At 39.6% G+C, this 144,179-nt stretch overlaps 2 protein-coding genes and 1 long non-coding RNA gene across 3 annotated transcripts; 1 reads left to right on the top strand and 2 right to left on the bottom strand.

Annotated features, from left to right (window-relative positions):
- Nucleotides 1-72,612: 72,612 nt before the first annotated feature.
- On the bottom strand, nucleotides 72,613-77,090 carry LOC124257250. The gene is made up of 3 exons (XR_006893220.1): nucleotides 76,992-77,090; nucleotides 73,027-73,103; nucleotides 72,613-72,821 (listed from the first exon to the last, which is right to left on the bottom strand). It is a non-coding gene; the product is annotated as an uncharacterized LOC124257250 (long non-coding RNA).
- A 10,147-nt stretch (nucleotides 77,091-87,237) lies between these two features.
- On the top strand, nucleotides 87,238-143,611 carry LOC124257253 (protocadherin alpha-11-like). The gene is made up of 6 exons (XM_046691266.1): nucleotides 87,238-87,489; nucleotides 115,818-115,902; nucleotides 129,749-132,487; nucleotides 132,828-132,855; nucleotides 137,213-137,395; nucleotides 142,062-143,611. The coding sequence occupies exons 3-6, from the start codon at nucleotides 129,861-129,863 to the stop codon at nucleotides 142,533-142,535; spliced, it is 3,312 nt and encodes a 1,103-aa protein (XP_046547222.1). The 5' UTR covers nucleotides 87,238-87,489; nucleotides 115,818-115,902; nucleotides 129,749-129,860; the 3' UTR covers nucleotides 142,536-143,611.
- LOC124257254 (classical arabinogalactan protein 9-like) lies at nucleotides 118,459-119,172 on the bottom strand. Its single transcript, XM_046691268.1, has one exon. The coding sequence runs from the start codon at nucleotides 119,170-119,172 to the stop codon at nucleotides 118,459-118,461; it is 714 nt and encodes a 237-aa protein (XP_046547224.1).
- Nucleotides 143,612-144,179: the final 568 nt, after the last annotated feature.

Raw genomic sequence — 144,179 nt, 5'->3', positions numbered from 1 at the left:
GCCCCGGCCCAGTGATTTGGATGATTCTTGATTTCTTGAACTTGGAGAAATCTAGACTTGCTTCCTTTAGGGCTTTAGCATTGTAGGGAGGGCTAGGCATTAGGGAAAATAATGTGGTTCAGGGACTGTGAGACAGACTACGGGTTCCTGTATGCTAACCCTTGAAAACTAGGTACAACAAGGGCGCTTTCTCCTTCCCTCTCTTTTCTGATTGATTTGTCATGTCTGTTGTAGGCCACTTAAACCTTTAATTCTCAGTCATTATCACGTGAGATTTATAACGCGGCGTCAGCGCATCACGGTGATGAATCCAGGCGATCTGTTAAGCTTGATAAATCTGTTGTTTAATTCTACACCCTCGGGTTACAAACAGGAGCTGGTGGCCTGAATACTGAGCGGGTCAGGCAAATGTGTTTTAACTTTTCGTACTTTTAATCGGTTTTCCCCGAACAATATAATGCGACAGATATTAAATAGACGTCCGTTTACACATGCATTTAGACGACAGTATGAACAAAATAAGCACAAGATATATTCTGTAAATGTAACATTCATCGTGGCAACTTACAGAGATGGGCTAACGTACTCAATACGTACGTGGTTGAACCCATGAACATGTGCAAACTTACATCACACTGAGGTTGCTCAATGGCAAAAGGGTGGAGGAAATTAGATTCATGTAAGTACACATACAAAAATTCGGACCAATAACATGATAAAAACTAATTGTTCTGAAATATCATTAACGTGTCCTATAAGGTATATGTTTATTATAGTCAGATACCATATGACCGACGAGCATCTGTAGAAGACGATTGAGTAGAGAACAGCTAACAGCCAATATCCCCTTTGTTTGTGAAAGATTACAATCTTGAAAACGATAATTATGTTTCTGGGTTGCTGGTTTTTCAAATATATTATTTTTGTGTGGAAAACGTCATCAGTTGCATTTGCCTTTTCCATGTTTTGAGGAAGGGATGGGTACACTGATGTCCTGCATGAACATGAACATGAACATGCTTGAATGAAAGGAACGCGACTGAAGAGAACTAAATTGTCGCCATATTGGTGTAAATCGCCTTCGCAAAAAATAGAATACAGAGCAACAATTTTTGCAATGCATAACAAAAACAATATTTTATCAGTTGTAGACAACTACACAAACATATCCCTCAATGAGTAACAGGACAAAGCACTTCTTTCCCCAGATCTTAATCGGAGCCTACACATTGCTTCCATTCCAGCGTCGATTAAACAAGTCTATTTCAACTTTTATGCTGACATAATGAGTCCTTTAAAGATTTTTCCGGTGCTTGATTTTTCTTCCGGCTGCTTAATCTCACAACTGATGAGTCTGTAGATGTACATGTGTATGTTTGTTTATAACTTCTTTTGTTAACACAAACAATCAATCACCGACGTTTTGAAACAAGCGTGTTATAACGGATTTTTTTCGCGTCACCCCAACATACCCATGTGTATTTAGTCGTGCTTGGGTGATTTAAAAACAGGGATCGTCGTCGCAGAGAAAATATAGAAAAAGCACATGGTGGAGGCGAAATCTGTATCTAGCATGTATATGAGTGACAGCAATGTACACGTGTACTTGACATCGATGATTGATGGGATACTCAGACTTACAACCTACGGACGTAATTATACTGAAATAACAGGCTTGGTTGATAGCTTTACCAGATATGTACAGCGCAAGGACTGCTACCAGTTACCCCCTCCTGGGTTAGCGGCCTCCCACTTTACAACGTTGTTGTCGCCAGACCTCCCGCTTTTTTTTTAATAATACAGTATATTTACTCTACACGCCATAATCGAATGACGTCGCTATATTTATAAACAACTTAATCATTGTCAATTTCATAACACGTTTATGAATTACGCTTGTCGAAATTCACTTGAAATTGTAACTGTTTAATATCGCGTTAATTGTTGACATTGCACTTGGTTCGAGTCTGAATTGCGTACACTCAGTCCTGCGATGTACTTTGTGTTCTCATTTGTCAGTAATATCTTAGGGTAGCCCTGAGGGTAAAGTGTTCATTCACAGCACCGAAAACGTAGAATTCACCTCGCCACATACGTACACTATGTGAAACCATTCTTCGCCGCCGTGACATTGCTGGGTTCTTGTCCAAAGCGGCGTAAAACAATGCTCACTCACTACTGCTCGGAGTAAACGTGGGCAGTATTGCTGCTACTGAGTTGTGCATGTCTCCAACTATCGTCGTCGTGTGTTCGACCATGTCGCCCATGTGGATGGCGTAGTAGACAGAAACATCCACCTCTGGGATGTCGTGCACATCAAACAACGCCCTGGTCTTCACTCGAAGGTGTATGTACAGACTTCTACACAAACAAATAGTGTTAACTGGCCCGTTAAAGTACCCAACCAATTTACACAATCAAGACACTTCAACTAAACAATATAAGCTCGATTAAAACGACAGAATTATTTCTTACCTCTGCTGTGCCCTGTACAGAATGAGTGAAATTAGCGATAAATCCCATCGTAACGTTATTTGCCAACCTCCATGTCCTATTCTGTTGACCCACTCCAGTGTCTCCACACACACATTCTATATTTCCATCCAGTCCTTTCAGCGAAACAAGAACTAAATATTCTGATTAATCGGAATTATCCATTTAGGAGTCAGTCGTTTCCGAAGACAAAGGCAATGTACAAACAAGGTGTACATTGAAACATAACCGACCGTGAGCAGGGCAAACTTATTTTACCCACTGGGAATGCCAACAGGCATTGTGATGTTTTCATTTACGACTGCCAGACCCAAATGTTGCCAGCGTTCTCAAGCCATGCGTGTAGTGCTTTGGATTAAATGTATGGTTGTAGTTCGTTTAAGTTCAGTTTTGAAATTCATGGCAACTCGATAAATTGGCCACGCACCGGTTGGCAGAATGTAATAGGCTGACAGTTTCTGCAATTGATTTGGAAATATTCTGTGAGTCGACATGTTATATCGTCAATATTCAGCACACAGCCGGTTTCCGGTAGTAACGATTTGCTGGAAGTAATTATATTTTTGAAGAAACAGAAAACGAGAAATCAGCAAATGTTGGTAAGCAGGTAAGCGTGGTCACAGGACCTCGGTACATGATAGGCACTTTCTCTCACGGACTAGTTAGGAATTAACCTTGAACGTTAAGAATAAGAAATGTAACTTATTTGACTCAATCACAGCATTGTTAAGCCATACTAGACAGGTATCCTGAAATACGTTACAGATTTACATGCAGAACAAGGGGAATATATATGCATATGTTTCTTTCGATACCGTTGTATCTTGAATGATCCCGATCTTACAAACAAAGGTGTTATTACCTCATCAGTTAAAGTCACGAAACTGGTCAATCTTTGAAAGAAACCAACGCATTCTCTGGATTCTGTAATATGTCTTAGTTAGAAGAAGAAAGTGTATTTTTTACCAGATACATATCGGCCCACGGAGGTGTTGGTTAAATATCGCGGAAATCATCGATGTACATTTGAGAAAAATCTGAAAATCAACAAGTGTATCTCACCTGGATAATGACGAATCGAACGTATTCCTATCCTCATGCACACGCCGACGACGATGTCGATTTCAAGCTATGGATTTAGCAAGCGTGTTTGATCCTCGCCTCGTGCCTGGTATAGCCCCGCCTCCTGTCACGCAACGCGAATTGACAAGCAGGGAAATCGACAGCACTGCTTCTACTGTACGGTAAAGCATACGGCCCATGGTATGCATGTTTCAACTGATAAATGTCGACATAGTCGCCTAAGGACAAAACTTTAAAATGTGCGTGCACGATGGAATTTCAGATTGTGTATCACACGTATCATCTGTCAATCAACTTGAAATCGAAGTCTTCACATTGTCAGCTGACTAAACAGCTCAGAGTTAATACACGAGGATTCTCCGTTCGTTTTACTCACATTAATGATAAAATGTTATCATTCATACTCTCATGTTTGTATATTGCATGCCATACGTTTTACAAGTTATTGATTAGTAATGAGATGAAGAGCTGTAGAGGAGACCTACTGACTGAGTGTGTTTATTCGTTCACCCAGGCAAGGGAATGGATGAGTGAATCGCTTTGTTGGTGGATGTAGTTTTTGTAATGAGGAACATTAACACCAGCTGCTGCTGCTGTTGCTGCTGTTGCTGCTGTTGCTGACATTGCACGATGTTGTACAACAGTACAGACGTTACCGATACATATAGCATTCTCGCTTTTGATCACTTGGAGACAAGCAGCATCACCTCGTCTTGTCTCTGAATCACCCGCTACTATATGTATATATACTGTTTAAGAATATAGTTTAAAATGACCTTCTATCCATATAACAGGCATATAGTTATGGAGTAACTTGTCTAGGTATTGGACCCGGGTTAAACGTGATCTACAGTAACCCATACTTGTGGTGAGAGGCTACTAACGGGATCGGATGGTCAGGCTTGCTGACTTGGTTGACACATGTCATCATATCCCTATTGCTTAAATTGATGCTCATGCTGTTGATCACTGGATTGTCTGATCCAGACTTGATTACTTACCGATCGCCACCATATAGCTGTAAATATGACTTAGTGCTTCGTAAATCTAAACTCAATCAGTCTAGGGAAGTTTAAGTTGTCGATATACTGCCAAATTCACTCTGCAGTCTAACGTAATTTCGTCATAATTTCACATATGTAAGACCTGACAATTTTAACCCCTGTTATCAGCGCGATCCCCCGGGCACACTGCACCCACTGGATGCTAACCTCAAGTTTCAGGACGGTCATACCTCATGCAGTCATTGTGCTTTAAGCGCATTAACACACGTTTACAGAACGTTCAGTGAAGTTTAATTTCACCAGACCCAAACCCTTTACTAATTACTCTACTGTTATCAGATTTAGACACAGCAATAAAATATGTTTCACTTGGAACTTCCTTCGTCACTTGGTATGTCATGACGTTTATTGCTCATCCTTAAGAAAGAAAATGCCCGTTTATCTGAGGAACATCATAAAAACCGAAATATTTCCAGTAGTTCCTTTTAAGCCTGAAACTACAGCAGCCTGTCCGAATTGATAAGCAGGGTGAAAGGAAGCCCACGTGTAATCAAGGGCGATAACTCTAAATATAAGGTCCGGTAACTCCCAGCATGGAAATTGTCACACCATTTTATATGGTTTTACCCACACTGGTTTGATGTAATTTATCTCTTCCCTAATCAACATGGAAGACTGTAAAGTGTAACTAAGGTCTGTTGTCGCTCTGTGTTCCACAGACCCTGGTTTTATGGTGCAATTTGAGGCAATTAGGAGCCGTTTTCCTCGCTGGCTTATCAAACCGCCAGTCGACTGTCGTAAAGTTATCTTAATTCGTATCAAAGGCGTTGATTGGATCTGTTTATGTCTCCCGGCGTATGCTAGGCGTCAAAAAAAGGATATTTTTTCATGCAGCTCAAAACCCTGACAGGGTTTGCAGAAGTTATACTTTGGAACCTTGATTAAATCCGCAAAACTTTATAGCATTCTCCAGAGTTGAGTAGTTAGTAATGTTTCCGTGTATGCACAGATAAGATACGGCTACGCTGGAATAGTTTACTGCCACTTTACGGGCGCCATGGGAATAAAAGGTGAAGTGGATTAGCCGTGGTCTTTGCCATCAACATAAAGAATATGTTCATCAAACACCACTGAGGTTGGCGAGTACGGGGAACACTCGATCATATTGCATACGTATTGTTACGTTGATAAGGCTGATGATCACACGAGTTCACGTACTGTAGGAGTTTTCATACCCTTTGTTAATGCTGTAACTGATTGCAAACCAACAATGGCTTATTATTAACAGATTTATAAATTACACTGAGACTAGAAGAAATGTCAGTTTTGGAACCTTCTATATATGTAATTCCACTCCCAATGAAAGAAAACAAATTGATTTCATTTTACTTGTGAGGTTATATTTGCATACTTTGATTGAATTCCGGAGAATGTGTTTGGCATCAATCACGCCATACTGCACAACCAGAGAGACGACAACACGGCAGCGGAGTGTATTTCAAAGTTTTAACACTTAAACACATCTCACCATCAAGCGTGGTTGTTTGAGAGATCAAGTGCAGCATCTGAGACCTTTAGCGTAGGTGAAGGGCGTACAATGTGTAGACGAAGAAGGGAATGTGCAAGACTGGAGGTTTGGAGACAAAAACACAATTCTTACAACATGTCAAGACAAACTGAGGCATCGACAAAACACATCAACGGTGATGTATGAAAGTCATCAGAGTTGGTACTGCGACACAACAGTCCCCACGGGGGGTTAGGGACATTCCGATACTCCCTCAGGGATCGTTTGTCCAGCGCCTAGAGTAAACTATTTGTCCATAAAAATATTTTCAGTTGGAAAAACTTTAACTGATGTTAAACTCAGGCGCAACCAGGAGTCATGAATCACTAACATATAACAAGAACGTGTAGGATCTTTACATGTCAGATTTCACCCTTTCATTTCAGTTTGTACGTATTTCAAAAGCTGGAACTAAAGAATTAGTGCGTCATCGAGAGTTTCGTTCTCTGTAGTGTTTCCCCTTGTCTCTCCCCAGGGGTTCCATGTAACTGAACACCAAGAGGGTAACATATGTATGTAACACATGTTATGATTTGGGAAGTCTGTACATTGTCAAGTCACTAAGTAGTTTTGGATCAGTGTTCTTTCGCTTAATTGGCGTGTACGTTGAACTCACAAGACATTTGGACTAACAGTTTCTCTTGTGTCGTGATTTATGCCACTTTCTTCTTTGATCAAAACATGAATCAAATTTGAGAAATGTTTTACGAGGTTCCGTCCATTATGACTAATTCTTCTGGTTGGAATCACCTGTCCTCCAATGTTTCAAAGCCTGTACAAATTGTTCCCCGTCGGTTCGGCGTTACCCAGCAAGCGCAAGCTGTGACCGGTGTCCGGAGTCTCACTGACCCTTCACACCGACTTCGCCCAGATGGTTGGGGCGGTCACCACAGACCGTGAACTGAAACAAGTGCCTCACCACTGGACTGCACTAGAGGTCAATTTCACGGTCCGATCAAAGACTGCAGTGCTGTATTAATCAAGACAATGCTGGAACCCTGACTCGCGAATGTGCACTTCATTTAACTGTCACTCACGCCTGCTGGAAGAACCACAGAAGTGACATCCGTACTTTTAAGACATGTTTTCTTTGCTTTAGAACAATTCCCCTTCGATAGATGAATAAATCAGGTCGTGAAGTGCTTGGGCAGTATGAGAATAGGAAAAGCCAGGAATTTTGTCAGAATACCGTCAATATCAAAACATGGTGAAGTTACTGGATACAAGTAGTGCCCTTCTTAGACTAACAACTAGTCTCTGAAATGAACATATTTTACTGAAAAAGTTCATAGTAAAAAAAATAAAATATAATGAAAAGGAGCCCTGAGACTTTCTTCATTTTCAGAAGCTGAGGAAATCTAGACTTGCAACATTTTCTAGACGTGTGTGGGCTTTCTTGGATATATTTGCTTCAAGGTCTGTACGACAGACTATGCCCTTCTGTAAAAGTATCAGAACTCTACAACTGTTGGCAACTTGAAACCTGAGACAATATGTGTAAAACTGATCCCTGTCCAGTTATTACCAAGGAACTAACCGGAAATAAATACCCAAACAAATATACCCGGAAACTGATTTACATGGATAAAGAATAGAGGCTGCCCAAGTCGAGTAGTATGACAGTATGAATAGTTCCACATAGCTGGTAACCCGTGAAGATCCATGCTTGTCGCAAGAGGCGAGTAAAGGGATTGGGTGGTCAGGGATCTGAGAGCGGCGTAAAACTAAACTCACTCACTCGCTGACTCACGCACAGTTTGTGCCGCTGTGAGAGTCAGATGGCTGGGACTTGGCTGAGTACATGTGTCATCATATCTATCAGCGACCGGCGTTACTGTCTGGTGAAGGCTACTGAAGCTGTCGTGATATAGCTGGATCTTGTTCTAACTGTGGCTTAAAACAATACTCACCCACTACAAATATATAAACACGACAAAATCCTCCCGGTGTAAGCTAGCCTGGTATCACGCCAAGTTTACAAACAGCCGTGGTTACACTATACATCGAATACGGTCATCTGGTCGTACTGACTTCAGGCTGGATACATATTTCACAACGCTATAAAGCCATCGCTTTACTGCAAGCTGACGTTGTATGTGTTCAACACTGAAAGCCATTTATCAAATAAATCTGTTTAATGTAGACTCAACTGTTGGAACACAAAGGCTTCCGTCTGTTGGTATACAATGACAATCATTTGCTTCCCTGATTCCATCCCGGACTAAATCTGCCTGGTATGTACTCGTTTGTAAGAAACATTGGATCCATCAGCTGATATTGCGTATACATTACAGATCACGTGTATTTTCAAACCCATTAAATCTCCCACTTAGCAAAGAAACATGAGAATAGGTTTATATAATACAAAGATGTGACACCATGCCCTACATAATAGTGGTATATGTTGATGTGGCCTAGTGAAAATTCGTTATAAGGAGATTTGCATAGGTACCTGTGTAGGGGGTGTATTTCCATAGGTTGTACATAAGTACACGTGCCTTGACAGTCGTAGCCCGAACCTTGTACCCCCTTTCAAGTGTCAGAGCGATGGCGGCTGCAGCCCTTACCTACCCTCCCCCCCTAAAGTACTGGAGTTAGGAGTTAGGCCATGGCGGTTGTACGTGGTTCCCCTTTAAAATATTAGTACTGGAGTTAGGACGTGGTTCCCCTTTAAAATATTAGAGCCATGGCGGTCGTAGCCCGAACCTAGTTCCCCCTTTAAAGTATTAGAGTCATGAAGGTCGTAGCCCGAACCTAGTTCCCCCTTTGAAGCATTAGAGCCATGGCGGTCGTAGCCCGAACCTAGTTCCCCCTTTACAGTATTAGAGCCATGGCGGTCGTAGCCCGAACCTAATTCCCCCGTTAAAGTATTAGAGTCATGAAGGTCGTAGCCCGAACCTAGTTCCCCCTTTAAAGTATTAGAGCCATGGCGGTCGTAGCCCGAACCTAGTTTCCCCTGTAAAGTATTAGAGGCATGGCGGTCGTAGCCCGAATCTAGTTCCCCCTTTAAAGTATTAGAGCCATGAAGGTCGTAGCCCGAACCTAGTTTCCCCTTTAAAGTATTAGAGCCATGGCGGTCGTAGCCCGAACCTAGTTTCCCCTTTAAAGTATTAGAGGCATGGCGGTCGTAGCCCGAACCTAGTTCCCCCTTTAAAGTATTAGAGCCATGGCGGTCGTAGCCCGAACCTAGTTCCCCTTTAAAGTATTAGAGCCATGAAGGTCGTAGCCCGAACCTAGTTCCCCCTTTAAAGTATTAGAGCCATGGCGGTCGTAGCCCGAACCTAGTTCCCCCTTTAAAGTATTAGAGCCATGGCGGTCGTAGCCCGAACCTAGTTCCCCCTTTAAAGTATTAGAGCCATGGCGGTCGTAGCCCGAACCTAGTTTCCCCTTTAAAGTATTAGAGTCATGGCGGTCGTAGCCCGAATCTAGTTCCCCCTTTAAAGTATTAGAGCCATGGCGGTCGTAGCCCGAACCTAGTTCCCCTTTAAAGTATTAGAGTCATGGCGGTCGTAGCCCGAATCTAGTTCCCCCTTTAAAGTATTAGAGCCATGGCGGTCGTAGCCCGAACCTAGTTCCCCCTTAAAAGTATTAGAGTCATGGCAATCGTGGTTCCCGTTTAAAACATTACAACGGTCGTAGCGTAGGGAAGTGTTTGTAAAACCAGTTCCGTCACCAGTGACACCTGGCGGGACGTTTACAGCGGCAGTAATCCATGTTGAGGTGTACGTCTGTGTAGATGTAAGAAACGTTGACAGCCAGCCAGTGAATGACGCTGCTGGAGGACCCAACACTCTCTTGTTTGTAGGGGGAAAGCTGAAGATTGCGCGACCCTCACAACGAACCTAGCTACGAGATGAGGTGCGTAAGTCCTGTCAACCCTTAACGCTCCGTCGCCCGCTATGTAATGTCTACATACACACAGGGTCACGGATAATAGAGGGGAATAAATATATCTCCGTCACTGAAACTTTATGGAGTGTAAAACTATGCGTCCCTTGGATCTACAGAGGGAATCTCCAGTACTAATTACGCCTAGATTATCCCATCTTCTTGAGACCTTACACTGGAGTCAATTTCGTGTTATTACAAAGCTTTGATTGACAGACAGAGGCCTGAAATTGACATGGACATACATTACACGTACATGATTAATACCTACCTCGCTCATTACCCCTGAGAGTGGGCTGGAGGGCTTGATGTATGAAGGCAAGACCGCCTTGTTGCCGGCCGTAATTAATTTTTTATCACGCGTGTATCCCGGGTCGGTTAACGCAAGGCATTAAATGTAAACAGATACGCTAAACTTGTTCCACAAAAGAAACGGAGCTGTTCTACAGTGAAGTAGTTTTTATCTTTGAAGGAATGGTCGAGTTTGACACAAGTGAATAAAAGCCCATCTGCTGAGACATTTCAATGCCGACAGCAATTTGAGAATTTCTTTAACCGGAAAATACCACAGTGGCAAATAGTGAGAGATTTAATCTTCGTATCGTTCAGGAAAAGAATTGTATTTTAAGAGAATCCCTGCACCATCCTGTTTTCTCGACGAATTTACTCACCATTGTTTGGCGAAGACAAAATATCTATTAACAAATATTTTAGGACGGCAGAAAACGTATACATAATTATGTGTAAAACGAGTAGTCTAAATAACACAGTAGCACACATTCAACGCTAATGGATACTTAAGGGATGTAATTTCTCTGTGGTACAATAGGACGTTTTATTGCCGTTTTAAATTGTAAAATTGGACGAGAAGATGTATTGTTTCCTGAGGCCAAAGAGCAAATCGTTAGTGTTCATTATTGTGGTAGCCATATTCTAAGTATAACCTTCAATGAAATGTAACTCAGGCTGGACATGCAACCTGGACTCGGTCCATCACTCCCTGCACTTTCCGGCTTAGTGACATTACTGATGATAATGAAAGACTGCAGAGAACGTACACACTAAATACCATGGAAGGGGAATCCCCTCCTTTTTAATATGTTATATTACTGAGCAAGTACACTCATTTGTCAAGCGTGTTTCATTCAAATAATGTATACTCCGTGCGTGATGTATGTCTAAATATTTGACACGCGACAGAGAAAGAAGTTGACATAGCAATAGCTTTTGTATTTTGGGGGAAAAGACAGGGTATCGTCATGTGGAAATAAGTTGGGGCATTTTCAAAGAGACATATGTAAATGAACAGGGAGCATGTGGAATGGTAGTCTGTCATACAGACCCTGAAACAAATACATGTATGCCCAATCGAGTCGATGCAAGTCTAGAATGTGTGGCAAGTCTAGATACCCAGTTTCTGGAAATGAAGAAAGTGTCTGGGCACCTTTTTATTATATTTTATCAACATGATTTAGAAACTGTTTTTTTTCTGTATGTGTTTTAAGAAGGCCCTAAAGACATTCCTTTTCACTAAAGCCTATAATTGACATTTTCCCTTCTTCTGTAAACAGTTTTAATGCGCCATGAGCATGCATGAGTGGGTGGACACTGGCGCTTTACAAATAGTCACTATTATTATTATTATATGTTCAATTCAGAGACTAGAAGTTAGTCTACTGGACTTGTGTGAACGAGTAGGCGCGAGGGTTTGATGTGATGTTGTAAGAACTACAGTTTAATCATTTCTATAATACACATCGTAACTGACATATTAAACGAAAAGATGAAAAGTTCACGTTTTAATCAGATCACCTTATATACTGGACAAAAGGGATATATGTAAATTTTGAAATTATGAATACTGATCTATTTATTCATTGACACACTAATAAAATATCAATCATAAAAATATCAATATCCCTACCTTATTTTGTCCAGTATATATACTGCACGGATCACAATACGGACCACATTCAGGGCAGCGTGTTTCACTGATTGTGAATATTGTGACCTTACGTCATCATGCACTGTGTCTAATTAGATGCATACATTATTTTCAGCAAGTGATAACTGCTAATGCAGAGCAAAGTGCTAGTCGTTTCCAGTTTTAACAATAGGCTAAACATGGTATGACAGGAAAATATAATGTGTCTCTTTTAAATGCTTTAAGTGAATACCAACAAATGTTTTACTGAGATCAAGTAAGCATGCGATTCCCAGTAAACGACAGTAGGTCCGTTGAATGAGGACAGTTAAAACTGCACGCTTCTACCATCACACTGAATGCGGTCAGTAAAGGTCCCTTGCTGGAATTTTTTTTAAATTTTCTCATCTGGGGTATAGACAAAGAACTCTCTCTAGACCACCACTCTCTCTAGACCACTCTCTCTAGACCACCACTCTCTAGACCACCACTCTCTCCACCACTTCTAGACCACCACACCACTCTCTAGACCACCACTCTCTCTAGACCACCACTCTCTCTAGACCACCACTCTCTCCTAGACCACCACTCTCTCTAGACCACCACTCTCTCCGGACCACCACTCTCCAGACCACCACTCTCTCTAGACCACCACTCTCTCTAGACCACCGCTCTCTCTATAGACCACCGCTCTCTCTAGACCACCTCTCTCTCTAGACCACCACTCTCTCCGGACCACCACTCTCTCTAGACCACCACTCTCTCCGGACCACCACTCTCTAGACCACCTCTCTCTAGACCACCACTCTCTCTAGATCACCACTCTCTCTAGACCACCACTCTCTCTAGACCACCACTCTCTCTAGACCACCACTCTCTCTAGACCACCACTCTCTCTAGACCACCTCTCTCTCGGACCACCACTCTCTCCAGACCACCTCTCTCTCTAGACCACCACTCTTTCCTAGACCACCACTCTCTTTAGACCACCTCTCTCTAGACCACCGCTCTCTCTAGACCACCACTCTCTCTAGACCACCTCTCTCTCTTGACCACCACTCTCTCTAGACCACCTCTCTCTCTAGACCACCACCACTCTCTAGACCACCACTCTCTCTAGACCACCACTCTTTCTAGACCACCACTCTCAATCACAAACATGTCCATAACCAGCTCTCGTTTCTTCTTCAGACCACCATTTCGTATTCTCACAAAATGAATTATTTTAAACCCTGTAATTTATTTCTTTACAACAGTCCCAAAAGAGCAACATACGATATATGTTCTGTCCGGTCCTCTCTCTGAAAACATTCCACATCTGCCGTGAGACGCCATTAAACAGTGTCATTATGATGTCACGTGATTGATGAGTTTCAGATCTCCACTCTCGAACCGTCCTCCACTGATGACTAAAATATATCTTGCGTTGACAAGTTAGGAGTAGCGTCCCTTGGTTCAAGGTCTCACGTATCACTAATGATACAGAGGCAGCTCCCCTCATCTGTCAATGGAGATTATTCCATTGGTGGGCAAGGCGGATGCGAGGGTCGTGTTTCACTGGGAATCATTCTACAGGACTCTCGTGTGTACATCTACACCCGTCTAGATACGGATAGATTTACTGGAGAAATTAAACTCTCGTCTCCTTTCAATGATTCTCTTTGTTCCTATTCTCCTGATACTCGGCAAGGTTGCAGACGGTGCCAGGGCTAATCATTATTGTGTATGGTTTTCCTCCTGAGAGAATTGATCAGTTAAAAACGACAGGTTGTATTTTACCCAGAAACATATCCACGACCTTGAATGTGGTAGTAGTGGACTCGCTACACTAACTATGTCTTGTATAGCGGACGCACTGATTGGACGGGCAGGATCCGCCTATGTGAATACTGCACGGATGGTTAAATACACTATCAAAATTTTCGATAGATATGTTCGGTGTACTCAAAACATCTTCATTGTGTTCCAGTTATGTTGAAAACACAAATGATTTATTCAGGGATGTTGATTGTAAGTCTCGGCTCAAGCACTGGGTTCGGTCAAGTCTGGGGTAGTGTGAGTTTAGTCTTCAGCTGTCTGGGACACCCAGCATCAGTGAGCATTACAATCTCGGACACTGTGTACAGGCAAGTGTCTGGTATATTGCTTGTTTGTTAGCATAGCCAACAATCTGGGATATTGTGTATTACCGAGTACAGGGTGGGACATCGTGTATTACAGAGTACAGGGTGGGACATCGTGTGTTACCGAGTACAGGGTGAGATAGTGTATATTACCGAGTACAGGGTGGGACATCGTGTGTTACCGAGTACAGGGTGAGATAGTGTATATTACCGAGTACAGGGTGGGACATAGTGTATTACAGAGTACAGGGTGGGACATCGTGTGTTACCGAGTACTGGATGGGACATAGTGTATTACCGAGTACAGGGTGGGACATCGTGTGCTACCGAGTACTGGATGGGACATTGTGTATTGCTGAGTACAGGGTGGGACATCGTGTGCTACCGAGTACAGGGTGAGATGTTGTGTATTACCGAGTACTGGGTGGGACATAGTGTATTACCGAGTACTGGATGGGACATTGTGAATTACAGAGTACAGGGTGGGACATCGTGTGCTACCGAGTACAGGGTGAGATGTTGTGTATTACCGAGTACAGGGTGAGATGTTGTGTAATACCGAGTACAGGGTGAGATGTTGTGTATGACCGAGTACTGGATGGGACATTGTGTATTACAGAGTACAGGGTAGGACATCGTGTGTTACCGAGTACAGGGTGGGACATTGTGTATTACCGAGTACTGGGTGGGACATAGTGTATTACAGAGTACAGGGTGGGACATTGTGTATTACCGAGTACAGGGTGGGACATCGTGTGTTACCGAGTACAGGGTGGGACATTGTGTATTACCGAGTACTGGATGGGACATCGTGTGTTACTGAGTACATGGTGGGACATTGTGTATTACTGAGTACAGGGTGGGACATTGTGTATTACCGAGTACAGGGTGGGACATTGTGTATTACCGAGTACTGGATGGGACATTGTGTATTACCGAGTACTGGATGGGACATTGTGTATTACCGAGTACATGGTGGGACATCGTGTGTTACCGAGTACAGGGTGGGACATCGTGTATTACTGAGTACAGGGTGGGACATTGTGTATTACTGAGTACAGGGTGAGATGTTGTGTATTACCGAGTACTGGGTGGGATATTGTGTATTGCTGAGTACAGGGTGGGACATTGTGTATTACTGAGTACAGGGTGGGATATTGTGTATTACAGAGTACAGGGTGGGATATTGTGTATTGCTGAGTACAGGGTGGGATATTGTGTATTGCTGAGTACAGGATGGGACATCGTGTGTTACCGAGTACAGGGTGGGACATCGTGTGTTACCAAGTACAGGGTGGGACATTGTGTATTACTGAGTACAGGGTGGGACATTGTGTATTACTGAGTACAGGGTGAGATGTTGTGTATTACCGAGTACTGGGTGGGATATTGTGTATTGCTGAGTACAGGGTGGGACATTGTGTATTACTGAGTACAGGGTGGGATATTGTGTATTACAGAGTACAGGGTGGGATATTGTGTATTGCTGAGTACAGGGTGGGATATTGTGTATTGCTGAGTACAGGGTGGGATATTGTGTATTGCTGAGTACAGGATGGGACATCGTGTGTTACCGAGTACAGGGTGGGACATCGTGTGTTACCAAGTACAGGGTGGGACATTGTGTGACATTGTGTATTACTGAGTACAGGGTGGGACATCGTGTACCGAGTACAGGGTGGGACATTGTGTGTTACTGAGTACAGGGTGGGACATCGTGTGTTACTGAGTACAGGGTGGGACATTGTGTATTACCGAGTACAGGGTGGGACATTGTGTATTACTGAGTACATGGTGGACATTGGATTACTGAGTACAGGGTGGGACATTGTGTATTACCGAGTGGGTGGGACATACCGAGCACAGGGTGGGACATTGTGTATGTACATTACCGAGTACAGGGTGGGACATTGTGTGGGAGTACAGGGTGGGACATCGTGTGTTACCGAGTACAGGGTGGGACATTGTGTATTACTGAGTACAGGGTGGGACATTGTGTATTACCGAGTACATCGGTGGGAGTATTGTGTATTATCGAGTACAGGGTGGGACATCGTGTGTTACCGAGTACAGGGTGGGACATCGTGTATCGTGTACAGGGTGGGACATTGTGTACCGAGCACAGGGTGGGACATCGTGAGTTACCGAGTACAGGGGGACATTGTGTATTACTGAGTACAGGGTGGGACATCGTGTATTACCGAGTACAGGGTGGGACATTGTGTATTACTGAGTACAGGGTGGGACATTGTGTATTACTGAGTACAGGGTGGGACATTGTGTATTACTGAGTACAGGGTGGGACATTGTGTGTTACTGAGTACAGGGTGGGACATTGTGTATTACCGAGTACAGGGTGGGACATCGTGTATTACCGAGCACAGGGTGGGACCGAGTACAGGGTGGGACATCGTGTATTACCGAGTACAGGGTGGGACATCGTGTGTTACCGAGTACAGGGTGGGACATTGTGTATTACCGAGTACAGGGTGGGACATTGTGTATTACTGAGTACAGGGTGGGACATTGTGTATTACTGAGTACAGGGTGGGACATTGTGTATTACATCTGAGTACAGGGTGGGACATCGTGTATTACTGAGTACAGGGTGGGACATCGTGTATTACCGAGTACAGGGTGGGACATTGTGTATTACCGAGTACAGGGTGGGACATCGTGTGTTATCGAGTACAGGGTGGGACATTGTGTATTACCGAGTACAGTGTGGGACATCGTGTGTTACCGAGTACAGGGTGGGATATTGTGTATTACTGAGTACAGGGTGGGACATTGTGTATTACCGAGTACAGGGTGGGACATTGTGTGTTACCGAGTACAGGGTGGGACATTGTGTATTACCGAGTACAGGGTGAGATGTTGTGTATTGCTGAGTACAGGGTGGGATATTGTGTATTACTGAGTACAGGGTGGGACATTGTGTATTACCGAGTACAGGGTGGGACATCGTGTATTACCGAGTACATGGTGGGACATCGTGTATTACAGAGTACAGGGTGGGACATTGTGTATTACTGAGTACAGGGTGGGATATTGTGTATTACAGAGTACAGGGTGGGATATTGTGTATTGCTGAGTACAGGGTGGGACATCGTGTGTTACCGAGTACAGGGTGGGATATTGTGTATTACAGAGTACAGGGTGGGATATTGTGTATTGCTGAGTACAGGGTGGGACATCGTGTATTACCGAGTACAGGGTGGGACATCGTGTATTACAGAGTACAGGGTGGGACATCGTGTATTACTGAGTACAGGGTGGGATATTGTGTATTGCTGAGTACAGGGTGGGACATCGTGTATTACTGAGTACCGGGTAGAAACATGTAGTGCTTATATTACAGATTCTATTCGGCTGGAACTTGTCAGTATTATCAGAAGAAATCGCGACATGACTGTACATGTAAAGAATAAGTTCCTGCACGTAGATTTCAGGCTTGTCTGGCTCTTGTTCAAATTGACGCGACATGTTTAATGTTACACAAATATTCTTCTCTATAAAAATTTAAAAATTCTTATGACGAATTACCTCGTCGAAGTTTTTTCAAACACCAAACCCGTAAAAAAGCGTTAGCGAATACTCATTTATCAAAATGAGGAAGGCACAGAACAAAGCGTGAAGTACTTAGATTCAGATTTCACCACGCAGCGGACCAGGGGACAGTAGACCTCTGTTTTTATACAGCCACTATCGCATGCACGTCACCTTTGTTCGTCAATCTAATCACTTACTTACTTTTTCATCCCGTTTTCTTGTGGCCGCTTTATAGGGTAATGAAAACGACAAGCGATCCATCACGGCAGCCTTGATAAATGTTCAGATAGACAAGTGCAGCAAGGCCTCCCGATATCTGTAATCAATCACTTAGCAGACGGGCACCTGTTGCGATATATCACGGTTCATCGATTACAATGTTTATACAGCTGATTGAAAACGATGAGGTTAGTGAATCAATATGGCTTCCTTTGATTGACAGTACACTGACATGAAAGAGATGTACATGCTAAGGTGTTGATTATTGACATTATTCATGGATGACAAACAGACCAGCTAAATACGTCGTGATATTCATTATTACACTTGTCTGTCTATTACATCATCAAAGGTTCATCGCGGGACCAATTCAAGACATGTTGAAAGCACGTGTACATAACACGAACCGATGTACATTTCACACGCCTGTAAGAGTACAGAAGTACCCGTCGATCCTTTCAACAACACGAAAAGCACATCTCGTGCACGAGAGAGTAAACTTTGGCTTTTGTGATGAGTATAGAGATAGTAGAAATACTCCATTGTTTTGTCAGTATCGAGATAGTCAGGGTGTAGGTCCAGAATGCTGGGTTTGTCGATTTTGTCCCCTCCTGCTTTTACAGATGTATATTACACTAAGACCACGAAATGTGCGAGCAAAATAAACTCACTCACGTATCTCCCTCATACACAGGCGTACTGACATATCTTTACTCCCCTCGTACACGGGCGTACTGGCATAGCTTTACTTCCCTCGTACACGAGCGTACTGACATATCTTTACTCCCCTCGTACACAGGCGTACTGACAAATCTTTACTCCCCTCGTACACAGGCGTACTGACATATCTTTACTCCCCTCGTATACAGGCGAACTGACATATCTTTACTCCCCCCGTACAAGGGCGTACTGACCTATGTTTACTCCCCTCGTACACAGGCGTACTGACATATCTTCACTCCCTCGTACACGGGCGTACTGACATATCTTTACTCCCCTCGTACACAGGCGTACTGACAAATCTTTACTCCCCTCGTACACAGGCGTACTGACATATCTTTACTCCCCTCGTATACAGGCGAACTGACATATCTTTACTCCCCTCGTACACGGGCGTACTGACCTATGTTTACTCTCCTCGTACACAGGCGTACTGACATATCTTTACTCCCCTCGTACACGGGCGTACTGACATATCTTTACTCCCCTCGTACACGGGCGTACTAACATATCTTTACTCCCCTCGTACACAGGCGTACTGACAAATCTTTACTCCCCTCGTACACGGGCGTACTGGCATATCTTTACTCCCCTCGTACACAGGCGTACTGACATATCTTTACACCTAACGCACACGGGCGCACTGACATATCTTTACTCCCCTCGTACACAGGCGTACTGACATATGTTTACACCTAACGCACACGGGCGCACTGGTATATCTTTACTCCCCTCGTACACAGGCGTACTGACAAATCTTTACTCCCCTCGTACATGGGCGTACTGGCATATCTTTACTCCCCTCGTACACAGGCGTACTTACATATGTTTTCTCCCCTCGTACACGGGCGTACTGACAAATCTTTACTCCCCTCGTACACCGGCGTACTGGCATATCTTTACTCCCCTCGTACACGGGCGTACTGGCATATCTTTACTCCCCTCGTACACAGGCGTACTTACATATGTTTTCTTACCTCGTACACAGGCGTACTGACAAATCTTTACTCCCCTCGTACACAGGCGTACTTCCATATGTTTACACCTAACGCACACAGGCGTACTGACAAATCTTTACTCCTCTCGTACACAGGCGTACTTTCATATGTTTACTCCCCTCGTACACAGGCGTACTTACATATGTTTACTCCCCTCGTACACAGGCGTACTTACATATGTTTACTCCCCTCGTACACAGGCGTACTGGCATATGTTTACTCCTAACGCACACAGGCGCACTGACATATCTTTACTCCCCTCGTACACAGGCGTACTGGTATATGTTTACTCCTAACGCACACAGGCGCACTGACATATCTTTACTCCCCTCGTACACAGGCGCACTGACATATCTTTACTCCCCTCGTACACAGGCGTACTGGTATATGTTTACTCCTAACGCACACAGGCGCACTGACATATCTTTACTCCTCTCGTACACAGGCGTACTGCTATATCTCCCCTCGTACACATGCGTACTGACATATCTGCTGATATAAAGCCATACAACGATACTGCAGAACAACAACAGATGCATACCAACACGGTTCACGATTGAATGAGTTCAGATAGATCAAGAACTTTTAACCGTTGCCCAATGTGAAACAATGGCCGATGACAACACGCCATCTAATTATATGGATGTGCTGATATGTAATGACATGCAGTGGTGTTATACATTCCTTACAGAAACTATTTCATGAGTCAACGGCAGGGACGAGAAGCATGTAAACTACAGCAACAGTTATTTTCTAAATGAGTCTGTGATTATGATTAATCAATTATTGAGGGAGTAAACGTCACTTGCACGTGACCACCGAGTTTAGAAGGTGACGAAGCGCGCGTAATGAATGGCCCCCTCCAGAGTATCAGCAGACATCATGTCGAGTTGCATAAGACCTGGAGCGAGCGAGGTGAGGATCTGTACAGTCGTCTTGCCCCAATGTGATAGATTCTCCAGACATGCGGAAACAGTGTTAGGAATTTCACGCATGGCCGCCATCTATTGTGCAAGAACCGGTCTGCACGTGCTTTCCGTGCTTCTGGTCAGTGGTGGCTTTTCGTCGAGTTATCTGGTCACGTGATGCGTGATTGAGTGACCATTCTGGTGGTCAATCAAGGGAGGAATGCGAGGACTTGATGGGGTGCAAGAGATGACTCTGTTGTATATTTCTCCTCGCTGTGGCATGTCCCACATGTTCGTGAAATGTACACTGAAATATACATGCCCCGTGTACATACGCCGCCCTTTGATGTGGCAGTTACCCGCACAAATCATGGGGAAAGTAAGAAATGGAACATTGTACAAACACATAACTGTGGTGGACGTATACCTTAACACACGAGTGGCATGTCTTGAATGTACACATTAAATGTCAATATCACAAACATGTATGTGGGTTTGTTCATCTGAATAAATATACAAAACATGCACTGTGCACCCATTGTTTCATATTGTAAACTAGACATTGGTTGTGACATGCTCGCATGGGTAGGTATACAATCATGCCATAACGTGGATAAAAAGATAACACCATGTGTTGCAAACTGTACTGAGGGAACCGAGCAATCTCACAGAGATCGATATATGAATTTGAAAACGTGATGAACGAACAGAATGATTTGATGTATACCGAGAGAGAAAATACGTGAACGGCTGCAAGGAGGATGGGAGCGGGTTGGTCGGGTGGACGTACGTGATGAACTTAACCGTCTATATGTCCGTGTCCCCTTGAAAATATACAAGAGAACCATCCCACCCTCCTACCTTCCATCCTTCCACCCGTTGATTTAGTCACTGAATCCAATGTTAGGGAGTGTATACTGGTCCAGGGACTCTCCGTTGTCTTTTGTACAAATAGTCTCTCTGGCAGTTGGATAGCGAAGTGGTTAAAGCGTTCGCTCGTTACTCCGAAGATCCGGGTTCGATTCCCAAATGGGTACAATGTATGAAGCCCATTTCTGGTGTCCCCTGCCATGATTTTGCTGGACTGTTGCTAAAAGCGGCGTAAAACTAAACTCACTTACTCTCTCTGGCATATCAAAGACAACCGGCGAGTGTCTGGCAATGTGAGAGAGTGCCTGATTGCTATCTAACGCCGCAATCAGCAATATTACAACCATGTCACGTCAGCATGTACATGTTTGAATTACCCAGTGTTTGACGTATCGACACCCGAACATCGGACTACCACGTCCACCAGGTCAAAATGGCCTGAGTGAGTGAGTTTTGTTTTACGCCGCTTTTAGCAATATTTCAGCAATATCACGGCGGGGGACACCAGAAATGGACTTTACACATTGTGACGAACGAACGCTATTTAGTCGGTTCTAAAGACAAGCAACAGAATCGACCTGATCTGAATGAGGTTTCCCTGCAGTATTTTACACATTGACACATTTTCCAGATATAATGCATTTTGATTGAACGCAACATTTTAATGTGTACAGTATAGAAGAGAGGTGTGTGTGTGTGATGTATGAGCTTCATCATCAACCCCGCTCCTGCAGCACGCATCTGTTATAACATGACAATTATCCATCGGTTCGCAGAAAACATGTTACCCTGTGTATTTTACTTGTGACTATACACGAGCTCCAATTATTGTTAGTGCGTGATTTATTGCACTTTTTGCCCTCGCTGTACACATATATTACATGTGCAGTGAACTTTGTTTATTAGTCCATGTCATTTCTTCACAATGATTGGCACTTTAAGTATATTTTAGGAAGGTTTTGTAATGCAGGCACCCCGCCCGTGTCAGATACTGAACACATGGGTGTTGGTATATGCATTCTTCTAATCCTACGGGGACCATCCGTCACGTATCTTGACGTACCCTGCCAAGCGCTGCACCTGAACCTCGCCCCTGTCTTCAACGGAATTACAGGAAATGTCGAAACACAGTCGTGATTATCGATGAGTTGCGCAAGTTGAAAAAAGCGGAAATATATCAGAGGGGTGTATATATACATTTTACATTGAGGTACGCCGTTTCTGGAGACTTCAGAGGAACTGTCATCATGCCATTCATGCCCATTTCTGGTGTCCCGCCATGATACTGCCGGGGTATTGTTAAAAGCGGTGTGAAACCTTACTCACTGGCTCATCTTGTGGTATCTTGGCAGTGTTTGGCCATCTTGCTTTGTAACTTGTCATTGATTGGCCATCTTGCTTTGAATCTTGTCATTGATTGGTCATCTTGCTATGAAGCATGCCAGTCTTTGGTAATATTGTTGAAAATCCGGGTTCGAATTCAGTCAGGAGACCAGGTTGATGAATGTCTGCTAGTGTCCCTTCTGTACAACCTCCGCACCTGCTCAATTAAACATTGTTACAGAGTCATAACACGTGTTTAAAGGAAGGAGTAAATAATGCTATGCTATTTTCAGCACCTCTTCCTCAGACAAAGAGGCCCGTGTTGATGTAAGATTCGGAGCAGCAAACCAGCATAGTCGATAGGTATCGGTGGGACGTGAGAGTGTGAAGTCCCAAAACATGTTTCATTGTATCGAAATCCATGGGCCAAGACGAACCATTGTCAACACGAGTACTCGAGAGCATCGGAAACATATATCCGTATTTGGGGCCACGCGGAACACAGTGGGGGCGTCGGGAAGTTGGCCTCTTAAATATAGAACGTCAGTGCAAAACAATACCCAGTCCTGACTAGCCTCACAAACAAAGTCCGTCAGGGGAAAATATATTATGTGAACATTATATAAATGGATCGCTGAAAAACGGTGAAGACACCAGGTGTTCGCGAAAAGGGTGAACATGTCGCGAACCGGTGGCACCCACCATTCACAAAACTATGTATTGAGTTAATAAGAGTTTCAGTATGTACAGATCTTTGTTTGTTTGTTTGGTTGGTTGGTTGATTTAATGTCGCATTCAGCTATAGTCAAGCTATACCACAACTGTTTGTAAATAATCGTGTCTGGGCCAGGTTATCCACTTACTGGTATCGATCTAGTCTGGGATACGATTACTGGAACCAGCCAAGTTAGCGACAGTAGTATACTACTGGCGACCACCCGTGTGTCTGATCTTCTGACAAGCATCTTCTGTGATGCATACCTATGAACTACCATTGTGTGTACATATAATACTTGACATACACGTGCACAAAGTATATAACAAAGGATAAACCGTGATACACTAAAGCACGTTGTATACACCGCCTTGCCTTCACGGTATCAGGAAATGTGATCAGCGTGGTCATCGTCCCACGACGATGAGTACGACGACACACTACTAGTACAGTGAAACGTTCCGATCCTCATCAGTTGGTCCTGAGGGTAGTCCCTGGAAACAGAGTCTGTTCTACGCCGGAATCCCGACCGGGATGTGTGTGTGTGCGGTGTACTGTATGTGTCTCATTATATACTGGAAGTAAAACGTTTATAAAACATACATACTACTGTAACCTATAGGCATGTGACTTATAATAAACAACACATCTCTATAGTCTTATATATAACAGTTAAACACTACAGATGCAATGAGCAGTGATTGGCGAAAAGACCTGTAGAATCGACTCTTAACAAATAATTGTTAGTGTAGTTTAATGCAATATGTAAATGTTTAGTGTGTACAGCATGCACATGCATTATTACGTACATGGAAACATAGCATACATTTACATATATATAGAAAAATAACTTGTGCAGGTAGATACAACGCTGCCTCAATAAAACATACAATATATAACATTTTTAAATTCATTTTAATGATTCTTATTATAATCATGTTACAGTTTGGCTAATATTTCCATAGTTAACATGCAATGTGTTGCCCTGCTCCATCAGTCTTGTACATTACAAACTATTGTACACATAAACTGAACACGTAACTTTACAACTGGTGATTCTCCTACATTGGGATATACAATTATATTCACCGCAGCGTGTGAAATACTCTGAATGTATGCCAGAAGATTCCAACAAGTCACTCCTTTCTACACAGATAACACACAATTTAAACACTTAATTCTGACAAAAATTAAGCCAAGTAAAAGAGGTATATTTCATTTAAATATCTGCTAAATCTGTCAGCTAGGAACATGTTGGAGCCAGATACCTCGCCCAAGTCGGGTTTTTTCCTCACCCCCCAACCCATTATTACCTCTATTACAGAGCCAGTATAACCCGCAGGGACGCTATTTGTCCCGTGTCTGTCAATGGAGATGCAAATCTTTGACTCTCGTCGCTCTAAACACTCCATTTCGGAGAGCGCAGATTGACAGAGAAATCAAGATGTTTTTCTTCACTGCAGTTCCGCTTGTTTCATTCCTGTTAAAAAACGCCGCCAGCCTCTTACAGCCTCTCAACATAATGATTGCCCAATAGTAGTGTGATATCATTCCGCTTGAAAAAGATCCACTATCAACATATCCATCCACAGCACAGGTGCCTTGCTACAGACGCCAGGGAACGGGTTTGGAAGACGCTGTCGCTTTTGTTCCAATTTGTCTATTTCAGTAAGTCAAATACTGATCGCGATCTTAACTAGTAGATACTACGCGCTGTGATAGGTGAAGTAAATCAAATCAAGTTTTCCTACACAATGTTTAACTTGAGAAATGCAAAGTATTCGTGTTGACGCAATTCCGCGCACTGGGTACACTGTGGAGGTATGGCAGTGTACTTTATCTATCCAGCTTCCTACACAGCGCTCGATGACAGAGTTACTTTCAACTCAAGCTCACATTTCATCCTACAATCGGCATCGTTGTAAGTGTCACTGTAGGCCTCATGATATTTACATAACACCACGACAGGTGCAGTAAACTGTCTATAAAGATATAGACGGACATGATTTAAACTGATATTTCATATTTCTTACAATTCAAAAGATCTATATGTAGTGTGTTCATAATGGTTCCATTGGGTCGTAGTCTTCACAACGTCTGAACCAGACAGCCGTCCTCAGTAGCACGAGTAGCTCTCAGTCTGTCGTACAGACGTTGAAGCAAATATATCCAAGAAAGCCCACGCAAGTCTAGAAAATGTGGCAAGTCTAGATTTCCTCAGCTTCTGAAAATGAAGAAAGTCTCAGGGCTCCTTTTCATTTTATATATTTTTTTTTTACTATGAACTTTTTCAGTAAAATATGTTCATTTCAGAGACTAGTTGTTAGTCTAGTAGAAGCTCTGTTAATACCGTTATGTATTAATTACTGCTCTGAATCTGAATCAACTTTTCACAAGTAATATTACATTCACCTGACGACAGCCTGTACACAAGCGAGCCCTGGTCATGCAAACCGCTGCAAGATTTGAATGTTTGGCCGTCATTATCGGTATTTGTATTTGTCACCAGATACTCCTGCTTCTTGTAAGAAGCGTCTGTGTCCGACTTTGTGTATTTCACAATCGTACATATACACAACTATGCCCGTCGTTAGAGGCGACTTTGTGGATCGGATGGCCAGGCTCAACGATGTGCTTGATGCATGTCATCGTATCTCATTTAAACACAAAACATAAAACATTTCTTTATGTTCCACATCTCCCCTGAAATGAATACAATGTATAACATTTCATCATATATCTGTGTTTGTAAAAGGATCAAGTTTCACAATTAATATGTGTTTCTGTAACTGCGACCAAAAACCTACATGACAATTTCACTCAACTGAAACTGTAAAAATGTAGCAGAAGCATCCTACCGTACTAATTACCTACTTTTATTGATGTGTTTCGATTTTGGATACGTTTTCAAATAGTTTACCCATAAAGTGGGAAGTTGTCTTTGTGTTTGTGAAAACTCGTGGAATAAACACCAACGACAATGGCAGTCACAAAGGCGGAGGTGTCTTTTAATTGTAAGGTTTTGGTTTGGTGCAACCATGGTCGTTCAAGCAGACATTGCGACTACTTTTATAAGAATCCCTACAGCGGCCTCCCAGCAACAGGAGAGTTAAGGGAGTGAGTATGGTTTAACGCCGCTTTTAGCAATATTCCAGCAATATGATAGCGGAGACACCAGAAATGGGCTTCACACATTGTACCCATGTAGGGAATGGAACCGGGTCTTCGGCGTGACGATCGAACGTTTTAACCACTAGGCTACCTCACCGCCCCACAGGCGAGTTAAGACTTGTTACAACAAAAAGCCTGGATAAAACAACACAAAATGTTCAAGCTTCCCTTCATTAACGTATACGCCTGGTTCACTTTCACAGAACCAATTTGGAAATATTGACCGTGTCTACATCTATTCTAATGCGTGTTTCGTCATTTCTTACTTCACACAAATATACACGCAGCGGGGATGGTGGCAGAAAATTCCGGTACGTTGGCACCATGAAGAATATACACCAGCCGGTACTTACATCTACTGTCTTACGTCAAGAAAATTCAAGACATTCTGGTTTATATATTTTATCTGAAACCTCAATCCAGTTAATGCCGACATTATGAAATATGAAATATGAATATGACTGGAATTTTCGTGACATTTGTGAAATGTAAAAACTATTACTTAGTTCTCTGTTCTCTGAAAATCGAAAAAAGACAGTTGCTATAAATATTAATGTAAATAGTTTAGGAATGTGTTGTATGAATGCTTTTAAGAAATGAAATCTATTTCACTTACGAAAAGAAATTACGAACACTGAAGTTTACTGAATCGGGGAGATCCGGCCCACCTGGCATTCTAATCTACTAATATTAAACAAACATATACCGTCCAGGTCTAAACCTGTGTGGACAGTATTACTAATATCAAACAAACATATACCGTCCAGGTCTAAACCTGTGTGGACAGTATTTCCATTGTCTGTGAATTCACATTACAATATCTGGTCGTATTTAGCCCGAAGCTCAGTGTCAGGGGGTATAAATAGAGAGGTTTTATTAATTTTATTTATGGCTTGTAACAGGTCAATGGTCAAAATGTACTTTAATTACAACATAATATATATCGACGGTTGCTTTTCTTTATGGTTGTACAATTTAACATGCTCTCAAGCGTCGATATACCGTCGTCAAAGTCATGCTATCCCCTAATTTCATGTTTAACATGTTCGGATATCATCAATAGGTATTCTGTTGTGAGGAAATTTATCATTTTGATTTGTTCTTCGGCTCTGAGAAAATCTTGCAGTTAAGACAGAAAATGACCTACGATACAATGGTTTCATCGATTAGAATATTTGGTGCACAGAAAACAGATGTTGTTTGTTGATGCAGTCTCCTTATGCATCCCTATCTGAGGTACATCATTGCATCAACAAAACTGTAAAAATGGGTTTTACATGGGCATTGTTTAGTACATGTATATCTACAGCTGATAGGAACCACATCTGTGACAGTCTTCACTACCGGCCCCGACCTCGACAGAGCGCGCCATTAGACCGACTTTACAGCCGCCCCTCTCGTTCCCCCGTCAGCCTCGTCACAGACTTATCGCACAGTCATCAGGCAAACAATGCCAGGAACTTCTCGCAGACTTCTGGAATTCCAAGTGATGGATTGTATCCATACGGTGGTCAGCCTGGGATGGTCGTCCTTCATTTGGACACTTTATGGGAGGTCAGTACGGATAGGCGGATATTTACAATGGTCAGTGAGCAGGAGGCTGGACTGTAGGGGGGCTGGTTTACTGAAGACTGTAGTTCGGAGTATGTGTGGCATGTTTTGGACAGAGTGGGGGTCAGCGGTTTATGAGAAGTATACGATATAAAGCAAGATGAAAAGAATTATTCGCAAAGTTTGATGAGACAGAGAAATAGGATCTCGAAAGCCCAGCAATGGAATGGTAACCGCACGCCTTGACAAAGACAGGCTCAAAATACGGATGAAGAGCGCTACAAGGAGATCGTCGCTACAAAAATGACTAAAACGATGATGAAGATTATTGCTCGTGTTATTATTCAGTGGTTCGCGTCTCCGATGTGCCTTCCACAATCTCCGTTATTCACAGACTTCCATTCTGTAACTTGAGAATTCCTTACATCCACTCGATGTCTGATGTCTCTATAACCTGTTGATACAGCAAGACAAGTATTTAAACGAAAATAATATCACATATATACTTTACTGTCAGATAGATGTAATGGGTTCACAGTCACAATTATTGTTGTTCATGTTTGAAAATACTCTTTTCACAGCTACCGGTTCATATGCATTAAAGGTTCAATAAAAGCGTTGTGCATTTCGCGTAACGTGCTTCCTGACGGACGGTTCGCTGTGTTATCCAAGGCTGCACTTGCCAGTCGGGAGGGGTGAAATCAGAGATTTCTGTGCTATTTGGTTTGTCATTTCCTAGGACGTAGTGTCATACATGGCCGATATTGAGATGAGATACTTTCTATCTATGTTGTTTGCATACACCGAACATTGCATAATCCACGCGAGTAGTACTTCATTGACAGATGTATTTACCATATACTATATGGAACAAAGCCCGCATGAGGTGAGGAAAGAAAGCATATAACGCATACCAACCACAGACAGACAATAAACACACCACACGGAATATCATTTATTTCACGGTTTGTTTCACCAATATATTTATATAACAAACATTCTACACAAGAATCTAAAATGGGAATAATTTTGACAACAAATTACGAAATTCCTTTAATAGGCCTACTTCGGTTCTCAAACATGATTACTGACTTTAAGTAGCCAGTATACTCGTGGCGAGGGCACTGAACTGACAAGACAGGAGATTGTAAAATGACAGTGTTCGGTCTAACGACCTTAACTAGACATCACACATTCAATAAATAGTCATGATCGATCCTGTTTCAAGTTCGAATTCTTGTTTTGGGGGTTAAAACATTCCTGCAAGTAGAGAAGTCGATTCACGTAATAAATAGATCTTGTCCAGTACATGCAACCTTTTTCTCATAGTATCCCCTCAAAGGGATAGCAGTGAAATTCCAGTCTTCGCCATACGTGATCTTCGGCGACATGCGACCAGCTTGTCTCGTCTGTGCCACGTGACCAGCGACTGTCTTCCGTCATCCAAATTAGTGAGTAGGAAATATGCTGTGTTCAAACACACGGCAGGAAGTTTGACATATCGCTAATTCTTCCTCCCGAGAATGAACAAGCTTCTATTGTTTTCCTGTCTTTAATTAGGCCTGAATAATGAGTGAATGGGTACTACAGCGATGAACGGCATAGTTGAAATGTACGAGGCTTGTAGGTGAAATTGACAGGTGTGTGTGATGGTACTGGGGCTGACGGTCGCCGTGGTATGTAGGTAGCGGGGGATTTTAGGACTGTAGTGGCAGATTGTACCTATTGTCTGCTGGATAATATAAGACAGCAGTGGTAGGATGTGGCATTGTCTCGTGGATGTAGTTATGTTCAGTAGTTCAAACACTAAGTTTGTTGTGGACTCGTCTGACACCGTGTACTAAATGGTCACGGCAATGTGCTAGGTATATCAAGAATTCACTATAAGAATACATCGCTGCCTCTTTAACTCACGCACAGTCTTTTATGTATAAGCAACAAACACAACAGGTATGTACACGTGCCTATTCAATCCCGTCAGTTAAGATCATTAACCATAACTTGAAAAAATATAGAAACTATTTGTTTGTATACTCTACGTGAACATATGTAAACTAACACAAGTAATGTTAACCAACTATTCTAGCTCGTTGTTTGTACTCTACGTGAACATATGTAAACTAACACAAGTAATGTTAACCAACTATTCTAGCTCGTTGTTTGTACTCTACGTGAACATATGTAAACTAACACAAGTAATGTTAACCAACTATTCTAGCTCGTTGTTTGTACTCTACGTGAACATATGTAAACTAACACAAGTAATGTTAACCAACTATTCTAGTTCGTTCAAGCAAGACGTTTTTATATTTAGAAAATTATATTCTTAACGGCGAAGTTTGTTAAATATGTGATAAATATTGCTAGCCTGGTGTACTCGATCACTGTTGGGCTAATGTAGCCCCGAGTCATTCCAGAGACAACATGAACTCTGGACGCGAATCAGGAGAAAGATTTGACAGTTTTAATAATCGTTTCTCTTGGCTATGTGAAAGTTGGCTTACGTATTCCATGTAAGATGAATAGGAGTGAGTGAGAATAGTTTTACGCCGCACACAAAGGAGAATATGATATTTGCAATTTTAGTTGTTTTTCTGTATTGTTCAGTACAGTGTAAAAATAAATCTGAAAACCTTTTGAATAGTGGACAACTATCTGCCACGTGTTTGATGCTGTATTACAGGACTATAACATACAGTAACATGAGGGTCAAAGTATCTGCCACGTGTTTGATGCTGTATTACAATGCTGTATTACAGGACTATAACATACAGGAACATGAGCGTCAAAGTATCTGCCACGTGTTTGATGCTGTATTACAGGACTATAACATACAGTAACATGAGGGTCAAAGTATCTGCCACGTGTTTGATGCTGTATTACAGGACTATAACATACAGTAACATGAGGGTCAAAGTATCTGCCACGTGTTTGATGCTGTATTACAGGACTATAACATACAGTAACATGAGGGTCACGTGTGCTGTATTACAGGACTATAACATACAGGAACATGAGGGTCAAAGTATTCGCCACGTGTTTGTCAAAGTATCTGCCACGTGTTTGATGCTGTATTACAGGACTATAACATACAGTAACATGAGGGTCAAAGTATCTGCCACGTGTTTGATGCTGTATTACAGGACTATAACATACAGTAACATGAGGGTCAAAGTAAGCAGAAGTATTAACCTGCTTGTATTTATGTGGCTTAATATCATTAAACCTCAAAATTGCACTCAGCAATATCACAGCTATATAACGGTGGTCTGTAAATAATCTGGTGATCAGCAGCATGAGCATCGATCTACGCAAATGGGATACAATGAGTTGTGTCAATCAAGTCAGTTAAGCCTGACCACCCTATCCCCTTAGTCGCCTCTTACAAGCACTGATTACGGAAGATCAATTTTAACCCTTCACGGATAAGCTGGATAGGTGAGGAGGAATTGATACGATAGCGTTGCTATAATGCATGTAATATCTTCAAAAATCGTTACCTAATTGCTCTTCTTAGCAACGAGGACAATACCCCTTATCATTACGGGAGGAAACACAGGATGTTCCCAACTAAACATTAATGTAGATATACATGGGGCCTCTATCATTATAATTGCTAAATCTGCATATATGAACTGTTGTTTGCTTTCGTCTACTGATATAATAATTAGTCTTACGTGTTTGAGGTGTTATATAGACAGTTTATGGATAACTTCTTTATGTCATGAATGATGTACTCCCCAACTTCTAAAATGCCACTCAAAGACGTCTGAGCTGATGGTATAACATTTATATGTTCATCGTCAAACATACATGAGGTGTTAATATATAACTCATGTCACTAAAAGACACAGGTTGCTTTTTACTTGGTTCAACATTCATACACATCTGTTACTTTTTTCAATCCACGACATTTGAGATATATTTTTTGATTGTGGAGATAATGTAGACCATTCTCGTCATTAATTATCACATATGTAATCTAACGTGTCGTGCTTTTTCCTTGAATAACCCGAAGAAATCTCCGGTTGAAATAAAATGCATGTGTTAGGTCGAGTTTTTTACATCCGAAAGCAAAAACCTGCTCCCCAAACAGGCATACCTCCCATTGACAGTCTAGATCTCTTGATACGTTGTAATATGCAACTTCAAAAGTTGCTAATCCACGCCGAATTCCTTGAGATCCCCTTTTTGAGAAAACCAGAAAATACTCTCCTTGATTGGCTGCATGTGGTTGAATGACGGCACCAGATGCTCGCCAGCAGCATCATCATCCACTACCATTACATCTGCCCGGGCATGTTCGCGGATTTCGGAACAACGTACTCTTGACGTTGGCCGATTACCTCCCTTGAGTAAACCCCACTTTTGTTAAAGATAAATCACAGCTTTAACTCTTAATTTGCCCGGATGTTGGAGAGTAACATGGATACTTGGCATCGTTCGATCACTTTAGACTCGGGAGATAACAGATAAAAGAAATAGACTTTCTTAAATTTTGAAAATTACCTTTGCAAGAGCAGCTGCTTACGACCGCCGGCTTATTTATGTTGTGGCGGAAGAAACATTTGACAAGATTTTAGGAGTTTCGCGTGTTTTCGTAGTGGGAAAGTAATGACTCTTTTTGATAAATAGCAAACAACATTGGGGAACAGTGTATTTCCTCCACGTGCCATGGATGCAAGTTGGGGTTCCTTGGGTCAAAACATTTTGAGTTTTGTTTTGTTTGCCTCCCCCCGGGCCAATTTAGACAACTGTCGCCGGCAGCAGGCCCGGGATTACTAACGATACACGCTACACGGGCGTTTGTTACCTTCGTGTCAGCTGAATACATACTCCTCAGATATATTTCTAGTTTCACGTTCGTAATTTGCTAGTTTATCTAACCAACTAGTAGGTTCAAACTGAAGGCACTTCAACCCCCAGCAGTGTGGAGGGTTGGGTGTTTGCCTTCAAGACATTAATACCCGCCCGGATTTTGCTAGCCTTGCTCCAAGGCTGTACTGAATGCTCAGCCCATGGATGTATAGTAATTCTGTTCCCTCAAAGAGGCAAGTCTAGATAAGCAGACAGTCTAATGACCTCAGTCTGCTGTTTATTCTTTTGTAGAAATTAACATTTAAACTATTAATTTTTAACTTAGAGACTTATTCAAGCTAGGATTTTGCCATTGTTCTGACTCGCCGTCTACAGCTCAAACCCTAGACCCCTTAGTCCTGACCCCCACCCCCACCACCTTCTCGTAGACACCCTCTCCCCCAGAGATTCAGAACCTGAGACATCTCCCTCCCTTCTCTTCCATACCCAGAATCCGTACATTTCTCTGTAGACATAATTGCCCACCTTGTTCTTAAGTAATTAACCTTGTGGAGTGTCGGCACTTAAGAACCTACACACGTTTGTTTAGACGACAGAACCAAGTGTGGTATTTGGGGGAGTAAGTGAGCGAAAGTTCCCTGCTGAAGTCAGCTCGTTCACAACGGTCGGGGGTTCCTGGTTAAAATATATCCCGTACACATTCCCATAATTGCCGTCAGATGTCGCTTACGAGTACAGGGTTAACAAGTGACAGCGCCGATAAGTTGTTGTTATTGCTGTCGTTGTTGTTTGGCGATGATGATGATGATGATGATGACAATGATTATAAAGTGAAGTTACACAATATAACTACCGCACCCACGATGGACTCTCACATGGTTGACGCATATCATCGGTTCCAAATTGCGCAGATCGATGCTCATGCTGTTGATCACTGGATTGTCTGGTCCAGACTCGATTTACAGACCGCCGCCATATAGCTGGAATATTGCTGAGTGCGGCGTAAAACTAAACTCACTCACTCTCACATGTCTCTCACACGGAATACACTCTGCTAACACCTACAAAACAGTTTACCTCTTCTAAGAGAATAACATCTAATCTGGGAAATGAACATAGTTTACAAAAAATATGTTCTTAAAATACTTTTAGTAAAATATAATAAAATGAAGCAACAAAACTTGTAATCTAGAAATCCAAATTATTATAACTTGCATACATTTGTTTCAGGGTCTATATGACTTATTAGATGTATTTGTTTCATGTCCCGTATGAAATATTGGAATTTTTTGTTTTAGGATTTGTATGACATATTGGATATGTTTGTTTCAGTTTCTGTATGAAATATTGGGCGTATTTGTTTCAGGGTCAGTATGATAGATTGGATGTATTTGTTTCAGTTTCTGTATGGCAGATTGGTTGTATTTGTTTCAAGGTATGTATGATAGATTGGATGTATTTGTTTCAGGGTCAGTATGATAGATTGGATGTATTTGGTTCAGGTGTGTATGAAAGATTAGATGTATTTGTTTCAGGTATGTATGATAGAGTGGATGTATTTGTTTCAGGGTCAGTATGACAGATTGGATGTATTTGTTTCAGGTATGTATGATAGAGAGGATGTATTTGTTTCAGGGTCAGTATGACAGATTGGATGTATTTGTTTCAGGTATGTATGATAGAGTGGATGTATTTGTTTCAGGTATGCATGATAGAGTGGATGTATTTGTTTCAGGGTCAGTATGATAGAGTGGATGTATTTGTTTCAGGTATGTATGATAGAGTGGATGTATTTGTTTCAAGGTATGTATGATAGATTGGATGTATTTGTTTCAGGTATGTATGATAGAGTGGATGTATTTGTTTCAGGTATGTATGATAGAGTGGATGTATTTGTTTCAGGTATGTATGATAGATTGGATGTATTTGTTTCAAGGCATCTATGACAGATTGGATGTATTTGTTTCAAGGTATGTATGATAGATTGGATGTATTTGTTTCAAGGTATGTATGACAGATTGGATGTATTTGTTTCAGATATGTATGATAGATTGGATGTATTTGTTTCAAGGTATGTATGACAGATTGGATGTATTTGTTTCAAGGTGTGTATGATAGAGTGGATGTATTTGTTTCAAGGTGTGTATGATAGATTGGATGTATTTGTTTCAAGGTGTGTATGATAGATTGGATGTATTTGTTTCAGGTGTATGATAGATTGGATGTATTTGTTTCAAGGTGTGTATGATAGATTGGATGTATTTGTTTCAAGGTGTGTATGATAGATTGGATGTATTTGTTTCAAGGTATGTGTGATAGATTGGATGTATTTGTTTCAAGGTGTGTGTGATAGATTGGGTGTATTTGTTTCAAGGTGTGTGTGATAGATTGGGTGTATTTGTTTCAAGGTATGTATGACAGATTGGATGTATTTGTTTCAAGGTGTGTGTGATAGATTGGATGTATTTGTTTCAAGGTGTGTATGATAGATTGGATGTATTTGTTTCAAGGTATGTATGATAGATTGGATGTATTTGTTTCAAGGTGTGTGATAGATTGGATGTATTTGTTTCAGTTTCTGTATGACAGATTGGGTGTATTTATTTCAAGGTATGTATGACAGATTGGGTGTATTTGTTTCAGTTTCTGTATGACAGATTGGGTGTATTTATTTCAAGGTATGTATGACAGATTGGGTGTATTTGTTTCAGTTTCTGTGTGACAGATTGGATGCATTTGTTTCAGTTTCTGTATGACAGATTAGGTGTATTTGTTTCAAGGTATGTATGACAGATTGGGTGTATTTATTTCAAGGTATGTATGACAGATTGGGTTTATTTGTTTCAAGGTATGTATGACAGATTGGGTGTATTTGTTTCAGTTTCTGTATGACAGATTGGGTGTATTTGTTTCAGTTTCTGTATGACAGATTGGGTGTATTTATTTCAAGGTATGTATGACAGATTGGTGTATTTGTTTCAGTTTCTGTATGACAGATTAGGTGTATGTGTTTCAGTTTCTGTATGACAGATTAGGTGTATTTGTTTCAGTTTCTGTATGACAGATTAGGTGTATTTGTTTCAAGGTATGTATGACAGATTGGGTTTATTTGTTTCAAGGTATGTATGACAGATTGGATGTATTTGTTTCAGTTTCTGTATGACAGATTGGGTTTATTTGGTTCAAGGTGTGTATGATACACTACGCTTCTGAAAAAGAGGAGTGCAATTCACACCGTATGTTACGGGAGCTGTAGCAGTAATTGTGGCCCCTGAGAACCTCAGAACAAACACCAATGAACGGCAAACAGAAGGTTATTGTACGAATACTTCAACGACTTATCTGCCGGAGTTGCCATTAAGGTTAACCATCGGTGTACGTTGACACAGCTAAACTCAGGGTTGAAATACATGCACAGTCTATTTGTTTCTAGTGTTATATGAAGTATGTTTCTAAATACGCCTTGAGGTCTGGCGTGTTTGGAACAAAATTGAGAAAGGAAAATGTGAGTGAGACATGTCATCCCCAGTGACTCTTCATTGAGAACTGGGGCGGTGGGGTAGCCTAGTGGTTAAAACGTTGGCTCGTCACGCCGAAGACCCGGGTTCGATTCCCCACATGGGTAAAATGTGTGAAGCCCATTTCTAGTGTCCCCCGCCGTGATGTTGCTGGAATATTGCTAAAAGCGGCTTAAAACCAAACTCAGTCAGTTATTGAGAACTGTTTGCAGCAATTTTAACGCCGTTGGCCTTAACATTGGTGACGGTTAACAAACATTTCTGTGACCGATTTTCATCGCCATCATCGTCAACAATTATTTAATTGTCCATTCAACATGCGAGACACCGAGTGTGTTTATGGAAAAAGTGTTTATCTGGGGTTGCTTCGAAAATATAATAAAAAATAAGGTTTAGAAACTCACTTTGAGCCTATTTCGCAGGTGAGGCTTGGTGAAACTCAGTGAGAATTAAATAAGTTTGGACAAGGCTATTGTATCAAGTAGATAATGTTATTCTTGAGCAAGTTTATTCTTACCAACTGTCTCTAGCAAATAAGGGATTAAGTTGCTGAGCATTAAAGGTTAAAACATCATTGTTTTATTATGGATTCGGTGAAGTGTGGAGAAATCAGGATGTTGGTATTATAAATCGTTTAATATCATCTTTCAAGCAGAGGTGTGTAGATAAAGATAAGCAATGCTGGTTTGAAGGTCTCCATAAGTATAATAGACTAACTTTGTACCGTTATATAAAACACGAGGCAAACTTTGAAGTTTACCTGTCATGTATACCTTTGAAAGTTTATCGTATTGACTTTTCATCTCGCCGCTGCTCTAGACATAAGTTATTTGTAGAAGAAGGTTGGAAAATAGATTTCAATAGAGAAGACATGTTATGTGATTTGTGTGTAGTTAGGAACATAGAATCAGAATATCACTCGTTTAGTGTGTCCATGTTATGATGGTCTTAGACGCTCTATCATCCCCGGATATTATTATACATTCCCTTCACAAATACAATTTCAATAATTGATTGCATCTAAAAATGCCCATGTATAATCATTGCTTGTAAAGTATGTATTCTTTGGATTTAAATTATGATCACGTGTTCTACAGTCCTGTATCTGCACAATGGGCCAGTGGCACCCCAGACTGTCAATAAACTCATCTGGACACAGTGAGAATTAATCTATAGTTGATGAATCCCCTTATCCTGTTGAGGAGATTTGGTTTGATCTAACTCTGCGATCTAACTCTGCGATTCACACGTCAACGTGGCCTTAACTTTGTTCTTTCTGTGTCATGGTCAGTGTCAAGTCACGCACGTTCATTCAAACAAACCAAACCTAATGAAGCATGTATACGACTTGCATATATCCTTCCAGTCCTGTTGTTCAAGAAAAAGTATTTGTTCAACTGACACCCAGAAAACACGTTAGTACGTTAAGTTTGCTTACTCGTGAATGAAGCGTTCAGTATTCCTCAATGAAACCATGTACACTTCAGGTGCCTTTTACGTGACATTCAGGAGACTGACAACTTCTTCCTGTTTTCCAATTCCAAGACAACAAGTTGAACTTAAGTTTAGGTGAGTCTAGTGTTCGTTTCCCGAGTATAACCCATGAAACGTATACCAACTCACAATGGAGTTTTCAGTTACGTCAGATATCACACACCACCCAGATGAAGCCAAACAGCCTGAGCTGGTTGTGAGAGACAACGTGGTGAGGTGACGTAGTACTCTGTCAGCGTGGGATGTTGCTGTTATTATCAGTCACTGGATTGTCTGGCCCAGATTTGAGTGTTTTCCAGACCGCCATAATATAACTGGAATATTGCTTAGTGTGGTGTTATTTAACGAACAAACATAATAAACAGTCCCATGGTATCGTTCACGTTTTTGTCGTGGAACAATCTTCAGTTATCATCAAGGATGTATTTGTGGCATACACAAATATTTGTATATACATGTATGTACATAGCTTTCTAATTAACATTAGGTAGATTGAAATAAATTACTTTAAAGTAGTAAGGTTTATGCCCCTGCTACTATTTAATTCCTTGTACACTTCTACTTAACAATAGGAATTGATCAAGTATCAGTTATGTTTTATACGTTACCATTTTATGCCTTAAAACATTCATTCCACATCTCTGTACAGTAAGCTTAACACTCAGTATTACATCCACTAATTCTCACAATGCAGTTTACAAAACTCTTTGCTCCAGCGCGCCCGGTCAGTTCTATTGTCCACTGATAGGCCAAGCTGCCCACAGCTTAACTTCAATGTTCAGATTTTAAACTCACTTGCTCTGTTACTTCTGAAAGAAGGACTCATACTGTTCTCAAACTTTTATTGAGATAGAATTTCTTTTCATATTATGTCAAATGTTATATATGAGGGCAGCTTCTAGTTTATTATAATTAGAAATATGATGTACTGCTTAATGCAATACTGATTTGGTTTACTTGAAATATATCACGTCTTGCATATACACTATAAACGCCAAAAGAAACGTTACCCTGCTACCTTTATGAATTACTGAAAAACTATAAAAGATATCTTAGAAGGTATTAGTTTACAAGAAAGCTTAATAAAACAGCTTTATGCAAATCACGAAACAGATATCTCAAATGCATTCATATTTAGGTGGAATGCATCTTTTACAGAAGAGTTAAATTGTCCTATATTCGTCCATGCCGAAAGAATAACATTGATTTTGATGTCCAAATGAAAGGTTGAAATAATTTCTGCTTTTGGGACAATGATAAACCATTTAAAGTCACCACTTTTTAACAAGAAACAACTGTTGTAGAGCGTGTAAAATTGTAAAATAATCATTCCTATGATTGCAGTCTTTTAAAACAGTTTCTACTGATTTGCATTAGTGAAAACAAGCAAAACGTGTTTTTGATATTGTGAACAAATTGTTTAGGAACTCTAAACTGATCTTTGTTAATTTTTTTGCTTGCAAAGTAAAATTTTTCTATTTTTTTGTTTACACATAGAAATATCAATCGCCAAAACGCAGCAATATTCAAGCAGTATTTGCAACCATTTCACATGGACAATGATTCTATGATTCCATAGGGTATGAAGAGAGCCTAGAATACATGATATGATACACAAGTACTAGAAATATGCCACGATTAACAGCTGAAGAGAGAGAAAGAGCCATTGGGATGGTGCAGATGGGATCGACACACAATGCTTTTGCCAACGCCCCTGGATGCCACCGTATCACGGTTATAAGATTTATTCAGGGCTTCAGACAGACTGGGGTCCCCGTATAGTGGCCAAGAAGTGGACGTCCACGCATCACAACGCCAGCTGAAGATAGGCACCTCCGTCATTAAAGAGGGAGGGTAACGTTTATTTTGGCGTTTAGTGTATTTGTAGTTTAAGATGAACTCACAGTTCAGTGAGTTATTGTCATTACCTGTGCAGTTAAAACAGTAAACTCTAACCTATGTACTTAGCGCCTGAACATCGTATAACGGTATATCTGTAGAGTAATGGCTAGTAAGTTTGAATGGATACGTGTATGTTTGAAATGAGTGGTTGATTTACATGTATATGATTAAATGCATGTGTGTGCTACTATGTATCTCAATTGTAGCTGCATTCTAGGTATTCTGTAATTAATAAATTGAACTTAAATATAATATTTTCTAAAAGCTATGTACAGTATGGTTTTGCTAATTATATATACTCATGGAAACAAATAAGGGAACCCATGAAAGTACAAGTGTTCCTTCATTTATTCCCAGAATTTCACCAAAAGTGCAATACATACCTTGTGAAGAAACCTGGAAAAGAATAAAGGAACACTTGTACTTTCATGTGTTCCCTTATTCGTTTCCATAAGTATATATATTAACATTTTGCAGCTCTGTTACTTGATATACAGTTCAAATGTATTAAGATAGTGTTGATATAGGTTATTGACAGTGACATAAACATACATAGCATTTGATAAAGTTAACAAGTAACTTTTTACAACCAGTTTACACATTTAATATATTCTGTTTTACAATTAGATATGTTCTTTCAAGCTGTCGCATGTACACGTGTATGAAATTAACATTCGACCTCACACCCTACAGCCATATGTGTTCATTTCGGATACAACCAACATAGCTCTGTTTTATAGTATCATCAGTAAAACCAACCATGTCAATGTGGCATTGGTGTTTTAATTTGTTACCTTTTTCCTTTTGTCACTTACAGCGAGTAAACCAATATATTCACAACCTGCACGTCCATCTCCACTAAAGTGTTGCCAGGTGGTAGTGACTTGAAGGCGGCCTTGGCTCCAGTAGATCTACACACTTACTGCTAGATCAAGTAACATATTTGATCACTGTATGGATGCATATTTAATACTCAGTATGACTGAATGTAAGCTAGTGTGTTCGACTTTCACCACGGTATACGTCTCAGTATATATCTATACAGTACGACTGATCGCACAAAACGTGACAAGAGTGTAATTCATTACTGTGTATATTTTCCGTTAAAAATCACACACAAACCAAATAATGTTCGATACCTTATCACACGTACAGATCAAAATGAAAGATCAAAAAGCCTCAGATATGTACGAGGAGAATGCCAATACAAGTTTTTTTTCTGTGGTCCCTGATACGAGTAAGCCAGTTTGTAATTGTCACCGTGTTTAGGTTGCAGCCAAAGAACATTGTTTTGGTTGATGTGTTAGCATCAGTTAGTAATGTGGTGAATCCGTTAGAACTGGTCTTCAGCAACCCATGCTTGTCGTAAGAGGCAACTAACGGGATCGGGTGGTCAGCCTCACTGACTTGGTTGACACATGTCATCGTATCCCAATTGCGTAGATCGATGTTCATGCTGTTGATCACTGGATTGTCTGGTCCAGATTCGATTATTTACAGCTTGCCGCCATATAGCTGGAATATTGCTGGGTGCAATTTTGAGGTCTAATGATATTAAGTCATATGAATACAAGCAGACTAATACTTCTGCTTACTTTGACCCCCATGTTCCTGTATGGTATGTAGGTTTCTGTCTGACATACCCGGGACAGGCTGTTTCCATCACAGTCAGACTTTACACTGGGAATAATAGCTGCTGTGTATGTACACCTGAACTTGCATGCAGATCACGTATTCGGTACAGGTAGGGCATCAAACTGCATGCACATCAAGTATTCCGGTACAGGTAGAGCATCAAACTGCATTCACATCAAGTATTCCGGTACAGGTAGGGTATCAAACTGCATGCAGATGAAATATTCCGGTACAGGTAGGGCATCAAACTGCATTCACATCAAGTATTCCGGTACAGGTAGGGCATCAAACTGCATGCACATCAAGTATTCCGGTACAGGTAGAGCATCAAACTGCATGCAGATGAAATATTCCGGTACAGGTAGAGCATCAAACTGCATGCAGATAAGGTATTCCGGTACAGGTAGGGCATCAAACTGCATGCAGATGAAGTATTCCGGTACAGGTAGGGCATCAAACTGCATGCACATCAAGTATTCCGGTACAGGTAGGGCATCAAACTGCATGCACACCAAGTATTCCGGTACAGGTAGGGCATCAAAAACTGCATGCAGATCAAGTATTCCGGTACAGGTAGAGCATCAAACTGCATGCAGATAAGGTATTCCGGTACAGGTAGGGCATCAAACTGCATGCAGATGAAGTATTCCGGTACAGGTAGGGCATCAAACTGCATGCACATCAAGTATTCCGGTACAGGTAGAGCATCAAACTGCATGCACATCAAGTATTCCGGTACAGGTAGGGCATCAAACTGCATGCACATCAAGTATTGCAGATGAAGTATTCCGGTACAGGTAGGGCATCAAACTGCATGCACATCAAGTATTCCGGTACAGGTAGGGCATCAAACTGCATGCACATCAAGTATTCCGGTACAGGTAGAGCATCAAACTGCATGCAGATGAAGGTATTCCGGTACAGGTAGGGCATCAAACTGCATGCAGATGAAGTATTCCGGTACAGGTAGGCATCAAACTGCATGCAGATCAAGTATTCCGGTACAGGTAGGGCATCAAACTGCATGCACATCAAGTATTCCGGTACAGGTAGGGCATCAAACTGCATGCAGATGAAGTATTCCGGTACAGGTAGGGCATCAAACTGCATGCAGATGAAGTATTCCGGTACAGGTAGGGCATCAAACTGCATGCAGATGAAATATTCCGGTACAGGTAGAGCATCAAACTGCATGCACATCAAGTATTCCGGTACAGGTAGGACATCAAACTGTATGCAGATCAAGTATTCCGGTACAGGTAGGGCATCAAACTGCATGCACATCAAGTATTCCGGTACAGGTAGTGCATCAAACTGCATGCACATCAAGTATTCTAGTGCAAGCTGTAGATTTTTAAAAAGAATTTAGGGAAGATTAATTTTAGCAATTTACATTCGGTGATGAGATATCTGAAGATTAGGGATCACATGCATTATTAAACTTGCAATAAACAAGAAGCTGTTGCCCATAAAGTCGAATGCGTTATCATTTTGAAAATGACATATATTTACCTGTTTAGAACTGATTTGTGTTGGGTTGGGTGTTTGTCGGTGACATTATGGTGATTTCCTGCTGCAGTCAAGTTATGTGCATAAATGATGAAAGATACACCACCATAGTATTTATTGGGAGTGGTTATACAGTAAAACCAGAAATTATTGAGAATTTAAAGATTGTAATTTTTTCACTCATGACTCACGTATTTTAAAATGTGAATATTAGCAGAACTTAACTCCGGATTCAATGACAGGTGAACAGTTAGTATTTTGTCAAGTCACCATGGGCAACAATGCAGTCTTCAATGCGGCGGGACATACTACTGATCAAAGAAGTTAGAAAGTCGTGGTTCATGCTGTCCCAATATCGGACCACCTCTTCTTTCATTTCAGCAATATTTGTCAGATTTTTCATATTGACACTTTCATTCATACGTCCCCAAACATTTTCTATTGGATTTAGGTCAGGGCTATAGCTTGGCCAATCTAATAATGTCATATTTTGGCTCCGAAACCAGGCCTGTGAATACTTTGAACGATGTTTTGGGTCGTTGTCCTGCTGGAAAATCCAAAAATGTCCATAGAACACGTGAGCAGATGGAAGTAAATGTCCCTCGAGAATATCTGTGTACCGCTCACTGTTCGTATTCCCTTCAAATACACAGAGGGGCGTTGCCCCTAACACAGATATGCCACCCCACACGTTAAATTTCGGACTGTACTTTGGGCGCTGATTCAAAGGTTTTTCAGTTTGTTTGGTCCAGAATTTCAGTGTATTAGGAAACAGCCACACAGAACTTTCATCTGAGAAAATCATATTGTCCCAGTTAAAATGTCTATGCTGTAAGCACCAATTTCAACCTTCGCTCCTTTTGTTCAAGTTTCATGATCAGTGATGGAATTCCTCGACTTTTCTGCCAACCCGTTGCATGCAGCTCAGTTCTAATTGTCTCCTTACAGACAGCCACAGTTCCTCTATCAATCATATCCAGCCTTAAGTTTTCTAAACTCCTTCGTTTCTTTTTAGAAACAAGAATACCAAGCCGCCTCCTGTCAACGACAGTCAATTTTCTAGGCCTACCTGCGCCTCCCTGATGCTCAATGCCATATCCATTTACAAATGTTTTTTCAAAACACGATAAACAGTGGACAAAGGGATGCCTGTTCTACTTGAAATCACTTTAGCTGATCTGATGTCCTTGGTATAATACTCTAAAATCAACTTCCTCTTCTCTAAATCATCCATAATGAGGATCACTGAAAATGTCGTCTGCTAAACAAAGGGGATAACTCTTCACAAACTAATGAAAAAGGATTAACGGAGTTGTCTCTCTTGAATGAAACCAAGCACTTGATAGCTGGTCAAGGTTGTTTATACTAGAAATCCAATTCAACATATTCCTAAAATTCTCAATAATTTCTGGTCATACTATATGAGTATTGTCATATGTGTTTGTTTTTATTTATATAACTAAAAGTTAATTTATGAAACTCCTTAGCGCGATGATGACGACTTTGCACGGTCCCGACGTCGGATCTCCTGGTTCTCAGTTCATTTTCTTTCAACCTGTTCCGTACAGTTTGACCGGATATCCTCTAAAGTCCAGGCAGCCTGTCTGCTGTGCTCTCACCCTTGGCAGTAAGACCACGAAAATGGGGTACCCGGATGTACCGATCTTGGGCTGCAGTGGTGACTCGAGGTCTGACAGTCATTTGTTATAATGTTTGGTTGTAAGAAGCTGCAAGCTGTGATATCGTGCCCAGACTAACATTCAGACGCCTGGCAACAGAAACTTGAAAATATCCAGCGTGCATTCTTTCAATGGCGATGTTCCGTGTCGCAGCGCCAAAATGTGGCGTAGTGATTTGACCTTGAAACTCTTTCAAAACGAATGCCGATTTCCGAAAGTAATCTGGATTTATATAGCAAAACAGTGCATGCTCTTTGCTGCACAATTTCAACTGGAAGGTGAGTTTTGTTGCGTTGTGGCGATGCGTTTTTAATCCTTGTTAGAAATCTCATTAAAATCAACATTTTCAGGTAAAGTCGATTTTTCACTCATGCAACTGTGTAAAATCATGTTATCAACACTTTTGTTGCATATTTCGACAATTGTTTGAACATAATAGGCAATTAATAGATTTTTAAAATACAAAACACCTATGCGTTTCTTTTTCGGGATAGTATATATTACCATGATCACTAGTGAGTAGCGGGACGAGGAAGTGGCCTGGTGTTGTGTGTTTCGGGATAACAGATGACGACGATGCAGCTGGCAATACGTTGTAACATGCCGATATGTTTTGTGTCCATTCACAGGGAGAGTTTTATGGATAACGACCTCCAAGATATTTGTCCTTAAAGGATAATGAAGGCCCTGTTTAAATAATGTGCCCGCTTCCAATGGTTGCTACATTGGGTAATGAAACCAATGGGATGTTTGTTGGAGTTATCTCCCTTTGATCAGAAATGGGCATTGGAATCGATATTTGTTTTGAAACTGTTATGAATAAAGAAATAAATATAGCAAAATATCACGCCCACACACTGTAGTTACTGTGTGGTGACTGTAGACCACAGTTTAAGTTCTCTGAAGTCATGATTTCCATGTGTTGTATAGGACTGTATAGTTGACCAGGCTATCTGAATCTGGAGGAGGAGAACCACACCACAGACTCAAGTCAACAAACTGTTCCCAACAAAACATCCAGCACAACTTCTTGCACATCCCCTCCCAGTTACTGATGGTGTGGAAACCGTCCTCACCTGCATCCATTCATCACTGCGCCTGACACCATCGCCATGTGACTGGCTGGCCCAACTGTAGACGACATCACAACTCAGACATCATCACCATCTGAGCCAAAGAGTTGGTTAAATAATCTCCCTTCAAGAAAATCAGTGAATAAGTGAGAATGGTTTTGGGCAGCTTGTAGCAATATTTCAGCAATATCACGGCGAGGAACACCAGAAATGGGATTCACACATTGTACCCAAAGCACAAATGACTCAAAAGTGAGATCAGCTAAAAGAATTAAAGTCAATCTGGATGGGGTAAAAGTGAACAGAGAGAACCCTTGATGACACAGCACAGGGATGCACTGGTTGGGACACGGAGGTCGGCCAGGAAGACATTGCTGGATAATGAGGGTAATGTTAGGAAGCCATGTTCTCTCTATGACTGCCACATGTACACGAAGATCTTTGATTTTAGGAAACTTGATGTGATCTAGTTGAGCTGGAACCCTTTAGATTACACTTTAAACAGATCCCCTGGGATATATTTGTTTGTTCAAGTACCAAGTACCAGAATGACATTGGACAATGCAGTCTCTCTGAAACAGGGCGCAGGGGAAACAGTGAGAATTCTCTCTCTCTCTCTCTCTCTCTCTCTCTCTCTCTCTCTCTCTCTCTCTCTCTCTCTCTCTCTCTCTCTCTCTCTCTCTCTCTCTCTCTCTCTCTCTCTCTCTCTCTCTCTCTCTCTCTCTCTCTCTCTCTCTCTCTCTCTCGTGATCTCTGTGCTGGTGATGAGTGGAAAACTTGCCCCCGTCCTGCTCATAAGTGTACATTTCCAAGTGAAGGTGTTGCTGTATTCAGAGACTAATTGTTTGGGAATGAGCTTGTAAATGTTAGTGCAAAATTCGCATCTGACTTGGAATGTTGTGACAGCATAAATTACAGGTGCGTGTTAATGACCGGAGGTGGTGATGGAAAGTAAAACAACTTCGAAATACTCTTGCGTCTTTTAAGTCAGGTAATCCTTTAAAAACATTCCAATATCTTGCCAGGTTAACGTGCACACTGTGAAGCATAAGGACTGACTGGGACAATAACCGTTGAGAAGCCTTGGCTGAATTACAGTTACACCTTCAACATGCTTCATGTGCTGGTGAAGGTTTTCACCGAGATTCCTTGTGCTATGCATTCTGGCACTTACTAACACAGTGATTGGTTTGGGACAGTTGTTGACACTGTATTTAAATCATTCAATGAAACGGTCAAAATAGTCTGTTGATAATGATTTGCACGTGTATATTTTAAGGACGCTTTGCGATTAACATTAAGGGGGAGATAACTCCTCCTGCCTTACTTGCATGCTTCATGCATTTACACAACATCAATGTATTATTTGTTATGTGATTTGTTATGTGCTGTTATCATTTCAAAGTATCCATGATAAAAGAACTTAAATTTTATTTGGAATTTCATGTGAGTGCCAGGGAGGCCAGTGCAAGTGTCCTGTTCTTCATGCTTGTAAACCTGGACTGGGTTACCATGTAGCGTCTACTACATAGTGTATATACCCATTCACGGGGCTTTGTTCATACTATCAGCCACCGGTTTGTTTGGTCCAGGTCCAATCATCTGATGTTTCTGTCCGTTTACCTAGCTTGGGAATTCATCACGAAGATAATGTCACATACTTCATCTACCTAGGGTACTTTGGAAATATATATATTGAAGCTATGTTGTTGTCGCGAGACTCTTGGAAACCCGTAGAGGGTACAACAAACAAGTCACGTGTCATTTCTGTTGATGCCTGAATATGTGTCGTTTATTAACGAGAAAGAAAGTGACTTTTTCAGTTTGACTGAACTGAGGTTTTCAACTGAGGTGGCATCCAGTCGTGACAACCAATCTGGTTACAAATCTGAAAAACTGATTTATTTTTATGATAGCGTTCTAGTTTTAAATTAAGAGCTGTGATTCATTTGGCTACAAGTCTTACCAGAACATGGCATCGGTCAGTTGGAATTCTCTCCCTGATGACCTTAAGCTGTCTCCAACCCTTGAAAACTTTAAGCGTCACCTTACCTCAAAACCATTCTCTACAAAAAGTTCTATGGACTTCAATAATGCCTTATTGATTGTTAGCGCTATGAGCATACCTGGTGTGGAGTTTGGCGCTATATAAATGGACACATTATTACTATAATCTAGTATTGCTACTGTCCCTCGATGACAGGTTTTTACGTTCTAAATTTATTGATTTTAATATTGATATAAAAGAAATTGTTCTCGTCACGATATGGCTGCAATATTGCCGATGTGACGCTAAATATTAACTCACTCACTCTCTGAAAAACTGAATCACGTACGCATGTTGGTGGTATGAGTGAATGTTGTGTAACGACGCAGTGGCTATTCAGGTCAGGGCGTCCGGAAATCAGGGCGTCCGGAAGCATGGTTTTGTTGTGTAACGACCGACGCAGTGGCTATTCAGGTCAGGGCGTCCGGAAATCAGGGAAGCATGGTTTTGTTGTGTAACGACCGACGCAGTGGCTATTCAAGTCCGGAAATCGTAAGGGCGTTGTGTAACGACCGACGCAGTGGCTATTCAAGTCAGGGCGTCCGGAAATCAGGGAAGAATGGTTTTCGTCTGGTTATTTCCTAGTGCCTACCAATATATGGTCGGTAGTACCAGGGATACTCTACAACACCTTATATAGTCTCCCTGGTAGTACAAATATATCTCAGTTCTGGCCAATGAAGAAATGACAGCACTTTATCACAACTTGGTAAACGACATCCGAAAGCATTCACGAATATTAACTTCAAAACTGAGAAATGACAGTGTAGAGGAAATTGGGAGAATGGCAATAAAACGTGTCACCATTTTCTTACAGCTCTCTTTCTTCTAGCTGTTTAACGATATATACACTAAAATATTGATGGTCTAATTCATACTGGAGCTCCGCATTGCCATGAAGCGTCATACAATCTCGCCCATGGGCTGATAGATGGGCTCGAAGAGGGATGCTTCTACCGCAAGACGTTTCTTTGATTCAGCATGTCAGGGAACGTTTACTTCACGTGCAGTGATGTTTGCATAGCTACATAAGGGGCATTTCATAATGTTAGCCAAGGTGGCGGTGATGATTTTTATGGAGAAGCATGTACATTGTGAATGACTCCCCACCCCTAATATTTATTTACAAAGTAAGTGACCCCACCCCACCCCGCATGTCATGTACAAAATCAATGACCCCCTCCCTTCCCTTATTAAGCATACTTTTAAATATTTTTTTTTAAAATAAGTTTTTAAATTATGAACGGTTCCATTTTGAAGTGATCTGATTTTCATATGTCGTTTTTTTGTTCGTTTTCAAATGTTCAAGTCCTCTGAATTTCCTTTTTGTTATTTGTTGCTAAAAATTCAACTGTTCAAATCCTTTTATCTTCCCTTTTCGTCCCTACAAAAGTTCACATCGGGATTCACTGTCAGGTGTATATGTTACAGTTAATAACATAATCAGCTATTATGTATAGTCTTAGTAATATTTCCTCTGATTTCAGACATAACAGCTGAAACAAACTACAGCTGCAGTGAATGATGTGAAACTGTACGAGTTTTACCTATAATCACACGAAAGCGCCAAACAGTGTTAATTGCCATAGATGAAAGAAATCCTTGAGCGTGTAGAATTTCAGAATCTCATCAGGAGAGGTGAAGATAATGAACATCTCTTGTACTTGGTGCTAGTTGATGAAACTTCGATGTCAACAAGCATGCTCACTTTGGTACAGGTCATGTTGGTGTGGACTAAGATATAAAACGACATATAAGAAGTACACCAATATCACCAGAAGAACACTCGACGTCAGCCTGCATGCAGTGCCAGAAGACACGGAAGAAGATGTAGTGAATCACATCTGTGAAAAGACTTCTGTTCCCGTGCTCAAGTTGATTGGTTGACATGTAGTGGCTGTGCCCAGGACGGAAGAGGTGGAACTACCAGGATCTTCCTACTGTATGCACGGACGTCTCTCAACACAGTAGTGATGTACCTGTTGCTGCGTATTACCCTGTATAGCATCTGAAACAGCAGAATCTCATGACCTATCAGCTGTCATCAACAAACAGACCAGCATCCACACTCATCCAGACAGCTACTGAATCAAGACAATACGCTTTTAATATTGAGAAAAGAGTTAAGTGTGTAATCAGTGGTAAACGTTACTGACAGTGTTCCTTTCGCTATTCCTTCTATTGATAAAAGTCGCACAGACTCCCCGACCCAAACCTCATAGGCAAGGGCATACTTTTGATTTAGTTTAGTTTTATGCCGTTTTTAGCAATATTCCAGCTATATCACGGTGGGGGGGGACACCATAAATGGGCTTCACACATTGTACCCATGTGGGGATTCGAACCCGGCTCTTCGGCGTGACGCTTTAACCACGAGGCTACCCCACCGCCCCGCAATGAATTCTGTGTAGTTGCGCTATCAGTTTCATGTGTGTGTCACTCCCCTCCACACCATGGAAAACATATCCACCAAAGCTGTGATTGTTCTCCGGCCAGCTGGTTCCAGTTGTTGTGGACAAGGAATTATGAGATGTAGTTGTGCTGGTACGAAATGGTATAAAGCAAATAGATGTCGGTGCGGTAGTACTTTTCCAACTGTCAGTGTCCAGCTTTTCTGTAAAGCTTGCTCCAAAAGGATTGTTGACTAATATTTGGAAATACGATCTATGCCAATTAAATAAACAATATGATAGTTATTTGTCCACATCTTTCACGTGGTGATATTTCAGGTGTTATATTGTATTCCGGTAGTTTAATTGTAACATATATGTGTGCAGGGGAACCAGAATATTCCAGCTTACATCTGTATATTACACCAGCTCCTGGGTCATTACTTGTACATTACATATGTGACCTTGACTACCGCGGAAGCTCGATAGTCCAGATTTTAAATAGGAACATCAATAATGAACCCAGTTCCACAATATGTTGCAGACTCACTATAAGCCTTTAAAGTAGCCCAGAGAAAGTATAGTCTTGTCCAGATCTCCACCAATGTCTAGTGCGTAGGGATTGAAAGAAACTGGCCATTGTCATGTGATGAGCTCATCAGCAATGTCAGTTGTGTAGACAACGAATAGCAACTGACCATTGTCATGTAATTTGACTATCAGCAGCAATGAATAGATACTGATCAACTGCTTCTAACCCAAACTTGTCTGATCGTTTGCCGAATACTAAATAGCGTGTTGTAGGTCTGTGTGGTGTCATATATTGACAAGTCTAGAGCCATAGTTCATCAACAGTCTTATACATGTCACAATACACCATGCAAGTTATGGTTATTAATTATTTATCCATATTCCGTCAGCCACGGTAAGGTTTCATTTTGTTTAATTCGCTGTAGTTTTTTATCAGTCTATGTTTTTTTCGTCACACATAGCAACACCGGAATGAAACGCAAATAACTACGTCAAGATTTTTCAAATCTACACATTTTACAAATTCCCAAACCAGCAGATAATAATTTATTGATTAACGAAGTAATTCGATAACTATTTCCGCTTCCTTATCCCTCCATCTCAAGAGGACAAGCAAAGAACATAATAGCTGTTACAGATATCGCAGACTGACCAAGGTCAAGCCGTGTCCATGCCACGGAAGGACCACCATTGTACATGGTCTTACCTCTCCGTAACTGGTGATCTGATATTTATCTCGACTTTGTCACAATTATACGGACGTCTATCACTGGCCGTTATTATGTTGATAATGTTGTCATTGTTGTGATGTGTCGCGGCCTGCCCCAGCCCACAGGGATGACCGGGGATTAAGTCCACTCGGTACACGTTTTGTTACAAACAGAAGAACATTTTCATAATTAATTTGAACTTGTATCAATGACGCTCATCCTGTCATACGGTGAGGGGAGATAGCGTCGAACAAGATGGCGATCAGATAGAGAAATAGCCCCGTATGATTTGACCTTTGGTTTAGTGTCAAACAGTTATCTTAATTTTATCTATTTTTCGAAATAGTTCGTTTGTGACATTGATTCAAACGAAGAAAAGCGTTCAGATTGAAGCTTTTCTTGGGGATGTGGAATTCCTTTCGTCACTTTCATAAATTTGGATAAAAGTATCCCAAAGTGTTTGGTAGTGGGGATGTGCTGAATTCTCTCCACACTTATGTAAATTTAATGATGTGGCAGTAAGTTAAGATACCCAACACTTCCTGTTTCATATTCACTTAAGAAACGCCTTTTCCTGACAGAAAATAAACGAGGGTTTTTCATGTCGTCTCGAGCAACTCGACTTTTGAAATATAACTATTTGGTTTTAAAGAATAACAATCATATACAAATTTAATGAAGTCCCTTTGTGATTATGTAATCTGATTTCTCCTATGTAACACGTTATATTTGGGATTACACTTTCTCAGTAAGGTACAGATTCTTTACTTTTGTTGGGTTGAGTCCCGCCAGGGATTCTTACTTTACTGAGAAAGTGTAATCCAAAATATAACATGTTACATTTGACAACTTTCTAAATGGCATTACATAGTATTCATTTCTCCTATATAAGGTCTGTAAATAAGCTTCATAAAACCACAGACCTACCATATAGATCTTCGAATTGTATCAATGCTGGAAATGAGCGCGCCAATCTGTACTGCGGGCTGGATATCCGGAGCGATAAACCAGCTTATACGTTCACAATAAATGTGTATATCAATAAGTATGATATGGCACGTTTAAAGGATATATTATATATTTTTTCCGTCCATAACCTGCACCGCGTTTACTCCAAACAAGGTGACGATTTGTCTTGCAGTTGTGTATAATTGTATCCTAGTATATTAACATTCCAATTTGTTAACTCTATAATCTTCACCAGGGCCGCGTTCCACAAGGCGGTCTTAGGAACTCCCATACTTCACGTAGACGTAGGTAGTTGTATCGATCGCTTGGTTTAACGACGCCCAGGTTCCAGCTATATCAGCTTCACGGGAACAATTGTCTAGCGTTTACATCTAGTATTTATATAATCAGATATACCCTCGTATCCGTGCAAGTTGATAAGACGGTGCAGCATAGCGTGTGCGACATGGACCACCTGGAGAGCAGCAATAAAGGGCAGTAATTGATTAACTGAAATGAACACTGTCCGGGCTGTGTGGTCAACGACTCCCAGATGTCCAGAGTAGAGGGACGGATAATATTCCTCGCTTAAACTAATCTGGGAAGGACAATAATAAAGCGTCTTAATGGCCACTGCACATCCTTTCACAAAATTATACAGTGTAAATTTTAAATTTCTAGAGTTTCTGGACTTAAATGAAATGGAGCGGCATTTAGGGTTACATTTTACACAAACCTATTATTAAACTCCATCGCGCATGGAGTGATAGATTTGGGGTGCTGGATCGCTTCATTAATCAGTTTTGATAGCAAACAGTCGGGTCAACCATTGTGAATCTAAATTAAGCAATTAGACCTCTGCCTAAAAGGAGATCCAAGATGGAGAAGAGAGATATGAAATTTCTAATTGAGTTATACGATTTCAAAAGGAATACAGTTTCAAGATGGGGTCACCGCGACACAAAGGAACCGACCTGCAAATATACCCTCGGTGGCCTATTCGTTTCGTTCGCGCCGCGCTACAATTTGACACTAACCCTCTGAGCGAGGGGTTGCAAGACAGGAGAATAATATGTGTTTTGATGACAGTGGTAATGATGATTTTATGATACAATTAACAGCTGACACCCTCTGACGGACACAAATAGCCCCCACCCTCCCTATTAAAGTATAGGGTTACCCCCGCCAGAGACGCGTCTTTCACAAGAAGTTATCTTGCGGGATTTGGGCTCAAATTATTCTGTCTTAAGTTTGACGGGACAGCAAGACAAAATTGGCAATACGGGATCAGTCTGGTCAAAAGATCAAACGGGAGTTTGCCGTGGTCATCGTTTTCCGAGTGTACGAATCACTGACTGGATTTGGAAATTCCGTTCGTTGTGTTTTTTTCTCACAATAAATCTTACACCCCCAAACGTTGAAAGAAGTTGGACAACTTTATACAATGACGCTGGTGATAATGATGGGTTTAGCGTTGTATCAGAGAGGATAGGGAATCTTATTTGTACCGGATTTCCTTCCTTCTAGCCACCCCCCAATGTGCCCCATCTGGACGGGTAGATACGGGTAGATATTTGTCACTGGAGGACGGTTCGTATTGCAATACGGATTGACATTTAAAACATATATCACGGTATTACATTTAAGCGAAACAGATTTAGTTTTTAAAGAAAACAACTTTGCCTCAAGAAAATTCTCAAATTCCCAACTGTGCGTATCATTCCAAGTATAGGTTTACTTGTATAAATCATTCAGTATCTTGGCCATGGGAATTTGGAATCCGCTCTTGAAGAATACAATATCTCGCTTAATTCTGAAACAGAAGTGGCGTGATCAATAGTTTACACATGTCCCTTTTCGGATTATTTACAAGGCTAGTTTTGAATACTGTAGTTGACAAGTCTTTTCCAGTATGTTGGATCGGGTCTCACTGTCTGTTCAATACCTGATGACATCGTTTTATGACGACATTTTCAGTGAGTCAAGTAAGATACTGACAGCCAGCACGGGAATAAAATTAAGCTCTCTCGTTGTTCGCAGCCCACAGCCTGAGACTTGCACGTAATGAACATGTATCACGTGATCGCTTGAAGCGGCCATAAAATCTGAATTGACTTCGATAGGTAAGTATATATATACAACCGACGGCCTTTTGTGAAATTATATATACAACTAAATCAAGTTAAAGAACACCCCCAATTTGTAGAATGTGTGTTACAATACCCTGACTGATTGACTACAGTTGACATATGAAAAGAGTCTGTTGACTCACAATTGGATCAGTATATATATCAGCTACATTTATGTATAAATCGAAATGCACATAAATATTTTCATCTACGACCGCCATTATACTGTAGTAATCACTGTGAGAGTCTGTATAACAGTCTGGAGACTAGGATATTAATATGACAGTGATATATTTATTCCTGAACATATAGAACAGTGTGGCTATTGTGTAAACTGCATGGAGACAGCCTCTCTAACCCTGACATCCACACAGTCAGCCCAGATGCTACACCAGAAGGTTATCAGCTGAAACATATATCTTTGATTGGAGTATTATTTTATTGGATTCATCCATAGATGTAGTGTTATTCCAGTTTGTTTGTTTTTTTAAATTAATCCTATCACTTGGCAACTTTGAGAACTTAATATTTTTAGTTGAAATAATTAAATAGTGAATGGAAGTAATTGCATTCATGTATTCTGTTTAAAGATTATTCATCAAACATATTCAAATTTTAACATGCAAAATTAAATGTCTGAAGTCATTAACATTCACCATTAAAGAAAATATTTGATTAGATAATGTTACCCAAATGCTAACCTTCCTGCAGCCATGAAGCAGTCAGCTCAACAAAGGACTTTATCAAAAGGAGTTGCAGATGCTGCTTCTAAATATTTATGAGATTAAACATTCATACCTCTGTGTTAGAGCATCACCTATATCGACAATGCTGCTGTCTCTGGTGGGCTAGTTTAACAGCCCATAGCGACGACCGTGAAATTGTCAAGTTAAATATTCAGCTCTTTACAGATGTACTGCCATCTTTTTGTGCTGGAATTTGTATTGTTACAGAACTTGTCACCAAATGTATTAGAAACATATCAGTTGCAAGCAGAAGCAGCCCCTGAGAATGTGTTGCGTCTCACCAGCTGCGCATCTCATGGTAGAGGTGTTTATTGGTGATGGCTTCACTGAACACGTACGGTTTTGTGTGGGCTTTTATCATTTGTGTTCACGTGCACATAATACACGAGGTTGTTTTCTTCTAATGTTCAGTATTAAATATTGTACGTATTGTAAAATTCTGTTGTCTTCATAGCCACCCCTATGCCCTGCATTTCATAGCCACCTCTATGTCCTGTACTTCACAGCCACCTCTATGTCCTGTACTTCATAGCCACCCCTATGTCCTGTACTTCATAGCCACCCCTATGTCCTGTACTTCATAGCCACCCCTATGTCCTGTACTTCATAGCCACCCCTATGTCCTGTACTTCATAGCCACCCCTATGTCCTGTACTTCATAGCCACCTCTATGTCCTGTACTTCATAGCCACCCCTATGTCCTGTACTTCATAGCCACCCCTATGTCCTGTACTTCATAGCCACCTCTATGTCCTGTACTTCATAGCCACCACCCTATGTCCTGTACTTCATAGCCACCCCTATGTCCTGTACTTCATAGCACCCAGCTACATAGCCTACCCTATGTACTTCCATAGCCACCTATGTCCTGTACTTCATAGTCACCCCATATGTCCTGTATTCTCTTCATGTACTTCATAGCCACCCCTATGTCCTGTACTTCATAGCCACCCCTCTATGTCCTGTACTTCCCTGTATAGCCACCCTATGTCCTATGTCCTGTACTTCATAGCCACCTCTATGTCCTGTACTTCATAGCCACCTCTATGTCCCTGTACTTCATAGCCACCCCTCATGTCCTGTAATTTATAGCCACCCCTATGTCCTGTACTTCATAGCCACCTTCTATGTCCTGTACTTCATAGTCACCTCTATGTCCTGTACTTCATAGCCACCCCTATGTCCTGTACTCATAGCCACCCCTATGTCCTGTGTACTTCATATGTCCTGTACTCATAGCCAACTATGTCCTGTACCATAGCCACCCCTATGTCCTGTACTTCATAGCCACCCCTATGTCCTGTACTTCATAGCCACCCCTATGTCCTTCATAGCCACCCTATGTCCTGTACTTCATACCTCTATGTCCTGTACTTCATAGTCCTGTCCCTATGTCCTGTACTCATAGCCACCATGTCCTGCCACCCACCCTATGTCCTGTACTTCATAGCCACCCCTATGTCCTGTACTTCATAGCCACCCCTATGTCCTGTACTTCATAGCCACCCCTATGTCCTGTACTTCATAGCCACCCCTATGTCCTGTACTTCATAGCCACCCCTATGTCCTGTACTTCATAGCCACCCCTATGTCCTGTACTTCATAGCCACCTCTATGTCCTGTACTTCATACTCTGTACTTCATAGCCACCTCTATGTCCTGTACTTCATAGCCACCCCTATGTCCTGTACTTCACAGCCACCTAGCCACCCCTATGTCCTGTACTTCATAGTCACCCCTATGTCCTGTACTTCATAGTCACCCCTAGTCCACTTCCCCACCCCTATGTCCTGTATCTTCATAGCCACCCCTATGTCCTGTACTTCATAGCCACCCTGTATGTCCCTCTATGTCCTGTACTTCATAGCATGTCCTGTACTCATAGCCACCCCTATGTCCTGTAATTCTTCATGTCATAGCCACCCCTATGTCCTGTACTTCATAGCCACCCCTATGTCCTGTACTCTAGCCATATGTCTCATAGCCACCCCTATGTCCTGTCCCTTCATAGCCAATTCTATGTCACCCCTATGTCCTGTACTTCATAGCCACCTCTATGTCCTGTACTTCATAGCCACCCCTATGTCCTGTACTTCATAGCCACCTCTATGTCCTGTATGTAGCCTGTCCTGTATTCAGCCACCCCTATGTCCTGTACTTCATAGCTTCCTGTAGCCACCCCCTATGTCCTGTACTGTGTCCTGTATAGCTACACCCCCCCTATGTCCTGTACTTCATATGTCCACAGCCACCCCCTATGTCCTGTACTTCATAGCCACCTCTATGTCCTGTCCTTCATAGCTATCCCTATGTCCTGTTCTTCATAGCCACCTCTATGTCCTGTACTTCATAGCCACCTCTATGTCCTGTACTTCATAGCCACCCCTATGGCCTGTACTTCATAGCCACCTCTATGGCCTGTAGTACTTCACAGTCACCCCTGTGCCATGTTATCAAGGGGAACTATTACTCAATCTAACCCCAATTGAGAAGCACTCAAGACCTGGCAGTTTAATGTCTCCCCAACATGTGTATGAAGTGCTCGATCTGGGGTCTCCCAGTAAACACCAACCGTGCTTCACATGTTTACTCATGAATAATCAATGGGAATTAACTGCCATGTTTGCATATGATTATCTGTGAGTGTGACCCTGGTGTGACACAGGCTGTAGAGTATCACAGAACCACACCTTGCCATACAGGTGCTCATAATGAAATCAGCTGATATGGCTTATAAATCTAATTTGACCTGCTTTAAGATTGTAATATTTATGGAATAAAATTAATTAAAATGTTTCTCTGTATTAACATTTGTAAAATTCTAACATGGTTAACTCTTTCAACACCAGTCAACCAGAGGCATTTACTGCCATGACACCAAGTTCCCAGAGACTCTGAGGTCATAGATGAAGCCTATGTTTATGAAGGAAATTATATGTTGTAAAACTTTATTGCTACTACATCCCATACACCATTTAAAAGATCTAATCCTACTGTTGATAAATATGAAGTTTATTTTTATAATAATATTCAAATAATACAACTACAACTTAAATAAAATTAATTTTTTAATGAAAATGCAAGCTTACATTTATAAACGTCCAGATAAAACCACAGAAAAGAAGCAGAAACTATGGTGATTTTTTTTCCATTTGTGACATGTCATAACATGCCCTGCCTTTTTCTTTTTATATTTCATGTTTCACATTATTCAGAAAACTATTATAAAACTATTTCTTAAATAATATGTATGGTTAAGCCTATTTCGATATCTGTGGCTTTCAGCTCGGTAACATGACATAACAACGGAAAATACCTCCGTTTTCGAGCGTCATTATGAATAACATGGGAGCAGATAAGATCTGATGTGAATTTATCGTTCGAAGATCTGAACATCAACTGCAACATCACTGAACCCTTGCCAAAGAGTATTTTCACAGTTGTAAGAAGCAATTTTATTGGATAAAATTGGTTTGAATGGCGGCTTTTTAAGCTGCACAGTCTGCTATAAAGGGTTAAGTGATTGGTCAAAATGGAGACCCACGTGACCTAAGGCAGCCAATCATATTACTGACAATGGATTTGCGTCCTCGAAATGCTGAAACTTTTAGATTAAGGCCGAAAGTTTTGGGTAAAATAATGCTATTTTGAATATATTAAGCAAGAAATGCTACCTATCGTAAATTATGGAACTTATTGGAGGTATCGTGGTAGGTTATGACCTGCTTGACAAAATGCTTCATGTATATATTTTTCGCATTAAACATCGTGTCCGGCGTGAAGATTGAGGCTGAGAGAGCAGGGATGTCACTTGTCAGTGACTTGACTTACATTACATGATAAGCGACAAAAGATGGAAATAATAATTTTATATGCGTTTGACAACTTTTATGAATGTTTTTGTTGATTTTATTCATTAGTTTATTCAATTTATTTAATGAATTCCTCGAAACATCGTTACTTTGCTCTTTGACAATGTTATTGTGGACCCGCTGCCGAAGCATGTGTCCAAGAATCGTTGTTTTATCAAATAGTTTATAATTTTAATTCTGCTGATAATATATGATAAATTTAAATTTAATAAGTGTTTTAAGACATTGTGAAATGTGATAGATTTAATATATGAATCATAAGTCAGGTAGGTTCCTAAAATTATGTCTGATTTTGACGTGACTACTGCCTGGCCGCTTAAGCGGCCTCCGGTGTCTGGGGACTCATAACGTTGTGGCCGCTTAAGCGGCCTGCGGTATTGAATGGGTTAAGGAACATACCAGTATTCCAACAGTCAGTGAAGTATTTCAAATCACAGCAACAACCTCGGAAAGACACAACTGATTTGACAGTGGCTTCGCAAATAGCAGCTAGCGTGCAGCTAGCGTGCAGCTAGCGTGCAGCTAGTGTGCAGCTGGTGCGTTTCAGCAGCAGAGTTCAGGAAAAAAGTGAGTCTCAGAGATGATCCTTCATCTAGAAGGCCTTCAACACTGCTAGATAAAACAAACAAGATTCTTTCTATAGCCACACAAAGTCTCTACTGAAAGAAGACTGATGATTCTGAATGTGTCATGAGCATAATACCTGTCAACTCTCACGCATTTGGTGTGAGTCTCACGCTTTATTGACAAATGTCACGCTCTCACGCCTCCAAATAACAATCTCATGCATATCTGGTAAAAATAATTTCAAAATTAATACGCATTTTCGTTCGTTTTTGCGTAAAGTTGAACATTGAAAGAACGCCTGAATGAGCGAAAAGTACTAAAAGCGATGTTTATTTTCTTTTGAAGATCTGGCTGATTTTGGTTGGTTATTTGCAACCATGGATGAGTTTTGGGTTCTCAGAGATAAACAGAGATAATCGCAGGAGTGGAAACCTCCAAGTGTCTAGCAAGATTATTCCATTGCACTTTCTGGGATTCCTACTATTCTCCTTACATCTCAAAGTTCCACCAGGACAAATGTATCGGTGATCAAGTCTGTTGTTACCATGGCTGCAGTGCCTGACAGTGGCTTTGAACTGTTTGACTATCTTTTGTATTTGGCACCATCAGAGTTCCACATTTTGCCAAACTTGGGGGAAGTACTGTCTGGCAGCAGAGTTATTCTCATGATAATGATGCCCATTATACTGTGGAGGACTGTGGACTCCACCAGGGGAAGCCTTCTAAACCAGTGGCATCCAGGAACATGTGTTGTTGGCAGGTGGGGGAGGATCTCGGAGGGGATTATGTTGAAGAATAATTAGCAGCCTGCTCCATCTCTGTAGTCCATCATTGTTAGGCTCAGAACTTTCCAACCACATTGCTTATGTCACATCAATTCTAGGCTATCTCCTGACAGATCATGATTGTTTCAAGCATATCATTCTGGACAGAATATTCAATCACACAGTCAACCATGCGTAATGTCCACTATTGACAATATAACAGATGAAATTGACAATCATCTCACCTGTCAAGGTCCCAGGTGTGAAGTCATTAACACTGATTGCTACCTTGACGAATGATCACACCGGCATTGTGCCGGTAGAGGATAGACCCAGGGTACAACATGTAACTGATTAAAGAGCTTAGAGGTTTTAATCCTATCCTTGTCACTCTTATCATACCATCAACATCCACCACTACAAATCTGGGATATTTCTGTATCATATATCCTTAATCTATACAATGTGCACAACCTTTGATCTTTCTTTGAGTGTATGACCAGTAATCTCTTTAAGTGGCATATAGAAGTTGGTGTGATGAACAAGGGGGATAGGTGTACATATAAACCACTTCTGTATTACAATATCTGCACCGATTTGGTGTAGATGCTAAGACCACTATAAAGCAAGTGTAAAAACAACATTATAACATTATCAATCAATAATCAAGATAAACCAAGTGAAGTATTCATGTTTTTGTGAGTTGAGGTCACACGGCAAGTTATCATTATGTTAGCTACATCCCCTGGTATGTTTATTCTAGGAAAGTGAATGGGTTTAGTTTTACGCCGCACTCAGCAATATTCCAGCTATATGTGACGGTCTATAGATAATCGAGTCTGTACCAGACAATCCAGTGATCAGGAAGAGCGTTTTATGGATGTCAACTTCTTTATTATGAGGAACACAAAGTTTCGGAGTATATCCTTACTCCTTCATCAGTATATCCTTACTCCTTCACCTGATAACAGATTAAGGATATACTCCGAAACGTTGTGTTCCTTACAATAAAGAAGTTGACATCCATAAAACGCTCTTCCTTATCTGTATCACTTCTAAATGCCACTCAAAGACCTGATCCAGTGATCAATAGCATAAGCGTTGATCTATGCTATTGGGATATGATGACATGTCAACCAAGTCAGCGAGCCTGACCACGCGATCCTGTTAGTCTCCTCTAGGAAAGGAGAACATTACATCCAAAACCATTTAGGAATATGACACCCATTTCATCAACAGGCATTAACCGATTTCTGAAGTTTATGTCTGATATCTGTATCTATGTATATACCTCCAGTCAACCCTTCTTGCTCAGTTCATTGTGACTTCAGCACTAAGAACATCTGTAAAACAAGAACGTTATTTGGCGCCAGGGTGTTGTGACCGACATGTTCAATGTTCCACCCTAAATATCAGCTCCCCAGAAGCACAAGACTGCAACAGATGTACCCAATAATGTGTACAAATCATGTTTCATGTCAAGTCAAAACAATCAATTCAAACTTTGATTTTGCACGCAGTTTTGAACCCTGAGCACAGCTGCCATTCCTCGCTGTAATAAGACAGGGTTTTTTCTGGGAACAATATCCTGCCACACGCTGCAGGCTTTCTGTCCTGAGATGGCAGTAGGTCGGAACACGTGCCCAAACATACCGCCACACACAGGCCCTGTCATAGCCGTGTCATCAATATCTGGATAGGCTTTCTTCACAAGATGTGCAGCAAAGATCAAATATTTTGCATGATGTGTAAACAAGATGATCATGGAAATTGGTAAACATTGTCTTGCTCGGCCAGGGATTATCCTGTTTGTCTTTGGCAATGTCTGTGTTAGTTGCATGCACAGCATTGTGGAAAATTGGAGAGTTAAACATATTTTTATGGCCGATGCTTGAGTGTTGGCTGAAATGGCAGATTACCGTGTGTTGGTACCTGTGTTCTGTGTGTGAGGACCCTACGTCCAGACTGATGTGTGTGTGTTTGTTGGAGTGCATCAGTCTCCTGTAGAACTGCTGTCTGAGGAAGAAAACAATACTGAGATGCTGATGAAGACTTTGAACCTCAAACTTAAAGATCCCATTGGTTGGTAAAGAACTCTGTGATAGTAAAGGATGAGGTAGGCGTGATGATCACCTGATTATCATGTCCAGTTTGTTTCCTTATCAATATGTACATGAGGCCGGAGGTCTTTTAATGATAAGGATTTTCTTACCTGTTTCACAAAAAGAACAGTAAATAGTCGTTATAGATGCTAAAAATGTGCCATGTTATATTTCAGATTTATCCTGACTTTAGATTATATTATCTTTTGTAGTTAACATTTCAGAGTTGAATATATATTTTTAATATTACTGTTATCAATTTCACTCTGAATGTATTTCCCTGTAACTGCCAGCCAGACAGCGACGTGGTTCTTGCATACTTTGCCCATAAGTGTCTGTAAGGCATGAGATTAAGACATTTGTAAATTAAATTTGAAATTTTGCTGAAACTGACACACAGGAGCACAGTGAAAGTTATGGAAACTCCAAAATCTTCCTTTTTTTTCAATTTTGAAATTTCAGGTACTACGTTTTTTAGAATATAATAGATCTGTATTCTTATAAATTGGTTATTGACAAATTCATGAAAAATACTGATGTATGGTCAGTATAATAATTTCCGGCACCTCTAGAAGCTGAGACAGGATGAAACTGATTCATATCTATTTCAGTGATTTCAGATAGAATTCCCATGCTAACAAACGTTTTTACCTTTCAACACGTGACATAGATTTTGTAATCGATATCACTGTCATCAAACATTCAGGTGTAGCAGTCATGTATGCATATACAAACATGACTGACATAAATTTGAAACAGCCAATTGGAATGTTTCCTGTCCAAGGTTTCATTGACCACTGTTGACCGGCGTGTGTTGACTGCCAGCTTAACGGGAATTGTTTTGGTTTCTGATTGTTTGCAGCTTGTAACCCGACAGAATTTACGTCCGCTAATGACGATCTTTTCATGCTTGCTGTTTGCCGTTGTCCGTCTTTTCTTGTTTTCTGTGAGATTAACATAGGATTAAGATTGTTTTCTTTTAAATTCCTCTATTGGATGAGCATCTTTGGCGGACCATTTCGATACCAGGAGGGTCTCTTGGATGCAGATGTCATTGCTTCAGAAAAACTCTTTTCATATAAATGGTAAAAGTTTGGGATATGAGATATTTCGATATTTTCATTTCAGTATTGTGATTTAACACAGATTATGTCTAATCCATGAATTCTGTACAAATAGTATTGCAAGTTCAAGTACAAAGTGTGAAGATGTTGGTGACTGCAGTAGGAGTGGTAGTTGTAAGTAGGTGACCATGTAGCAGTTGTAGTTGCTGCATGTGTTATGTGGGAGTAGCTGTTGTTGAAGTTGACTGGTTGACACAGCAGTGTTACAGCTGACCACCCTCAACAGCAAGTCCAGCTGTTGTACAAGTAGTGAAGTTACTTACTTGATGGTTTCAGTCTGTCCTACCCAGCAGAACTTCTGCAGTAATCAGCATGATTACTCTGACCACCTGAGATTACTAGAGTCTAACATCCTGATGATGTCTGACACAACTAGAGATGAGAATAAGGTGATGGTACATCTACCACATGATTCATCAGTTCCTTACAAAACAATATCTGTTCCCTGAAGTCACCAGAAATTGAAACATGTCCTGTACTTTGTTGTGCTGTCATACAGAAGAGTTGTGAAGTTGGCCAGTGGGACAGTCTTCTACAATCTCTTGTATGTGGTATACACTGAAGACAAGTACCTGGTCAAGAGAACCTGTCAAATAATGACTGTCAGCTGTCTGTTCACTGAACATTTGTCTGATCATTCTAGATACTCATGTTATTAAATAGCTTATTTTTCCCTTAAATAAATTGCTTTCAAATATTCTGAAAGAATTATTGTTTTATACTGAAAATTGCCGAACCACAACACATAGCACCTTTCAGGACATCACTATGATGATGCAACCAATGAGAATTGAGTGAAAAATAAAATTGCTTTTTTTTAGGCATATTTTCCCCCCACCTGAAGAGCCTCTGCGATGATGAGGGGCCAGTGTCCCCCCTGTACCTGTTGGGTCGACATCAGTTCAAACACCACACACACTGTGCAGGATTCCACAGGGCACTGTGACTGAAACACTGGCTCATCTTGTTTTTTATACACCTTAACATTATTTGATTGATCTTAAACACTTTGCAATAAAAGCACCTGTAGATTGAGTATACAGGAAGTGTAGATAGTGTGACACCCTCAGAGGGTTACCACAAGTAGGGGTGCTCTGCCAGATTTGGAAGGATGTGCTGTGTCAGCAAGAAATGGGAAATCCATGTTTGGCCTGACTGAGAAGCCTAATTGTGAAACTTTTTTCATTGTGTTCATGTCAAAGAACTAAATTTCAAATTTGCAATTATGTTTGAGTTGGCCAACCCTCTCTCAAAGAATTGGAATTTGTTCCCAGACCATTAGATATATCAAGGACCAACCACTGAACATCTAAGAGGGTAGGATAGTTATATTTGTAACAATCTGACCTGTTTATTGTTTATCTTCCAGATAATGCTGTGTTATTGATATGGACATAGGCAGTACCTAGTATCACTGTTAGGCCAGTCGGCATGCTGAACTTAATATTCAATCATTGGAGGGAACATCATACCATTAGGGAGTACCTAGTATCAATGTTAGGCCAGTCACCGTGCTGAACTTAATATACAATCATTGGAGGGAACATCATACCATTAGGGAGTACCTAGTATCACTGTTAGGCCAGTCACCGTGCTGAACTTAATATACAATCATTGGAGGGAACATCATACCATTAGGCAGTACCTAGTATCACTGTTAGGCCAGTCACCGTGCTGAACTTAATATACAATCATTGGAGGGAACATCATACCATTAGGGAGTACCTAGTATCACTGTTAGGCCAGTCACCGTGCTGAACTTAATATACAATCATTGGAGGGAACATCATACCATTAGGCAGTACCTAGTATCACTGTTAGGCCAGTCACCGTGCTGAACTTAATATACAATCATTGGAGGGAACATCATACCATTAGGGAGTACCTAGTATCACTGTTAGGCCAGTCACCGTGCTGAACTTAATATACAATCAATCATTGGAGGGAACATCATACCATTAGGCAGTACCTAGTATCACTGTTAGGCCAGTCACCGTGCTGAACTTAATATACAATCATTGGAGGGAACATCATACCATTAGGGCAGTACCTAGTATCACTGTTAGGCCAGTATCACTGTTAGGAGGAACATCATACCATTAGTACCTAGTATCAGGCCAGTCACCTGCTGAACTTAATATACAATCATTGGAGGGAACATCATACCATTAGGGCCAGTCACCGTGCTGAGTACCTAGTATCACTGTTAGGCCAGTCACCGTGCTGAACTTAATATACAATCATTGGAGGGAACATCATACCATTAGGCAGTACCTAGTATCACTGTTAGGCCAGTCACCGTGCTGAACTTAATATACAATCATTGGAGGGAACATCATACCATTAGGCAGTACCTAGTATCACTGTTAGGCCAGTCACTTGCTGAACTTAATATACAATCATTGGAGGAACATCATACCATTAGGGGAGTACCTAGTATCACTGTTAGGCCAGTCACCGTGCTGAACTTAATATACAATCATTGGAGGGAACATCATACCATTAGGGAGTACCTAGTATCACTGTTAGGCCAGTCACCGTGCTGAACTTAATATACAATCATTGGAGGGAACATCATACCATTAGGCAGTACCTAGTATCACTGTTAGGCCAGTCACCGTGCTGAACTTAATATACAATCATTGGAGGGAACATCATACCATTAGGCAGTACCTAGTATCACTGTTAGGCCAGTCACCGTTCTAGGAAACATCATACCATTATGGGAGGTTGCAGAGAGGTTATACAATCATTGGAGGTTCTAGGAAACATCATACCATTATGGGGGTTGCAGAGATGTTATACAATCATTGGAGGTTCTAGGAAACATCATACCATTATGGGGGGTTGCAGAGAGGTTATACAATCATTGGAGGTTCTAGGAAACATCATACCATTATGGGAGGTTGCAGAGATGTTATACAATCATTGGAGGTTCTAGGAAACATCATCCATTATGGGGGATGTTGCATTATACAATCATTGGAGTTGCAGAGAGGTTATACAATCATTGGAGGTTCTAGGAAACATACCATTATGGGGTTGTTGCAGAGAGGTTATACAATCATTGGAGGTTCTAGGAAACATCATACCATTATGGGGGGTTGCATAGAGGTTATACAATCATTGGAGGTTCTAGGAAACATCATACCATTATGGAGGGTTGCAGAGATGTTATGCAATCATTGGAGGTTCTAGGAAACATACCATTATGGAGGGTTGCAGAGAGGTTATACAATCATTGGAGGTTCTAGGAAACATCATACCATTATGGGGGGTTGCAGTGATGTTATACAATCATTGGAGGTTCTAGGAAACATCATACCATTATGGGGGTGTTGCAGAGAGGTTATACAATCATTGGAGGTTCTAGGAAACATCATACCATTATGGAGGTTTGCAGAGAGGTTATACAATCATTTGAGGTTCTAGGAAACATACCATTATGGAGGGTTGCAGAGAGGTTATACAATCATTGGAGGTTCTAGGAAACATTGTACCATTATGGAGGGTTGCAGAGAGGTTATACAATCAGTGGAGGTTCTAGGAAACATCATACCATTATGGGGGGTTGCAGAGAGGTTATACAATCATTGGAGGTTCTAGGAAACATCATACCATTATGAAGGGTTGCAGAGAGGTTATACAATCATTGGAGGTTCTAAGAAACATACCATTATGGAGGGTTGCAGAGAGGTTATACAATCATTTGAGGTTCTAGGGAGCATCATACCATTATGGGAGGTTGTAAGGTTGTAAAGATGCTACACAATCATTGGAGGTTGGACGGAACATCATAGCATTATGGGAAGTTGTAGAGATGCTATACAATCATTTGAGTGAGTGAGTTTAGTTTTACGCTGCTTTTAGCAATATTCCAGCAATATCACGTCGGAGGACACCAGAAATAGGCTTCACACATAATACCCATGTGGGGAATCAAACCCGTGTCTTCAGCATGGCGAGTGAATGCTTTAACCACTTGGATACCCCACCGCCTTACAATCATTGGAGGTTGGAGGGGACATAATATAATCATGTGAGGTTGTGGGGATAATATACACCCTCTAGCACACAGGTATTTCAGATCAGAATCATAATGTAAGGCAGAAACAATATTGCAGAAAAACATGTACCTAGTTTTTTGTGGCCTCAACACTGAACACATATAAAGAAACTCCAAATACATAGGCAAGTGATTTCACTGGAGGTAACTGTCCATGCAATTGGAGAGCCACATATAGGCATGGCTGGGTTTGGACAAGGAGTTACCCTATCACCATAAAGAAGTCAGTTGGGGGTCAAAACTTACAGTTTATGATCATTTGATTTCGGGGTAATCCCTTGAAGTGAACACTTCCACACTCAGTCAATCTCCACCACACATGGGACACTGTACAGGTACTTATACCTGTTATACGCCTCAACCTCACATTGACTTGTGAGAATTTATAGAGTTGGTCATGGATTATCTGAGAAAATGTAAACATCAGCAAGAGAAACATCTGGGATGATGCCATAGAAACCAATAAACTCTATTCTTTTGGTAGATTAATGTTACTGGAGTCAGATCCAACATGTATATAAATATATAGTTTGGTAGATAAGTACTGGTATGTATAAAGCAATAATGATATACTGGCTGGGACAATATGAAGTACAGGGAGTCAGATCCAACATGTATATAAATATATAGTTTGGTAGATAAGTACTGGTATGTATAAAGCAATAATGATATACTGGCTGGGACAATATGAAGTACAGGGAGTCAGATCCAACATGTATATAAATATATAGTTTGGAGATAAGTACTGGTATGTATAAAGCAATAATGATATACTGGCTGGGACAATATGAAGTAAAGTCAGATCCAACATGTATATAAATATATAGTTTGGTAGATAAGTACAGATCCAAATATGAAGTAAAGGGAGTCAGATCCAACATGTATATAAATATATAGTTTGGTAGATAAGTACTGGTATGTATAAAGCAATAATGATATACTGGTTGGGACAATATGAAGTAAAGGGAGTCAGATCCAACATGTATATAAATATATAGTTCAGGCTTTGGTAGATAAGTACTGGTATGTATAAAGCAATAATGATATACTGGCTGGGACAATATGAAGTAAAGGGAGTCAGATCCAACATGTATATAAATATATAGTTTGGTAGATAAGTACTGGTATGTATAAAGCAATAATGATATACTGGCTGGGACAATATGAAGTAAAGGGAGTCAGATCCAACATGTATATAAATATATAGTTTGGTAGATAAGTACTGGTATGTATAAAGCAATAATGATATACTGGCTGGGACAATATGAAGTACAGGAGTCAGATCCAACATGTATATAAATATATAGTTTGGTAGATAAGTACTGGTATGTATAAAGCAATAATGATATACTGGCTGGGACAATATGAAGTAAAGGGAGTCAGATCCAACATGTATATAAATATATAGTTTGGTAGATATGAGTACTGGTATGGTAGATAAACTGCAATAATGATATACTGGCTGGGACAATATGAAGTACAGGAGTCAGATCCAACATGTATATAAATATATAGTTTGGTAGATAAGTACTGGTATGTATAAAGCAATAATGATATACTGGCTGGGACAATATGAAGTACAGGGAGTCAGATCCAACATGTATATAAATATATAGTTTGGTAGATCCAACATGTATATAAATATACTGGCTGGGACAATAGTTTGGTCAGATAAGTACTGGTATGTATAAAAAGCAATAATGATATACTGGCTGGGACAATATGAAGTACAGGGAGTCAGATCCAACATGTATATAAATATATAGTTTGGTAGATAAGTACTGGTATGTATAAAGCAATAATGATATACTGGCTGGGACAATATGAAGTAAAGGGAGTCAGATCCAACATGTATATAAATATATAGTTTGGTAGATAAGTACTGGTATGTATAAAGCAATAATGATATACTGGCTGGGACAATATGAAATAATGTAAAGGGAGTCAGATCCAACATGTATATAAATATATAGTTTGGTAGATAAGTACTGGTATGTATAAAGCAATAATGATATACTGGCTGGGACAATATGAAGTAAAGGGAGTCAGATCCAACATGTATATAAATATATAGTTTGGTAGATAAGTACTGGTATGTATAAAGCAATAATGATATACTGGCTGGGACAATATGAAGTACAGGGAGTCAGATCCAACATGTATATAGTTTGGTAGATAAGTACTGGTATGTATAAAGCAATAATGATATACTGGCTGGGACAATATGAAGTACAAGGGAGTCAGATCCAACATGTATATAAATATATAGTTTGGTAGATAAGTACTGGTATGTATAAAGCAATAATGATATACTGGCTGGGACAATATGAAGTAAAGGGAGTCAGATCCAACATGTATATAAATATATAGTTTGGTAGATAAGTACTGGTATGTATAAAGCAATAATGATATACTGGCTGGGACAATATGAAGTAAAGGGAGTCAGATCCAACATGTATATAAATATATAGTTTGGTAGATAAGTACTGGTATGTATAAAGCAATAATGATATACTGGCTGGGACAATATGAAGTAATGGGAGTCAGATCCAACATGTATGTAAATATATAGTTTGGTAGATAAGTACTGGTATGTATAAAGCAATAATGATATACTGGATGGGACAATCTGAAGTACAGGTAGCACATATCCTTACTGATGGTGATAAGTTGAGCAAACTCATCTCAAAATTTTGTTTATTTCAAAATCAACCTAAAAATGATCTATTTTGCATAAATATTGTTCCAGTTGAATCACTATCAAATATGAGAAGTGATTCAGATGGATATTGAAATAAAAACAGCTGAAGAAAAGAAATGTTGATGACTAGTCCTATTTAGGAAACATGTTATCCAATTCTGGCTTAGAAACTTTATAGATGCGTTAACCACTGTTTTACAAGATATCACAGAGAAGGAAGAGGATAATTCATGTGCCCATAATGACTTTCTGGAAAACATGTACAGCAAAGTCATTTCTATGAAACAAAGAGGCAGAAATATGTCAGTACAGGTCATGCTGAACATAGGTTATAAATGTTTCAAACTTTTATGTGCAACATACACGGCCCTATTAACTAATATTGCCATGAAACATGTAGTAAGTATGTGTTGAATGAAGTCATATGTAATAACCTTGTCTCCGTCCCATTGTCTTACCATAAATATGCCAATATTCCACTTACCATCCACCCGCCAACTCTCCCAATGGTAGACAATTAAACCATTAAAAGTACATGAAAACTGGTCTCAAGTCAAATCAAATTTGATATCATCTTAAGAGCAAACTTAGCTCTTGCCCTGGACTTCAGTGGTGTTTTATGAGATGCTATTTGATATTACTGAGTTAACATATCGTAAAGCCATCGCTTGCATGTGCACGACCCCTATGGAGTCGGTTAGCTCCTCACAGGGATCGAGTCAAGTGGAGGTATGAGGGCCTGTCCAAGATAAGACGAAAAACACTGATAATCTCCCTTGATCTTTATTAAAGATGTTGTGTGGGGCATCGTTCATCTGCCCATTGTTTGTACAGTACACTAGTGCCAAAAGTGGGTGATATCAGTAAATTATGGCACAGGAAATCGGTCATATATGTTCATGATTGCTGGTGGATGTTCTCGAGGTGTTATACAGCTCAGCCAATAATGTCCAAGTAGCTCGAGGTTGGCATTAAAATTAGGAATAAATCTTTGCTGATGTGATGTCAAGATTATATTTGTGAGTCATTGTTACACTGATAATGTGGCTTATTACAGGACATTAGATATGGCTTTTTTAGCAGTAGAGGAGGCATTGGATAATGTGAGGGAGAGGATTTTCTGGAGCTATGGGGGATCTGTTCATGTCAATATTGGCTGTTTAATGATGATTCAAGTATGACAAAGTTGACTTAGATCACTCACAAATACTGAAACTGTTAGTCAGTTGTTAAATACCCAATCCTAAAAATCAAACAATCATTGGACACAATCTTTGTTTTGTGTCCTTAAAGATTCACTAATACAGTACATGGTTGGTTTGAAGAGATAACAGAGCAGAGTTCATGGTATATCTTAAATGCTGATACCATGACTACAACACTGTAAGGGTTAGGGAGTGACTTTCCAGCATGCTGGTCTGTCTTAGTGATAATGATGAATGTATATGTTTGTTTTAAAAGTGATGAAATAAACATAAATAGAGGATATTATATGAGTGCCCATGTCATACTATGTTTACCACATGAGTGCCTAAATGTTGGAATTTCCCGAGCGAGAGCGAGGGCCATACCGATATTTAGGCACGAGTGTCGTAAACATAGTATGATATAGGCACGAATATAATATTCTGTTTATTATCGAAGTCGTCAAATTGAGGAAAATAAATCCAGATCTACTTTCAAACATAGCTGGCTACCTGCCGTCGCCGCATGTAGAACGCAACGTCACAGAAGAAACGTGACGTCATAGCATTGTTCACGACGTCATGTCACCATGACAAAGTGTTATTTTGCCTTAGGGCATCATATGAAAAATATGAACCCCGATATTTTCGCCCTCGTAGATAATAAATATAAATATGACATAAGCACCAACAGCATGGTTATGTCATTCATGGATTTTTTAATGCCAACCAACCAGAAAACCAATGTTTATATTTTATACAAAACTACTAAAGTAACTGCGTGAACTAGAAGCCCAGATAGCCAACATGAAAACAGCAATATGCTCCTTGGCTTACTTAGAATTCCTAGCTGTGGTGCTATATGTGAATCTGTATTATCTCCCTTCCCCATCAGTCACGTACATCTTCAAAGTGTTACAATCACTGCATGTATTTATCTAACTAACTTGCAAATTATTACATGTTTCACCTTGACATGGAAAGTAATCCAAAACAACAGGACTAGGACATTGATTGTGATTGTATTTGAAAAACAAGGGCTCAGCATAGCTCCCTGTAGGAGGCCATACAGAAATATGTTTTTCCCCCAAGAAGCGAGAAGGAAGCTTTGAGTGTCACTGGAAGGTTATGCTGACATCAGAATCGTCTTTCTTCCTTCTGTCCCCAGTGCCAGATAGAGAAAGGGCAGATAACCCTTTGATCCTGACAAAGCAAAGACACAAACCCATTTTCAGTGGTGAGATAATCTGAAGATTTAGCAGCTGTACTGGGGCGAGATAACTGACAAGTGTGAGCAGACCAACAGCTAACACACAATGGTTGGACTTTGTGCAGGATTTACAGGTAAACCTCAACTAATCTCCTCTAATGTTGCTATGTTAACCTATGTAGATGGGCTTTTACTTACCACCCTGGAAAGTTGCACAGGCTCATTATGCCTGACCTATTCCCAACCTTTTTGAAACATTTCTTCCATGTGGTGAGCTAGAATTGGAGAACATAGTCTTGATAATAGGTCAATGATTATTTATATCATCGCCTGTAATATGATTCTATTTAATTGAGTGAGGCGATGTTTGTATTACTCATTTTTTAATGTATGAATGCACATTAGAATGAGTAATTTCAATCAATGTTTTGTAATTGGAGACAAAATGTTCACATTGCATAGATATTTCAATTAAAAACCTTTTAATGTTCTATATCATAAATTTTATTTGTTAAGCTCATGATTAATCAAGGAGTAAAATATATTAACCGAATACTGTATTGCCTCAGGCAAAAATGACATGTTATTGTTGTACTTATGAATTAATTGTGTTCTTTTAAATTAACATCTGTTCTTACACTATAAAACTGTTTATTTCACAAATCAATAACTTTATTCTTCTTTCTGATGAAGTTTTCATTAGTCCATGTGCAATAAAAACATTGTAGGTGCAAATTGTACCAAGTAGTTGTATCAGCATTGTCCACCTGTATTCGACCAGGGACGTTTGATGTCTCATGTTGTACAGGTGTTCCCCATTCTGTACGTGTTTACATAGACAATAATGTGGAAGCTGCCAGTGAAACATGATAGAAAAAGCCCTTATGTAGTCCAGTCTGTTTAACTTTCTCTGACCTCGACTCTCGGCCCAAATGGACAGCCCTCGTGTGCTTGCCTTTATGTATCTATCACAACACCTTTTTTTCAAACTGAATGACTGTTTGTCACTGTTGTTAATGTTTCAGACAATCCAATTTGATCCTTTTGTCCAAGTGTCAGTTTATTTTACCTCCCATCTTCATTTACCTGATAATTTAGTAATTTTCAAATTGTGGTTTTTGCCAGTCTGGGCCTGATGTCTGGAGGCTGTTTGGGTTGTAGCGACAGACTCTTGTCAGAATGATAAGAGTTCATCATGAGTGAAGTACAATAGAGAAGTTTTTTAGTAGTGCCCCACTCGCCACAAGCCGTGTTTACAGTTTGACAGTCCGTCAAGACAGCGGCTCTCACAAAGGCTTTTCACCACAATAGAGAATTAAGTGAATTTCTGCCTCTGAAACCAAGTTTGGACAGTTCGCAACATGTCTGTCAATAGTTGACCATTGTACGCGAACGTTTGCTGTGTCCACAATAAAGAGAGGTAATACCTTTGCTTTGCCCTTGTTGTTTATTCGTTGATTATTGACAACTGAATTTTTGGTGAATTGATCAGATTTTCGGGATTTAGAACAGTACCGAGCATTGTCTTAGTCAGTGAAGTGTTGAGGCTGCGTACAACTGCTTACAACTGTTTCAACTAAATAGTCGGCAAGTGACAAAGAAATTTGCTTGCCCTAAGTCATTGGTGGGTTAAAGTGAAGCTTGAAGACAGACTCCTGCTGGGAACTTCGATATTGTTCTAGATTGGGAACTCTTTTCAATATTTCTGATTGGAAACCTCTTGTCTCTATTCATTGACTTGTTACCCAAAGATGGATTAGACCTCTGAGTTCGTAGTGTGAAAATGATTTAAAGGTGTGTTGAAGAAGGCCAATAATCAAAGGATTGTTGTGTTGGGAGCTTCTCTATTGGCCTCCACGGATTAGATGCCGCTTTGTGGAGTTAATAGATTTGTTACGCTTCATTAAATACTCTTTCCCTGATTGTTGCCGAGTCGAGTTCAATACACAGGTCATATGGTTGAAGCGGACCTGTCTGCACCCAAGTCTCTAACATACCCCCGATCACGGCACTATCTTCCAGATGAGTAATCAAGGTGAATTACAGAGAGCAGGTTTCTGACGCCATACAGTTCCATTCTATAGCCCCAACACCATAGTCTTTGATCCACGCCGAACACCTGGATGTGGATTGCTGACCAGGAATTGGATCCTAAATTGGGCAGATCTAATTGTCTCCTCAGGTAGATATACTTATTATCCATTATATTTGATCTCCAGGGATCACTCAGGGGTAAAACTAATGATATCTGTCTGAGCATGACGGGTCAGGGCTGACAATCATAGCTTACAAGCACTGCTCCATTATATCTGCTCAACCTCCTTGACAATCTCTTACCCTGCTTACTGTGTGTGAGTGTGTGTGCGTGCATGCGTACGTGTGTGCGTGTGTGCATATGTGCACCCACATCATACTTCATGGCCCTGCAAAACATCAATGTCAAAATGTCACACCGGTCAGAATTGGAGTGATGTGTGTAAAAGGTAGAGATGGGAAAGATTAAGGGTGTTGAAAGTAGCTTGCATAAGACTGATGAGATTGTTTTTTGTGGGTGAACTGGCCTTTTTTTCTTCTGTGCTTAGTCAGAATTGCTATATCAAATCTTTATAACATGTTCATTGCTGTCATCAACTGTTTGCCAATTTCATGCTCTGCTGAAATCTGGTGAGGATAATGTTTTCTGATACATTGATATATAGAGAATCACACCCATGTGTCTACTGATATCAATTCTATCAACAGGAGTTGATAAAGTTACAAATATCTGAGGCTTGTAGAGGGTATTTTTACTTTTATCAAAGAGTGTTGATGTAATTGATATCAGGAGACAGGAGGGTGAGATTCTATTTATCATCAAAAATCATTCATTAGTTTTCAATGAAAATTGTACATCTCTGAACACGGTACTGCCATTAGACTTGCAATGCTGTGATATCATAGCATTGTGACGTCATCAAATTTATGATATCACAGCCTTGTGAGTAATGTGATTGATGATGTCAGGGCATTGTACAAAATCTGCTGTCAAAACTATATGCTGTTTACGATATCAGTAAATGTTTCGTTTGATAAGCAAAAGTCGCTTGTAATGTTGATTGTTTCTAATTGATTCAGAGATCCCTCACATACTGTACACCATGTAAACTCATCATACAATCACACAGTTTTGTATAATTTGGAATTCTATGAAGCAGGTATATATTTTTGATTAGAGAATGTGTTATTGAACAGCCCACATCTTGTCCAGGTAGCTATTTGACAGCAGTCTGTAAATTAAAGTTTTTGTTGTATTGAGTACTGAGGACATGGTGGAATATCGACTCTTAGACATGTTGGTTGAGTTAGTGTGGGTCTCAGTGGTACAATGTGATGACTGGACATTGTGTTTTATGTTTCTATGTGCAGAGTAGCGAGGTAACATGAGTAGACATGGTCAAGTTTTACAACTTGAATGTCAGGAGGGCTGCAGTGTATGAACTAATTTTGAAAAGTCACTGGCCAGGAGGGCTAGTTAAGTAAACATGTCTCTACCCCACATCATACTTCATGGCCCTGCAAAATATCAATATCAAAATGTACACCAGTCAGAATTGGAGTGATGTTTGGTAATTGAAGATGGTAAGTTATTGTCACACTTGGAAACAATATAAATCAAACAAACACAAAAACTCAGATTTTCATGAAAAGTTTGCGGATGGAATTTTAACACCTTAATAATTGACTACATCATATTAATGTGCATTAAATAATGAACAAATATTCTGAGATTTTCAGCTAGCCTGTCAGGATAGCTTTAAGAATATATTATTGTCTTTGAAGGGCATTTATAAGTGGAATGTATAAGAAAAGCAAGATTTATGGATGTCAACTTCTTTATTGTGAATAACACGACATTTTGCTGATGAAGGAGCAAGGATACATTCTGAAACATCGTGTTATTCACAATAAAGAAGTAGACATCCATAAATCTTGCATTTCTTAATATATTTACAGTAACTGGCCCGATTCACAATCAGCTAGCATTTGGCTTGTGGGCCAGTAGCTATTTCGAACGCTGGATGGCTGTAGGTGAGAGCAATGGAGATACAGGACACTGACACAGTTGTCATGTCAGGGTGACAGGCAGGGTTGTAGTCACCACTTGTTTTCTATTTAGTACTCACCAACATTGTAGAAGTTTCTTGTATATGGAAACCTGGGCCCTGAAGTCAGGTCAACATGACATGAACAGGTATAAACTGCAATGTCATTGTCATTGTGATGTCATCAACAATGGAATCAATAGTCTTTTAGAAATGGTAATTTGCATCACATCAACAATGTGGTAGAATGTTAATTTACACATTACATACTGACAAGTAGGACTACATCAGGTGCCTGTATAGCATGGTGCTAGTGGTATCTTTAATATCAGCCCTTGCATGACTAGCAGTGAAAGATGAACACAAATCATTAGTCAGTCATAATTAATCAACTACTGAATATTTTGTGCTTTCAAAACTGTAAATGTCAGAAGAAATGAGGTTTTTTGTTACAAATTTCAACTCTTCTTTACATTTGAAATTTGTTCTACTTTCTGGAATTGTTTGGTGACCGGATGCAAAAACCAGGTTATAATGCATTAAATAGATACATCTTTATTCCTGAAGAATATAGGCCCATATTTATACAGGTGGTCAGATAACATATAATGTACAAGGCAAGACATAAATATATATAATTAATCAACATGAGTCCTTCTGAAACAATTTACATAATTATACATAGCCAGGTTTCTAGCGACATTCACATCCGTTGATGCTAAAAGCATATAATATATGTTACATGGAGGGTATGATGTAAGCATAGTAGGTATGTACTTCTCACGCAGTGTTTTATACCAGACACAAACCATCCAAAAATCATATTCATCTTTGATGTAGCCTTCATTTCACACAGTACACAGGAATAATATCATATATCTACAGGAATAATAACATATTTCTATTTTGAGACTATGGGAACTGCAATGAAATTAGGCAATTACCATGCGGAATTTTGCAATCGTTTATTGTTTGAGGTATAATTCCATTCCAAAGGTACCTTTAAAGATGTCGCCATTCAGGTACCCATTAATGTTTCTTAGGTAGCGGACATTGACTCTACACTCATTCACTGCTCATTGTTTAAATATGTTTCTAATTTCACTGACTCAGAGGAAAAACAGCTTGTCAGTGGGTGCAAGTGGTTCGAGTCCAGTTGTGAAAACCCTGTGCTAATTAATGTACTGTGAATCATTGATTTCTTCCTGGTAACATGTATTAAATGAATGAAGCAGGTCCACACCATGGTACCGCTAATACAAAATATTTATTTCCTCCGTGGGAAATTGTCAATTTGTTTTTGAACAGCATAATAAAACATGTTGATGGTAACAATGGATGCAATAGGGGAGAATACTACAGCCCTTATTGAAGGCTATACATGGTCGAAAACAACATGAAATGGACAATCAGTCATGTCATGTCAATTTCACCAGCTGTTTGAGCCTCTGATGTACATTATCAGCTGATAGCATTATCCGGGTGATATATGAGTTGGAACACACTGGGATACATATCTCAACGATTATAATATAAGGATTATGCTCACTGAGTGGTAGATCTCAATAGCAGAGTGAATTTACTGTTGTGTGTGAGTGATATATAGTTGTACATTTCAGTTAACTTGTATAGGCGACACTCCAAGTGTCCCGTGTTATGTGAGTGTATCACTGAGACGTCTCAACCATGAAAGGTGAAGTGAATAGTGGAGGGAATTAATGTCAGAGAGGGGAACGCTACCTTTGTGACTGAAACTCAGAGTGAATGTAAACTGAATGTTTTTCTTGAATTGAAATATTATTAATTCAAATCCTTTATTGTATGGCAAGAAATGTCCAAAATGTCATGTAGAAATAAAGTGAGAGGGTAGTATGAACACTGATGTTTAACAATTTACCATTTCAATAGTAATAAAAACATGTTAATTAAGTATGATAAGAATGTAAAGTTTATGATGTGATAAGAAGTCCCTCAGTAAAAACATCATTGTAAAAATTCACCACAGAATTTAGGTATAATCATGACTAAACATATTTGCTTTTCGATTTTGACATATCTGTGGCAACTAATAGATATTAATAACACATATTCTACATGCCTCCAACTGCTATCCATTAATTATTCATGCCTGCAATAGATTTGCAAGCATCACACAAAAAAGCAAAAAAAATAAATGTAAAATATTTATCAATTTGATCATTGCTCTAACTGTGTGGACAGTTTGCTGTAAAACACAATATTGATCATTGTTACGACATGTATTGATGTATGTTTGATATGCTTTGTGATGTCATTACATTTTATGACATGAATACAGACATGTCTATAGCTACGTTTATAGCAACCACAAAACTCATCAATTTCATCACCCCAGCAAGTGATATGGTAATCAATATATGTCACGTCATTCTGTATTACCCATATCTCTATGGTAATTACTTTGTGAAAGACAGTGAAACATCAACGGTTCCCGCTACATATAATAGGCAATTGTTGCCATTGTTTGTCTAGATTAGCGCCAGAGTCAACAGAGATTCTTTGTATTTTGTGTTTGTCATCCCATATTAAAAACACAGGCAAATACAAAGCCGTCAAGAACCCAGCTTCTTGTTCCAAATCATCCCGAGAATTATGATTATTTTGACATGATCGTGGACTGTGTTTGAGGTCCCCGCGTTTACACAGATTTATGGCGGTTTGTGATGTTTGTCTTCGCTGCTATTTTGACTCGTAGGCTATGCTTTTATGGACACATGTTTGTCAACAGATTAACTCGGAATAGACCATATAGTTTCGTAGGAAAGTCACAGCAGTTTGTCAACAGTCCTGAAGCAGCCCTGTAAGATATGCTTTGTGTTATGTTGTGTGTTAACACAGAAGTGAGGTCTGCTACCCTAGCACACGGTGACGAGATACACAGATAGAGACGAGGCAACATATGAGAGATGCTTCTTTGTGTTGGTGACCATGTTCTTCTGTTGTATCGCTGCTGGAGATATGGGGAAAGTTTACATGACATTCATCACTGAAGACAGATTTGAGAATCTAACAGTCCTGGATATTCCTGCATGCTTGATGTAAGTAAGTATCTAAGGTGTCTTCACATTCACAAGAACTGGCCTCCTGCTGTAGGATGATGTCTGTTATACTGTAACCAGGTCCATGTCTTAAAACATATAATCCTGTTTCTTATGTTCATTGGTTATAGTTTTCAGTCTTTACCTTCCATTTTAAATGAATTTCATTGTAACTTTCCTGCGGCACAGATAAATGAAAATATTCATGACATTGATATTGGAATTTGGTTGGATTCTTCACTAAGTCATGTTATTGTTAATGTTGTAGTAACAAATTAAGAAGTGTAAAAATGTTTGAAATGTGTCAAAAGTGATCAAGCAGAACTTGGTATCTGTCGTTGTGTACATGAGGTGAAGTATGAGATGTTTGGAGAGATGTGGGGCTGTGTGTTATTTATGAAGAGCCTACCAAGTTATTTACTTTCTTATCAGTCTTTATTTCAACTCCTGTTATTATGATTATGTCTGCGATTTCACACTTGCTCCACCACTACAAATCTAAGTGAAAAGGATAGCATTTCTTTAGCAATGATATTAAATGTCAAAACATTTTGGTGCTTTTCACACTCAAGAAAATACAATAATAGGTACCATGTTGTGATCAATTTTGTCATTCTGATGTACCATCTGGGATTGAACCAACTAACACCCAATCCTGCCTTCATATATTTGGTGTATACAGCTTATCCTTCTGATCCATCGTGGCTGGTAGTGATATCGATGTAGCTCTGTTTCTTATCCTCATGGTTGGCTAACATGACTGGTGTGTTGACCTCTGCTGGGTTGGTTGAATCTGGACCAGACAATATAGTGATCAACAGCATGAACATCGACCTACACAATTGGGATACGATGTGTCAACCAAGTCAGCGAGCCTGACAGCCCGATAGTCCCACTTACGACAAGCATGGGTTACTGAAGACCAATCTAACCCAGATCTTCACAGGTCGACACAGGGATGGAGTGTAGTGGCAGCTTGTTGAAGTCTTGTAGCACTGGCTGTAGGTTCAAGTCCCCAACAGATGATCAGCCATGCCTGGTTGTCACAAAGCCCAGATTCTCCATTTAGTGCACTCCTTCAGTCCACTCTAGATAAGCATGGAGCATGAGGACAGATCTAGACAGCCTGGGGGAGTGTCAGCTGCTCCTTGAGGTGACTCTCAGGTAATGGTGTGTACCACAGCAAGTGCTGATAAGACTAACGCCACTTCACAGCAGTGTACAGGCAGCAGCTGAGAGGGATTGTGACCTGTTTGGGACAATGCTGGGGCAATTCAAGCAACTTACTTGCTGTTAGTAGGTAATAAAGATAGACTGAACACCTATCACCGATCATCATCGGGATAACAGCTTAATGTTACTTTTTCTGGTGGGAATTGCTGTGTTATTATGTGCTGGTGTAGGTAATGACTCTGTTGATGAACTTGGTGGATGAGGTTATGACCAAAGTCAAACATCTAGCTTTTCGTTGTATTGTACATACACCATTCTAAAGGTAAAACATGTTATGTCATACAGAGCATAAAACCTCTGTGGACTAAGTAATGGGTGTGTGTTTACAGATCTGAGAAGAACAAAACTTGTTTAATCTTCTTTGAAGAACAGGACATACAGTTATACACCTGTCATGCCAGGTACTATTTGTGTGCGTTAATGTTACGGATCACAGAGGTTGTAATCAGAGCGATCTCAGCGACTGACCGAGTCAGATTCATGTCACAGGGAATGTATTGTAGGATCTGTTCTCCACAGACCTGATATAGTAGACATAACATTCAGATTACACTGTTCCAACATGTTTCGGGGATGTCTATATGGTTTCATCAGTATGTTATTCCATGGCTAGGTGTATATAAATGTCCTCTCTTTACAATATTATCCTTGTACATAATGTCTTACCAATAAGGTAATATAGGCTGTGTGTTAATTCACACAGGGGGCTTCAAGTTAGGGTGAATATTTTCTTGATGAAAGTTCAATCAAGATCCAAATAATTCATCATTGATTATCTAGAAATCAAATTTATTTTCATCTATTGAACAAATGGGATTGTCAGTGTCCGTTGGAGCAAATAGAACAGACCCATTTAAATTTATGATCTTCAAATTGGTGGTTTCAGCAGCCCACAGCTATCGTGAAGGCTTATTGCATACTAATTGTGGAGATTTATGTGAGAGTAAATTATTGGGATCTAATCTCTGGTGTCAGAGGGCTTTCATCTTGTGTTTTGTTACTCTGCAGTGGCTCTGCACTGATCGCAATCTGGAAGTGGCCAAGATGCTGGAATAAATGCACACATGTGATTGGAGGAGTTTAACGAGGTTGGGGATTGTGGTTTTACATGTACTCAGTCATTTGAATAATTTGCTCTCCTGGAAATGTAATTTTGTAATCTGATACTCCTGATCAGTTAAACTTTCCCAGTTGGAAGGGAAGAGGCCAACAGTTATGGGTTTGATGGTATTATATGTTGCTGCTTTGGTCAGGGAATATTTTGTTGTATACAGCTGCAGGTTTGATGGTATAATATGTTGCTGCTTTGGTCAGTGAATATTTTGTTGTATACAGCTGCAGGTTTGATGGTATTATATGTTGCTGCTTTGGTCAGTGAATATTTTGTTGTATACAGCTGCAGGTTTGATGGTATTATATGTTGCTGCTTTGGTCAGGGAATATTTTGTTGTATACAGCTGCAGGTTTGATGGTATTATATGTTGCTGCTTTGGTCAGTGAATATTTTGTTGTATACAGCTGCAGGTTTGATGGTATTATATGTTGCTGCTTTGGTCAGTGAATATTTTGTTGTATACAGCTGCAGGTTTGATGGTATTATATGTTGCTGCTTTGGTCAGTGAATAGTTTGTTGCTGCTTTGGTCAGTGAATATTTTGTATACAGCTGCAGGTTTGATGGTATTATATGTTGCTGCTTTGGTCAGTGAATATTTTGTTGTATACAGCTGCAGGTTTGATGGTATTATATGTTGCTGCTTTGGTCAGTGAATATTTTGTTGTATACAGCTGCAGGTTTGATGGTATTATATGTTGCTGCTTTGGTCAGTGAATATTTTGTTGTATACAGCTGCAGGTTTGATGGTATTATATGTTGCTGCTTTGGTCAGTGAATATTTTGTTGTATACAGCTGCAGGTTTGATGGTATTATATGTTGCTGCTTTGGTCAGTGAATATTTTGTTGTATACAGCTGCAGGTTTGATGGTATTATATGTTGCTGCTTTGGTCAGTGAATATTTTGTTGTATACAGCTGCAGGTTTGATGGTATTATATGTTGCTGCTTTGGTCAGTGAATATTTTGTTGTATACAGCTGCAGGTTTGATGGTATTATATGTTGCTGCTTTGGTCTGGGAATAGTTTGTTGTATACAGCTGCAGGTTTGATGGTATTATATGTTGCTGCTTTGGTCAGTGAATATTTTGTTGTATACAGCTGCAGGTTTGATGGTATTATATGTTGCTGCTTTGGTCTGGGAATATTTTGTTGTATACAGCTGCAGGTTTGATGGTATTATATGTTGCTGCTTTGGTCAGTAAATATTTTGTTGTATACAGCTGCAGGTTTGATGGTATTATATGTTGCTGCTTTGGTCTGTGAATATTTTGTTGTATACAGCTGCAGGTTTGATGGTATTATATGTTGCTGCTTTGGTCAGTGAATAGTTTGTTGTATACAGCTGCAGGTTTGATGGTATTATATGTTGCTGCTTTGGTCAGTGAATATTTTGTTGTATACAGCTGCAGGTGGCACAAATATTACTATGGTAAACGTTTGAAGAGATATTCTCTAATAACTGGCCAGTTGGCTGTTTTTGTGATACTTTTCAAGACTCAAGATAAGAATTGCAATCTGTTTAAAACTGTTTGCATTTGAGTGAGTGAGTGTGGTTTTACGCCACTTTTAGCAATATTCCAGCAATATCACGGTGGGGGACACCAGAAATGGCTTCACACATTGTACCCATGTGGGTAATCGAACCTTCGGCATGATGAGCGAATGCTTTAACCACTAGGCTACCCCACTGCCCCGTTTGTATTTGAAATCACAGACCATATGAAATAATCTTATTATACGGTCACTGTTGAAACCCATTTGAAAAATAAACAACTTGAATGTCAGTATCCGTTCCACAGCAATGTGTGAAACACTCCTAGCCTCTGTATCTGTAAAAGTAGAATTCATGAGCATGGATAGCAACATGAATATCTATCCATTATATAAAGCTTTAAGTAGCACATAGAAACCATTATCCAATCTATATGTTGCATCGCATGTGTGACAGTACAGAATGAGGTGCGCACATAAATGTGAAATGTGATCACTGGATGATGTGAATTTATGAATATTTCAAACATCCTTAAAAATTATAAACAGTGCTTAAAAAATTAATGTAAAGATGAAATATTTTAAATTTTTATTTAAATTTAACAATGTAAAAAACACTTCATAATATCTTTAATCACCCGACACAATCACGTCAGATAATGATGTATCCATTATACATTACAGATGACAGACAAATCAACAGGAAAAGCCAATGTGTCATGCATAATGATAAAGCGATCAGCAGACGTTTGTCTTAGCATATTTTTAATAGTGCACATTTTTTGTAGCAAATCAGACCTAAAGCCTATACTTTCTCAATAATCGGCTTCTGTTACTTCCTCCGGGGAAGAAAATCCATGCTACCCAAATCTGAATCCCCAGATTGACGAGAGACTTCCACATCTGATAAACATCATGTAGAAGTATGAGAGTAGTTCACAGACCTGTGAAAATCTTTTACATTAAACTCACATTTTGATGATCTCAAAATAGCTATCAAGTAATAAATTGCTGCTGTGGTATACTGTAGCAGATATGCCGGTGGTTGTCTGTGGACTGATACTATCTACCTGCCAGCCTTCAGTCAGACTTCATACATCAGCCCCAGGTAATTAGCTTCTTATCTGTACATTCTGCTATACACATCATCCCAAGAACGATACATAGATCACGACCCCGATACCAGTCTCTATTGGACATCTTTACGCTGCCCTATAATCTTTTCATTAGAGTTATCTCAAGGACCTGGTCATGCGTGACTTTAACTTATTCCCACAACAATGAAGTGATTGTTGGGACCCAATAACCATGGCAATGATGTCTGTAGCCTGGAGCATCATCTCCACATCTGGGACGGAGTTTGTATATAAAGGCTCTTGACCATTGGTAACTTCAATCCGTTATGAATCTCTTCAAGTCTGTGCAAATAAATAACAGATTATATTTTCCTGTATTGGTTGACTGGTTTCGGTCGGTATAGATTTTACCTGGTAGATGTATACTTCGCTTGGTGCCAGTCAGGTATTGATCGGTTCAGCGGAATGGTTCGATTGTAGCATGTGACGACGTAAATGTACTAGTCGACACGACCGAATCATTGTGACAGAACGTCGTCAATTGTCTCCAACATTGTCTTCGCTGTTATGGGAGGTAATTCATTCTTTGTTTTTGAAAAGATTTTGAGTTAGGTCAATTAGTTTCTCTGCCCTGACCTTTATGTGAAAGTGACATTAACAACACTTGTCAATCACTCTGCTGACCACCTGAATGGCCTAATGTGTAACAAGTTGGGGAAAGCATGATGGCCACTTGAGCAATCCCTGGATGCCTGCAGCTAATTCTGGTCAGAGATCAATATATAATTGTCTGTATCAATTAAAAAACTACTGTCATCAATAGAAGACATTAGGTCCGTTTAGGAGTCAAGTGGTAGTTTTAATTCATCTCAGACATTCAACCATTTAACATGTGATGGATCTCAGTGTGTTGGAACCTTTCTGTTGGAAGCAGAACACTGCCACACTTTGGTAAATGGTAATGGTGAGGAACCTGGTGAATGTCTTGTAATGGGATTGACTCTGGCAGTAGAATGGTTCAGGGGTAGAGTGGTCAGTTTCAGTAGTTTTATCATGACATTTCATATGATCTTGAATGAGTGAAAATTGGATGTCATGTAGTTATAATTACATCATGTCTTTCATATATTTTTTCAGGCCATACAAATTTTGGCACAAAATATGTATAATTACTATGAATGATTTATGTTGACCATTTAATGGCAGCTTCTTTGAACCTTTACTTCTTCAGAGTTTTTAAGAGACAAATATTAACATATTATTTTATTGGTTTAATATTGAATTCTCATTGGTCATGACATCTCTAAAACAAGTGAAAATGATTTGGCCCATAAAGTTCAGGTTTTAACATGATGTCAGTGTGGAATGACATTACACTTGAAACGTCACAGCTGAAGCTTGTTGCCGTCAATTGACAATTGTGGTCTTTCCAGGACAACAATCATGATCAGTACATTTTTTCCAAAAAGATTAAGAAATATTGTGAAATAAAACATGCGCCTGATACTGATGTTACAAAACTTGTGTGAGAATTCATGTACCGGTATTACAGTCTCTCTCTCGTTGGAGAAATTCAAGACGCTCATTTCAGTAAAAACAGTATGACACACATACTTTACAATAAAATTATTATAATCACATAGAAATGTGACCTAGCAATAACTATGGTCCTTTGTTCACACAGTTGGAATTTCCAGAAAAATGTTTTATCTAAAATTGATCAGGGCTTTAAGATTGTCAAATAAATCCTCAATTTCAGTTTTAAAAAAGAGATTAAACAACACAAAAAAGATAGGAGGTATTAAACAGGACCTGTACAACCCAAATGTCACAATCCTCCCAATCTGTTTGATCCCGGAGATATATCAGTGATATTCTGTTCCTGGTTTCCGTGTGAACATAGTGTGTTTACAGTTTGACGAAGTCTTTGCGTCATCTATTAGATGTTGTTGATATCCAGCTGTCACAAAGACAAACCAGGATGTTGTGAAAGAGAATATCCCTTCATCACTTTCAGATCAGTTAATGTATCCAGCACACCTTGAAATATATGTTATACACAGCGATATACGCTGTCTTAACCTCAAAGCCAAACCCTCTGTACCCTACTTTTTTATGATATTAATTATAGCTCTATGCTTTTAATATTATGATTTTATGTCAAAGCCTGTATTTCATTGAAACAGTTCCGGTAGATTGTTAAAAGATGAAAGGTCCGTGTGTAATGAAAAGCCTAATGTGCGATGTGTAGAAAGGTAGGGCCATCTGAACAAGTACGTTTATAGCAGCCCATGCATGGATGGTTGGATTGATAGCAGGTTTTGTCATAAAACGTGAGATGTAGCAAAACTGGTTAATGTCATCCATTTAAGTATTGATAGTGGTTAATTTAGCACATTTGCGGAAATGTTTGTGGGGTCGGGTATTTTGTTTTCAATAGGGTTTGTGTGGGAGACCTTGGTCACATAAGGTCGATAAGTTTATGAATCTGTTAAGGACAGATGGAGAATATGTTGTGATCTGAGAGTGTATCGGAGTCAGGTCCTCCTTGTCTGCAGCAGGTTGAAGCATGAAACCCAGCTGACAGGTAGGATGATGTAGATTACATGTACATTTCATACATACAGATGTCCATATCACACTGGAGGTCCAGCCACATCACTTGCTTATTGTGTCCCAGCTTAGCAGGTCAATGCTTGTAATGTCAGTCACAGGATTGTCTAGTCCAGACTTAATCATTTACAGACCATTGTTATATAAAGGCGACAATTTATGGATGTCAACTTCTTTATTTTGAGTGTCCATTCACATTTCAGCGTCCATTCAAAGAAAAGAAGTTGACATCTATTAATTCATCACCTTTATGTGTATCACTTCTAAATGTCGTTCAAAGACTTGTTGTTATATATTATGTATAAAATATCTGAATTATTGACAAGTATGGTGTTAAACAACCAACAGCATGTGGTGATGACAAGTGTTTATATCTAGCATATCCAGTGAATCAAACAAGTGGCTTCTTGAGATATACATTCCGGAGTCCCATCTGTCCCGTAATGTCTGTGTAGATAATGTCTGTGTATATATGGCTTCAGAATCACAGACACAATGCAGTGTATGATCTACATGGAGAAGACAAACAGTCAGTTTTCATCACTACTTTGCCTGTTCTGAAAATGAGATCTGCTTCTACGTATTTCAGATTTTGTCCTCACACTTTATACTGTAGTCTGAGGCTGTCTAACACTGTGACGGGGAAAGGATTCATCTACCACTGTCACTGGTATCAGTTTTAAATTTGTTACTAGTGTCAGTTTTACATTTAATTTGTAAAAAGAATTGCTCTGACTGTCACTTGAGGAAGTGAGGTCATCTCCTGTGGTTACTACTGCTGTTCCTCCCCATTAATCAGACCATTGACTACTGTTAACCTGTATTGATCACGAGATGCACCTGTCCGGTCACATGTAGATTTCCACTTGTTAATTACTCTGAAGGAGCTGTATATTCTTGTCAATGTCACTCACCAGAATGTCCATTCCACCTGAACAGATGCAGGTGTACTTCATAGGTTATTTATGGCTGTCTGTGTCAACAAATAATAGCTGTCCTTAGACAGCAGCCTGTTAAGGACAATAGCCTTCGTCACTGTACAGATATTGGAAATATGTACTTTCATGAAAATGGGGGCATTTATACACGTTCGTACAGAATGATGATCCAGGTTTTTCATAATATGAAACTGGGCCTAGATGTTTGAAGCTTTCTTAGAGCTAAGATAGTCGTAAATTAATGTTAATGTATGGCATTTACGATCATCTTAACACTTATGAGGAGAGCTTTCGTAAAGCTAGGTCTTAAGTTTTCAGAAAAAAATGTGCAGCATCATATTCAGTTTATTAAACATATGTTGACTCAGTTACGAGGAAGTTTTGGTTGAATTACTAGACCCATGTTATGAGTGACACCCTTCTCCTTTAAAGCAAGTTAAAGTTGCGGATACTCTATATGTTTGTTAATATGTGTGCTTGAGTGGTATTGCTTTGGGTGAAATATCAAAACAATTTGAATTTGTGTACTCCAAAAGCCCTTGATTAAAAACTTAAGTTTTTCAGTTCACTATAATGAATGGATGCTCATGAAGAATATAGCAGTTTCATCATCAAACTTATTTGATTCATGGGGATTTTTCTGTGTTCACTCGTGCATACATTACTTCGTTTACTACCTCATTAAGCAATCACAGCCTATCGTTTGTTGTGTAGAATGTTACAACATCTCCACACTGGGATTTCACTCTCACAGTTACATCGCATGCTTCACTGACATCGGAGGATTGTATTTCAGTTTTCAAGAACAAACAGAAATATATCCATAACGTGCCTACAAAGGAAACCAGTCCATTAAAGCAGTGTAACAGTTTCTCTTTGTCTCAGGGCTTTGTATATCAGCCAATCGCCATAAACATGCCACATCAAGCTACACACTCCATCGCTCCACCCGTTCCAAACATCATCTTCCATGCTATAATAACGTCTCCTTTAAAAGCAACCTAATTTACTATTTACAAAAAGCCCAACTGGGCATGTTTATGTTGATGGCTGCATTGTTTAAGTACCACCTTCATAGAAAAGCCATGTTACCTAATATCGACACAGCCATGTGAAACAGGGAAGCAAGACCCTGACTTCTAGAAGGTAAAATGTCAATTATGTTATAATGAAAGCAGCAACTGAAAAGCTGGTATTGTTTAAATCTTTGAGTAGGGAGAGTTGTAGCAACCACAAACTGAAACATAACTCTATAATCAATTATTGAAGTTGGTCGACTTTTCGAGAACAAATTCTTTTCATCATCCTGTGACATGGTTGACGCCTAGTTGGTGCTGTTCCAACCCACAAGTTCAGTATTTTCAATTCTTGGCATGTATATTGATTGGGGGAACTGCTTGCTACATTGTGAAGGCCATGTGTATTATGCGGCAAATTATAATAGCTCCAGGCACAGAGAAGGTCCAGGTTAGCAATTAAGCGTAATGAAGCAAGATGTAAAAAGGAAAGATATGGTTGCATACTGATGAGCGTGGGGAAGATGTGAGTGTTTAATCAAGCATGATCTATTAAACAGCAATGACAGGAACATGGTTAATATTCTTTGACAAACATTTGTAGATGTTGTACTTAAATAATAGTGGGTATTTGTAACCGCGCCTATATCCATGCATTCAATGCTCGCTCAAGGCGCTACAGCACACATATTATTACCCCGGATAACCCAAGCTGCCTGTTAGGCGCTAGAAGGTTATAGTAACATGACTTATCCCACCGGGTACCCGTTTTCCTGCTGGGTGAAAAATGTTGATCAAACTCACTTGCCTAAGGTGAGACCACATGTGTCACATGTGCTTCGTTGTGGGGCAGGACTGAAGTCCTAGAAACTCTCAGGAGCCAAGCTGCCAAGCACGGTCACCCATCCAAGGACTCTCCGAGCTTGACGGTGCTTAACTTCACCGATTTGTGACCTGAGCTTTGAGCACAGGACCACGCGCCACTTATTGTAAATATTCATATATGTATTGATGGGTACAATGTGTAAAGCCCATTTCTGGTGTCCCCTGCCGTGATATGGCTGGAATATTGCTAAAAGCAACATCAAGCTAAACTCACTCACATATTTATTGTTGTCTTTATGATACAATTGTTTATTGGTGTACTCTTGACCAATCATGTTGTATATTTCACACTGTACAAGCTATATGTTTATAAAATGTGTTAAACTGTTGAAAATATGTGGTATGTACTAACCAATAAAAAAAGTAACATTATGTTGAAGTTTATGATCAATAATTACTAATGAGTGTGAAGAATACTGTTTCACTAGCCTAGGTTTCATTATATTTAGGTTTGAAAATGTTTAAGTGTGACCTGTGGAATTACTTCATGGTGGCCTGAATGATGATGTTACAAGGTTTATCAGTTTGACTAAAAACACATTGTAATCCATATCAGACAGAAATATGTGAGGTGCAAAGCTAAGTTAATAGAAAATTCTTTTTCCAATAAATGAGATGTTTATGTACTTCTAGTTCTAATTACTCTTTAGGGACTCCAGTGACTTCTCAGTTCATTCTCCTCATGCCTCACAGATCAGTGGCTTGTCATGGACGGCATTGATTGTCTATGAAAATATAGATAATTACCCATTACAGTTAACAACTTGAGACAGGGAAGGTTTGTAAGGTGAAGTGCTATTGATCATGGAGCTGGAGTATGAATGCAAGTAATTAGTTAATTATGACAATTTTAATATTTAGACAAGTACTCAACTCTGAGTCTCCAGACATGAATACCCAAATATATGTGTGTATGGTTACCTATATTGATATTTGTAAGTTGCATGTGAAGCAGTCCTGGCAGATCTGTGCTTGTGATGAAGGTGAGAATTGCAGGTCAGCCCCCCTCCCTGATTGTCAGTAAAGTCAGGCATCCATATACTGTCTACAATTTATTTGTTCCTTTATCTAAAACTTGGCCACTTCAGACTTGACTACTGAAGGTCAACTTTAATTTGTACAATTATAAATGCCACTCAAACAGATACCACTAATTGTACTTATAAACATTGTTCATTATTTATGTAAAAATATTGAAATATGATAACTGATTACATGTTAACATTAAAGTGAGTTGCCAGGTTTCCAATAATGACAAGATTGTAACAGACTTGGGTTACAGAGGGTGAGACATTCATGAACACTCTACCTGGTCTCCAACTGGTACATATGGAGAAGTCCTCAAGGAACTTTTACTTACCCTGAAGACAGTTGGTGTAAGGTAGATTACACCTGTCAAAGTGATTTATTCAGAAGAGGATGGGACTTTTAAGCTATGTAATGAAATCAGATTTAATATTGTCTTTCCCCTCATGCTATCTTCACCGTGACTACAACCTCCAGAATGGCAGCAATTACAGTACTGGTGGCCTCCTGACACTGCAACTCCTTCTGCAAACGTTCGTCTTATCTGGGACACTTACGCCAAGCACTCATTACACAACACAGATATTCCGGATGTGATGCTAGCCAACACAGATGTCTGTGTATTTATTAGCCTTGTATTGCACACCCAGGCCATGATGAGTGGGTATCCTGTATCTCAAGATATCTGCCATAGCCACCTGTAGCCAGTCTCAATATGTGTAGCTCGCTGCATCAAGGGAATTTATAGTCAAACACTTACATGCATACTTAAATCTCAAAACAAAATTACACAAATTGAATAAATAGTGTAAGTTCTACTAAAATGTCTTTATTACTGGGGTAAAATATACAATGTGCTGAAACCTTTAGCAGATGTCTGTTAAGATGTTACAGAAGTTTCAATATCATCAGCCAAATATTCCAGATGTGTCAGTATTCCTTTTCTTTAAGCTGTTGGTCATGAAGAAGATTCCTGAAGGTACTCAAATGGTTTCGGGAACAAAATGAAATAATTTGTTGCAAACTTTTTTTCTGGACACTTTGCATTTGAATGCAAATTTTCAAATGTTTCTTAAGTCTCAATAGTGGTATGAAATTGTGAATTTTTTTATCCATTTCTCCTATCAGTCAATGTTCAAAGGATTGCACATCACTGGAAAATATGACATGTGAAATATCTTTTGCCAAAGCTGCCTGAAACATGAATATTGATAAATTCCTTCTGCAGTTGTCCACATTGTTGGGAGAGTGAAGTCAACATTGTTACAATCCCAGTACATGACACTGACGTGCATCATACAAAGCTGTGCCACGATACATGCTCACAGAGTCCCGAGATATTGCAGCAATGATATGATCAATTGAATCTAAGCCATGGACAACTCAAGTCTTGCGATGATGTGCTGCATGGAATAACAGAAATAGTTTCGTGTGCCATGTGCTAACATACATGAATTGACTCCCATTTGATAGTCTTGGCTACATTTGACTGTATCTTGACTATATCGTGCCTATATCTTGACTATATCGTGCCTATATTTTGAATATATCTTGACTTTATCGAGACAATCTTGTCTGTATTGATGATGTCTTCTCTTACTCAGTCAGTGTATTCATTTTGATGGGAGGGTCATATGTGTTTCAGGACATTCAATATTGCAAATTTAGGGGTTTTTTCGATTAATTAATTTCTGTTTTTAATTACCGGTAACTGGTAATGATCATGAATTAACAACAAGACAGTCTACACATGGATTTCAGGAAGTATGTTTTAGATATATGGGTGAAATAAATTTAAGGAAATTTATATCTGCTACAAATATTTATCAGCCTAACTGTATATAGTTATCAATGGCATAGTTGATAGATTGAGTGAACCAGCTAATGTCAATTATTGAGTTTTCAATTGATATGTTTCATAGACATATTAATATTTTAAGTCACATTTAGTGACTGATGCCTCATGGATCAAGGAGTGAAATTTTTAAATAAAGTGGACATAGTGGTGTGATAACAATACAGTGTTACGACAATGTTACAACAACTTAAATCTCTCAACTTTCCTGTTAGGTGCTGCCATTAAGTTGGCATGAAGCACATCACCTTCATACTGTGATAGTATGGTATGCCAGTAGAGGTTGAAGTATTGTTCCCAGTAGTCACACCTTACTCTGGTAGTCTCTGAAGCAGTGCCAGGTCACAGCCAGGTATCATATCGCAGTGTGTAAAGGTACGTGGTGTTACCTGAGATAAAGTTATCACTGAGGTGCATCCACCATGCAGAGAATAAAGGCAGTTCTTACGTGTAATCCACTCATCACAGTCCATTTCTCACACCTTCTGCTTCATCTGACGCAGAAACTGATCCCATGTCTATACTATCAGGGTATTCAGACAGTTCACTGGGGGTTTTAAAGGGGTCGTAAGGAGATATTGAGTGTACAGGGATATCTTGGTTTCAGCTCAGGCCTAAACAGCTGTTTTCACAGTAGGGGTAATTGCAGTTAGAAACTTTATCTAGTTGATTAGTCCACAGGTGGGTCTCCGTGGCGTACAGCAAGGATGTTGTCTACCTCCTATGCTTTTAACTCACATTTTAATTTATACCTGTCATGGGCTTGATTAGTGGGTGCTAGTAAATGACACAGACAATTTAAAGATTAAATTTAAATTCTTGGGGTTCCATGTTTGAATCGGTGGAGCTACACTTACATGCAATAGACCACATAATGCCACCCCAGTTTTTTAACAGTCTCTGTTGTTACTGTCCACCAAATATCCATGTTCATAGTATCTGTTGTCACTTGTTGATTATATAGATTAACTTACCTTGCAAAAATGGAACGTTCAGGGCCCCTATTTTCACAGAATTTAGTGAGTAAGAAATGCACATGTCTTTTCTAAGGTTACCAGTTATAAAATCACATCAACAAAACATGTAGAAAAAAGAAGATGGCAACAAATAAGACACTTGCGTCATAACCGGTATTATATACCGATCCTATTTCAGCAATACAGAATGATAGTATGTCTATAAGTTCAAAAAATATTGACACTTGGCATATTTCAGTAGATATTAAGAACATGAAAGATTCAGTGTATATGATATTGATCGATATCTGTGATGAGCATCACATGGCTACTAGATCCTTAACGTCCAATAACATGACATTATTTCTAAAGGCTGTTCCCAGACTGTCACAGAAGCATCATCACCCAGAGTTACATCCTATGATGACTATAGATTTTATAGGATCATTCCAACATTTTTATGATGTACACATGCATGATTTATTAATTGATTCCTGATCGACATCGTCGTCCACTGGGAACATCAACTGTTGTCTTGTCATTACTTCCGACAACTCCCATCCGAAACAAGCCATGCTTTCATCTTTCACTTTAACATCAGGCGTGATTATTGCTGCAAAAACCTCCATTCACGTTCCTATTTACCCTTCCCCTGGTACAATAATTGAGTATTTGCATACCATTCCAGCTGGAAGGGACTTAGTGTGTGTCATACACAGGTTCATACCATGTTGTAGCAATATTATTTACCATAGCACGTTCATTGCATTTGTTCTATTTCAGTGACAATGTATGATCATGTCAGCAAATACATGGGCTTCATCACTTAAGGCTTCCTTAGTTACGTGCATGCTGTCACTGACTCGTACATTTCAGTCTGAAATGTTGGTTTAGAGAATACTAATAGAGTTATTAACTGCAATAACACAGCAGCTATCTGGTTAAGCAGTTTCTACCTCTAACTGGCATGTTCTCTTCAACAAGTATATATTGATAGTTGTTGCTGTCAGTTTCATGAAAACTGCTATTGACGACTGTCAATATCTCAACAATGGATGAAGGCTTATGGTCCATACAGCCTTTATCTGTTTTCCATGTCACCCCACTCACACTTCACTGAAAAGAAGAAGCCGTGTCTATAGCGGGTTCAGGTAATGAAACCACTCACTGAGTGAGAGTGTCGGCTACTACAAGGTCTGGTGCTTGGATCAGATGATATGTACAATACGGCAAGTTGAAAAAGTGCATGTTCATTGCAGGCTTATACTGGACTGGGTGGCGAGACTTGTCGCTTCCTGTACACACTGAATGTACCAGGCCTATTAAGTAGGACTTTATTAGACTTTGGAGAAACCCATTCATTCATATTACTGATGGTGCTCCAACGGATTAAGGTGAGTTAGTTATTCCGCTGTTCAATGCACATAAACAATGCTTAATTGACATGACAGAAAAATACATGAAAGTAAGATAATTCTGTCTTTGTGTTTATGTTATTGAAATATTGCTGTTCTGAATCAAAGCTTCAACCTGCATATCAGGAAATACATTTCTGTAACTTCAAGAGGTAATGATATTAACGTCTTAGGCTGGGCAGGAAACAATATTGAATATCATCTCAATATGAAATGTCCATTGATTGTATATTAAGGAAAGCTATAACTCTTACAGTATTACAAAGGGAATAGTGTGGGGCTAACTGCAATACAACCTTTAAGTGACTGTTATGAATGAGGTTGCTTAAGAAATGGGTTCTCATTTATGCACAAAAGAAAAAAGGTTTTAACAGGATTACAGAAAATATCAGGTCTATTTGTGCTTTTACTGAACACATACAATACAGATATCAATTATATGTGTAGAGGAAAAACAAGGAAAATTAATAAATATATAATAGATGTTGAATATTATTTTAAATCAAACATAAAGTAAACTGATGTTGGGACCTCAAAATGACTGCCAGGAATGTCTTTCATATGACAAAAAGAGAAAAATGAATCTTAAATGATTCACAAGTTATTGTAGAAATGCCTTATTGGAATGAGATTGTTATAAATGCTCTTGAAGATTTCCAATCAAACAGAGGCAAAAAATTCCTAATACATTTCCATTACAAATATTTCTTGTGTCCTTATTTTCGATTGTTGTCAGTTGATGTCAGACTGTTATGTGTGTTACAAATAGAGTGTTTGTTCTGATATTGATTGCTATTGATGACAATGTTACACAGTGCTGTCTATCATCTCCCTCCTCTGACCGGGCAGGTTGACAGTAGCAATGTACAATACAGGTAATGACAGGTGTGATCTGGAACAGCAGCAATATACACTTCACATATCCTTTGATGTAGTATAGCAATCCATTGTTTAATATGGGTTGCTTCCTGTAATTATGTACTTTGTTGTTGATTCCTAGTTCTCCCCATCTATAAACATTAGGTGCTTCCTATAAACATTTGATGAAGATGTAATCATGAAATCACAGCTAATTGAAAAGTGGAATTGATCTACTTTGATAGCATTATCATTTACATGTGATCACTGTTGATGATCTTATGTTAGACATGTGTGTAAGCCATGCCAGGTTCCCGCACAGAGAACCACGTGCACACCAGCTGAACTGTCGTTAACCAAGAGGTTATCAGTAATAAAAGTGTTGCATTTCTATACACAGCATCAGTATATCATGGTTTTATATTCTCATGCTGTGTACATCAACGAAATAAAGGCTTCCTAAATTTATTGATTCAAAGAATGGTCTTGCTCGGATGATGGGAAAAAACACTTTAGATTAATTGTTTTTTGTTAAAAAAAATAAATTTTATACAATCCAGTGTTTGTCTCCTCAACTGAGTCACTATATGCTATTTACTTGCAGTGTAACTTGCAGTCTTAAGAATTCTAACAGACTACATGCGCAACTTTGTTATCGTCAAAATGATTGCATTCCCCAGAATAATATAAAGTGGTTACCCTGAGAGTGTACTCATGCTGTGTTTTTATTGTAATGTATTACCAGGAGAAATCTGAACTCAAAGTGCAGCATTTTTCTCTTGCTTGATAAAGTTGGATGCAAACTCTTTCATGTGAGGATAATTAAAGATGCACTGGAACTTGCCCATTAACAAAAACATATGTGCTGTATCTGCTCAACCAACTTACTGATGATATTTCAGACACTGAAACTGTAACATACGTTGTAAACTAACATGAAGGTGGAGCCCCTGAAGGAAAGAAGCAAGTCTTGCAAGGTTTAGATCTACATATCATTATTATGATATCACACTGTTCATCATGGGTATGATGTCACAGTCAGAGATAGAAAGGGATGAAATTTCTAGATCACTGTGACCCTCCAAAAAACTGAACTGCGCTCCATCAGTTGTATTTTCAGCATCTATTGCCTCCCATATTTTGAATACTGTACTATCTAGAGTGCTACATTTTGTAACTTAGAATTATACATCATTATTTCAAAATGCCAAGACTATCATCAAATCATGTGTTTCACTCAGAGACTATTTTGGACCTTGTCACCTCTTACTGGCAGAATTATACATCTTCCTGGATGAGTGAGTGAGTTTAGTTTTACACCGTTTTTAGCAATATTCCAGCAATATCACGGCGGGGAACACCAGAAATGGGCTTCACACTAGGCACCCGCTACCATGTGGGTAATCTGAATCCAGGTCTTCGTATTGTGACGAGTGAACGCTTTGACCACTAGGCTACCCCTCTTCTTGGATGATTTCTATATAGTCATCATTCTGGAACCCCCTTGGAAGATCTGTTTACATATTTGTGATGCAGGAATGGTGGCACCCTTGACTGTGTTGCTGGGCTCAAACATGTCTTGTTTAAAAATATTGAAATTTTAACAGTTTCTTGAAGTCATAAAAAATGTAAAAACAAACAAAGGAAATCTATCTACCGGTGTTTAAATAAAGAGACATGTCATCATAGGATTGATACCTCTTAAGATATGTTTAAATCTGATTTATATATTCTGAGGTTTTCCAGATGTATGTGGTATGGTGAGAAGTATAACATTCATTGATTATACCCCATTTGACTTAATATGAATCTTAAATCAAGGTTGAATATTGATTATGGTTCTGCTGTGGGAGCAATGATGGCAACTGATCAAACCAGGACAGGTTGTATATCCTGTTTGAATCCTCCACAAGTACATTATAACAATCATGTTCACTATTCATGTGTAATGCTTGATTTGTGCCATGGCATATATTTCCTACAGCCGAGGTATTGATATGCTATTGACAACCCTTACACACACTCAGAGCTCCATATAACATCCCTCTGACAGTAGAGGCACACCCAGTTTTCTGTATGGCTGTCGACTATGGTAAAGTGTATAAGACATAATCGTCATGTTTACTTACAAATTATGAGGCAGTGTGTATACATACTGAAGTTAAACCCAGTATTTGCAGAAATCAGTTCTACTTTTTTAGTAGCATGAACTTTATGGATCAAATTACATTTCATCGGGTGAATTGAATAAGATCTGTTTGAATTATGTCCTTTAGACTTGGTACAGAATTATATGTGATTAATGAGAGCTGAATCTGCCCTTGTATCAGGTTTCAGCACTGCCAGCTTGAGTTTAAGTTAGCTGGTTGACCAAACTTTTACAGTCCATGGACCTCTATCATATATGTAATGATATCAACATGTTAGTTGGACTGACTGACTGACTGAATTTGGTTTTACGACGCTTTTAGCAATATTCCAGCAACATCACAGGCTTCACAAATTGTACCCATGTGGGGATGTTAGTTGGAAGCTTTAGATCATCATATATGTAAGCCCTGAAGGATGCTGACTCTATTCAAGAAACAATTGAGCATTTATTGCTTTACGATGATGATAATTATGCCTAAATAATTTGTTGGAATTTAGGATGTAAATCAGTATGAGTATTGCACAGACATCCAGGTGTCAACAATAGGTTTCTCACCATGGGGCAAGTTGACCTGCACCTACTGTTTGATATGCTTGAATTAATTCTATGGTAATTTTTAGGTTCATAAATTGACAGGAAAAAGTGTTCTGTTTTGGTTTGGTTGCTTGTTGTTTAATTTTTCAAGAGTTTCTATAGATATGAATTTCTTAGTCAAGGTATGTCAGAGTTTTACACATTAATTAAAACATAGACATTTACTGTACATATACCAAGAAATTTGGGTCCAGCAAATGACACTGAGTTTGCAATGAAGTGTTTAAGCACAAAATCTGAGAATACAGCATGTTTAGGCGCTCACTGTAGTGATCGATAGTGAAATCATAACTCAATAGAATGTCCATATCAGAGGATTGACAGATGAGTAGAGCAGGTGCCCCTTCCCTGACCACTGTCCACACAGCAAACACTGGCAGAGACATAATCAATTCCCTGACTTGGACTGATGTGTCTGATTGACATGTTATGTACATGTTATGTCAGTCAACAAGTCAGCTGGTAAATCCTTTAATCATTTCCTTATGACTGCTGATTTCATGTGTATATAAGCTAATTTACATGACTCACACCACTGATGGCAACTATTAAACTATGTGATTATCGTCTGTTAGACACCACTGTTTGAAAGTTCATAGGACATTCATGACCTGGAAAGTTTAGCATGGACACAAGCAGCTTGATGATATGTTTATCTATTTTCTGATCTAATATATTGCTTTAGCCTTAACTTACTTTCCTCTATAGTAAAGGAAATAGTCAGTTTTCCTCAGTGAAACTTAACCATGGTCTTGTCAATATCTGTCTGTCACATGTCAATATCAGGTCATTGACAGGTGAATAAAACAGGTGCCCTTGCCAGCCCATTGTTCATCAGACCTCAGACAGCATTTATTTGTGTAATTTGAATCAAATTTCACTTTGTGATGGATTACAAATATTTATCCAGTGTTCATTATATGGGCATTATAAACAGTAGGTGGCTCTATCCTGATCAGGACCGGCCACAAACCTAACCAACAAACCGGTAAAGAGTTTGTTGACTGCATTTGATCTTGAAGAATTAGTCTCCCAGTATGACTATGATGTGTTTTGTAAAATATGAAAATGACAAATTGATTGTCAATTAGAAGACCTTCATTATGAGTTTTAACGGTTTATGTATCCTTCCCATCTTCCCGTCAAGCTACTGTGACTTGTATGATGATGATGATGATGATTTGGAGATTTAACATACGCTTTTTGACACAATGCATATTTCGCACATGGGCCCGCCAGGCCATTTAGTGTTTGATCGAAAGAGGGGTGATTTCAGTTCTACATAAGCTATAAATTATTCAGTTGGTTTACAAATTGGCAGAACCTGGAAAGTGAAAAGAAATGTTAAGCACCGTTATTCTTCTAACTGCAGACTAAACCTCTAACTCTAGAGTGCATACAAACTGACAACACAAGCTTCAGGAACACTCCATACATGGCAACATATTCACAGAACAGTTTAGAACCTAAATTAATGTCAAATGGGTCTATATTTCTATTTTATTCCATACTCCTGACCTGGAATTTTTCGCACATAATGTGTAAATCAAAAACTACAACAAATTGTTATTAGTGTCAGTTTTGTGTCAATGACATACCAATAGCATGTTTTATTGTATAATGTATACTTTAGAGATGGCCTTAACCTTATTTAAAGGCCATTTTAGTGTTAAAACTAATTCTGTTTTAATGAATTAATTAATCAGTTAAATCTAAATGAAATGTCAGTGTCTCTCAGAACATGGTGAAATTACCTAGTGATACATATGGAAGTTGGTCAAGAGTCTGTGTGGGTGGTAACGGTGGACTATGTAACGAGGTACGTACCAGATATGCAGTAAGTATAGTCATTAACTAATTTAGGGAACCCACCATAAAGAAAGTTGTAAATAAACGTTTCACAACCATGCTGTGTAACATCCAACACTATGATTATTGTCAATGTCTCTTTAGGACTTGTTAGTTTATCAATGAAAGTTCCAATATCAGGTGAAGGTAATCAGACAAGTGAGACTCACACGGAGCTCCCTTCCTTTGAAGGCTTTCTTCTTGCCACCAAACACGTGGACAATGAAATGGGATTTCCAGCTTATCTTTAGCAGACTATTGAAGTAGAACGCTTTTTATCTGGAGTTCTCTCTTGCTGAGCTGATCCACTTGAAGGTTCTAAAGAAAAAGTGTATTTTAAAAAACCTTTTCAGAAAGTAGGATACTTCTACTCCCATAATGCATCTGTCTGGTCAAGAGGGACATGATGATCTGCTAACAATGTAAAAGGTTCATTCTTTGACTTTCAGTAAAGACGTCCATATCGTCAGAAGTTATTGGTGTTGTGCCTGTTTTCATTGTATTTCAGGACAAACATTGAACACTGACATTTTGTGCTGACCACTCGATCCCTGGCGCGGGTGTAAGGGGACTGTTTGAATACAACCCTCTTTCACAAGTGACCCTCTGTTAATGGGGGCCTGAGGGACCCCTCCTTCAATTGCATTGGCATTTCGCTTTTAAAAGCATTCCTCTTGTACTTTTAAAACCTTTTAAGTATTCATAATGTAAGGATTGAGATTAGCAATGAATTGAAGAGTGTGAAGGGGATGACAATTATGCAGGATGTATATTTCAGCGGCTCCAATAATCATTTTGATCAACACTCTTATCACATGTCCATCTTTGAAATTGACATCTCTGTTTTGAAATAGATGTGAAATGTACAGGCTTTCATTCCATCTCAGATGTCACTTAAGTCATGATTGAGTAAAATAGTAAAACCAGTAGCTCTCCCCCATTTCTTACCCCCCTAACAGTCCCACACCAGGCAAACAGCGAACCAGACACGACATCTACAGAGGGGGGCAAGATTTTATCAAAGTTCTAGAACAAAACATTATGAATATGATAACACACCCACAGAAAGTGTTCTGTCAATATGTAAAGTTGTAGATGGTATCAGTGTGAAATAGAATCTTGTCAACACATTTGAACACATTCAGAATTGATCTCCAGTCGAAATGTGATCCTAGATAAACAAAACAGTACCTGACCACACTTGAGTGGCTATTCACTGCCCCAGGAACAAAGTTAAATGAAGGTTTCTGATGTGTCCCTGCACCAGCCATGTACTTGACACTGACTGCTCGTGTCGCTTGTCACCACGGACATGCTGCATGACACTTGACAGGTCGTCAAACTGACAACCAACAGAGGCAATTACAGTCTTTGCACTTCAGGATCTGGAGAAATACTTATCTTGTAGGTGTACTGTATGTTGAATATATTAACACCAGCATACAAGTAACTTGACATCTAGGTTTGAATAAACAATGTTATTTAAAATGTGGTCAAATGTAACCTATGTTATATTTGGGATTACACTTTCTTAGTAAAGTACAGATTCTATAGTTCTGTTGGGTTGAGTCCCATCCGGGAAGCCACAGTGGCTGAGCGGGTTAGGCGGCTGACTTTGTGTGCTGGCGACTAGGTGCCTGACTTTGATGGTGAGAATTCGAATCCTGTATGGGACTCAACACAACAAAAGCACTAGAAATCTGTACTTTACTAAGAAAGTGTAATCCCAAATATAACATATGTTACATTTGACTACTTTCTAAATGGCATTGTGTAATCATAGCTTTCGGCCGCGGGTGCCGTGCTAATATACACTTATCAGAGGGGTACACAAAGTCCGCAATCTAGACTACCAGTTGTCCGACTTCCATTTTTGTGGAAGCTGCGTTGGCTGAGCGGGTTAGGCGGCTGACTTTGTATGCTGGCAACTAGGTGCCTGGTGTGGGTTTGATTCCCGAATGGGTCTCAACTCAACGAAAGTACTAGAATCTGTACCCAGATAGACCTTATGTTACATCTAGGTTTGTCAGGACAATATCACTCTAGTATGTGTCATTATGTATATATAACAGTATATAAAGTATGAAAGAATTAGTATCTGTTATGTACAGGTCAGTTCAAAAGTATTTAATATCTTCATGTTTGGTCTGATGATCCTTAACCCACTGAAAAACCAGACAATTCCTTATCCCAAATACCTGGTGTCACCTTGACATTTTGATCACTGATTCAAGGACAAGAAAGATGTCAATGATGATGATGATGATGATGATGAAGGTGATGATGAAGAATAAAGACAAATCAATGTGGTTTTAGTGTTTCTCTCATTCCTTATATAAGACATGTTTTTAAACATAACCTCAGCTAGAAGTAATTCTAATCTTACTCAGACTACAATAGCATTTCCTGATGGCATGGTAGTTTGTGCAAGACAGCTACAAGGTTTTAAAAATCAATCAAATGTGTCCCAGAATAAACTGAACATTGCAGCTATCAACCAGGTACAACATTATTTGCTTCCATTGTACATCTTGTCAACTGTATCGTTTAATTTCACCCTTGATACAGATTGACCCTAACACCTGACTTGATGGCAGTTTTAGTCAACAAATCCATTGATCGAGGAAGTGATGCCTTTTCTTCTAAACAATTTACTAATGAATTATTGTATGATGAATGAGCACCGCTGCTGGAGAATGTTGGTCTGGAAGGCAGATCAATGTTGAAGTGTTTGTTGTGTCCTCCACTACTTATGGTGGTGTTGAAGGGAGACAGCTCACTCAAGGCATGCATGACCACGACATGTTTGTAATGACTTCCATCTCCTGAATTAACAAGTTCCCATGTTGCTGACTATAAATATTTAATAAGACTGGTATTTGGAACAAACAACAAGTCTTGCTGTCAGAATCTGCTTATGATATATTGTAAAGGATTACTTTATTATATAATTATTTCTATATAGTAGTAATGGTAAATTAAATAAAAATACTTGTACCATATTTTTGGTTTCCTGTATACAAAAGCATGACTCTAGCTAGAAACTGACTAGGAAAACTTAAAAATACAATCATATGGTACAAAAAGGTTCTCTGTGCACCAGCAGTTGACGCGTGATACAGTTTTCCTTCCATTTAGAATAATCTGTAGGGACGACTACATCTTGTGGGAGTTTAATGGCAATAATAGGCTGTTAGTGCTGTATAAGGTCCTGTCAGAATAGATTGTTGTTCATACTGTCAACCACGGGTCAGCAAGGTCCAAACTTGTCAGCTGCCTCATGCTTAGTCATGAAAAGGAGTAGTAGACACAAGAGAGGTGGATATCTGGGGGTCAAGATGGTGTAGTATTGGATCATACTCGGAATACATGGATTTCGTTGTTGACACTTCCCCACTGTGATTCTCCAAGGCATCTGCTACTTAGGGCTCATATGATTAAATACCTGCATTGCAGGATTACTATTATTCAGTGCAAACATGATGCGGCAATCAATGTCTGAAAACAGGGACCAGAGGGCTTGCATGTTTTGGGGGATGTACATGTTTTGTTTTGTCACATAGCACAGACTAACAACTTCATTTGTTAACCGGTTGGATTGCAAGGATCTTACTAGAGGTGTAACAGTTTCCACAGATAACATACTGCTCCATATGCCCTGCTGAAGAACTGCATGCATGACAGCATATCAACATGCACAACAGCATATCAACATGTACAACAGCATGACAGCATATCAACATGCACAACAGCATATCAACATGTATCATCATGCAGCATGCACAACAGCATATCAACATGCACAACAGCATATCAACATGCACAACAGCATATCAACATGCACAACAGCATATCAACATGCATGACAGCATATCAACATATCAACATGCATGACGACAGCATATCAACATGCATGACAACAGCATATCAACAGCATATCAACATGCACAACAGCATATCAACATGTACGACAGCATATCATCATGCACGACAGCATATCAACATGCACAACAGCATATCAACATGCATGACAGCATATCAACATGCACAACAGCATATCAACATGCACAACAGCATATCAACATGAGAGTGTGCAGTCTGTCACCTAGATGTTAAATGTATTGATACAACGTGCACAACAGTATATCAACAAGCTATTTCAAAGTAAACCTTGACATTTCAACATGAAGCTGTGCATGCCATGTATGTGTCATCAATGCTTTTGGATCTTCCAGTCATATATCTTTCGTCAATAATTTGTCTTTTACACCAAGTGGAAACAGTTTTACCAGATAATCTCCAATGAATAAATCAAGGTCTTTGATGTTAAATGATGTCTGTCGTGCCTGTACAGATTCAGTATCACTGTGGAGATATTGTCACATGTGTTGAGGATGTCAGTCGTGCCTGTACAGATTCAGATATCACTGTGGAGATATTGTCACATATGTTGATGATGGGATGCCTGTACCCGATTCAGTATCACTGTGGAGATATTGTCACATGTGTGATGATGCCTGTACAGATGTCACATGTTGATGATGGGATGCCTGTACAGATTCAGATTCAGTGGAGATATCACATATGTTGATGATGGGATTGTCACATATGTTGAGATATTGTCACATATGTTGATGATGGGATGCCTGTACAGATTCAGTATCACTGTGGAGATATTGTCACATATGTTGATGATGGATGCCTGTCGATTCAGTATCACTGTGGAGATATTGTCACATATGTTGATGATGGGATGCCTGTACAGATTCAGTATCACTGTGGAGATATTGTCACATGTGTTGAGGATGTCAGTCGTGCCTGTACAGATTCAGTATCACTGTGGAGATATTGTCACATATGTTGAGGATGTCAGTCGTGCCTGTACAGATTCAGTATCACTGTGGAGATATTGTCACATATGTTGATGATGGGATGCCAGCCTGGCACACTTGTTTTTGTGTAGATATTTCTGTTTTAGCCATCCTATTAAACCATGATATATGCCCAACAGAACACAAGATATTTCTGTAAAACCTTGCTGACATATTTTACTGAGTGTGTTTGAGGTTAGTGTAGAGTCAATCCAGGCCTGAAGGGGCATTATGGGACAAAACAACATCAGTGAGGTTATCAGTAATCCACATCTTACCGCTTTAGTTTATAACTTTTCTCAGGAGATAGCTTGCAGCCCATAGGCACTGAATTACAAAGTTGACATTTTCGGAGATATTTTCTCATTATCTTTACCTATCAGGTATAAAGTTAAATCCTTAGAGAATAATCACATAATTTTCCCATGAGAAAGTTGAATTTAATGATTATTATATTCCTAGTTATAATCCCAAACTAAAGTCAGTCACAACCAGCACATTGATGCTTAGGTCAAGCATTGGCCTAGAAGGGTGCAACAAGGCATCAGTAGGGTGCAACAAGGCATCAGTAGGGTGCAACATGGCATCAGTAGGGTGCAACAAGGCATCAGTAGGGTGCAACAAGGCATCAGTAGGGTGCAACAAGGCATCAGTAGGGTGCAACAAGGCATCAGTAGGGTGCAACAAAGTTCCAGTAGTGAGCAGAAATGGTTTCTCATTTTGTGGCAGAAATGCCAAACTCCATTTTGTGTCAGTTTCAAACATTTTGTGCCAAAGTTTTGTGAGTTACTAATATTTCATATACACAGCAGGTTAATTAAGTTTTATGTACATGAATGTGAAAATAAGCTGTGGGATAGATACATTGTGAGAACCATTTATAGACTTGGAAAGTTGGACAGTAACTACATCTCCACATCAGACCACCTTTTATCAAGCTTCAACTCGGGTGGTAGATCTCCAACAATTATTTGTTCAAGGGGTGGGGAGGGGTGAAGTGATGACACGATATCATTTTATCATTTATTGGAAAATATATATTTTTTTCAATTTCTGCCCTATCCATCTTCATGTCAATCATTACACAACTTATGTGGTTTCCCGGTGTGGACAGTTGGCAGATTGTTGGCCCTGGTGTTGTCCTTGAACCCATACCACTGGTGACACGGAATCCATTGAATGACTTCTGCACTATTACTCACAAAGTGTTTAGGCTAACATTAATGTCCATGTTTAAGGACATAAAGCAAGGCCCAAAGACAGTACAGTCAAGATGAAATGTACAAGCAATTGACCTAGGTCATCACAATGACCCTTGTAGATTGCAGCAGATGTTGGTCTTCTGTGGACATGCTCTATACTCAATTAATGGTCAATCACAGACATTATGTCCACTTACTACCCTTGGTCCCCAACCCCTCCCCCGAAACCAGCAGTACAGCCCCTCCCCCTTCCTGCCCTACCACTGATTACCCTGATGCATGCTGGGAATTTAAAAGACATATGCAATCTGTCTAATTGTGGGTCTTCTCAAGCAAGTCACCTTTCAATTTCATTAGCTCAATCAAACTCGTGAAGTTTTTCAAGCCAGTTTTCTTTTGACTGGAGGTGACAGGGAAAGAAAAGATCTTGCCAGGAGGGATTCAAGATGGCTGCCTCTATTAGGGTTCTATAGTTTCTGGCTCCGTGAAGGAGTCAAGCCTTTGTGATGAGGGTCTTGATAGCGGAGAAGTACCTCCTTCATCTATCAGCTTCTTCTCTCAACTTCTCCATGCCAGCTGGGTTGAAAGTTTTAATGAGATTTGTTAGAAGGAAGTGTGTCATGGAGACAAGTTGATAGTGTTGGCTTCCCAGTGGGGACTCCGTGGATAAACTTCTTGTGTGTCTTCACTTCAGAGTAAAGGAATACTTCACATGTGAACCCTAACAGAGGTGAACTGCATGTTGAATGAAACGTGTACACAATTTCATGGTCAAGTCTTGATTGAGCTGTGAACATTTGTAGAAAATGAAATATTTAAACAATTCTTTATAAAATGTTTATTGATAAACGTCAGGGTTCATAGGCTAAGGTTAAGTAAAAATCATTCTGAAATGAACACACAAGTATTAAAGCAAACCTGATGTCTCTAATTATCAAGAGCAGAAAAGGTGATTGGTCTACTTGAGCTTGAGATGAGAATGGAATGGCGTGAGTTTTTAATACAATTCTATGCTCTGGGGTCTGTAACCATCATTGTCTACATGTTTGCGTGAAAGCTGACTACCATGACCAGTAAACATTTAATGGTATCTTAATTTGTTTCATTCTGCATCAAATAACATGGATGCTTATACCCAAGTCTTGTATATTTCTTATAGAGAATATGATAAAGAATCATGAAAAAGAATAATTGTAAGAATTATCAATTATTAAATTTAGTCTTTCAGAATTGTTTTGACAAGTGTTTTACAAATGAAACTGTTCATTGCCTTGCCCAGAAGGAGCACCCTAGTTGGAGTGGACCCACTCCCCCAGAACCTTGTTTGTCTCCCTGACATATGCAGACACTTGTATTGAAAGGAACCAATGTTGGCAGCACTGTCCCTGCTGGCAACACAGTCCCATGAACTGTCCTCAATGGCTGTTTCAAGCATGTAATTGATGGAAAGTGTGTGCAGTCCAGTGTTAAGTGGAATCAAAGTAACCCTAAGAGTTTGGCCAAGTGTTGGTCAGTGCAGAGGTCACAGTGGCCACAGCCCTTTGACCACCACCCTGACCACTGTGAGAATGGTAAATGTGTCTGTAGAATTTAATGAGATTTGGCCTTGAAACTGAGTGGCTATAAGAGCAGGCTTGTGTTATGCAGTTTGAATGGAGAGGTGGCACTTGGAAGTAATCCTGTTGAAGAGGGGAAGGTGACACAAAGTCAGGGGAGTGGACAAGCCCCCTTGTAGGTCAATGGGTCAGCACTGACCCTACCTGGACATTGATACACATCTGGCCACAGTGCACCTGGCCAGGCGGGAAAAGTACAAAACATATGTTTAAACTGTTCAGATTACAGGTAAACTTAACAAATAGACAACTGCATATATACTCATGTCAATAATGGTTGTCACCCCCTTCAATTTTTTTTATTGGAGAGGGGGTGTGGGGTTGGGGTGGGGAGTGGGGTGACAACCATTATTGGCATGAGTATATGTATGTGTTAAGCATTCCACAACAGATACAACTCTATCATCATAGAACAGACAGGAATTATTATCAACATGAATCCTGACACTACAAAATATGTTGATTAAGTCAACACAGTGTGACTCCATGATACTCCAATAGTCTGTGGTTGTGTTTTAATGCCACCTTAAGTCATTTCATGCCGCCATGATTATGAAACTGTCACAGATGATCACTTCATAAGGTTTACAGTGTGTACGTTATGAATAATTGCCTTCACTCACCTATGAACTACATATTCCAGCACGGCACCACACCCCTGGGCCTGTCAACATGAATCCATCACCATATGTCAAGTAGACATCAAGGTGCAATCAACCACAAGGTGAGGGTGCTAAATGCCTTCTTGTGGGTGCTCACATCAACAATAACTGGGATAGTTAGGTCCCCTGTGTCAAACAGATGTGGTCTCCTATGTACAACTGCTAGCATTAATAGTAATAATAATAATAAGTTAGGCATTTTTATAGCGCCTTAATCCAGAAAACTGCTCAAAAGTGCTTAGTTGTATGCTCTTTTCAACAGTTTTCAGTTCAGATCTGAAACTTGTGATGTTGGTATTGTCACGTAAGTAGGCTGGAAGTTTGTTCCACACACAGCTCCTGCTTTGCAGAATGTTCTATCACCATGTGTGACAGTACGTGTGACTGGGACAGCAACTAAGAGAGTTGACATCGATCGTAGCAGTAGGCCTTTATTGTAGTTTACAAATGGTTTACTAATTCTAAGTATTTAAAGTTCCAAATTAGGTTACTGTCAATGAATGAAAAACAAACAAGTGTTAACTCGGGAAGGATGTGTGAATGCAGTCAGAAGAGTATGTATTTTAGAAGTAAGAAGATTACAGACAGATGAGTGAAAGCTGAAGAGAACATCAACAATTGTTCTGATCAAAGGTTTTATTGTCAACTCTAAAACTGTTTCAGAAGCCATTTTTGGTTTGCAGATGATTGCGGTTTCTGTCCTTGGAACATGTTCCTGTGATAACACTCAATAACACAGAATCTGGTGTAAGAATGTAAAATAGTAAATAGTAAAAGAATGTAAAATAGTAAATAGTAAATAGTAAATACTAGTTTTCAAGCAGGACTTCAGGTGTTTTTTTACTGGTCATGAAACATTGGTGAATACATGTATGTACATGGGACTCAGTGAAAACTGAATGTACATGCCTTATATCATTTTCACTGATACACTGGGACTATGTCACTGATACATAGTACCTCCCCTGTCACTGATCATGAAACATTGTAACCCCAGATACATGTATGTACATGGGACTCGTTCCTGTCACTGATACATACAGACCAACATCAAGCCTCAAGTGTTCCTGTCCTGTCAATGCTACTGTAAAACATCAAGCCTCAAGTGTTCCTGTAATGTAAATGTAATTAAAGATGAATATCATTTCATTTTAATTTGCCCAAAACATACTCTACATCGAAAACAGCTTATTAAACCCTATATTTGGAAGAAATCAAGTATGTTGATATTTTTACAATTATTAACAAACCCATCTAAAGTGTTGCAAAATTATGTAAATACATTAAGTTATGTATGTAAGTACCCTAATGTTTTGTCCAGCCTTCTTTTGTAAATGTACAAATTATGTATATTTCAATGGATAACCATGTTCTATCCTGTATACAGTGTAAATCGATGACGAGGGGCATATAGCCCAAGTCTTTACTGAATAAAGAACCTAAATCTGAATCCTCAAGAAACCAGCATCTGCTGCAATAGGCAAGTCCAGCCCCAATAGACAAGACAATTAACAGAAGCCTGTTTCACAGACTGGGTAATTGCAATGATACAGCTACTTGAACTTGAATTAGCCAATATTGGAGAATGGCCGATTGTGTAAATAAAGGATTAGGAGATTGGGTCAAATCTTATCTAAGAAGCAGACATAACATGCAGTGATAGAGTGACCAGATCAGCTGTGAGAGGGTGAGAAAATTGATGGGATTTAATGGGTGTCATTGGGAGGAGAGACAAATGTTGGTAACACTTCGACCATCTGTCAGCTGCAGTGGATGCAGAGTGTGAGGATAGACCCTGGAGCCTGGCAACCAGGATGTGAACGCTGGACCAACCTTTCCGTCCCTCACCTTTAATCTCAAATAACATACAGTATAATGTGACAACTGCTAGAAAATGCACATTACATGAAGTAATGTCAGAAACATAACTCTGTAATTCCTCATCCTTCCATTCAGTAAATATCCTAATAGAACCAACCACGCTGTACTGTGTAGTTCATGACAGTCTGAAGCGTATTAAGACTACCTTTGTACGAGCAGAGAGTAAGTGACCTGGGTCCCGTTCCTCAAAGCGATCGTAGCACTACGACAGTCGTAAGTCTATGTTAAACCACGCTGTACTGTGTAGTTCATGACAGTCTGAAGCGTATTAAGACTACCTTTGTACGAGCAGAGAGTAAGTGACCTGGGTCCCGTTCCTCAAAGCGATCGTAGCGCTACGACAGTCATAAGTCTATGTTAAAGTCTGAGGAGCGGGGCCCTGTTCCTCTTGTTTGCTGTAAGACATAAATGGGGATCAGATGGTCAAGCCTGGGTAACTTGGCAGGTTGTGTATCATCCTACTCCAGTAGTGTAGATCATTGCTCGTGCTTTCAGCCACTAGGCTGACTTCATTGTTGAGATGCTGGCATGATTTGGCTGGAAGTTTGGTGGCTGTTTAGTGGCCCTCACTTCACAACTACAAAGGTGCAAAGAACACTGATCAGCTGTGTGCATGGTCCCTGGTTTTAAAACTGTAGGTCTTGATTATTAATCTTTTAATCACTGCAGGTGATCTGAGACCTGAATTTCAACGTACTATATTTCTTCATAGTGTACAAATATATGCTCTGTAATCTTTTCATGTCAACATGTTTTCCAGGTGAGAGTTTATTTCCACTCTGGTCCATGTTTTATTGATGACGCACAATTAGACCAGAAATATTAAGCTCTGACGAGACAATTAACACCTTATTCAGAGTCGAGACTGAGTAATGTCACCTCCATGGTCTATACAAACCAACATTCAGCTTACCCAATACCTGCTGAACACACACAACACTCTCCTGAATAACTAGATTGATTTGGGATTCTATAAATTAACCATGGTTCTGCTTCAATAGTTACAAGCAGCTTGTCATCAAAGGTTGCAGCTCCTTAGCTAGTTATGCATGAATGACTGAGATGCTTAAGATGAGCTCACATGAATTTTTAAAATTGTCTTACTCCCTCTAAGATAAAATGACTTTTGTCATGAAAAGAGAAATGCTGAAACTGATGATGCCATCGCGTAAACATCAAAATAGTGTTTCTCATTCATCTTTCAACCTGGAGACAATGTTCATTTTCATCCCATTTACAAAACTGGAAGTCATTTATATCTGGAAATGATCATGTCCCTTTGAAACAAGCCACCATACATGGAGGGTTATTTCCCCCCACTATGAAGAAAGCAGATTGTGTGTAGATTTCTGAGTTGGAGAATATATTCCTTGCTGCAGTTCCTTATGAACCAATGAAAGTCATGAAACATAACACAAAGTAGCCTAAACTCAGTTAATATTTTCCTTTAAGTTTCAATAAAGCAATGTACCAAATATTAACATTTGATGATAAATTAATAAACCATGATATGGAAGTGTTGTTTCAACTTCCACCAATAGTACAATCTTTTCCCTCTCATGTCCCGACGTTCCAGACTACAAACAAAGGAATCGTCAGCATGTATTACAAACTTCTTTGATGGGCATTGATGGTTATCAACATTCTTCATGTATTAGAAAATTATTTCTCAAAATTCCTTTTAGTGTCAAAAGATTAGTTATTTTAAAGATTAGAATATGTCAATTGTAAAATACCCAGAAAGACTGTATTTAATGATGTCAAGTTAATGAGGACTGGTCTCTACACACTCCTGACAGTTGTAACAACTGTTTAAACAAAGACTGCCACAATTTGAATACAAACACGCCAGTTGGAACATATTGCTAAGGGTGAGCAACATTTTCAAACTCTCCATGGTTGAGCACCTGGTGGCGTATGAGGTAGGATTTCCATTTGACTGACTTTTAAGTTTATTATCATCCAAAAGGCTGTGTTGTAAAGGTTTTAAGGACCTGGATCAATTATAATGGAATGTGAAGCAATTAGTGATGTTTTGGGTCAGTGACGCAATATGTTAGACTGATATTGGGCATTGATGTTGTCTTTGACAATACCATTCTTTACCATTCTTAATATCAGTAAACTTTACTTGTGGAACATTTCACTATTAGTTCATTATTAATGTTTAGTTTTTATTAAGTTTCAAAAGAAACTAACCAGTTTTTTAGTGATTTGGAAAGACCGTCTGTATCCCTTAATAGTCAAATCATATTACCTGAATAATTAAATAAATGCAATCTTTTTCCTCATCGTTAAAATTTAGGGGGGATGCGGGTTGAAGTCTTACCATTGATTTTTTTATGCATAAAAGATATCACTGATTAGTATTTAACTATACTTTTAGAGAGTTTATTTTGAAAATTTACAAAACTACTTCCCACTTCCATTTTTCACATCAAAGAAAGTGGACTATTTACTTGAAGTGCTTCAGAGAAAACAATGATTACAGTGGAGTGGACTTGGGAAATGTCAAATATTTATCTCTCCTTGAATGTCTCACATGAATAATTGCCACATTTGCTTTAAAACTCATTAAGACTAAGTGTGTTGTGATAGGTCATTGTTTAACAGACCCTGGGCCACAAAGGATTTAAAGACCATTGTTCTGCTATCTGACCACTCTGTGGCCTAATTAGCACTAGGCTAGACTTAAGGTTTGATTACAATTCCCCTTCAACACTTAAAACTAAACTTTTCACTAATCCAGTTTCAGTTTATGGAAACCTCTGTACTTCCTTTGAAGACTGTGTGTAGTTTGTTTACTGCACGGTGTGTTTTTGTCAAGTTGAACACAGAGTGTTAAGCTGTTAAACAGGCAGATGGGGAGACAGTAGGCTTTGATTGGAAAACAATATATCTGTGAAAGTACAACATCGGAGGGGCCATTGTTTTACTCTTTCATGCTGGAATTAAACCAACAGCTGTCTTTGACTTGATCAGTGAGTGTTAGCGCCACAACCCTGTTGTAGAAAGTTTGTTTGTGAAGTAATTTCTTCCGAAGAGAAGAAAGTCGGTGTTAAGTAGATTGAACCTAGTTACTTTATTCTGATTGTTAACTGGGAGATTAATTATATGTTCAGTTGGTTGATGGAGGAACCAATCAGAGGTAGATGTGATTGGGTTTATCTAGGTGCCTCCATTACTGCTAATGTACATGTCACCTGCAACAGATGTTATGTTTGTACGTGTCACCTGCTGGAGCATCTCAGGTAAGACATCAGTTTCAGGAATATTCTTCTGTAGGCCCAACTTCTACGGTAATTTCATCCATGCTTATATGGTATGTTTGTCTATACTTTTATTCTGTGAGGGGTAGTTGGGTAGCCTAGTGGTTAAAGCGTCCACTCGTCACACGGAAGGCCTGGGTTTTGATTCCCCACATGGGTACAATGTGTGAAGCCCATTTCTGGTGTCCAAAACTGTGATATTGCTGGAATATTGGTGAATGCGGAAACCATACTCACTCACTATATTCTGTCTATTTTTATACTTTAATATGATAGTTTTCTCTTTACCTATATGGTATGTTTACCTATATTTTTATACTATGTTTACCGTACATATATGGCATGTTTATTTATACATATATGGCATGTTTACCTATTCTTTATTGTTTCTCATGTTGCAACAAGTTTCCAATTGATGTGAATGAAGACTAAAGCGTTTGATCTGAACCAAGCCAGGAATCTTTGGTTCAGAATCTGATGGAGTCTTGTCCTTGATCCTTTGTCATCCTACTTATTCTTAAAATACACACTGAATGCTGAAAGAGATGTTGTTGGTTAAAATATCAAAGTTCCGTGGCAAGGGTTCCTGGTTGTGTATGACAATTAGTGTTTGAGGACATTATGGAAGTGCATTGATTCAGTAATCAGCTGTCTATCTGATGTTTATTTCATCCGGCAACGACAAAGTCAAACTGGTTAGCATACTCTTGTAGTTTCTTCCTGTGAATATGGGACAAATGTTTCCGTTGGTTACAAGACAATATCAGTTTTTTGTGTGACAAATTCCAACAGTACTGCGGTGGTGGATGGACATTTACTTGCAGCTAGTAATCTCGTTAAGGTTTCACGTTTCAGTCGGGTCTGAGCAGGCGAAACAAACAGTATTTCACAAATGTACTGTAAAATACCCTAGCTACAAGTTTAATACAGCCCCTACTTCCTGGGTTTACAAGTGGAAATCAATTTCAAGGACCCTCGCTATAAGGATATGTACATATCAGTCTTTATCGTAAATATGTCAATTTGTGTCAGTATCAATTTACAAAATCAACGGATTGCAATATATATCTCAATGTGTGTTTCAAAATTTGGGTATATAATGTTAATTTCAGCTTTGTTGTTATAGTGAGGGTGTATGTATTGCAACATTACACACTCTTGTCTTTGGCTGGCTACAAGACAAGGGAGTCGGCTCTACAGTGGGTCCAGCCCAGGAAGTAGTGTTCGCTCACTGAAAGGTTTCGCTCGTCTGTTACAGAGTAGCTATCAGCGAGGCGTGGGCTGCGTTCGCACATGACAGCAGGTGATGCAGAGATGCGGCGACGTCTTTAGCAACAACACAGGTGAGGACACACATCATGGAGTTGTTGTAGTATGTGGCGATGTACATTACTCTCGGACATTCATTTCCTGGCGTGAATATCTGACAACTGTTGCTGATTGCATGTTTGTCTCTGGTTAAGTGACAGATTCCGGAACAGCACGCATGGAAATGGTAAGGTTATTTTAATCCATGTATTAATTACACTGGGACGTCCTCCATCGAGGATGGTGACAGGAGGGCTGTAGACACATTTTAAAAAGGCTTCATTTTAAGGGGCGGCAGAAAAGTATGTTATTTTCTAAATCTGAGTCATGGTTTGACTGGGGTAATTTTACTTTTTTCTGCATTTAAAATGAACAGATTTTCTGGTATCATTCAATGAGCTAATTATTCTGAACACATTTTCTTGTATGTTATTATATGTATTGTGTTTATTGCTAATACAATGTCTTATGAAGCATACTGTATAAGACACGTATAATGTGATAAACTAGCTATGTAGAAGATTTATTTAAATAGGGCCATATATTGCCATTTGAAATATATTTCATATCCATATGTGTTATTTTTAGCAAAATTTTATGAAAAAATATTTTTGGCAAATGATGATTTCCTTGATGTTGTAATGTTGATTGATGAGAGCTAGTTGTCAGCCAAGTAAGACATTTACAACTCTGTCGGCTTCAACTGACAGCATCTGTCAACGCCACTATGTATATATCTGCATGTATATCTAATACTTATCTTGTGATGATGGACTCATCGTTCATCTAGACCCTGATCGATGATCCATGTAAAAATAAAATGAAGACCACAATTTGACAAAAATGTTTTAGATTTGAAAAATAGTTTGTAATGAACTAAACTGTCTGAAATCCATCAATAATAAATAAATTGTGGATGATTATTTTTTGGCAAAGTTAGAAAAATTGATTTTTTAATAATTTTTATAATTCATATATGTGAAAAGTGAGATTTTTTTTATCTCTGCTGTTCATATGGAACCTTTTTACAATTGTATTCATGAAGAGATACGTGCTGTAGAAATCAGCTTATATTATATTAATATCTATTTTCACTATCTTTGCTATCATACTCTATTCGATTAACTTTTAATTTCATTCCAAAGAATCTAATTATGTATTCAAATTCCTTCAGATGTCAATATTTCTTCAGTGTACCTGTTAACATATGGTTGATATGAGATATATTTCCATGGAAGGAAATTTGATAATGGAGCATCAGGATTAGATGAATGTTGACACTTGTTCCCATCAAGTACTGTCTACTATAAGGTTGTACAGGTACACTGTGGACTCAGGTTAATTGCAATCTGTCTTGCCCGCTTGTCACTTACTGAAACAGGAGATGGGAACAGTTTACACACTGCCACGCATCAAATATTCATAACACCAATATGCAAATGATTCAGCAGCCATTAATTATTCAGCTACGCTGTGTATGGGGTATTCTTGCATGGTACTTGTTCCATCTTGACAACTGTAACAAAGGATGTGGATGGCACACTGTCAAAACTCACACTGTATCTCCACATCTTGCACGACTCATAGATTGTACTGTTCATTAGTTGTGGTTTTTACATATTTTGTGAGGTTCATTTCATGGTCCATCTGAGATTTTCTCTTCCTTGCAAAATTTGTTACAAATAAATGTCTTTGTTATTTTCTAAGGTAGTTAAGATCCTTTTGAAAAAATATGAAAATGTTAATAATTGGTATTTGAAATTGAGCGATCCTACTGCTGTGGAGATTGTTCAGCATCAGACATCTTGTCAAAGATCTCGGTGCCCGGATGCTTGGTTTGGTATTTGTTTACCATTATTTATACATGTTCTGCGGCAGGGATTCCTAGAGATGCAGCGAGACATGGGTGGAAAGATGCGTGAAAATGACAGGATATATACCACAATGCTGTTTAAACTAGTCTCTCCCTAGGTGTAGAGAACAGTACATTGTGTGTAGCCCGGAAATAGTGTATGCATATTTTATTGTCCGGGTATATATTACCAGGAACCACAGTAACATGCACAGGTGTGGAGTTTCTTTAGTGAAGGGTCAGAGGGTGGATGAATGTTGTTGGTAGGTGGGGTGTCAGCAGTGGGGTGGATGAATGTTGTTGGTAGGTGGGGTGTCAGCAGTGGGGTGGATGAAGGTTGTTGGTAGGTGGGGTGTCAGCAGTGGGCTGGATAAAGGTTGGTGGTGGTGGGGTGTCAGCAGTGGGGTGGATGTTGTTGGTGGTGGGGTGTCAGCAGTGGGGTGGATAAAGGTTGTTGGTGGTGGGGTGTCAGCAGTGGGGTGGATAAAGGTTGTTGGTGGTAGGTGGGGTGTCAGCAGTGGGGTGGATGAAAGGTTGTTGGTGGTGGGGGTGTCAGCAGTGGGCTGGATGAAGGTTGTTGGTAGGTGGGGTGTCAGCAGTGGGGTGGATAAAAGAAGGTTGTTGGTGGTGGGGTGTCAGCAGTGGGGTGGATGAAAGGTTGCTGGTGGTGGGGTGTCAGCAGTGGGGTGGATGAAGGTTGTTGGTGGTGGGGTGTCAGCAGTGGGGTGGATGAAGGTTGTTAGTAGGTTGCTGGTGGTGGGGTGTCAGCAGTGGGGTGGATGAAGGTTGTTGGTGGTGGGGTGTCAGCAGTGGGCTGGATGAAGGTTGTTGGTGGTGGGGTGTCAGCAGTGGGGTGGATGAAGGTTGTTGGTGGTGGGGTGTCAGCAGTGGGCTGGATGGGGTGAACAAGGGTGTCAGGTTGTTGTGGTGGTGGGGTGTCAGCAGTGGGGTGGATAAAGGTTGTTGGTGGTGGGGTGTCAGCAGTGGGCTGGATAAAGGTTGCTGGTGGTGGGGTGTCAGCAGTGGGGTTGATGAAGGTTGCTGGTGGTGGGGTGTCAGCAGTGGGCTGGATGAAGGTTGTTGGTAGGTGGGGTGTCAGCAGTGGGGTGGATAAAGGTTGTTGGTGGTGGGGTGTCAGCAGTGGGGTGGATGAAGGTTGCTGGTGGTGGGGTGTCAGCAGTGGGGTGGATGAAGGTTGTTGGTGGTGGGGTGTCAGCAGTGGGGTGGATGAAGGTTGCTGGTGGTGGGGTGTCAGCAGTGAGGTGGATGAAGGTTGTTGGTGGTGGGGTGTCAGCAGTGGGCTGGATGAAGGTTGTTGGTGGTGGGGTGTCAGCAGTGGGGTGGATGAAGGTTGTTGGTGGTGGGGTGTCAGCAGTGGGCTGGATGAAGGTTGCTGGTGGTGGGGTTTCAGCAGTGGGGTTGCATGAATATGCAAGCGTATATAAATTGCCATCTGTTGGTTTGAAAATATTAGCAGATAAAAGGTCATTGAGCCTGTGTAACTCTCTCAGTGTCACTAACAGACAAGAAACATATAGAGTGGGAATGTATTTGTTAAAAAGTTTTCTTCAGCTGTGTAGAAAGAACAGTGTACTAACATGGGATGTTCACCTTGAGTAGATGTTCACCTACAATAGAAACCCTTCCTCTCCCAATATGGAACAGCTGTGTAACAGTTTCAGCTCATGGGTGGGGAGGGTGTAGGGTAGGGTGGTCCAGAGATAGGGGATGTATATTAAGTAATCTCTGAGTACATCTTCTGTATACCAGATTATGTATCTTTATGCCACACACATACCCCCCATTGTTTCCACTGTATCCACAAAAGCAATACTTGACATAATTTCAGTATAACAGCCACAGTTCCTGCTATAGGGTGGAAGTGGGGTTTGCCTCACTGACCTAGGGGTCATGAAATAAACTTCTTTTTTTAGATACAGTGAAGCAATTAATGTCAGGTGCCACCAACAAATCATTGTCCCTGTCCTAGCCGGAAATACCACACACATCTACCGGTAATCTACAACTTTCACTCTACATTTGTAGCATTTCATATTCTAAGAACTGTGTTCAGTCTAAATATTTACAAATTTTTTACAATGATCACATCATGATCAGACATTTCCATAATTTAATTAAAATAAATGTTCAGTATTAATATGTCTGTTTGCAAGCATATATATTTCTCCAAAATATATTACATGTATAAGACAATATAAATTTCACCATCAAATAAATTGTCTTGAAGTAAAGCAGATAATTCTTGGTACGTTATCTGTGTTTAATGAGAGATGTTGAAATGTACATATGTATGTTTCCCCCCATCCAGATATCAACATGGTCATGTATCAGGGTAGCCCAGTCGTATGTTTAAATAGTGCTGAAATACCTCCCTTTCCATGTCGCATAAACCTTCATCGCGATCCGGGATGGGGAACAACAGCATGTCATTGGTTAGAGCTGAGATTCACCTTGGAAGACAAGTTATTTAGATCAAGTTTTGATGAAGTTGACGACACCTATTTCCATGTGGTGTAGTGTTTATTTGAGAAAGCTGCAAACAGTGAAGATAGTGGCTGGGAGGAAGGTAAGGAGGCTAGGCCATGCTTGTATCATCAGATAGCATCCTTATCACATTTGAATCCACTTCAAGATTTTCTTGATGAAAAGGATTCAATATCATAACATATTCTTCAACCAAATGCTTCATTTATTCTCTGCCATATCACATCGCTCCTTATCAGCCTATTAATTGTTTGTAGGAATGATTCTACGTGAGTCCAGCTTCATTATTGATGAATTTTGATATGGAAATGGTAATGCATTTTTCTTTTGAGATAATTTCTTTGTATGAATCATATTAATCATTGAGATGTTTGATGATAATGCTGAAATAACTTTGCTATCAGACTACTTTGATTAAATTCAACTTAAATGATAGTTGGAACTTGAAACTGTTTGTATTGATCGGTGTGAAGAAGCTCCTGCTATGCAGCCTGATGTCTGGTTGTGTTAGAGCTCCTACTGCCCCACCTTAGCTCTAGAGATCTCCAATAAAAAATGTGAGCCGCTGCTTTTTGTGGTTTCCTTGTTGTAAAAACACTTCTTGTCTCAAGTTTGTGCCAAGGCCAGATCCCTCTCTTCCCTGTCAATGTTTGTCAGCCCAGCAATAGTCGTTCCAGTCGTCACCCACAGACTCAGGGGGGAAGTGCAGGCCTGGATCCAAATTATACACTTCTTTCATTATCGGAAATTCTGGATAGAAGGTACATTTACATTTGGCTTGACACAAAAACAAATTTGAAAAAGTTTGTCGTTTGTACTGGTTAGCTGATCAATTTCATGTCAGTTTCAACATTTAAACCAGCATGTCTATGTTTGATTGAGACAATCATGGACTCCTTGCATGTCACTTTCATTCTGATTAATAACATGTATTTTCCTTCTCTAATCATTAACATGCTGTTTCAAAATGATTGGGTCACAATTCTATCGAAATTAAGGAATCAGTTTATACCTGTCAGATGACCTTTCCACAAAAAGCAGAAATTAAAACTGTTGACTGTTTGAACCCATGCTATCTTGATCAAGGAGTATTTAATCAGTGATGTAATGCAAGATTGTTTCCAATGGTACAACACTGTTATTGCACCAAAGGATTCCATGAATCAGTACTGTAGAATCCCTTGCCCAAATCATGCCAGACCAAGCAAATCGCCAGTCTGAGCCATGTAAGACAATGTTGGTTATTGAGAGAGCCTGAAGTGTGAGATGGCCATCAAATTTAATAATTGATAGTAAATGGCTGATAACCACAGCACCACCCGACGCCATTATTTCACCTGGACAGGAATGTGTTGTCTGAGCTTCAGAAGCAGTTAAATATTCTGTGTCAACCTACCAGTATATCTACCGGTATATACAGTCACAATGTATGAAGGATGTGTCAGTGTGGGATAGGTGTCATGTTGGGGAGGAAATGTAAAGAAGTAATTATTCAAATGTATTCAGTTTGCCCAGAGCCAGGTGTAGTTTCTCTATGTGACTAAATAGTTGGGTTTTGTCTCCATGTGGGAAATATGGAAGTATATTTATGTTTATGAAGGATCATGTGACAGATGTGTTACCTAACATACTTACTTCATAACAGGTGTTACCTTGCAATACCTATAATGTTACCCTGGACTTGGCATCAAGGTACACCAATCATCAGCTGTGTAGTGTTGTACATGGTCTCTTGCTTTATCTCCTTACAATGCCACTACACAAGGAACAACCTATTCCATGATACAGCAAGGAGCTGGGCTACCTAACCCAACAGTGCCACCTGTAATGTTGCACACAGCAATACTGGGTACATGGTTTATTGTTTGTTATCATACACACAGCAATACTGGGTAAATGGTTTATTGTTTGTTATCATACACACAGCAATACTGGGTACATGGTTTATTGTTTGTTATCATACACACAGCAATACTGGGTACATGGTTTATTGTTTGTTATCATGGGTAGTTTTTGTTGTTATCATTCATTTACTGGTACATGGTTTATGTGTTTGTTAATTGTTTGTTATACTGGGTACATGGTTTATTTGTTTCAAATCTCAACATACACACAGCAATACTGGGTACATGGTTTATTGTTTGTTAAAATTGTTTTTATTGTTTGTTATCATAAACAGCAATACTGGGTACATGGTTTATTGTTTGTTATCAGGACTCTTAAAAATACATTTTATTGTTTGTTATCATACACACAGCAATACTGGTACAGGGTTTGTTATGATTTGTTTCATATGAAAATTGTTTGTTATTAAACACACTGCAATACTGGGTTGCTGCTTATGTTGAAAAAAGTTTTATGGACTTATTTATTGAATAAGAAATCAAGTAATCCAATTTCTATTATTTGTTTATGGGAGTTGAGATGCATATGAACATCACAAAAACCTGTTTTACAAAAATGAAATATTTTTCCTTGACTACAAAATTGATTTATTTCCACTCTTAAAGAATTGTAGCCAGCAAACTATTATTATCAAAGTAGCAGAAATGGACAGCTTTTCAACGCTGAAATTCCTCCTTCATTATATAATAGAATTTTCCTTTCTAAGATTTTGGTGTAAGTACCTACCCTCATGTAGCCTGTATCAGGTGGAATATGGCTCCTATCTGTACCCCCAGGGCATCACAATATACCACCGTGACTCAGCCCCAGGGGGTAGGGAGGAGACCAGATAGCAAGGGATCTGATAAGTTGAAACTGTTGAAAGTCCTCCTCAGGGGAACATTACAGGAAATCACTGAACTGTTCTCACCTTTCACGGTTTTGTTACCCAGGTCCTCACTTTAAGGGAGATTATAGTGTTTTCTTTGTGTGTTAGGGTGGCGATGAGCTGCTGGTACAGGGACAATTAGGAAACATGTCTCACGTAACTGTGTGAAACAATCTGTTAACAATCAACTCGGGCAAAACTGTTAATACATGTACGTGTTTATCACAAACTGAAGTGATAGAAACACAAGTCCCAACAACAAATAAATAAATAGTTTATTCATAATTTCTGCTTTCTCTGTAAATCACTGTTCATGTTTTTGGACGTACTGTGGATAAAAAGGTTTCCCACACAGGATATTTTAGCATGAGGGTGTATATTATTTTTAATGGGGAATATTGGTATTGTACAAAGTTTTTGCTTTGTATTCATTTATGTTAAAAAATGACCAAGTATTTCCCATGCTTTATATCAATGTTACATGAGAAAAGTCATCACTATACAGTAAAGCTGTTGACATTACTCACACCAGTCATTGTGATGTCACTGACAGTTGACTCTCGTCTGTACATATCACATCCCTACAGTCATAGTACACGCTCATACATTTCAGCAAAGAAACATACATTGTGGCAACCCATTGCATACGCCTCATAACCCACGTTTCAAAGGAGAAAAACACGAAACTCTCACGCTCATTCATTGATGTGAAACTTCATGTTCTGCTCATTTCTTAATTCTCTGTTCATAAGTAGCTTGTCAAGAGATGTATATGGTGGCCAGTTTAAATAAGGATCTATCCATATTGTTTGCTGTTAGACGACAAGGCTAGCAGCGTAAATGGGATGTACACATTCACAATTAAACCTTTAGTGCTTGAGTATTTGCATGTGAGTCCTGTATTTGAAAGGCTGTGTAATGTAGTTGGGCTCTCCTCCCTGTTATATGTGGGCTGGACCTGCATGCATCTATCTGAACTGGGCAATGCTGTGTCAATTTGCCCCTCGGTCTGTGGCTAGTCCTCGGCTGAAGGATGGTGTGGACAGAGGTCCAGAGGAGACAATGTCTGTGAGGATGTGTGTGGCCACGCTCACCTTCTCACCAGCATGGCCTGTAATGATTTGCTAGCTCTGTCAATGTGGGAACTTTTTCAAGGTAAGAAAGTTTGCATTTGGTCAATATGGATTTCAGATTAACACCTTTCGATCAACATGTAAAAACTTTTTCTATATTGAGACAATATCCTCAGATGATTTTTTGAAAAATTGCCATCCGAGCCTGCTGCAATGTATGTAGAGTTCGGCGCAGCGTTTTCCATGATGGCTAATTGTTTCTCTGAGCCCCCTTTACTCATAGCAGAGACCATATAACAAAAATATGGTCTCTGCTCATAGTATTAATACGTAAAATAGATGTAAGCCATTTCGGTATTGTATGTACAACCTTATGATACAAACTGATTGCTGTCCTTAGTTCTCTATTTAAGATGTACCTAGTTTGTTTTATGTACCATATTGACTCAAGTTAAGATTGTCTCAGGAACATCCTTTAAGCTATGATGCTGTCTTTTTGTCATTCATTAGTCATTTTACTTACGTTTGAGGGTTATAAATAAGAATGAAGAGTTCACATGACGGTATAGACTAAACATAATTGATCCCATTTCAGGTCATACTCATATATTTGATAGCATCTGATAATTTCACCTCCTTAAAAATGTTGTAGAGATTGTTAATGCATATTTTGATCAAGTTGCTTTGATCTTAAATGTAGTTCCGTTGTAACAACAATTTTACAACCATTTAAATTGATGTTGGATTTCAACAGAAAGTTCCCATATCACAGGCATTGATTTATTGACAACAGCAAAAGACTCAAAGATCACGGAACTGAAAGATTCTCAAATTTATCTGAAACTTCTTTCAAAGGAGATAAGAGTCCCTAATAAAGTGCCATTATCCCCAAAGTCTTTTCTTGAAACAGATATGGCCGCCATAGCAGCCATATTGGATCAGCTTACCCTGATAACAGTAACAAAAGGGTGTACATCTTGCTATCTGACAGGGCTCCAGCCTCTTTAGTGTTGTGCTGTGATTATAGATGACCCTGTGTCAGCACTGACCACAAATTACAAGATTTACCATCCTCTTTCATCCACAGGTGTTTTTGGATGGGTCAAACTCATGGACAATTTGGTACATTTTACTTGATTTATTAACCTAAAGAAAGCACATGAATATGCATAGCAAGAGATTGTCTTTCCCATTATTTGGAAAAATGTGCTTCATTAAATATTTACACTAATGGCACCTTAGCGGGAAAGATGATATTTAGTGATAATATGTAGTTATTTCATATCATATTTGTTATTTTTAATAAGTTTTAGAAAAGCTTAACATACAATTATCAAGTTTTAACTGTATGGAACAACCTATGAAATCCTTGAAAGATGCATTGAAATAAGTAAAACAAATTACAAAATGTTTCTTTCATTTCAACAATGAATGTGGAACATTTATTCCATCTGATCGATGAAATTCAAGATAGAAGACCTGACTCCTAATCAACATGAAAAGGTTTCTTCTTAACACAAGCTTTTGACTTGCAATCATGCAAATCATACTTATCAGATTTACAGAGTAAATAATGAAATTGATTACTCCCGATTCACCAGGAATTAAGTCAATATGTAACCCAGCTTGACTGGCCCTGTAAAAGACTCATTGTTAATCCTAATGACTTCATTGTTCCCCGTCACCTCGTGGACGGCCAGCCATGTGAAATAAATCTGCTTTTCTGATTGCACAATGAAGGACTTGAGTGAGTATTAACATAGATCCACAGATGCCCGGTTGTTGGAGACACATTGTATATTTCCATGTACGTTTAATATTGTTCTGGCCACCTGGGGGACCGTGAGTGATTCATAATGAGAGGTAGTTTTAATACAATAGCATTAGTGTTGTATGTCAGTTGTAGGCCTTTGTTCAGGACATGTATCTGTGTATGGTATGCAACTGGTATTATTGTGGGGACGTGTATGTGTGGTATATGTCACTGCTCAGCGTGTTGCATGGAAATACATGTACTTTACATGTCACTTGTTAACTTGATTTATCTTTTTTAATCTTGAATAATGTATTTTATCCACATTTTATTTCAACAAATTGGATTTTCTTGGTAATATCAATATATGGTTATGATATTTAAAAAAAAAAATTTACACTGAAACATAAAACAATAAAGAAGTAGTCATCTATAAAGTATCTTGCCATTATTGTATTCAACAACTTCTGAAATGTCAATCAAACAGATAATTTCTCCAAGTTGAAGTAAGTGCTCCCGGTGTATTTGATATGAGTAGTTGTACCCAGTCTGTCCATGACAACACAGGAATGTATCCTCCAAGCTGATACACTATCACTGTGCAGGATTAGGAGAATTAAATGTACGTGTGAATAGAGAAAATGACCATTTAATATGAACAGCATGACTTGCAGGGGCTAACTCTACAGCTGATAGGAGTATAGTCTCAGCTCAGCATGGTAACCTGACTTACTGGGGGATATACCTGGGGGACAAACTTGTTATTTTGAGGGGGATTTCTCAAGTGAATCAGAAGTTAAGATAGGGGACATTGTGGTTAGATACCTACAATAAACATTGCTAGTGTTTTTATAAAGGTCCAGTGTGTTTGTTGTAATGGTAAGTGATCACATGGTGACACTACCTGGCAGTGATAGAAGAGTGATGGATTCTACATGAAACTTTACTGCAGATGATTTGATTCAACCTGACTGTATTTTTCTATATATAATAGTTTTCTCGTCACTATATTCTTAGCAGTTAATGTTTGTGTTTGTCATAAGGTAATTATGTACAAACATTTTCCATGTACATTCAACATTTAGAGAAATTATATCAGCTTTCACACAACAAATCCTATAATTCCATTTCACTTAAGTGAACAAGATTTTGTCAGTTTTGTTCAACCTCCAGTCAATTAGCCTATAATGTAAATCCAAATGTAACTGAATTACCTTCCTTTGAATTCCAGCCATTACTGTGAGAGCATAATATAATCCGTGTACACAAACCATCTCTGTGGCTGTCAGACTGTTAATCTCAACTCAAGTTTAAATTGACCATTAGGTGATAAATAAGAGTCGGATGTTGCCATCAGTATCAAGATGTGGTCCCGAGTTGTGTTCACATCTGTGTGAGAACCTTTAATCTTTTGTCCCCAGAAAACAGTCTACAGTTTCAGCTTCATTCTTTGCTGAGATTTGTTTTTTGCTGTCCGGTATTGGGTTTGCCGACAAGGGTCGGCATCTGTAATGTGAACTTGCAGGTTTGATTAAAGATTTGCTTATTGACTCAGGTGGAGAAAAGGATGTCATGAATCAATTAACTGCAATGAAATGTGCACCACTATGTCAAATTCATGTCAGCTTCAGGGGCGGTGGGGTAGCCTAGTGGTTAAAGCATTCGCTTGTCAAGCCAAAGACCCGGGTTCGATTCTACATGGGTACAATGTGTGAAGCCAATTTCTGGTGTCCATAGCCATGATATTGCTGGAATATTGCTAAAAGCAGCGTAAAACTCACTCACTCATGTGATCTTCAACTCTGAAATGCATACCTACAAAAATGAAACAGACATGACCATGTTATGTGAGCTGCCAATGAAACAGATTTGGCAACTACTGATGGGCTTAATTCAGTTGTTTCATAACAAAGTACACAAAGTTATAGCAGTCAGTTCCTGGTAGAAATGTAACACTCAGGCAATTTAATTTGTTGTGAACCAAATGTGCTGGCACTAAAAAATGCACCTGTGACCATCCCAATCTACAAATTAGAAATGAGATGGTTGTCCCCGGTATCAGATGGAGTGGTGTTGATAGCGTAATGAAATGAGTGTCACTGGCTGTAGCAGATAAGAGTTACATCATCACAGGCTCACTGGGACACCAGGTGTCATTAACCTATCTCTAGTTATTGTTAGCGTTGTCTGTTACCTCTGTAACACCCAGCTGTGATAAGACAACTGCCTACAGCAGTGATGGACAGTTGTCTATTTCAGATAGGCGTGTGGCCATTGCACCAGTAATTACCCGAACAGTTCCAGTGTACAGCAGACAGACACAAGTGGGGATATGTGTTTAGCTGATTGTCTAGTGATGTAGAAGCTTTAGTGGGAGATGGCAACATGTGCAGGACTCGACAGATGTACATTTCAACAAAAATATTCATTTTTTGAAAGTGTGATATTTTTCTACACATTTTCTACACATGCTTAGGCTTCTGTTACTCATATATAAATGATTCATGTCATAAACACAGAGAAAAGTCTGTGTATGAAGGCGTCACCATGCAGGAATAAATGTTGATATCAGGACATACATTTCATTGTGTCTGGTGTATATTTTACAATTATCCTGTCTAGTTGCATCCATGTCCCTCACCCCCATGAAAAATCCTCATGAAGATTTAACTCTGATTTTATTTGAATTTTATACCTCCCCCCAGCAAAGATGAGAAGTGTTCCCATAGGGGGCTATATGCATTACTTGTGGTGTTGTTGACTCGTCAGTTGTACGACACCTTGTCTCACCACGACAGGTAACAATGATGTTTGTAGCTAGGATGAGAAATTCATTCCATGTCCCCAACTTCTGTCTGTATTGCTGCAGTGTTATATGTGTTTGTTTGGGTATCAGAGGAGGAGTGTTGTAACTGATGTAGTGTCCAGTCAGCTGACCAGTGCCCCTCACAGGATCGCAATAGATCCAGGTGGTAGATCTTCCATGTGAGAACACCACAACAATTTAGGTAGGGGGTTGGGGGAAGTGATGTTTTAACATATTATTCTATGCAGCTCAATAATGAAAATCATTAACTATCACTCAGAAATAACACATCATTTTTTACCAAAAATATATATAAGTCACTATATTTTCTGTCAAAGAGATTATAAATATTTAGATTGTGATAATGTGCTGGACTTTTTTTAAACACAAAGTAAAGCTGTGTATATTATGAATTATTCTAAAATATTTTCTTTAAAGTTATATAATGCTTGTAAAGAATTATATATATGGAGTTGACATGTTGAAGGTATTTACAATCCATATATCACATGATAATTGAACCTGTAAAGAGATGTAACAAATCTTGTGTATTGCCCTCATTGTTCAGGCATCATAAATGTAACAGCCCTAGTAACACGGCTATTAAGCCAGATTGCAGCATGCTACTACCCCCAGTACAGCCCTGGCTGGTGGGGGCACCCTGCAGTAGTCTCTGGTCAGCATACCCCACAGTAGCCAGTGGCTAGGGTGTCCACTCAGCTGGAACATCTGCCTAAAGCTGTCAATTAGAGCCCCAATCTGGGAGGGCTGTTGAGGCCAGCTCAGGCGTGGTGGCTGTTTGCTGATTGGCCGACAGGCCAAGGGGTGGGCTGAGCTAGGCTGAAGGCATTTGCTGGTGGAGAAAGCTCAATTACCAGTACGCTTCAGCCTAGGTACAACTATGTGTGTGTTCGTGTGTTCCTAAACATTACGCTAGGGCCGGGTGTTTTCTTATCATCTGATGAGCTATGAGGTATGCTGTGTTCATTTGTCTGTGCTGTCTGTATCACTGACTGTCAATATTGTAGTGGTCATGTGCAGGTGAAAGGATTTAGTTGTTAATTACTGGTTGTGTGTTAATCAGCAGGTCAAATACACTTGTATACTTGTGCATTTCAGATTGAAAGAGTTACAGTCGGGGTGAAGTGGACAACTGAAATTGACAACTGAAGAGGAGATACCACAAATGAGATAATTCACTTTTGGAAAAAAGTTCTCTGCAGTTTTCAAGATGGATGCAGGAAGATTGAGACTTGTAGTTGTGGTGTTGTTTTCTGTGATTGTTTATGTGACTGGCCAGGATGTAGAATATTCAATACTGGAAGAAGCAAAAGTTGGATATGAGGTCGGAGACATCCCTCGTGATACCAACCTGAATGTGAACCCAGGTGCCAAGCTACAGTTTAGTATACTCACAGAAGGGAACCGATACAGCGAACTGTTTCTCATAAACTCTGCAGGCATTCTCTCAGTTAAGTCAAGAATTAACAGAGAAACACTCTGCCCATTCCAAATAACTTGTAAACTTCAAATTGAAATTATTGCCAGGTCGACAGCATTAGATATTTTTCGTAATTTGAAAATAGAAATCACAGTAAAGGATATTAATGATAATGCACCAAAATTTCCTGTTCAGTCACGGAAGTTAGAAATTCCAGAATCATCAACTATTGGATCTTCTTTTACCCTCCCTGGTGCCTCTGACAATGATACTGATCCCAATAACTCTCTACAGAGTGTGGAAATTATTCCAAGCAATGTGCCATTCCGGGTAGAATTCACCAAGAACCTTGATGGGACATCCGTGGTCCTGATTATAGTGACAGAAAAGTTAGATCGTGAGACTACCAACACCTATAATGTGAAACTGATGGCTGAAGACGGAGGAGTGCCACCTCTCAGCAGCAGCATGGATGTTCTGATAAGCATTACCGATGTTAATGACAATTCTCCAGTCTTCAGCCATTCCATATACAATGTTACCATCAAGGAGAACACAAATTTAGAAATGGTCATTCTACAAGTCACTGCAAATGATGAGGATGAAGGTGAAAACGGCAATGTTTTTTACAGACTGAGTTCACATCAAGCTGATGAAATCCATCGTTATTTTGCAATGGATAACATGAGTGGAAATATGGTCCTGAAGCAACAACTGAATAGTGGTCACATCAAAGTCATCATTGAAGCCAGCGATCGAGGAACACCACCAAAAATATCACAAGCTTTCGTAGAGGTTGAAATACTGGACACAATAAACAACCCACCGGCTATAACTATAAATATTCTGTCAGAGACTGGAACTGCTAAAGTGCTGGAATCTGTTCGCATTGGTTTCCCTGTGGCTCACATAAAGATTCTAGATCCTGACACCGGCGCCAATGGTATAGTGACATGTTTCAGTCAGACAGCAGGCTTTGATCTGCAGCCACTTGACGACAAGGAGTACAAGGCTGTAGTAGCCAAACACCTGGATTATGAAACAACTACAAATTATAAAGTGATGATTTTCTGCCGAGATGCCGGAAGCCCTAAACTTAATGCCTCAGCAGAGTTTAATGTGGAAGTTTTGGATGCTAACGACAATTCTCCTGAGTTCATGCAGAATGAGGTTGTGCTGAACATTGCTGAAAACAATGCAGTTGGAGATATGATTGTCCAGCTTGGCGCCACTGACAAGGATTCAGGTATCAACAAGAAATTAACATTTTCTGTGTTGCCAGAGGCACGTGTTAATTTCACAGTTGACACCAACATCCCCATCGTCCGAACAAAGATCAGATTTGACCGAGAGGACACGGCACAGTATCAGTTCCATGTTCTGGCCATTGATGGTGGTGTGCCTTCAAGAACAGCCACCGCAACCATTACCGTCAATGTCCTTGACATCAATGATGAGCAGCCACAGTTCCTGGAGAAGGAATACAGGTTTCACATCCCAGAGAATCTTCCCTTGGGTATGGGGGTGGGGAACGTGTCAGCCTTCGATCGGGATACAGAGGATGGGGGCATATTCTCCCTCAAACTATCACAGCTCACCTCAACTGCCCATCTGCCATTTACCATTCTCCAGAATGGAACTATTCTGACAACAGAGGAGCTAGACAGGGAGGAGAAGAATAAGTACATCTTCAGTGTAGTTGCGACAGACCATGGTACCATGCCACTGTCAGGGTCGGCCCAGGTGACTGTTGTTGTTGATGATGTTAATGACAACGACCCATCATTTGTGTTCCCCAACGACGACAACTACAGCGTCAGTGTATTCATACCCTCTAAATCTGGCAGTGTTGTGGTACGGGTCCAAGCTACTGACAGGGACGATGGAAGTAATGCCCAAATCAAATACACGTCTAGAGACTTGAACTCATCAGGATTGTTTGAAATGAATAACACCTCTGGTGAAATCTACACGACTAGGGACATTGACACGAGCATGATCGGCACCTACTACCTGGCCGTTATGATTTCAAATACAAACCCAGATGCCAAATCTGTGTCCCAGAGACTGAAGATATTAATATCACACCGCACACAACCAGGAGATTTCTTGCAGTCTAGTGACCAGTACATCATTATCGTCATTGTCCTGGTGTGTTCCACGTTGTTTATTGCGGCAGCTATTCTGGTAGCTTTATGTTATCTCCGCAAGAGGGACAAGGATCATCAGCTGAAGAAGCAGTGTCAACAGGAACCACTGAGTTACAGTCTACAGACCCCAGTCAGCACCGTTGATGGAGTGACCAGTACGGACAAGGCCACCACTGGTCATCAGAACGTCCTCAGATCAGACAAGAAGGCTGACCTTGACACATCTTCCAGCACCGTTAATGGGAAAATCATTTCAACGGGAAACTGGTAAGTTTGAAATTTTCCTTATGATGTTTTTATTAATTATTGATGGAAGCTGAAACAAGAATGGAAAGTAGCTCATGTAGAAACAGTTATTTATTAAAGATATTACTATGATGATAATATGATGGCTATAACAAACAGAATGACAAGAATTAGGGATGTGCACTGTAATATATATGTGAAATAATACATGAGATTTATAGAAACGTTACAAATCTGTTGAAAACACAACTTGAAGGTCTTGCAATGGGTCCCTACCTTACCCCAACCCCCACCCCCAGCTGACTGTCCCACCCCTTGCTACAACTAGTAAAACAGTTTTACCACCTTATGCATGAAAAAGCCAACATCAAAGGAAGTTAGCTGACAAGGTACAATGTTCCCAGACTAAAGGTGTGAAACTCCCTACTCCTTTTTCCCCAGTGTAATTACATGAAACCTGTCTATAGACAATAGTCAACCTCTTGTCTCGTTCAAAAACCAACATTTCAGTCGCCAGTAGCATTTCCAGTAGCTTGTCACTTGTCGATTAACATGACACCTGTGAAACTTTGTCACCACATCCCAGACTGAGGCTGTACCTGCGATTCCCCTGGGACAATCTACACAATGTCCTCTCCCCACAGACAACATTCCTGAAAAAAAACCATGTTGAGAGAGAAAGTGCACCCCTCGCCCTAGGAAGTCTCAACCCAAACAAATACAGGGGGGCTGCCAGTTGGGGGCTGCATCGCCTCCCTTCCTCTGTAATGTTAGGTGACACAGAATGATGAAACAGGGAAAAACACAGGTTGCAGAAATACCTCTGAACCATTCTTTCAGTTGAGATGAAAATTGAGTTTCATGATTAAAAAGTTGGGTTTTTTTTCAAAATCCTTGTCTGTTTCAAATAATTTCATCCTATCAGAGATAACAGCAAAACCCTTTCTTCATCTAATCCAACATTTGGCATGAACAAAGTTAATGTTAGAGGCAGATTGTCATATTAATTCAAAATGCAAATCTACAAACAAAACTAGTTGTTCAAACCAAGGTAAAAAAAGTGATAAAAACATCTTCATGTGAAGTAAGATTTATCCGATTAAGAGATTTCTCAACACAATAGAACAAAGTGTTTAAGTTTCTTAAAACATCTAGTTATATTTTCTCACACAGTTTTAAATTTTTAAACAAATGCAATAGGGAAAGTAAAGAGCTGGAGTGTTTCTTTGTTTGGCTGGCGTCTTGTCAAGGGGAAATGTGCAGGGGGAACTTTGCTATATTTATTTCCAAGACGGAATAGAGCACATGGTGGCAGGGTCTGTGTTTGTCCCAGGCAGGATACATTGGCGCATGCAGCACATTTGCTGGGATCAATTAGAGATAAGGACAAACTCAGAAACATACAGCTGAATGGAAAAACAGGTATCCTGTCTGTTCAATATGTCAGGACAATTGTTCCAATGTGTAATAGTTTACATGTGATGTTGGTAGACATTTGAAACATTCACATGGAGAATAATACTCATTCATGTGTCAATATGGAAATCTGTATATTCATAGGATTGGTGTTTATGGATAACTACTGTCAAAGGATAAGTGTCTGAATTTATAAAATATTGATATTTCTCAGCAATATTTCTGTATATGATAATCCAAGGTATATCCGCACAAATCTTGTATTTGACACGTCCCAGTGAAATGAATGTGCCATATGGTGAAATTAACATCACCTGATGACACTTAATGTCTTGCACCTCATCCATCAAGGTTCACATCAGAATGCATCGAGAGATGTAAATCCCAAATATTTTTATCTTCATCAACTTCTACATTAGTGGAGAACTTTATGTGGAAGTAAACCCAGTTTATAATCGTGTGGTCTCTCAGGCCCTAAACTTAATCCCCAAATACCTGCTGAAGTTATTGGCTGGAACAGTGGCCGAGAGAGCCCCATGACATGGGGACCCTGGGTGACATTATGTTGGGGGGAGTACCAGCAGTGATGGATGGGGACTCACCTGTGGGATGAAGCTACTGATGTCTTTGTAAGTCTGGTACAGATGAGGATTGAAACATTCTACCTTGACATGATTCTTGCAGTGGTATACACAATACTTCATTCATAGAGATGTTCTCTTTATGTTTTCAGTTCATCCAGTCATGATATTTGTAAATACAGAATATCCAGTCAAGTATTCAATCTGATCTTGTTTGTTACAACTCTGTTTGAAGCTAGTATATTTTGTAAATGGCAGTTATGTGGAAATTATAGTAGCTTCTGTTTCTATTATGATGTAGTTTCATGCTAGCACATAGGGCTGGGACGATTCACCAATGCATCGATGCATCACGATACATTTATGTTCGCGATACAAAACGATACACAACTTTTTTTCAAAACAGAACAGAATTCTTTCAAGGTGTATGTATCGTGATACGTATCGTATCGCAGGTAAAATATCGCGATATGTATCATATCGTGACATAGTGTATCGTCCCAGCCCTACCAGCACATATTCCTGGGGAGGTTTTACATTGGTCAGATATTCATTTTGGAGGGAACAGCCTAAACTGAACATATTGCATGGGGAAGAATTATCCTGGCCCAGATCTTCCCCATCTCTAACCACAGGTTCAGACAAGCCACTTAAATCTGATTTTTCTTATTTCCAGTTGAGTTATTATTAGGAGTGATCATGTTTTCATATTTTTTTAATACAAATTATTAATTTTCAAAAAAGGTGCAAAATATGAATTTAGTGAACCAAATCAAAATTATTTTAGTTTGACATGTGTGTCTTTCTGCCTATTCCACACTTACTCCTTGCTCATACAACCCAGTGGGGTGGTGGGGTAGCCCAGCGGTTGTTCATAATGCCGATGGCCCGTGTTCAATTCCCTACATGAGTACAATATGTGAAGCCCATTTTCTGGTGTTCCCTGCTGTGATATTGCTGGAATATTGCTAAAAGCAGTGTTTAACCATTCTCACTCACACAACCCACAGTTAATACTACTTCCTTCAAATCAGATCTTATTGTGAGTATGTTTTCTTTCTGCACAGGGGCGGTGGGGAAGCCTAATGGTTAAAGCATCGGTTCGTCACGCTGAAGACCCAGGTTTGAATCCCCACATGGGCACAATGTGTGAAGCCCATTTGTGGTGTCCCCCGCCGTGATATTGCTAGAATATTGTTAAAAGCGGCGTAAAATCCAACTCACTCACTCTTTCTGCTCATCATGTACAAACAGAAAGTGGAATGTTTGCCAGGTGTGGACTAAGTCACTACCCATCTCTGTTCTGGCTAGGGGAATGTGTCAGCCTGTTTCAGCAATCAAAGTGTATTGTGAAATCTACTTAGGGACAGGAAAACTGGGTACAAATCTTGTCTTTACCCTCTTTGTTTATTTCATTGACAAATTTAAGGACTAAAATATGTTGAAATTTTCTTCTTAAATGTATTACAAAATGAGACGTAAAAAAGTGTCAGTTCAAACAAATTTTTCCAGCACAGAACCGTACTGTTATTGTCCTGGTATCAATGAAATGTAATTATCAGCATTGCAACAAGACCCGCCATGACAAAGGCCTGCTATGTTAACGGCGTGTTAATTGACAGTCAAATGCTGTGTTCAGTATTTATTTGTTGACATGGCGTTAGCTAATTCCTCATTGATATGAATTTGTTGATCAGCAGGGGTGTTTAAGGATGCCTGGTTATTTATTCCACTAATCCCGTCTCTAAATGCCGAAGTTATCAAGATAAATCCATGTGTGTGTTACGCTGACAAACTGTTGAGACAGCACTGACCCATGGGGAGGTTATAATTGAACTGTGAGCCCCGTGAAACCGACACCCCAATCATGATATCAACGTGCTTATCTTGTCACTCAAACTGTACAACCTCCATTCACCAGCAAATTTTGGTCAAATTGAAATTCATATCAAGTGCCCCCAACTATAAAGCCTGTAGTTTCTGCAGACCTCGGTGTCAGGCAATCTGTGGACTGTCGTGTGATCGTTGTGTGATCTGTCATGGGAAATGTACAACTAATCTGGATGATTATGTGGAACTATCAAACTATCAGCTTGTCAGATGCAGCTATCCACACCGTTGTAGGGGGTTGCAGATCACATGTATTTCAATGTGTCAGTGTTGCACTCAATAATCTTCAAAGTACAATTCACCTAGCAATCTGTACCTCATCTTATCAAAACTAACTTGTTTCTGGAAGTAAATTATATGTCAATATACAAAGGTAAATCAGTCATTTGCTGAAGCCAACCCAGATCAGGAGCTGGGGTCAATGACATTATATGGATAGAACAAAATGTCATACAAAATACTAAGGATTTCGAAAATGGACACTGTGTTATTTTCTGATTAAATAATTGCTCAGCTTTCTTGGGTACATGACAGCACCTGTAGCAAGCAGTTGGCCTTGCTAGTTCCAGATGAATGGATTGCTCATCGTTAGCTATGTTTGCTAATGTAGATATGACATGAGACAGTTAATTGTTTCAAAAGGCCATACGGATCAGTTCACTCAGAAGTATTTTATAGTGCCATTTTCATTCCCATGTCGTGAGGAGCACCTGCAGTGATTTATCGCCACCAGATGTGTGTGTGTGTCCACAGAATGCCACTGTGTATATCAATATAGCTGCAAAAAAGCAGGTAAACTTAATTTGCTGGCAAATTTGCTGATACAGGTTATGAGCAGTTTGGTTGACTTTATTTGTAGGTGCCCTCCCATGAAGCCCCAGCCAACACCACATATTCCACCAATGTAGAACATGTTGTACCAGACAGGGAACATCAGCGCCAGAACCAACTCATGTCCTTCCGTTTACACCAGGCTCTACAGAGACTGAACAGTGAAACCAGCACCCAGGAACAAAACAAGATCATGGCAGCTAATGCGAAGGTGAGCAAAAGAAAGAAGGAAATGAATAAATAAATAAAATAATAAATAAATAAATAAATAAATAAATAAATAAATAAATAAATAAATAAATAAATAAATAAATAAATAAATAAATAAATAAATAAATAAATAAATAAATAAATAAATAAATAAATAAATAAATAAATAAATAAATAAATAAATAAATAAATAAATAAATAAATAAATAAATAAATTGCACTGAGTAACCCTTAGTACATGATAAAAGACCCGCACATGCCACATATAAATAACTAAAATCACAAAGCCATTGGGACTGCTTACTACCTTGACACTAATGAAAACCTCTTATTCCCTCTCAAGTATATCTGCCTATTGTCTTCTGCAAACCAGAACTCTTTCAGCTTCGGCATTCTTCCCAACCCAATTGTTGCCATACCACCTTAGCGGTCAGTGTTATTTGAAACCACATTACAAATTGATGGTTTTTATTTGCTGTTGAACCTTATCATCTGGACAATGGGCAGTAAAACACAGGTAAAGGCAAGGTGAGCGGGGATACACTCTAGGTGTGAATCAGAGTGACCCTTGTTTCATGCCTCGCTGCTTTATGACACCTCACCTGCCCACTAATTGATCTTTGTTAATTAGATTCAACCAGGTATGACACCTACTTGGCGATTTATCACAACCTATTGAGAAAACAATTACACAGTGGGAACTTGGAACTACTTCTTTGCACCTTTGTGTGAAATCCATTAACACACAAATAATGACTGGCACTGTTCTTCCATATTTAGTCAAATAATATAATTAGGTTGCAGAAATGATTGATTATCGTCATGCTTTAATACTTATGTTTTAGTCCACAAACAGTAACTGTCATGATAAATACTAAAAAATAATGTTTATGGTCTTTTCACAAGTTGTTTGAATTTAGAAATGAATTATGTATCTTTTCACAAGCTGTTTGAATGTAGAAGAAAAAATCACACTAAGTCAGTTTCAAATATGAGTCCATCTCTCTGAAACCTGACAAGCCAGCGCCAGAGATATTGGCCATCTTGTGCTACATATCCACCACAATGAATGCAAGCTCCTGCTCTCCACTTGAAAACATTTACAAAAACAGCTCAGAACCTTTTTCCAATAAATGAGGGAAAATAGATTGACAAGTAGACAATGGTCAATCATAGTGTTTTGTGTTTGAGTGAGAAGGCACCATAATTAGAACTGTGGGGGATTTCATGGCCTGTAACCCCCTGACAACTCAATCTGTGTGATTGTTGTGATACAATCGGGGAGGAAGGGGGAGGTGTGGTGAGAGGTTGCAGTGTCAGGTAAACTCCCTTGTTAGTGGCGGCCTGCAGGGTTGGCCTTTCTCTCCTTGCTATTTATCACACTGTGTGCCGACAACACGTTGTATCATTTAGAAAGCTTAGAGTTGTGTAAGTTTGTCAAAACGTTTCAAAAGTGTAAATATTTAGGTATAATGTGTCAACATTATATGACAGGTAAAAATTATGTGGGATGAACACATCTTGCCTGTAATAATACGTTGTTGTCAGTGCTTTGCAATTTACAGCAGACATAGATGAGAAGCCTTGGATATGGCATTTATATATGTTGTATAAGAATAATTCCTGTAACATTATGAAAAAATTAATGTCACATAATAATCATTGCATTGTATATTAAAGCAAAATGATATTTCAGTTGAAGTATGACCCCCATTAACTAATGAATTTCTTGACACAAATTGTGTGCCATGTAAACTTTTCTGCATCTGCTTACTATACCTGCCTGTTAGTCTGTCCATAACCTACACATTCAGCTTGGTGCTAGTGTCTTGCAACTTCAGTTGTGGCAGTCCTCACCACGATCGACTATCATAAACTTGATTGCGTTGTAAATCAGGTGAATCACAACCCACCTCTCCCCTCCACAACAACTATGTCTATACCATGCAGTGTTTAGCACCAAGTTTAGTATATTTACACGAGATATGTCCAGTTGAAGTGCAGGAAATGACCAACAATAAACCAAATATGCTGAGCTCTAGGCCTCAGGTATGCCTGTTGTGAGGAGACGAGAGCAACTCTACATGCACCGCTAACAGTGAAGTGTTGTCATAACTGCCTCCATACTCACGGTACATCTTTATGATACATAATGCTGGTAGCCCGGACACAGGTGAGGGATATTCAGGAGGGATGTCAGTATCACACATGTATTTCCAGCAGGGACAGTTATTCAATCATTAATACATGAGTAACAGTTCAAAGTAAGTTGCAATAACAAAATACAACTGAGGTGTCATCCATATTATCCAGTCTTTCTTGTCCTACAGACTTCTAAATGCTTGTAAAACATTTTAGAAGCAAAATTTCAAGGAATGTATGTTATTTCATATTCCGGAGAAGCTTTACATTACGAAGTGTTGCTCTTATACAGACATATATTCTTGTATAGACTTAGAATACCAATATAGGATGTAGTTGCCTTACTGTGATTTTTCAATCACTTATTTGTTCCTGTTTTGTTTTTCCTGTAGTGGAATGCTTATTACAGTGGTGAGTGGACACATTCTGTTTCTGTGTCTTGGGTACCTCAAAATTATTTAAAAGCACTCACAGCATCTTTTTCTTTCCTTTTATCTGTTTGGCATTTGATTTCTTAAATGAAGTTATTGTCTTTGGTTGAACTTTACAAACTGTCTGTGTTCTGGACTTGAGAGTATATGTCGTCAAGAGTGGCTTGTTTCTGGACTTGAGAGTATATGTCGTCTAGAGTGGCTTGTTTCTTCATCTCATTGTCATCATTGCTTCTAGCAGTATCTTCAGACTTTACAGCACATACCTGTACTTGCACCATTAATGCTTTTAATAAACACAATGGAAGATCACCCAAGACTTGATTTAGTCTGATAACCACCTTCAAACACTGCAGACAGTGCCCACCTAGCTCTAACCCTCCTAAGTCTCCACAGTGCAGTCCTCATGATTCATCCCCAGGAGACAATTAGAGTACCCCATCCAAACAGACCCTGAAAGATCGCAGGTGGTAAAACTCAGAGATCAGCACCTTTGTCAACAAGGCTACAGAGTGTCTAGGTTGCAGGGCCCTGGGGAATTGTTTCTGAGGGTTTGGGCACTTCGAGAAGGTTGGAGAGAAAACAGATTTGTAAATATCTCACAGTGATGTCAGGTCAATTGGGAAAGTAATGTGTTCTGCAAGTTTAAGTGGTGAAGGGGGTGTTCCTAAAAACTATAGTTGCGAGTTTCAGGGTAAGATGAGTGTTGATATCTGATCCCTAAGTGTTCTTTGGCAGGGAAATATAGTTCGAGCACATTATTGGTGTTCATGAGTGAGTGATGATGGGGTGTTTCAACTCTACTTGTTATATATTGTAGGACATTGCTTTGTGTCTCTGCAGTGTATATGTGAACATAACATCAATGATAAAACCCACAATTAAGTCATAATAATGAAAGTTGTTTTAAAAGCACATTAAAAACCCAGCTGAAACAGGTACTTTTTATTAATTTTGCACACAGCAAATAGTGTAGTGTTTTTCTTGATAATTATTTTTTGTTCATTTAAAATGACAAAACCTTTAATTGGAGCTCCAAATATCCATGTCTGTCTTCCACTCCATCCTGTATTACCAAGATTGTCCTGTATGTAAAACAAAGCCAACAGTGGTGGTCTTGTCCAAGTCACTATCTTGATGGAATGCTGTAACTGACCTGTGTATAAACAAGTCACTAGTGTTGTTAAAACAAACATATCCAAGTCTGTGTCTTCTTACAACATAATTGATAGCAATCTGAAGGAAAGTTGGTATTCAGGGTAAGCAATCCACTTCCAACCACAAGGCCGCACGGCAGAGAGAAATATTGTCTTTAGTGGTAGATAGCATCTAGGCTGGTTGTAATTGCCTCTGTCAAGCCCCCTGACCAATTGTCAATTACATGTTGATTTCAGCAGTGTGAACTGCAGGGAAAACCTTCTGTAATAAGATCCCTAGCATTAGCTCATCAGTGAATGGTAGTTTAACTTGTCTACACTATCACAATTTAAAAGTTCCTTTCAAATCATTTAAAGAACTTTGACAATATGTAGATGTGTTTTTTTGTATGGTTGTATGGTAAGGAATAAAAGGACTGTTTAAAGACTACATATTTTACCATAACTGTAAATACAATGACAGAGTACACTGAGACCTATTGCTATGGTCTCACCTGGTCGCTAATGGAATGACCATTGTAAACAACACTGCAATGAAATATGTAGAGAGATAACCAGGAGGTGGATGGACAATGGCTTTCCTGCAGTAATTTCCGCATGAGAGTGTCTGAATCAGTAATGACATAGTCAACAAACAGCTGGGGATGACAGTAGAAGCACTGGAGGAAGGGTCAGGCATTGATGATGGCAGGGACAGGGAGGGAGGCAGGGAGGAGAAAAGAACCCCAAAGGATTTATATTTAAACATTCATATACTTAATACCAGATATATGTTAGTACTTACATACATAGAACTAAATGTTACTGTAGAATTTGCCGTAAGAACTTTACCATGCCAATACTATAATGCATATTATTGCATGAAAATTAAAATAATAAGGATTAATATTTGTTTAGATATTGGTCAGTATTGTGACATTTGTTATATATGTTACAGGTTATCGAATGGCGAGATGCCCAGAAGCGAGCTGATGACTTCCACAGTACCAGTTCCGGTGAAATAACTACTGGTGACAGTGGACATGGAAGTGATGAAGATTCCCACATCCTCTCCGAGAGATCCACATCACCGCAGAAAATACGCCTAGGTATTGGTGCCATAAAGCACCAGACCAATCCGGGGCAGATAACGCCACCAAGGTCAAAGGTGTCACCTATAAAAGGAACTAAGATGGCAGTTCGGGGTAGAAATGGTCAAGTGCTATATCCATCACATTTCAATTTAACATCAAAGAAAGACAATGTTGTACAAGGTGGTTTTAATCCGTACACGTTACAGACTTCTCCACGGAGTGAGATTGAGGACGGTGACGACACAACAACATCCGGCAGCTACAGCATCACTCTGGATGACACCAAGTCGGAGCTGCCAGAGTTTGATTATATACCAGTCAAAGATGTGTATGTGTGACTGAAATCTTGTGTGAGTCATGTGACAGTCACGTGATATTTTATCCTGGAGGCTGAGAATACTTCAGAACTTTCCATAGACTGACACTGCAAGAGATTATATACAAGAGTATTCCACAGACTAGAGATTTTCAGAAGATCTGAGATGTTTATATGGAATTATGTCTCAGTATTGTTACCTGTGATCATAAAGCAAGTGTTGCTCAGTCTCTGCCAGAAGTAGGCCACCAGAACAGTCTGCCTTCAAACTTCAAAACTGTCAGTAAGGAAGGAGAGTTTGTCGAGTTGAAGGCGACCACGTTGTCCTGCCCAGTGTTACTGAAGGGTTACACTTGATGACTGTGTTACAAGTGCCTTGTGTAGTGTCCGTTGACCAGTGTTTCCCCAGTCATGTGTTGTTTCTAGTCGTCCTTCCTGCTGAAAGCATTAAATCAAAATGTGTATTTATTTATATCATTTCTGCATTTTTTATGTTGAGACTGAGCGAGAGTGAGATACACTTGACAGAGATTTTGTACTCATCATCACTGCTCTCAGCATCTTGACAGCAACCTCAGCCACTGTACTTAAACTTCACTGCTTCATTGTGCAGTGTTGTACTATATTGCATCGCAAACTTGTCATGGCCTGTCTGTTTTGGGCATCTGTTGAAGTTTCCGGGGATTGTTTGTGTGAGTAGGGGAGGGTTATGGGAGTGGCATCAGATCATCAACTTCTACAGGGAAGATGTTTGTGTTACAGTGATGATAAAAAGTTGCAACATTTTTGAGTGGTTATCATCCTGGTATATAGAAGAAAGTGCCTTAAATTTTTGAAAACTTAGATTTATGACTTTGCTGAAATCCAAGGACTGTAGCAACTTACAAGTGTACAATACATCATGCTGACCTGTGTGGCTGTCACTGAGCCCTAGTGGGATCAGAGCAAGCTGTCTGAGAGAGTTGGCTTCAACTGTGTGTACTTGTGTTTACTGGAGTATTTTCTTATCACTTGTTAAGCTTGAGAAGTCAGATTCACCTGTATATATGTCCATATTTGTTGAGTTATTGTGTAAATAAAAGTTATCTGGACAATGAATATGTGAGTATGTTTTACCTTGGATGAAATCTCTCTGATGGAGCTACAACCATCAGGATGCACACAAGGTCTGAGCTCTGATGGAGCTACAACCATCAGGATGCACACAAGGTCTGAGCTCTGATGGAGCTACAACCATCAGGGTGCACACAAGGTCTGAGCTCTGATGGAGCTACAACCATCAGGATGCACACAAGGTCTGAGCTCTGATGGAGCTACAACCATCAGGATGCACACAAGGTCTGAGCTCTGATAGAGCTACAACCATCAGGATGCACACAAGGTCTGAGTTCTGATGGAGCTACAACCATCAGGATGCACACAAGGTCTGAGCTCTGATAGAGCTACAACCATCAGGATGCACACAAGGTCTGAGTTCTGATAGAGCTACAGCCATCAGGATGCACACACGGTCTGAGCTCTGATGGAGCTACAACCATCAGGGTGCACACAAGGTCTAAGCTCTGATAGAGCTACAACCATCAGGGTGCACACAAGGTCTGAGTTCTGATTGAGCTACAACCATCAGGATGCACACAAGGTCTGAGTTCTGATAGAGCTACAACCA

Source organism: Haliotis rubra, unplaced genomic scaffold (assembly GCF_003918875.1).
Source record: "Haliotis rubra isolate DU_JTF1 unplaced genomic scaffold, ASM391887v1 Scf654, whole genome shotgun sequence".
In the NCBI taxonomy this organism is placed as follows: domain Eukaryota; kingdom Metazoa; phylum Mollusca; class Gastropoda; order Lepetellida; family Haliotidae; genus Haliotis; species Haliotis rubra.
This window is presented reverse-complemented; position numbering and strand designations above follow the sequence as displayed.

What these genes read in the sequence shown, in the direction of transcription:
- LOC124257253 (XM_046691266.1), top strand. Translation starts at nt 129,861, where the DNA reads ATGGATGCAGGAAGATTGAGACTTGTAGTTGTGGTGTTGTTTTCTGTG. An exon ending in ATCATTTCAACGGGAAACTG is followed by an intron (nt 132,488 to 132,827) that starts GTAAGTTTGAAA and finishes TGCATGAAAAAG; the next exon opens with CCAACATCAAAGGAAGTTAG. An exon ending in TCATGGCAGCTAATGCGAAG is followed by an intron (nt 137,396 to 142,061) that starts GTGAGCAAAAGA and finishes TATATGTTACAG; the next exon opens with GTTATCGAATGGCGAGATGC.
- LOC124257254 (XM_046691268.1), bottom strand. Translation starts at nt 119,172, where the DNA reads ATGGCAATTTATATACGCTTGCATATTCATGCAACCCCACTGCTGAAA.